General features: G+C 46.0%; 5 protein-coding genes, 2 long non-coding RNA genes and 3 pseudogenes across 18 annotated transcripts; 6 read left to right on the top strand and 4 right to left on the bottom strand.

Moving 5' to 3' along the window:
• Positions 1–14,400: 14,400 nt before the first annotated feature.
• Positions 14,401–18,352, bottom strand: LOC149768667 (uncharacterized). Its single transcript, XR_016395608.1, has 2 exons — positions 17,948–18,352; positions 14,401–16,759 (listed from the first exon to the last, which is right to left on the bottom strand). It is a non-coding gene; the product is annotated as an uncharacterized LOC149768667 (long non-coding RNA).
• A 10,475-nt stretch (positions 18,353–28,827) lies between these two features.
• Positions 28,828–31,540, top strand: LOC149768666 (G-type lectin S-receptor-like serine/threonine-protein kinase At2g19130). Of its 2 annotated transcripts, XM_089923596.1 has the most exons (2): positions 28,854–31,082; positions 31,175–31,540. In XM_089923596.1, exons 1-2 carry the CDS (start codon positions 28,898–28,900, stop codon positions 31,225–31,227), a joined length of 2,238 nt encoding a protein of 745 aa, XP_089779722.1. In that variant the 5' UTR covers positions 28,854–28,897; the 3' UTR covers positions 31,228–31,540. The 2 variants fall into 2 exon arrangements, with proteins under 2 accessions (XP_089779719.1, XP_089779722.1); XM_089923593.1 differs by having other exon boundaries at positions 28,828–31,540.
• Positions 31,541–34,185: 2,645 nt separating this feature from the next.
• LOC103710748 (G-type lectin S-receptor-like serine/threonine-protein kinase At2g19130 pseudogene) lies at positions 34,186–38,004 on the top strand (annotated as a pseudogene). Its single transcript, XR_015967297.2, has one exon. The product of XR_015967297.2 is annotated as a G-type lectin S-receptor-like serine/threonine-protein kinase At2g19130 pseudogene (transcript).
• A 24,451-nt stretch (positions 38,005–62,455) lies between these two features.
• LOC148715269 (uncharacterized) lies at positions 62,456–66,284 on the bottom strand. Its single transcript, XM_088702096.1, has 2 exons — positions 63,705–66,284; positions 62,456–62,629 (listed from the first exon to the last, which is right to left on the bottom strand). The coding sequence occupies exons 1-2, from the start codon at positions 66,282–66,284 to the stop codon at positions 62,456–62,458; spliced, it is 2,754 nt and encodes a 917-aa protein (XP_088558222.1).
• A 2,620-nt stretch (positions 66,285–68,904) lies between these two features.
• LOC120110666 (G-type lectin S-receptor-like serine/threonine-protein kinase At2g19130 pseudogene) lies at positions 68,905–91,098 on the top strand (annotated as a pseudogene). The gene is made up of 3 exons (XR_015967630.2): positions 68,905–69,178; positions 73,326–73,447; positions 90,028–91,098. The product of XR_015967630.2 is annotated as a G-type lectin S-receptor-like serine/threonine-protein kinase At2g19130 pseudogene (transcript).
• A 437-nt stretch (positions 91,099–91,535) lies between these two features.
• LOC113460916 (G-type lectin S-receptor-like serine/threonine-protein kinase At2g19130) lies at positions 91,536–93,431 on the top strand. Its single transcript, XM_089923590.1, is given in 4 exon segments — positions 91,536–92,238; positions 92,240–92,483; positions 92,486–92,808; positions 93,084–93,431. Coding segments are annotated over 4 exon segments (1,068 nt in total). The 5' UTR covers positions 91,536–91,752; the 3' UTR covers positions 93,099–93,431.
• A 10,346-nt stretch (positions 93,432–103,777) lies between these two features.
• Positions 103,778–104,554, bottom strand: LOC148715267 (uncharacterized). Its single transcript, XM_088702029.1, has one exon. It carries the CDS (start codon positions 104,552–104,554, stop codon positions 103,778–103,780), a length of 777 nt encoding a protein of 258 aa, XP_088558155.1.
• A 764-nt stretch (positions 104,555–105,318) lies between these two features.
• On the top strand, positions 105,319–108,742 carry LOC120110565 (G-type lectin S-receptor-like serine/threonine-protein kinase At2g19130 pseudogene; annotated as a pseudogene).
• Positions 108,743–121,273: 12,531 nt separating this feature from the next.
• LOC148715266 (uncharacterized) lies at positions 121,274–123,628 on the bottom strand. The gene is made up of 3 exons (XR_015967286.2): positions 121,907–123,628; positions 121,517–121,613; positions 121,274–121,407 (listed from the first exon to the last, which is right to left on the bottom strand). It is a non-coding gene; the product is annotated as an uncharacterized LOC148715266 (long non-coding RNA).
• Positions 123,629–123,640: 12 nt separating this feature from the next.
• Positions 123,641–143,256, top strand: LOC148715265 (G-type lectin S-receptor-like serine/threonine-protein kinase At2g19130). 9 transcript variants are annotated; one of them, XR_016395595.1, is made up of 3 exons: positions 123,957–124,090; positions 126,171–126,370; positions 143,167–143,255. XR_016395595.1 is itself a non-coding variant. In XM_089923585.1 (2 exons), the coding sequence occupies exon 2, from the start codon at positions 130,638–130,640 to the stop codon at positions 132,537–132,539; it is 1,902 nt and encodes a 633-aa protein (XP_089779711.1). In that variant the 5' UTR covers positions 123,959–124,090; positions 130,594–130,637; the 3' UTR covers positions 132,540–132,797. The 9 variants fall into 9 exon arrangements, 2 of the variants coding, with proteins under 2 accessions (XP_089779711.1, XP_088557316.1); XR_016395594.1 differs by lacking the exon at positions 143,167–143,255 and adding an exon at positions 126,664–127,634; XR_015967289.2 differs by lacking the exons at positions 126,171–126,370; positions 143,167–143,255 and adding an exon at positions 125,805–125,852 and having other exon boundaries at positions 123,641–124,090.
• Positions 143,257–143,768: the final 512 nt, after the last annotated feature.

Here is a 143,768-nt window from a genome sequence, read left to right as displayed (position 1 = left end):
AGTTGTCACGGTCGATCGGACCTGTTGGAGTGGTTGAACCGCCGGCCGTAGCGGGCCTAGGGTCTGTGGATGGTGAGTGCATTTATTACCGAATGAACCGGCGGTCAGGTAGATCCATGCGCTCTGATGGTTCAGCGATTCGGAGATCGTCTTGGGCCGTGTTCATTAAATGCCTGAGTGCACCGGAGACTTGAGGGAGTCTCATACATTAATGGCAGGTCGTGCCGAACGCCTGCGGAGATCTTATGCCTTAATGGCTTGGAGATAGTGGCAGGTCACAAGCTGTAGGAGTTGTCAAGTCCCTTGGACTTTAGGCGGAGGTTGAACATTTGGTTAAGGCATCGGCTCGGCAAGGGTGCCGAGCCGAGCTGGTCGCCCAATGGGGCGCCCTGTGGCGGGGCTGTTTTGAGTACTCCTGGTCGGCGCCCTTTAGGCGAGCACCTTCTAGCAGAGCGCCTCGACGCTGTCTTTTTGCGCGGACAGCTTATTTTGGTTGGGCACCTCTTGGCGCGCACTCTGGTCGGCGCCCTCTAGTCGAGCGCCTTCCTGGTCGGCATCCTTTGGCCGAGCAGCTTTCTGGTCGGCGCTCTTCGGCCGAGCAGCTTTCCGGTCGGCGCTCTTCGGCCGAGCGCCTCCGTGAATGTATGACTTGGGGTTTTTCCCCCAACACTACCCCCGACTTCCGAGTTCCAGTTGGCTACCAGCTGGGGCGCGGGAAGTAGCTTTAATTGGGTCATTACGAATTCTGAAAATTTCGATTTGCTGCGCGTTTTGAGTTATCGAACGCTTCGAGGTGCCTTTAATAGGCGGCGTCTCTTCTTTCCCGAAAAGCCTCATTATTGGGACACCTTTTGCGAAGCGTCCTCGCGTCGTGGGCTCATGATGGGGCCGCACGATCTTCGATTGCGGACGCCTTTCCGCACGATCCGATGGGGCGCTTCGACGTTCGAAGCGCTAGCCCTAATTAAATGCGTCGTTCTGTCTTTTAGACCGACACGTGTTATCATCTAACCAGGATGCAGCGCCTTCTTCGCTGATCCGGGCCATTGGGGAGGTCTATATAAACTCTCCCCCGGCCCCCTGTTCTCTTTCTATTGCTTTCTGCTTCCAGCTTCCTATTCTCCCAGTCTTCCTCAGACCGAAGTCCCTTCTCTCCGGCATCTTTCCCAGGTCCCCCTTCTTTTTGATTTCCCTCTCTTGCAATGGGTTCTTTGCCTAGTGAAGTAGTGTCCACCATGAGTGTCCTGGAGGTCGAGATGGCCGAAGAGTGGTTTTTCCCTCTTCGCGGGTTCCGTTTGGAACCCGCCAGGCGAAGGGATCGGGTAACCGATCCTCCGGTAGGCCGGATCGGAGTGCACTCGGAGTCACTCTGGGCCGGCCTCCGATTTTCTCTCCACAGCTTTGTGAATGAGTTGCTAGCGGTGTGCCAGTTGGTTCCGGCGCAACTCACTCCAAACGCTTGGAGGACAGTGATGGGTTTCCTGTCACTATGTTTACTGCAGGGGATTCCTACCTCTATCAACGTCTTCCGGCGACTTTTTATTTTTAAGTCGAACCCGGGAGACGGGGAGTGGCTCTACATCGCCCTCCAGGCGGGTCGGCCACTTTTTCATGGTGCCCCCTCATCCATTCATGGTTGGAAGGAGAAATTCTTCTTCCTGGGCTCTGAACGGTCCTGGGGGTTTGACCCCAGGTGGAGGCCGGCCCAGCTTAAATCCATCAATAGGCTCCCCCAGCTTTCTCCGCGTGAGCAGGAGATCTTCGATACCATCCGCAGCCTTGGGGACAGGATTTTGCTGAACGGCCTCATCAGCGAGGACGCCCTGGTGAACGTGGGCCTGAGCTCGGCACGTCCTCAGGGTAAGGATAGTTACAGCAACTTTTATTTTCTTATTGTTCTAATGTTCTAATTTTGTTTATCTTTGCAGACATCGCAAAAATGGTGACCAAGAGCGAAGTCCTTTACGCCCGCTTCCAGAAGAGGGCAGCCGAGCTCTCGGGGGAGCCTGCGGAGCCGAGAAAGAAGCAGAAGGTCTCGGCAACCTCGACTCCCTCGGCGGCAGTGGTGACCGAGGCGGGTCCTTCCCGCCCTGCGCATCCCGAGGCGGGGCCTTCTCGCCCCGCCAACTCCGAGGCGGGGCCTTCTCAGCCCGCGCGCCCTGAGGCTGATCGGAGAGAGGGCGCGGGCTCCGGGGGCTCGGGCTCCAGAGCCCCGATGGCGCCCCCATGCCCGGCGCCCTTGATGCAGGTCCCTGGTCGGCAGGACGCTCCAGTTGCCGACCAGGGGAGAAGTTCAGCGGGTTCCGTGCTTGCACGCCTCGCTATAGTTGTGCGGCGGTTAGATCGGCCGCTCGCCCGATCCCAGCCCCTTAGCTCCCAGCCGGGGAGCAGTCAAGGAGCCTCGGGGTCGGCTCCACCTAGGCCAGATGGCGCTGGCCTCCCGGGCCCTTTGAGCTCGGAAGAACGGGTGCCCTTCGCACCCACCTGGTCGGTGTTCGAGGGCGATTCGGCCCTTGAAAACCCGCAAGTGGCGCGCGAGGTTTTTCGGCTCGCGCTGCTCCCGGCCGACTGGGCCATGATGCAGTCCATGAGCTACAACGCTTTCATGGACGCTACACGCTGCAACTCCGTCCGGGTAAGTAAAATTTTTCGCCTATGTAATCTGTATAGTTTTTCTACTAGCGGCGCCTTATGTTCTCCTTTTCGTCTCTTTTACAGTATTTGCATGAGACGGAGATACTGATGCACCTGGTTCAAGAATACCGGGAGAAAGCCCGGAGGTGCCAGCGCAGCTATGAGGAGGCCCAGAAAAGGTACATGGCCGCCGAGGCGAAGTACCAAGCCTCCGAGGAGAAGTACCAGGCCTCTGAGGCCGAACAACGGGTGCTCCAAGAGAAGGTCGGAGCATCCGATGGAAGGATTCGAGCTCTAGCCGCCGAGCTCGATGAAGAGAAGGGCGCGCACGCATTGGCGAGGTCCGAGCTGCGCGCCGCGGAGGCTCGATTGGCCAAGGCCGAGCAGGCGTTGGCCTCCCGCGAGCAGGAGGTGGGGAATGCCCGCCTCCGACACTCGGAGCTCGAGCAGGAGCTAAGGGGCCTCGAGCGGAGAGCCGCTTACCACGAGGCCCGGGAGATAGAGGCCCGGGAGAACGCCCAAAACGCAGTGAAGCTCTTCCGCGAGTCGGAGGAGTTTCACGAACTCATGGCTGAGGAGGGCGTGAACGGGCTGATCCAAGGCTTCCGGGATTTCCGCAACCAGTTGCGGCGGCTTCTCTCGGATTTTGACGTTAACCTGCTCCAGCCGGGAGCAGGGAGGGCGGAGGCAGAGGCAAAAACTCCGGAGGCGGAGGTGGCCGTAGCTGTCCCTGAAGTGACCGAGGTCGCCCCCAAGGTCGTCCCCGAGGCTACTCCTATTGCTGCCGAGGCTATCGAAGAGGTCCCGGCAGCCGAGCCAACCACTCCTGGTACTGCCGAGGCCGAGGTGGTCGAGCTCGAGCCTTTGATGTAATTTTTGTTATTTCTTGTAAAGTCGGGATGGCCTCCCATACTTGTAAGGGCCAAACCCGGATTTTGTACTTAGCCTACGGGCCCTTTTGAAATGAATATACATTTCTTTTTTGGAAACTCGTCTGTCGTAGCCTAAGTTTTTCTGCTCGGATCCGTTTTAGGTTCCGAGGATATGGGCTCTAGGGCCTCAGTTTTTCCAGCCACAGGGTTTGAGTTTAAGTTTGCCTTGCCGAGCTCCATTACTCGGTTCTTCGACTAGTGGTATAGCAACGCTTGTGCTTATACCAAGGGTTTGGGCTCGGAAAGTTTTTCCAAGCCTAGTCCAGAATTCGTCCAAGCCCTAGGGCGGTCGCTAGAACTTAATTCTTAATGCGGCGAATTTCGAATCCGAGCCTCGGGTTGCCGGGGCGAACCGGATTCTTCTCTTACAGATGGATTGCATACTCGTCAGCTCGTGACGGGAATTCACCGGATTTAGTACAATGTGTCGGTGTCCTGAGCACTTCTTCGCCGAGGCGATCGAAGACGCTCCTCTGTTCGGTGTCCGTTCTTTGAGGACATCGGCAGAGAAATAGATAAAGTGATGTAGAAACATTAAATACATGGGTACCTTGTACCGTGTGCGTCTTGGCGCCGAGGCGACTGAAGACGCTTCTCTGTTCGGTGTCCGTTCTTTGAGGACATCGACAGAGAAATCCAATAATAGGTAATGTAAAGACATTAAATAGATAGGTACCTTGTTCCGTGTGCGTCCTGGCACCGAGGCGACTGAAGACGCTTCTCTGCTCGGACTCCGTTCTTGGAGGGCGTCGACAGAGAAATCCAATAATAGGTAATGTAATGTAAAGACATTAAATAGATAGGTACCTTGTACCGTGTGCGTCCTGGCGCCGAGGCGACTGAAGACGCTTCTCTGCTCGGACTCCATTCTTGGAGGGCGTCGACAGAGAAATCCAATAATAGGTAATGCAATGTAAAGACATTAAATAGATAGGTACCTTGTACCGTGTGCGTCCTGGCGCCGAGGCGACTGAAGACGCTTCTCTGCTCGGACTCCGTTCTTGGAGGGCGTCGACAGAGAAATCCAATAATAGGTCAGGCCGGACTCGTTGGCTGAAGCCGATGGAGCACGAGCCGAGCTCGTCCGGTCAGAGAGGACCGCTAACTCATCTCGATGTCTCGAGCATCCCTATAGTTGGGGCATCCCGACGTCTCGGGGCATCCTGACCGTGGTCAGGGTAGGAGCACGAGCCGAGCTCGTCCGGTCAGAGAGGACCGCTAACTCATAGCCGATGGAGCACGAGCCGAGCTCGTCCGGTCAGAGAGGACCGCTAACTCATAGCCAATGGAGCACGAGCCGAGCTCGTCCGGTCAGAGAGGACCGCTAACTCATATCCCGACGTCTCGGGCGTCCCTATAGCCGGGGCATCCCGACGTCTCGGGGCATCCCGACGGATTGAGGCATCCCGACGTCTCGGGGCATCCTGACCGTGGTCAGGGTAGGAGCACGAGCCGAGCTCGTCCGGTCAGAGAGGACCGCTAACTCATAGCCGATGGAGCACGAGCCGAGCTCGTCCGGTCAGAGAGGACTGCTAACTCATTGCCGATGGAGCACGAGCCGAGCTCGTCCGGTCAGAGAGGACCGCTAACTCATTGTCCGACGTCTCGGGCCATCCCGACAAATCGGGGCATCCCGTTGCGGCAGGGCATCCCAATATATTGGGGCATCCTGACGTCTCAGGGTAGGAGCACGAGCCGAGCTCGTCCGGTCAGAGAGGACCGCTAACTCATAGCCGATGGAGCACGAGCCGAGCTCGTCCGGTCAGAGAGGACCGCTAACTCATTGCCGATGGAGCACGAGCCGAGCTCGTCCGGTCAGAGAGGACCGCTAACTCATTGCCGATGTCTCGGGCCATCCCGACGAATCGGGGCATCCCGTTGTGGCAGGGCATCCTGACCGTGGTCAGGGTAAGAGAAATAAACCTGACATCATGAGATAATCAGGAAAAATTGGTGAGCTCAAAATGAGTATGCGGACCGTAAGTTTATTATAAAATGGAATTCATAAAACGAGGTTCAATAATTGAATAAAGGGGGAACCCCTTAGGGTTCTACTGATGGTACACGCGGAGGTTTTCAGAGCTCCAGCTCCGCGGAATGGGCGTCCCGTCTGGGGACTCCAGCTGGTAAGTTCCGGGCCGGCGAACGCGCGTGACTCGGTACGGTCCTTCCCAATTGGGAGCCAGCTTTCCTTGCTCAGCAGGTCGGGAGGCTTCAGCTCTTCTGAGGACAAGGTCCCCTGGTCTGAAAGATTTGACTTTGACCCTGGCGTTGTAGTACTGAGCTGTCTTTTGCTGGTACCTCGCCATACGAACTCGGGCGGCCTCCCTTGTTTCCTCGATCAAGTCAAGGTTACTTCTGAGCTGCGAAGAGTTGGAACTGGCATCATGACGCTCGACTCTTGGAGAGGGAAGCCCAACCTCCAGTGGGATGACGGCCTCCGTTCCATATGTTAGGTTGAAGGGAGTCTCGCCGGTGGGGACACGGAACGTGGTCCGGTAAGCCCATAGGACATTATATAGGTCTTCGACCCATTGTCCTTTGGATTTGTCGAGCCTGGCTTTAAGACCCTGCAAAATAGTACGATTTGTTACCTCGGTTTCTCCGTTCGTCTGAGGGTGCGCGACCGAGGTGAAGCGGTGGTCAATGCCAAGCTCCGAGCAGAACTCTCTGAAGTGGATGTTGTCGAACTGGCGACCGTTGTCAGAAATAAGGATGCGGAGAAGTCCGAATCTGCATATAATGGACTTCCAGAGAAAATCCCGCATCTTCTGCTCGGTGATCCGGGCAAGGGGCTCGGCTTCTACCCACTTGGTGAAGTAGTCGATGGAGACGACCAGAAATTTTCTTTGTCCGGCGGCCAGTGGAAATGGCCCTAGGATGTCAATTCCCCACTGGGCAAAAGGCCAAGGGGAACTGATAGAAGTCAAAGGAGCCGAGGGCCGGCGCTGAACATTGGCATTCCTTTGGCACCGGTCGCATCTTTGGACAAAGTCCATGGCATTCTTCTGGAGTGTCGGCCAATAATATCCTTGGCGCAAAATTTTGTGGGCCAGCGCTCGCCCTCCTAGATGGTTTCCACAGATCCCTTCGTGGACTTCACGCAGGGCATAATCCGCCTCTGTTGGGCGGAGGCATCTGAGGAGTGGAGAGGTGAAGGATCTTCGATAGAGCTTTCCCTCGTATAGTATGTACCGGGTGGCGAGGCGCTTGATTCGGCGAGCCTCTCGTTCATCAGTGGGGAGGACTTCATCTTGTAGATAGCTGATGAGTTCGTCCATCCAGCTTGGCTCGAACTCAGCGCAGAAGGTCTGCTCGGGCTCGTCTGTACTGGGCTTTTGAAGATACTCCAGTACTGCCCCCTTGGGAAGCTCGCTCATACGGGAGGACGCCAGCTTTGACAGCTGGTCGGCCCTGAGATTCTCCGACCTGGGAACATGTTGGATGTGAAAAGAGTCCAAGGTCGAGGCGAGATCCCGTACCTTCTGAAGAAACTTCTGCATGGTCGGGTCTCTGGCTTCGAAGTCGCCCATAATTTGGTTGACGACGAGCTGAGAATCACTGAAGGCCCTCAAGTCCTTTACTCCTAGCTCCTTGGCTAGTTTGAGCCCGGCAACGAGCGCTTCGTACTCCGCCATATTATTAGAGGCAGGAAACTCCAGGCGCAAGGCTTGCTCGGCGACCACCCCTTCTGGGCTGGTGAGAATGAGCCCTGCTCCGCTACCCCCGAGTTTGAAGAGCTGTCGACATGCAGAGTCCATGTCAAACTCGGGGTCTGCTCCATGGGTGGCTCTGGCTCGGGTTCGACCTCGTTCGGTATGGTGCACTCGGCTATAAAGTCTGCGAGTGCTTGTGCTTTGATTGCCGGTCTGGGTCGGTACTCGATGTCAAATTCCCCGAGCTCAATGGCCCATTTTGTGATCCGGCCCGCACGGTCTGATTTCTGCAGGATCTGCTTGACCGGCTGGTCGGTCAACACAGCCACTGTGTGGGCTTGGAAGTAGGGTCGGAGCCTCCGAGCCGAGATGACCAGAGCATAGGCGGTCTTTTCCAGCTTGGAGTATCGGGTCTCGGCGTCCCTCAAGACCCGGCTGGTGTAATACACTGGCTTTTGAAGTTTGCCCTCCTCTCGGACCAAGACCAAGCTTACCGCAACAGGGGAGACAGCTAGATATAAGTAGAGAATCTCACCCTGTTGCGGCTTTGTGAGCAGGGGAGGGGAAGCCAGGAGATGTTTGAGCTTTTCAAAAGATTGCTGGCACTCGTCCGACCACAAAATGTTCTTCGGCTTCTTGAGGGCCGCGAAAAATGGAAGGCAGCGCTCAGCCGAGCGGGAGATGAACCTCCCGAGAGCTGCAACTCGGCCTGTAAGCCGTTGTACCTCCTTGACCGTCCTAGGAGGCGTCATCTTTTGAAGGGCTCGGATCTTCTCTAGATTGGCCTCAATTCCTCGCTGTGTAATGATGATGCTGAGGAATTTGCCGGAGGTGACTCCGAATGCACATTTAGCTGGATTGAGCTTCATCTGGTACTTTCGGAGCGTGGAGAATGCTTCATTGAGGTCAGCTATATGGTTTTGTGCCACCTTGCTTTTCACTAGCATGTCATCCATGTAGACCTCCATGTTCCGGCCTATTTGATCTTTGAAGATCCGGCTGACCAGCCTCTGATAAGTTGCCCCGGCATTTTTTAAGCCGAATGGCATCACCTTGTAGCAGTAGGTTCCCCCATCGGTGATGAAGGCTGTCTTCTCCTCATCTTCTGGCGCCATGCGGATCTGGTTGTATCCGGAGAAGGCGTCCATGAATGCTAGTAGCTCGTGACCCGAAGTGGAGTCCACGAGCTGGTCGATGCTGGGAAGTGGAAAACTGTCCTTCGAACAGGCTTTATTCAAATCGGTGTAGTCCACGCACATACGCCACTTTCCGTTGGCCTTCTTGACGAGGACCACATTGGCGAGCCACTCCGGGTAAGCTATCTCCCGGATGAATCCAGCTTCAAGGAGTTTGCTGACCTCCTCGGCTGCTGCTTGCTGTCGTTCAGGGGCGGCGCCTCGTTTCTTCTGCCGCACAGGCTTGCTGGTTGGCTTTACTTGGAGCCGGTGGACCACGATCTCTGGATTTATCCCCGGAATGTCTGCAGGCGACCATGCGAAAACATCCATGTTGTCTCGCAGGAAGTTGACGAGGCGACCCCTCTCGTGCTCGTCAAGGCCGGAGCCGACCTGCACGGTTAGCTCGGGAGAGTTCTCACGTAGAGGAACCCGAATTAATAACTCACCAGGTTCTACCCGCTCTTTCTGAGGGTTGACCCGTGCCTCCATAACCTCGGTTGAGGGCTGGTTAGTCGCTGGGGCAGGCACCTCGGCGGGTCGCTTTGCCTCGTGGGTCGCCAGGTAGCATCGCCTTGCCACCATTTGGTCTCCTTGGACTTCGCCGACTCCCCGGCTGGTGGGGAATCGCATGAGCAGATGGTGAGTGGAGACTACCGCTCGGAGGGCGTTGAGGCCTGGCCTCCCGAGGATGGCATTGTAGACCGAGGGAAGGCGTATCACGAGGAAGCTCATCCCCACGGTACTTTCACGAGGGGCGAGCCCGGCCGTGACCAGAAGGTCGATCTCGCCCTCTACTGGGACTGAATCCCCAGTAAATCCAACCAACGGAGCATTCATCCTCCGTAGCTGTTCTTTGGTCATCCCCATTTTACAATATGCACCAAAGTACAAAATATTCGCCGAGCTTCCATTATCAACTAAGATGCGCTTTACATCAAATCTATTTATGATCATGGAGATGACCACGGCATCATCATGGGGAGTTTCAACTCCCTCTAAGTCATCGTCTGAAAAGGAGATGACTTCAGAAGCGCGCGGGCGCTTTGATGAGGTTTCTCCCTCCGAAGCTTCTCCAGCCGAGGCCCCTCGGATAGTGTTGATGACGCCGGCAATGGGCCTGTTGGCATTCGAACCTTCAGGCTGTGCTGCTCCTTCGGCGGGCTGCTTTTCTTCACGCCGGCCTTGCACAAACCGATCGAGCACCCCTCGGCGGATGAGTGCTTCGATCTCATTTCGGAGCTGGTAACACTCCTCGGTATCATGACCTTTGTCCCGGTGGAAACGACAATACTTCCGGTTATCGCGCCGGGTTCGGGTATCAGGCTTCGGAGGTGGGAGCCGGATACGATCTCGACTCTCGATCTCCATGAGGATTTCGGCCCGAGGGGTGTTGAGGGGAGTGTATTTTTCATACCTCCCTTCGGGTGCACGGGCCTGCAGTGGGAACCTCGGGCGGAGTGGTGACCTCTGCTGTGGCGGCCCCCTCAGTCGGGGTGGACTCCTCGGGCGGGGCGGATTCTTGGCTTGTCGCGGAGACGGGCTTCTGGGCTGGCCGCGCTCCTCGCGGCGCCTCTTCTTGGGGTTCTGCTCGGTCCCGCCCCGCCTGACGGCCACGGCTTTCTCAGCCTTGGCATATTTCCGGGCCCGAGCGAACATTTCGGTAAGGTCCGCTGGAAAATTCTTCTCGATCGAGAAGAGGAATCTGTAGGACCGGGCTTCAGTCTTCAGCGCCGACATGGCGATTGACTGGTCAAGCTCCCGGACTTCCCATGTTGCGGCGGTAAACCGGTCCAGGTACTCCTTGAAGGACTCTCCCTCCTTTTATTTGATGTCGAGGAGGGAGTCGGATGTCCGCCGCTGGGGCTGGCTAGCGGCGAAATTGCCAGCAAACTGTCTGCCGAGCTGCTCAAAGGAGGAGACAGTACTCGGCTTCAGCCCGGTGAACCAAAGCCGGGCTGGTCCTCGGAGCGTCGCCGGGAAAGCCTTGCACATCATGGCTTCCGAGGCTCCTTGTAGGGCCATTAAGACCCGGTAACTCTCCAGGTGGTCAAGGGGATCAGCCTTGCCGTTGTAAGGCTCCACCTGGGGCATCTTGAACCGGAGGGGAACCGGTTCATCTTCAATCTCCTGGGAGAAGGGCGACTTCGTATTGAACTCGAAGTCGCCGTCACGTCCCGATTTTCTCCCGTGGAGTGCCTGGACTTGGCGCTCCAGCCTCTCGACCTTCCTGTCGAGTTCATCATTCTGGAGGATCGCTACAGCGGTTCCTCCGGGTGCAGGTTGCCCTGGAACCGACTCAGCTTCTGAAGGTTGTGGCCAGCCTCCGTGGCCTCTGACTGGGTGCTCTCTCCAGAGGGAGGCCTGGATTTGAGAGTCCTGACCTCGAAGAGGAAGCCCGCTTGTAGGGGGCTCCGGTTGAACTGGAGCCGGGGGAGGCGGTGCTGCTGGAATGCCCCTGGGTTGCAAGCTTTGGACGGCGGTAGCCAACGCCTGCACTTGCTGCACCAGGGCATCAAATTGTTCCGGTTGAACTTTGTTGCCCAAGGTGACAATCCAAGAGGGGGGGGTGAATTGGTTTCTTCTAATTTTGGTGCTTTTAAAAACTTTCGTAATTAAGTGCGGTGGATGCTTACTTAGATTATTTGAGTGAGTTAAACTAATGCAAGAATAGAAGATAATGCAAGAGAAAATAAAAGCACAAACACAACGCAAACACAACAATATATAGTGGTTCGGTGCTCTCCTTAGCACCTACGTCCACTCCCTAAGCGTCCCCTTGGGAATTCACTATAATCTCGCAGATTACAGTTGGATTGTTTTCCGGGGTCACAATCCAAAAACCTTTGTTGGTTTTGCGGGCTCACCAACGAACCTATACACTTGGTTTTCCGGGTTCACCAAAAACCTTTATTGGTTTTGCGGGCTCACCAACGAACCTATACACTTGGTTTTCCGGGTTCACCAAAAACCTTTGTTGGTTTTGCGGGCTCACCAACGAACCTTTACAAAGTGTTTAACAAATAAAAAGAAAAGATTCAAACTCCTAAATGAGCATATAAAACAATATGAACTACAAAGAAGAGTTAGAAAGTATTTATCGCTTTGAAGTCGCTTTGCTCTTCTTTGTCAAGGATGCTTCACTCTTCAAGGGAGGATGGAGCTCTTGATGCCTCTTTGAATCTGCTCAATCCCTTTCCTTGATTCTTGAATGAAGCTCTTGATGAAGGAGATTAGGGCTCTTTTGTTTTCTTGTGTATTCTTTGATATCCCACTCAAAAGTTGTTCTCTCTGATGAATAGTGCCCCTTTAAATAGTTTCCAACCTTCCTTGGACAAGCCCCAATGGTCAGATTTGAAAAACTAGCCGTTACTCACCTTGGGAAGGACAAAAAGTACATCTGCAGAACTAGCCGTTACTGTTCAGCCCGTGTTTGGGTCGGCTCAACCTGTCCTTGGGTCGACCCAACTTTGGCTTGGGTCGACTCAAACATTCCTTGGGTCGACCCTCTCAGAAACCACAGAAACCTCAATTTCAGCCTTCCTTCCCATGGGTCGACCCAACCATTCTTTGGGTCGACTCAAAATTCACTTGGGTCGACTCAACTTCTTCTTGGGTCGACCCTCTCAGTAATTCCAGAGAACCATTTTCTGTCTGTCTTTCTGTCTTGCCTTTGGGTCGACCCTCTCAGGGTTTGGGTTGACTCAAGCTTGGGTCGACTCAACCACTGTGTGGGTCGACCCTCTCAGTAAATCCAGAGAGCATTCTTCTGTTGTGTTTTGAGGTTCTTTGGAGGTTGGGTCGACTCATGCTTACCTTGGGTCGACCCAACTCACTGTTCATTTGTGCCATTTTTGCAGGAGTGTGCCAGATGACTTCTTGATGTACCGGGGTCGACCCAATCAACCTGTGGGTCGACTCAAACCATACTTTGCTGCATTCTCAAGGTTAGATTCATCCAAATGAACAAGGCCATTTATCCATTTTCAATTAAACAAATATACTGAGAGTAATGAACTTATAAATGAAGTATCAATTTAACTTATAGCATGCTCTAGATAATTGCTTGTTAATCATCAAAATAACACTATCATCATCAATCTCCCCCTTTTTGATGATTACAAAATAAAGAGTATAAGCCTATTGATACTTGTCTTTAAAATCAGTTTATAAAAGGGATTAAACTGCTGAATTTCAGCTTTTCATATATACTTGTGAAATCTCCCCCTATATCATTTAAATGTTGCCAATTTGACTCTTTGAATTGCTCCCCCTTTCATTTATAATTCATTAGCGATGAAACTTCAAAAATTTGAGATAGTATGAGTTTCAGGCTATGTATCGGGGTGCGAGAGGTGCGTGCCAAATTCTGAATTTATATGTGACAAATTCTGAATTGTGATATAAATTTTTGATTTGATCAATTTCATTGTTACAAATTGCTCCCCCTTAGATGTATAAACTTTCTTATATGATTTTCAATTTGTTTGCCCATTCATTTCTCTTTTCTTTACATAACTTCTTTATTCACTTTTTTCTCCCAAAATTAATACTCTTTCTTTATTCACTTTCTTTACATACTCTAAACACTATCTTTACTTCTCCCCTTTTTGTTATACATATCTTTACTTCTCCAATAAAATACTCTTTCTTTTCTTAAATTGATATACTCTTTCTTTTCTTCTCCCCCTTTTTGTTATCATCAAAAAAATATATATATATGGGGAAGAATGCAATAAATAACAAACTTCAAATTTCATTGATCAAAATAGGAACATTTTCATACATGAATGTCAAAAACAAAAGCAGATACAATGTTCCTTAATCAAGATTTAAAGATACATATCATAAAAGCAAAATACATATGAGAACTAGATATTTAGCCTAGGCTCTAAACATAGATGCTAAGATCAGCCTAGGGGGAATCTAATGGCTGGGATCTAGTCCTCATCCTCCTAGCATACGTGGCGAGGGGAGGTCGAGCCCGGTGAGACTGTGTCTGGCGTGGAGCACGACGAGCTGGATGACTCTGTGCCGATATCTCTGACTCAGCAACCTGTGGCACAGATGGTCCATGTGTCTCTCTCTCTCCGGAGTGCTCCAATCTGCTGCCTCAGATCACTGATATCAGCAGACATGACATCCAACCGGACGTCCAATCGGCTCGTGAGCCCGTCAGTAATAGTCCTCGCCTGAGCTGACATGAGCTCGGTCATCCTGCTCCAGAAGTCATCCGTATCTGTCGGAGGAGCGGATGACGATGGTCCAGCCTCTGAGGGTGCAGTAGGATGATCCATAGGCTCCTCATCCTCATCCTCTGGTGCCTCACCCTGAATGCCTGCACCGGTGTGAATCCACTGCCCGTTCACTTTCGCATATCCCATGCGTATGAGTGTCCGTGCAGTGTACGTGTCCGTGTGATGCAGACTCTTGGATGCCTCCTCCTCGAGAGGTAAACCATGCTGACGGAAGATCAATGTAAGTATCATACCATAAGGTAGTGATACCCTGTTGCTGCACATCACCTTCCTCATTTGCCTCACTATCATAGCCGGAAGATTTAGAGGAGTCCCCCGAATCATACACTCCATAACTGCTAGATCTCGCTCTGAGATGAGATCAAATCTCCCGGTCTTCGGAAATAAAATCCTATTTATCATATTGAGCAATAACCTCATCTCAGCGGAAAGAGAACTAGCTATTACCTTCTGAGAAAAATCGAAGTTCTCATTTTCCATGATCAATTGTAGAGCTCTCATTTTGTCTTCTGGCCTCTCCGGAGTGGCTCCTATGCAGGGTAGGTGTAGTAGCTCACTCAAGCTCTCCTCGGATACACGGATCCGAACCCCTCGAACTTCCGACACAAGCCCTCCCATACCAGTCTTGAGGAAGGCATAAAACTCTTGTACCAACCCGGGGTAGATGACCACATCTAGGGAGCAAAGATACTCCCAACCTTGCCTTTGGATCCATTCCCAAATCTGAAACCCTTCTTGATTGAAAAACTCGGAATGGATCCTTCTCCCCGTAGTAACCGGCCTCCCCGCAAATCTTGCAAGAATCACTGAGGGGGAAGGAGGAGGAGGGACCTCCGCACGTGCCTCACGTCGTGGAGACACGGGAGAAGGCTCGGTAGGGTGCCTTTCCTCTTGTTGGACCCGGGTCACTCTTCCGGATCTCTTGGCTACGGCTCGTTTGGGTCCCATTTCTCCAAGATTTTGAGGAAATCTACTGTTTGGAGGAGTTTAGTGGAGATTGGAGAGTGGGGACTAGGCTTTTCGGAAGAAGACAAAGGGCAAACAGTGCCCTAGATGTGCTCTCGGGCCCCCTTTTAACAGTGGGGTCCCGACGTTGGGTCGACTCAAGGATTTTCTTGGGTCGACTCAACGTTGGGTCGACCCATGTTCTGGGTTGGGTCGACCCAAGTGCAGAAATTTTGTTTTCTCTTCCTTGTTGCTTCTAAAAAGTTTTTCTTACTTTCAATCCTTATAAACTCTTTATAGGATATTGATATATGAGTAAGAAATCTATAGATAACAAATTTGACTCATGTTTCATGGGATTTTTGAAGTTAGAGGAATGTATCATGAGACTACTAGCTCCCTTTTTATATTTATTCAATAAAAGGATCACATATGCCTAATTCCCTCCTTAGCATGCAGAATCTATCTTCACTCAATGGTTTTGTAAATATGTCGGCTAATTGTTTTTCCGTGCATATATGCTCAATACATACATTTCCATTTTGCACATGATTCCTAATAAAATGGTACCTTATTTCTATGTGTTTGGCTTTGGAGTGCTGAACTGGATTTTTAGTAAGATTAATAGCACTGGTATTATCACACTTAATAGGAATATTATCTAGTTTAACTCCATAGTCCTCTAGTTGTTGCTTGAGCCATATTACTTGAGCACAACAACTACCAGCAGCTATGTATTCAGCTTCAGCTGTGGACAGTGCCACTGAGTTCTACTTTTTACTAAACCATGATACTAAGTTATTTCCTAAGAATTGACATGTGCCACTTGTGCTCTTTCTATCTAATTTGCATCCGGCAAAATCTGCATCTGAGTATGCAAGCAAATCTAGACAGGAGTCTCTCGAGTACCATAATCCAATGGTGGTAGTTCCTCTTAAATATCTAAGGATTCTCTTAACAGCACTTAAATGTGACTCCTTAGGATCCGATTGGTATCTAGCACATATTCCTACACTAAATACAATGTCGGGTCTACTAGCAGTAAGATAGAGCAAGGATCCAATTAGTCCTCTATAGAGCTTAATATTAACACTCTTCCCTTTTTCATCTTTGTCTAGCTTACTAGTAGGATTCATTGGAGTGCCAATTCTCTTATGATTTTCATTCCCAAACTTCTTCAGTATTTCCTTTGTATACTTAGTTTGATGAATGAAAATGCCTTCTTTGGTTTGTTTGATTTGTAATCCTAAAAAGAAGCTTAGTTCTCCCATCAAACTCATCTCAAATTCTCCATGCATTAAATCAGCGAAATCTTTGCATAGAGTATCATTGGTGGCACCAAAGATTATGTCATCTACATATATTTGTACCACTAATAGATTTTTGTCCTTTCTTTTGAGAAATAACGTTTTATCTACATTTTCTCTACAAAAATTATTTTCAAGCAGAAATTTACTTAGTCGATCATACCAAGCCCTAGGTGCTTGCTTTAATCTATATAATGCCTTATGCAGTTTAAACACATGATTTGGCAATTCATGATTTTCAAATTCCGGAGGTTGTTCTACATATACTTCTTCCTCAATAATACCGTTTAAGAAAGCACTCTTCACATCCATTTGATATAATTTGAAGTCCATAAAACATGCAAATGCTAGAAGTAATCTAATAGCCTCTAATCTAGCTACAGGAGCAAATGTCTCATCATAATCTATTCCTTCTTCTTGATTGTATCCCTTAGCTACAAGTCTGGCCTTATTTCTTATAACTATTCCATTTTCATCTAATTTATTTCTAAATACCCATTTTGTTCCAATTACTGAATTATGCTTTGGTCTTTCAGTTAATGTCCATACATTACTTCTTTTGAATTGATTTAATTCCTCTTGCATGGCATTTATCCAGTTAGTATCCTTTTTCAGCCTCTTCATAAGTCTTAGGTTCTAATTGTGAAATGAAAGCAAGATAATCATTTAAATTTCTAAGAGATGATCGAGTTCTTACCCCTTGAGATGGATCACCAATAATTAAGTCTTTAGGATGTCCATGTGCATACCTCCATTCTTTTGGCACGTCTTGAGGTTGTGGTGGCACGCAATCATCTCCCTTATCTTGATTTGGCACGTCATCAATTTTCAACTTTTCAAAGTCGATAATTCCTGTATCATCATCAATAGTATTTTCTTTCCTAGCATACTCACTATCAGACTCATCAAATATAATATTGACTGACTCTTCCACTACTAAGGTTCTTTTGTTGAATACTCTGTATGCCTTGCTAGATGTGGAGTATCCTAAAAAGATACCTTCATCTGACTTGGCATCAAATTTACTTAAGTCCTCCTTGCCATTATTTAAGATAAAACATCTACATCCAAACACTTTAAAATATTTTGCAGTTGGTTTCTTATTCTTCCAAAGTTCATAAGGAGTTTTCTTAGTTATAGGTCGTATTAAAACTCGATTTAGAATATGGCAAGAAGTGTTTATAGCTTCAGCCCAAAAGTACTTTGGAAGATTTGACTCGCACAACATTGTGCGTGCCATTTCTGCCAATGTCCTATTTTTCCTTTCAACAACCCCATTTTGTTGAGGCGTTCTAGGTGCTGAAAATTGATGTGATATTCCATTTTTAGTGCAAAATTCCTCGAAGTGTTGATTTTCAAATTCAGTACCATGATCACTTCGAATGGCTACTAAGGTGAGTTCCTTTTCATTTATGATTTTATTATATAGTTTCAAAAATTCTGAAAATGCTTCATTCTTATGTGCCAAAAATGAAACCCATGTATACCTTGAAAAATCATCAACAATGACTAGTCCATATTTCTTTCCTCCTAGACTTGTAGTTCTAGTAGGTCCAAATAAATCCATATGTATGAGTTCAAATGGTCTAGTTGTTGATACTACATTTTTCGATTTGAAAGATGATCTAGTTTGTTTTCCTAATGAACATGGTCCACATATTTTGTCCTTTTCAAAAATCAATTTTGGCACATCCTTTATTAACTCCTTCTTAACTAGTTTTGATATTAATTTCATACTAGCATGTCCTAGTCTTCGATGCCAAAGCCAACTAGTTTCATTCTTCTTATCTTCATTAGTAATTAAGCATAAACCATTCTTCTTGCCTAACTCATGAAGATCTACTAAATAAATATTTCTTTGCCTTTGTCCTACAAGTACAATACTATTGTCTTTAGGATTTGTGATTATACATACAGATGCTTCAAATGTAACTTTAAATCCTTTATCACAAAATTGACTTATGCTAAGAAGATTATGTTTCAAACCTTTAACTAATAAGACATTTTCTATAAAAACAGATGGAGCAATGAAAATTTTACCCTTTCCAATGATATACCCTTTACCATTGTCTCCATAGGTTACTACTCCACCTTTCTTTGGTTCCAAGGTGACAAATTGATCTTCGTCACCGGTCATGTGTCTTGAACAGCCGCTATCTAGATACCAACGTTTTTCAACTTTATCAGCTGCAAGACACACCTCATCGTCATTGGCCATATGACATATTTGGGCCGTGTCTTGATGATCTTCGTCCTCCGAACTTGATTCCTCACTCTCACTCTAATCGGCCATAAAATTCTTCTTTTTCAACTTTCTTGCCATCCACTTCAAATCTGGGCAATCTATCTTATAATGCCCGGGTTTGTTACACTCATAGCAAATGGGAGTTTCTTTCTCCTTTTCTTTGTCCTTACCCTTTTCTTTGCTTGAGTTACCTTTAGGGAAGGGCTTCTTTTTATGAAATCTATTCTTACCTCTCATGAATTTTCTGAATTTTCTCCCAAGCACTGCCATCCCTTCCTCATCAATATCTTCATCATCATCTGAATCTTCCGATTCAGTTTGTTGTCTAGGGGTGGTAGTCTTTAGGGCAATAGGCTTTCTTCTCTTGACCTCATCTTCTGAATTTTGCCTCATTGTCAACTCATGGGTTATGAGTGATCCTAGAAGCTCCTCTAACTGCAGTGTGTTGAGGTCCTTCGCTTCTTGTATGGCGGTTACCTTGGCCTCCCAATTCCTTGGTAGAGACCTGAGAATTTTTCGCACCAAATCAGAATTAGAATAAGATTTTTCTAAACTTTTAAGCCCATTTATAATATCAGTAAAACGAGTAAACATATCAGTTATGGACTCGGTAGAATCCATTTTAAACAATTCATACTTATGTACTAATATGTTTATCTTTGACTCCTTAACTTGATTGGTCCCTTCATGTGTGACCTCAAGTCTATCCCAAATTTCTTTGGCAGTGGTGCAAGTGGATATTCTATTAAATTCATTTACATCTAAAGAGCAATAAAGTATATTTATAGCTTTTGCATTTAACTGTGCTAGTCTTCTATCATTTTCATTCCAATCCATTTCTGGTTTGGGTATGATAGTGCCCTCCATATTGAGTGTGGGTGTGTGAGGTCCTCTAGTTATGATTTGCCAAAGTTCATAGTCCGAAGCTTGAATGAATATCCTCATCCTAGCTTTCCAATATGTGTAGTTTGTGCCATTAAATAGAGGTGGTCTATTTGTAGATTGCCCCTCACTCATAGAGCATCCTACTTGGGTTGTCATGGTCTTTAACTCTTGATTGTTAGATCAATGAGCACTATTAGAGCACCTAGCTCTGATACCACTTGTTGCCCAAGGTGACAATCCAAGAGGGGGGGGGGGTGAATTGGTTTCTTCTAATTTTGGTGCTTTTAAAAACTTTCGTAATTAAGTGCGGTGGATGCTTACTTAGATTATTTGAGTGAGTTAAACTAATGCAAGAATAGAAGATAATGCAAGAGAAAATAAAAGCACAAACACAACGCAAACACAATAATATATAGTGGTTCGGTGCTCTCCTTAGCACCTACGTCCACTCCCCAAGCGTCCCCTTGGGAATTTACTATAATCTCGCGGATTACAGTTGGATTGTTTTCCGGGGTCACAATCCAAAAACCTTTGTTGGTTTTGCGGGCTCACCAACGAACCTATACACTTGGTTTTCCGGGTTCACCAAAAACCTTTGTTGGTTTTGCGGGCTCACCAACAAACCTATACACTTGGTTTTCCGGGTTCACCAAAAACCTTTGTTGGTTTTGCGGGCTCACCAACGAACCTTTACAAAGTGTTTAACAAATAAAAAGAAAAGATTCAAACTCCTAAATGAGCATATAAAACAATATGAACTACAAAGAAGAGTTAGAAAGTATTTATCGCTTTGAAGTCGCTTTGCTCTTCTTTGTCAAGGATGCTTCACTCTTCAAGGGAGGATGGAGCTCTTGATGCCTCTTTGAATCTGCTCAATCCCTTTCCTTGATTCTTGAATGAAGCTCTTGATGAAGGAGATTAGGGCTCTTTTGTTTTCTTGTGTATTCTTTGATATCCCACTCAAAAGTTGTTCTCTCTGATGAATAGTGCCCCTTTAAATAGTTTCCAACCTTCCTTGGACAAGCCCCAATGGTCAGATTTGAAAAACTAGCCGTTACTCACCTTGGGAAGGACAAAAAGTACATCTGCAGAACTAGCCGTTACTGTTCAGCCCGTGTTTGGGTCGGCTCAACCTGTCCTTGGGTCGACCCAACTTTGCCTTGGGTCGACTCAAACATTCCTTGGGTCGACCCTCTCAGAAACCACAGAAACCTCAATTTCAGCCTTCCTTCCCATGGGTCGACCCAACCATTCTTTGGGTCGACTCAAAGTTCACTTGGGTCGACTCAACTTCTTCTTGGGTCGACCCTCTCAGTAATTCCAGAGAAGCATTTTCTGTCTGTCTTTCTGTCTTGCCTTTGGGTCGACCCTCTCAGGGTTTGGGTCGACTCAAGCTTGGGTCGACTCAACCACTGTGTGGGTCGACCCTCTCAGTAAATCCAGAGAGCATTCTTCTGTTGTGTTTTGAGGTTCTTTGGAGGTTGGGTCGACTCATGCTTACCTTGGGTCGACCCAACTCACTGTTCATTTGTGCCATTTTTGCAGGAGTGTGCCAGATGACTTCTTGATGTACCGGGGTCGACCCAATCAACCTGTGGGTCGACTCAAACCACACTTTGCTGCATTCTCAAGGTTAGATTCATCCAAATGAACAAGGCCATTTATCCATTTTCAATTAAACAAATATACTGAGAGTAATGAACTTATAAATGAAGTATCAATTTAACTTATAGCATGTTCTAGATAATTGCTTGTTAATCATCAAAATAACACTATCATCCTCAAACTTGAGGTGCTGGCTCAACCGGGGGTGGTGAGTTCCGAACGGAACATTCTGGGCTTGGTGGAGGACGTCGAGAGGCGTTGGAAGCCCCTTTGCTTCTTAGCTTCATGGCGGCGAACTCGGGCCCTTCCTCCAGCGCCAACTGTTGCTGGAAATTGGACCCGGGGGCCGTCGTGAAGCCGGGGAAGGAGGAGCTCCGCTGCTGCAGGAGGCGGACGGCGGTGCGCCGGCTTGCTGCGTCCTCCGCCGCGGGGGGTGTGCGAGTCCTGCAAGGAAAACCGGTGGCCGGGTTCCCCGGCGCCGGCCCTCCGATGCCTAAGTCAGAGGGGGCAAGTATGTGGAGAGAGCGGGGGGGGAGAAAGTGTATGGAGAAGACACAGTATTTTATCAGATCAAGAAGACAAAGATAATGATGTCATCTATTGTGTCTGTGCTTCCCGGAGGGTTCAGTCTCGGGGATCTGTTTCCGTTTTTGTTGTCGTCCCTCTCCCTTGGTTCTCCCAGGTTCCCTTTTATAGGAGGGGATTACGTTACCTGGGAGGTAACCGGGAGATTTGTCCCTGTCTGTAATAATTGGGCACGATTTGGCCCATTTATGGCGTAGTGGAGAACGGGGCCGAATCAGACCGGAACCAGGGAGTTGTCACGGTCGATCGGACCTGTTGGAGTGGTTGAACCGCCGGCCGTAGCGGGCCTGGGGTCTGTGGATGGTGAGTGCATTTATTACCGAATGAACCGGCGGTCAGGTAGAGCCATGCGCTCTGATGGTTCAACGATTCGGAGATCGTCTTGGGCCGTGTTCATTAAATGCCTGAGTGCACCGGAGACTTGAGGGAGTCTCATACATTAATGGCAGGTCGTGCCGAACGTCTGCGGAGATCTTATGCCTTAATGGCTTGGAGATAGTGGCAGGTCGCAAGCTGTAGGAGTTGTCAAGTCCCTTGGACTTTAGGCGGAGGTTGAACATTTGGTTAAGGCATCGGCTCGGCAAGGGTGCCGAGCCGAGCTGGTCGCCCAATGGGGCGCCCTGTGGCGGGGCTGTTTTGAGTACTCCTGGTCGGCGCCCTTTAGGCGAGCACCTTCTAGCAGAGCGTCTCGGCGCTGTCTTTTTGCGCGGGCAGCTTATTTTGGTTGGGCACCTCTTGGCGCGCACTCTGGTCGGCGCCCTCTAGTCGAGCGCCTTCCTGGTCGGCATCCTTTGGCCGAGCAGCTTTCTGGTCGGCGCTCTTCGGCCGAGTAGCTTTCCGGTCGGCGCTCTTCGGCCGAGCGCCTCCGTGAATGTATGACTTGGGGTTTTTCCCCCAACAGTTCATGTTTTTTTTTTTTTGTCTTCGAGGTGAGATCTATGATTTTTTTAAAAGTATGATTGCATTATTATTCTAGATCCGATTTATATTTATTTACAGCAGATTTTAATTGTTCATGCATAATATTGTACTGCATCACGCATCAGAAAGGAGGCCAGCCCAATAAGATGAGAAAGGAGGCGAGGCATATAATCTACTAGGGCATAGCCAACCCAATATATACATCACAGCATTGTACCTATGGGTGAGATTAGGACACTAGAAAAATGGTATTTTAATAGAAGACGAGTGACATTTTCTCCATTAAGTATGAATAACAAGATAAATGGGGTTCCATCTTGTGCATGAATTGGTTCCATAACTTTTTTGTCATTGATAGAATGAGGTACTAGTACTTGCTCAATTCAGCATTCGAAAGTCGACTAATTTATCCATGAAGATGCAGTAGTTAAGGTGGTATTGGAACTCCATCGAAAAAGTTCTTCGTTGCCAAATGGCTATATAAGGGAATAAGAGCCTGTACCTTGATTGCCCTTATGAAATTTATGGTGGGCAGTGAGGCTGAGACAAGGGAATTTCCCATCATGTTATATTTCAATTGTATTTCATCGACCTAGCAAAGGAACTCAAAGACTGCAAACAAACTAGAGACAGAAGAGAAGAGAGAGAAGAGAGAGAAGAGAACAGAGAGAGAGAGAGAGAGAGAGAGAGAGAGAGAGAGAGAGAGAGAGCCACGGGTCTGCCATCACATCCTCTGAATCCCTCTTCCTCAAATCCCTTGGCCCAACTAGAGAGAGAAGAGAGAAAGCATTCTTCCTCATCTCAAAACGGGGGAGACGACTCTCTCTCTCCCTCTCCTTCTCAAACCGAGCTATGGAAGAGCTGGTGGACGGCGGTCTACAGCAGCCTCCGGTGATGCCAACGGCGACGGCCCCGAGCAACGAGCCACGGCCAGCGGTGGTCGGCAAAAACCAAGCAAGAAGAAGAAAACAGGGAATGCGCTGTTTCATGTTATTCCGATAGCTCGCCGCTGAAAACCAGGAGGAAGAAGAGGCTTGACCCATTATCTCAGTACGGAGAAGCTTTATGGATGATTAACCGATCTTTTCAGATGGAATTCCGAGGAATAGCTCGACAAAGGCTTGGAAATCGGTGGTGATTGCGTGCGATTTCAATGGTGGAATCTATTGGAGGAGGTGGATGCTCTTTTGTAGACGAGATCATAGGGTTTTAGCCCATCTTTGGCTCGCCTTAGGACTCTCGGAGTCTGCTGGAATCGGGGAGGAAGAGGACTATCAAGCGGAGTCTTCTTTCTCCGCCCTTCATGTCCGATGCACGCACGAGACAAATGGGCCCGAGCCTCTTGAGGCCAGTCCATTAGCCCAAGAAAATTGGGCTATTACATCTATCGCTATGGTATGTTGGGTATCGAGCTGATCATGGGTCAAATTTCGGACCTCAACTCTATTCAATTTTAAATAAGCTTCAGACCGGATTTATATAAAATTTGATATATATATATATATATATATATATACCTAAACTCGGCTCATGATGAGCTATAGTTGGCCAGTATCCTCTTTTACCGTGACAGAAATTCGGCTTGTAGTCAGAGGTCCGATGACAATAATCAGTTAAAGGGGAAAATTTTTTGGTAGAATGTTAAAAGGGGGATTTTAAACGTTGGAAACAATTGTGGTGAATAGTCTGTAAGTGCGGAAGGAATTTGGATAATTTGAAAATGGTTATAAATTGAAGTATGCAAAATTAATGGAATTTATATTAATTCATGCAATATCTAACATGTGAGAGGCACTAGCAACAAACAAGCGCGACAACATCACCAATAGCATTAGATATCACCACACTATATAAAAGTGACTATCCCAACTTTTCAATTCCCATATTAACTTTATATGCAAAACCTTCAGTAGTTGTTACGTGCATTTGCACTATTTTTTTTTGGTCAAAACGGCATTTCATTTTCATTAAATCAAATTTGGGTACATCCTGCCAAATCAAAGGAAAGTAAACAATGCAACAGGTGAGAAACGCCCGCTAAACTCGTCCAGATGACGTCTCCAAAATGACGTGCCACGTATGAGGCTATCCAGTCCGCTCGTGCATTTGCACTATCAACATCCTAACTAGTACATGCCAAAACTTATAGACGCGATCTGGGCATATTAATTAAAGAAGGATGCAACTGAATCAGAGATATCCTACATAAACACTAAATGCAATATTTTGCCCAAAAAGGGGATGTGTGTAAGTATTTGCATTTAGAATTAAGAACTAGTCTCACCAAGCCAAGTGTCTCGACTAGTTCAAACTTAATAGACATCGGATGACATAAAATTAGGGCTCGTTTGGTTCGCAGGAAGCATTTTCCCTCCTAGAAATATGATTCCTGAGAAACAAATTCCTAGGAAGAGGATGCTTAAGAAAGTATTTTTAGCATGATTGGTTGATAATGGGAAAGTGACAAATTTCCAAAATGCTTATGTTTGATTGACCATCCACTTTTCTGGGAAAGTTATGTATAATTCCTTTTATGCCCTTAATAAAATTTAGGTCTTTAATGCTGAAGGGTCTTTTTGGAAAAAAATAAAAATGGAGTAATTTTCTCATGTTTCTCATAGAAAACACTTTTCCATGAAATATGGTAATCATATGCTCATGAAAATACAACTTTTCTTTCTTTCTTCTTTGAAAACTCCAACCAAATAAAAAGCATCTCATTATTTTTTTGTTGGTCATATTTTTCCGCCTTCTTTTTCCGCGAACCAAATGAGCCCTTAGAGTCGGTCTCATCAGCCCGAGTGGCAGGATTCATTTAAAGCTGGGAGAGGTTTCCGTTTCACAGACCCAAGTGCTCGGATGCTCAAACTCCACGGAAACCAGGCAGAGTAACAATACTGGTGGGTTTCCCTCTCTTTCTCTCTAGTAAAAAGAAAAAGAAAATAATGTGAGTCCGAACAAATCTCGTGAATCTTAAGTGCCACGACTAGTTGATGTAGAACGGCAAAACGGCACAATTCAGTCGTTCTGCAACCTCCATACCACCACCAATAATCATGCAGATAATAGAGAGGCGAGGCTTAGCTTTTTTCCTCATCAATCACCAAATGTGCCATCTGTTGATATCTAAAAGATGGGCAGTAAAGCAAACTAACGGAGGTATTGTCTCGTTTTCTTCTCTCCTTTCTCCATCGCTCTCGGAGTCTCAGCTCATTCGAGTGGAATGTCACAGTCAAACCCTTACATTCTCTATCTCTATCCTTTAGTATTTAATGCAAACAAAGCATCTAGCGAACAAGTACAAAGGTGCGATAAATATGTTCATGATGTCCCAACGACTACCACAACGTCCTTCTTGACTTTTTTTTTTTTTTTAAAGATTAAGGGCGGTACACTTTCGTAATTTTCGTCTATTGCATGAGGGTGACCACAATCAATATCAAACACTTGAGATTTGTTCCTAATATTATTATTATTTTTATATAAAGTCTATACACTAATATATATAACTTTTAAAATGTACTAAATATAATAGAATAGAAATTTTTTTTTCTTTTTTTGCAAATATTTTAATATAGTAACAAATCCACCAATCACTTGATCTACCTCGCCATTTTTTCATCTTTGCTATGGTCGTCGTTGCCATATCTAAAAGCTTTGAATGCCCCTATTGTCGATTTATCGATCTACTAGTGAATCAATATCCAAAGATCTTTTATTTTCTAATAGATTCGTAGATTTTCTGTTTTCCTGCAAATCCTCTATTTATTAATGAATCAACATTCGAAGATTCTATATTCCTCAATAGATTTGCATATCCTTTATTTTTGATAGATTAATATCCGAACATCTTTTATTTTCTAATGGATCCGTAGCTCTCTCCACCACTTTTCTCCTCAGCTTTAGATTTTCGATCGTCTCTTTTTACTGTCGCTCGACCTCTTTCTCTCTATCTCTGGTTTTATTTGCTACCTCTGGCTCCTTTACTATCCAATTCAAGATCTCTTGCTCCTCCTCTTTCATGGTACCTTCATCTATGAGGATTGTTGACCTTCGGTTGCTTTCTCTATGAGCTTTATCCTCACTGCAACTGTCATCTTCTATTTATCTTCTCACTGCCACATCATTAGACTAGTCAATCAGCCATATCGATAAACATGTTAGTCTATCATGTCAATTATACACATTAACAGACGTACCAGTCTACTCTATTAGTCAGCTATATCAGTAGATGCATTAGTTAGCTGCGTCAGTTAGCTACATCAGCATTGCCAAATACATCAGTTTGTTGCGTTAGCTTCTTGATCTGCCACATTAGTTTCTAAGCTGCTATGTCAGATTTTGTCTGCCATGTCAAATTATATATGGTCACATCAGCTTGACACATCAATTTGCCATATCGGCTTCTAAATTGCTATGTCAACTCTTAATATGCTACAATAGCTTATGAGCTGCTATAATAACTCTTAATCTGCCACATTAGACTTTGTGCTACTATGTCAACTCTTGATCTATCACTTCAACCTCTAAGCTACGATGTCAGCTCTTTGTCCATCATGTCAGCTTTTGAGTTGCTACTTATGCTCTTGATCTGATACATTAGTTTTCAAACTCAAGTTGTTATCTACAGTACCATCTTGAGTTTGAAAAGGGATGTTAGCATAATTTTAGGGATCATATAATAACCTAGATCAGACCATAATATTTTTCTTTGTTAGCATGATCTTGTATCGGCCTATATAATTTTCTTTATTAGCATGATCTTGTTAGAATGATTTTAGGGATCAGCCAGTAATATTTTTATTTATTAGCATGATCATATATATATATCGGTTTATATTATTTTTCTTATATGGAATCTATATACTAGCATATATAACTTTTGAAATGTACCAAATATAATGGAATAGAGAAATAATTTTTTTCTCTATTTTTTTTAATAAATATTTTAACATAACTAATTCACAAACTACAATTTATGTTAAGATTAGGACAACTCTTTAAAAAAACAGGGGGCGTGTAGACTCAACAGATTCGATTTCTATAAGATATTCCTTCAAATGGGACCAAAGAAATAGACCTTCATAGTACATGCCCTTAGCGTTTGGACATGAATACGGAGGTCTCCATAACAGCCAACTCTTTCTGACCAAATGAGGGGGACCTCTTAAGACTCGTTTGGTTAACAATTTTTTTTTTCACTGAATTATTTTTTTAAAAAAATAATTTCTATAAATATGATGCCTGAAAAAATGGTTTTAACATATTTGGTTGATTATAAAAAAGTGGAACATTCGAGAGTGGCTTATGTTTGGTTAGCATCTATTTTTCTGAAAAATTTGTATAAAATATCTATTATAAACATAATAAAGAAAAAACATTATCCATAAATTTTGATGGCTTAAGGATACTTTTGAAAAATAAAGATCCTAATTTTCAACAGATGGAAAAATAACTTTTCCATATCTTCCATAGATTTTTTTTTCCTATGAAACATAAAAATCTTATTCTCATGGAAATGCTACTTTTTCATCTCTTTTTTTAAAAAAAACTCAACCTAAAAAAAATTATTTTTTTTATTTTTTTATTGACCATACTTTTTTCTTTCTTTCTTTTATCACGAACCAAAGGAGCCCTTAATTTCTTTACCAACCATTCACAAGTTGTCGTCACCTAAATAGACTATTCCTAACAGCATTGAAGTGCAATTGATACGTCATTTAATATCGGATAAAACTGCCCTTTCGGAAGGTTGACGATGCGTAGAACTGAGGTAAGAAGGCGTCACGTGGAACTTGGACGCATACGATGGGGGTGGGATCCATGGTCCAAGGAGTTGTTAGCTTTCCGTTTCTACAATATGTCTGTATCTTAATATCTTGTGCAAATACACGACTATAACTTATCTATATAGGCGGTCAAGATAAATTTAAACATGCTGACCAAACTTAATGCACTGGTATTATTGAGATTAAATTTAAATATTGCTAGATTCAGCAGCACAGCAACATAACCGCTTGATTATTTTTTTTTTGACAAAAGAACTATTTGCTTAAAATTGGCTTTTTTGACTCTGACTCATGCTTGTTGGAATCGTTAAGGCAATGCATGAGACTTTCCAACAGGACTGATCACCTCTCTCTTGAAGGCTGGCTATTTAGCCTTGAATGGAGGACAAAGCTACTATTGATTTTTTTCATAGGAAGTTTTGACATGAAGTTGAAGACAGTACTAGATCTTCATGACAAGTAGATGTTGATAATTCACCTTGCTTGACGGTGTTACACTATCTTTTTCCAACATTACTTGCATGTCATTTGTTTGTTCTTGCATATCGTTCGGGTTAACTTTCCATCAGAGAATCCTCTCATGAAACCTAAAATTATAAATGACTCTCACGTCTAGGCCATCCATCACGAGAGAGAAGGGTTTGGTTGGAAGGTAAGACGATCATTGCATAAACTGATTCTTTGACTAATTGTAATGGTAAAACTAGCAAACACTGAAAAGAGAGGGAGGAGGAAAAAAAGGACATGCAACAACTGATATTTCTACCATACGTACGTAAAAATTTTCATAGTGGACAAAGAACCAACGGGCCCAAATTAGGAAAAGAAATCTAATCGTCCCTTTTAATAATTTAAAATTTGACTGCCTTTAAGATAACCTAAAAAGAGGCAGCAGCCACTGCCTCTTATTTATACATATTTACATTAGCAGGCTGGTGTCTGTCGCTTGCTTGTGCCCCCATGGATACTGAGATAAGGCCATGTTCCTCTCTCTCCGTCTTTCTTCTCTTCCTTCTCCTCTCTTCTCTCAACATCCAACACTGTGGAGCAACTGATAGCATCTCTTTGGGCCAGTCCGTCTCCGGAAACCAGACCATAGTATCCAAAGAAGGCAACTTTGAGCTGGGGTTCTTCACACCAGGTAACTCCCGTAACTACTACATTGGTATCTGGTACAAAACAATTCCTGTCCGAACTGTAATCTGGGTGGCGAACAGAGCAACACCCATCTCCAACACCTCCTCTGCCGAGCTAAAAATCTCAGAAGATGGAAAACTAGTCATCCTCAACAGTTCCAAAATCCCAGTTTGGTCATCCAATTCAACTCCATCAACCTCGAATTCCACGGTTGCTGTGCTTCTGGACACCGGAAATCTTGTTATACGCAATGGGTCAAACACTACAATTTGGCAGAGTTTTGATCACCCAACTGACACATGGATGCCAGGAGGATGGCTTGGAGTGAACAAGATCACAGGGGAGTATCAGAGCACCACTTCATGGGAGAATCCTGAGAATCCCTCCCCCGGGCCTTTCGCTCAAAGTATGGACCCCGATGGATCCAATCAGTTCGTATTGCTGTGGAATGGTTCTGAAACTTATTGGAGCAGTGGGCTGTGGAATGGCCAGTACTTCACTGCAGTCCCTGGTACCAGAGAAAGCACTCCCTTCAACTTCACCTTCGTCGACAACAAGCAGCGGAAGTATGCCACGTATACCATCCTCGACAGTTCTTTCATCACTCGGTGTGTGATTGATTCATCTGGGCTATTAAGGCAATGGTATTGGCTGAACAGCACCCAGAAGTGGCAGACAGTCTTTACTCAACCTTTGGCTCAATGTGATGTCTACTCTCTATGTGGAGCTTTCGGTATCTGCGACCAGAAAAGTTTGAATATTTGCCGGTGCTCCCATGGTTTCGAACCAGCTTCATTGAAAGAATGGGAGTTCAATGTTTGGAATTCAGGGTGCGTGAGGAAAACCAGTTTGCGATGCAGCAATAAAAGCTCGACCGGTGGAGAAGGGGATAGATTCGTTGAGATGACCAATATGAGACTGCCTGCCAATCCGCAGAACTTGACTGTTGGGAGTGCTAAAGACTGCGAACGGGCTTGCTTGAACAGCTGCTCTTGCACCGCGTATGCTTATGCGAATGGATGCTCAATTTGGACTGGGGACCTTCGGAACCTTCAACAACTCTATGATGGTGATAGTGGAGCTGGAACTCTGCATCTCCGGCTCGCTGCCTCTGATTTCTCAGCTTCAAGGACCTCACATAAGTTCGTAATAGATCTAACCCTAAGTGTCATCGGTGGAACTATTGGGATCTTGTGTGTTCTTGTTGGACTAATTTGGGCATTTCAAAGGAGGAAACGAATTCGAATGGCAAAACAAGTTGAGGGTTCTTTGATTCAGTTTACATATGGCGATTTGCAGCGTGTGACCAAAAACTTTTCTGAGAAGTTGGGTGGTGGTGGCTTTGGCTCTGTTTTCAAAGGGACATTAATTGACTCAACCGAAGTAGCTGTGAAGAGGCTTGAAGGCTTGAGACAAGGGGAGAAGCAATTCCGAACCGAAGTGAGCACATTGGCTGCTATTCAGCATGTGAATCTGGTTCACCTTCGCGGTTTCTGCACCGAGGGCAGCAAAAGGCTTCTAGTTTATGAGTACATGTCCGGAGGTTCCCTGGACTCTCTTCTCTTTCAAAACAAATCCACGGTTCTGGACTGGAAGACGAGGTATCAAATTATTCTTGGGATTGCGAGAGGATTAGCCTACCTTCATGAGAAGTGCAGGGAGTGCATCATACACTGCGACATAAAGCCAGACAACATACTTCTAGACAAGGACTTCTGCGCCAAAGTTGCAGACTTTGGCATGGCGAAGCTCATCGGTCGCGACTTCAGCAGGGTCCTGACAACCATGAGGGGAACCGTTGGCTACCTCGCACCCGAGTGGATTTCAGGCCTGCCAATCACCTCCAAGGTTGACGTCTACAGCTTCGGGATGATGCTTTTTGAGCTGGTATCAGGCAAGCGAAACGCATCGCACTCTGCAGATGGGAGCAAAATCTTTTATCCGTCCTGGGCGGCAACAAAGGTCGTTGAAGGCGATATATTTAGCTTATTAGACCATGGATTCAAAGGTGCTGCCGACCTTGAAGAGCTAACCAGAGTCTGCAGAGTTGCTTGCTGGTGCATTCAAGACTCTGAAGCTGACAGGCCAACAATGGGACAGGTGGTGCAGATCCTAGAGGGAGTCCTGGAGGTGAGCATGCCGCCACTTCCTAGGGTACTTCAGCTCCTTACGGAAGATCAGAGCCAAATTCGTGATGATTTGTCATCCACTGAATACAAAGATCCACTTGATCAATCTCAGGATTTCTATCCGTAATTGTCAAGCTATAAGGGCCACATGAATCTCTGCTGAGCATGCCAATAATATGTAACGGGTTAAAGTATAGCTTATAGTTGTTATGATCCTTAAGATGGATGTTTGTATGAGGGTGTAATGTTCTATAGTGGCTGTAATATCTATTTAGTGGCATAAATGAGTTACCAACTCATCACTTTCCAAGCATTAGTTATAAAGATATGTTAGATACATGAGTAAGCTGGCAATTACCGGATGTCTCTCTTGCTGAAGACTCTGTTCATGTTCTTTTTCTTATCAATTTATTTTCAAGGCATTTATTTCACAATTTCTCAGTTTTACTGAATCACATCAATAATCAAACCACATATGCGCATGTGTTTATGAAGTTCATGGACCAGCCATCTGGAATGATCATACCCCATGGATGTTTTCTTGATTACAGATAATGTTAATTAGAGGTGGAGGAGGCTTCTTCCTCCCTCCCACTTCTTTGAAAGAGGAAAAAACTGACGTACGCCTAAGAAATATATCATTTCCTTCTTTAATCACATACCATCTAATTCTATTTTGTGCCTACCCCCATAACAAATTAAATAAATCTGTTCAAGCATGTAGATAAGCCATTTGAAAACGTCAGGTGGCTGGTGGCGTTCTTTTGTAGGCTCTACAGTACATCGCATGCTGATCCATACTGTGAGGACCTGTGCAAACGTGTATTTAGTCACATATCGATTATTTGCTGGATAGATCTTAGGTACTTATATAAGATAAAGGAATCCAAATAATACCTTCTGCCTAACTATTTTGGGTGAGGTCATGAGTTGTTACAAATAGTATCAGAGCGGGCCCAGCTCATAACTTATGTGGACTAGAGGACACTGCAGTACGGATCTATTGGGGCTGACAATGGGCCGATCATTATGTTTGTGATTAGATTTGAATGAATTTGGACTTTTAGCCTGATGAAGATGTCAGGGCTTAAACATGGGGAGAATGTGAGGACCCATGCGGGCGTGTGTTTAGTCTCATATCAGTTATTCGCTGGATAGATCTTGAATACTTATATAGGATCAAAGAACCCAAATAATACTTTTTGACTAGCCATTTTGGGTGAGGTCATGAGTTGTTATAAATAGTATCAGAGTGGGCCCGGCCCATAATTTATGTGGACTAGGGGACACTGCAGTACGGATCTATTGGGGCTGACCATGGGCCGATTGTGGTGTTTGTGATTAGATTTGAATAGATTTGGACCTTTAGCCTGACGAAGACGTCAGGGCTTAAACATGGGGAGTATGTAAGAACCCGTGCGGGCGTGTGTTTAGTCTCATATCGGTTATTCGTTGGATAGATCTTGAGTACTTATACAGGATCAAGGAACTCAAATAATACTTTCTGACTAGTCATTTTGGGTAAGGTCCTTGGTTATTATACATACTCTTTTTTAAACTAATTAGGCTTGTAGTATTAGCTCTTCGCTGAATAAATAAAGAAATCAGAGGTCAACAAATGGTTCTGTTGGTTCCAAAGAAAATAAGGCTGACAGACCCAGTTAGTACAGACAAGCATTAGCGGCCATGTATATAGGCCGAGGAAACCGACTATTAATGTTAAAAGATATGAACCATAACTTTTGTCACAACCTTAGTGAGATATCTGCCCATCTTTTCATCAGATGCCGTTTCATCCAAGCAATTTGAGGACCTATTGCCTCGTATCTTAATTTTAGTGTCCGGCCTTCCAATCTAAAAGCTTTTTGCTCCTAGAGGCATAGGAAAATTTTCAACTAACTAGGTCTGTAGCATTAGCTCTTGACTGAACAAATAAAGTAATCAGAGGTCAACAAATGATTATGTTAGTACCATAGAAAATAGGGTTGATTGACCCGGTTAGTACAAACAAACATTAAAATTTAGACGCTCTGTACCAGCACTTATTTATTTAATAAATGATAGATTTGGACCTCTTTTGTTATATTTTATTTAAAATGAATTTGTATACAAGATTACTATTGTTGGTTTCATGTTATCGTGGGCAGTAACTCATGGTATGATTCAATTGGAGAGAAGAAAGATTTTTCTCAACCTGTTCAACTCGAATCTCTTAAAAGAAGACTAGATGAAGATGGAAGAATTGCGAAAGTAGGGCTTAAGACTCCGTTTAGCAAAGCTGTTGATAGTAGAACTTTCAAAAGTAAAACTTTTATAAAAAAGCTATTTGTTGTTTGGTAACTACATTATTAAAATGCTGTAGAACTTTAATATATGTATTTAGTAAACAAACTGAGAAAGTACTTTTGGTATGATAAAATGACTATAAAGGATATTGCATAGTATTATACAACAGAGAATAATAAAATAAAATATGTATTTAATACATAAATATATAATATACGTATAATATTACTATAATGTAATAAAATATTAGTATAATATAGTAATATAATATTGTATGCTGTAGCATAATAATATAACATAATTTGATGTTATATAACATAACATATCAATATATTATGATATAATATTATATAATAGTGTGCTAGGGAGTGTACCTCTTTCGGGCTAGTCATATCTATCACAAGGCAAATAGAACGATGGATTGGGTTGTGGCTGCATATTCTAGTGAGGTAATGTGGACCAACAATGCGAATGTGTCCCCCTTTTTGGAATATTTTGTTTTTTGATTCTATTGGAGATATTCATACGAGATCGGTGTAAACATCTGACTTAAAAAAAAAGAAAAAAAAAAGACAAATCCGACAAGATATTAGTTAAGCAACTGCCAGAAGCAAAAAATGAAAAACAATTTTTGAAAACCATCGGAGGGCTCTCCAGAATCCTTCCCCTCCCTCCTCCTCTCTCTCTTTCTCGCCCCCTCCCTCTCTCCCTCTCCCGCATGCGTGTGGTATCTCTTTCCGGCATTCGATCCAAAGATCTAAGCAGTTCAAGATCAATGCTTGCTGTCTGGTTTGATCCTTTGTTCTCTTTGATTTCTTTCTGTATTTCTCTTGCAGGGTTGTAAATTTGCTTATGATTCTGGATTCAGTGATTTTAATTTTGATTCACTTTTTTTTGATGATCATGGGATCCTCGATCTCTGGATTCTTGTAGAATTATAGTGATTTTTATTCTAAAAAAAATGTCATTTCCATGGTTATTTAGTCAGGATCGAGTCAAGAAATACTTTTCTTGATGATTCTAGGGATTAGTTCTTCAATTCCGACGCTTCGTGTGTCTCACTCACATCTTTCCGATTCTAGGACGATCTTCTAGCTGAGCTTAATTTAGGTCATTCTCATGTGATTACCATATGTGCATATCTTGTCCAAAAAGACATGCCTATAACGCATCTATATAAACTGTCAAGATAAATTTTAACATACTGGCCAAACTTAATGCACTGGTGTTATTATTTAATTATTGCTAGATTCAGCAGCAGAGCAACTAAACTACCCGATTTTTTTTTTTTTTTTTGACAAAAGAACTATTAGATTGAAATTGGCTTTTTTCGCTTGACTCTTGCTTGTTGGAAACGTAAGGCAATCTATTAGATTTTCATAACAACTAGACTTTAAAAATTCAACTTGCTGGACTATCTTACGCTCTCTTTTTCCAACATTACTTGTACTTCATTTGTTTGTTCTTGCTTGTTGTTTGGGTTAACTTTCCATCAGCGAATCTTCTCATGAACCCTAAAATTATAAAAGACTTAAATCCTACCATGTCTAGGCCATCTATCATGAGAGAGAAGGGTTTGGTTGGAGGGTGAAACGATCGTTGGACAAACCGGTTCTTTGACCAGGTGTAACGATATGACTAGTTAAGATTTAAAAAGAGAGGGAGAGGAAAAAAAAAGAAGACATGCAACATCTGGTCTCTACCATACTTATCTAAAATATTTCATGGTAGACAAAGAATCTATAAAGAAGCTGCAGCGACTTCTTATTTACATATATTTACATAGGCAGGCTGGTTTCTGTCGCTTGCTTCTGCCCCCATGGATACTGAGATAAGGCCATGTTCCTCTCTTTCCATCTTTCTTCTCTTCTCTCTCTTCTCTTCTCTCAACATCCAACGCGGTGTAGCAACTGATACCATCTCTTTGGGCCAGTCCGTCTCCGGAAACCAGACCATTGTGTCCAAAGAAGGCCACTTTGAGCTGGGGTTCTTCACACCAGGTAACTCCCGTAACTACTACATAGGTATCTGGTACAAAACAATTCCAGTCCAAACTGTAATCTGGGTGGCGAACAGAGCAACACCCATCTCCAACACCTCCTCTGCCGAGCTAAAAATCTCGGAAGATGGCAAATTAGTCCTTCTCAACAGTTCCAAAATCCCAGTTTGGTCATCCAATTCAACTCCATCAACCTCCAATTCCACGGTTGCTGTGCTTCTGGACACCGGAAATCTTGTTATAAGCAAGGGGTCAAACACTACAATTTGGCAGAGTTTTGATCACCCAACTGACACATGGATGCCAGGAGGATGGCTTGGAGTTAACAAGATCACAGGGGAGTATCAGAGCACCACTTCATGGGAGAATCCTGAGAATCCCGCCCCCGGGCCTTTCGCTCAAAGTATGGACCCCGATGGATCCAATCAGTTCGTATTGCTGTGGAATGGTTCTGAAATTTATTGGAGCAGTGGGCTGTGGAATGGCCAGTACTTCACTGCAGTCCCTGGAACCAGAGAAAGCACTCCCTTCAACTTCACCTTCGTCGACAACAAGCAGCGGAAGTATGCCATGTATACCATCCTCGACAGTTCTTTCATCACTCGGTGTGTTATTGATTCATCTGGGCTATTAAGACAATGGTATTGGTTGAACAGCACCCAGAAGTGGCAGACAGTCTTTACTCAACCTTTGGCTCAATGTGATGTCTACTCCCTATGTGGAGCTTTTGGTATCTGCGACCAGAAAAGCTTGAATACTTGCAGGTGCTCCCATGGTTTCGAACCAGCTTCGTTGAAAGAATGGGAGTTCAATGTTTGGAAGTCAGGGTGCATGAGGAAAACCAGTTTGCGATGCAGCAATAAAAGCTCGACCGGTGGAGAAGGGGATAGATTCCTTGAGATGACCAATATGAGACTGCCTGCCAATCCGCAGAACTTGACTGTTGGGAGTGCTAAAGATTGCGAACAGGCTTGCTTGAACAGCTGCTCTTGCAACGCGTATGCTTATGTGAGTGGATGCTCAATTTGGACTGGGGACCTTAGGAACCTTCGACAACTCTATGATGGTGATAGTGGAGCTGGTACTCTGCATCTCCGGCTCGCTGCTTCTAATTTTCCAGGTTCAAGTAGCTCACATAAGTTGGTAGTCGCTCTAACTCTTAGTGTCATCGGTGGAATTCTTGGGATCTCGGGTGTTCTCGTCGGACTAATTTGGGCGTTTCAAAGGAGGAAACGAATTCGGATGGCAAAACAAGTTGAGGGTTCTTTGATTCAGTTTACTTATGGCGATTTGCGGCGTGTGACGAAGAACTTCTCTGAAAAGTTGGGCAGCGGTGGCTTTGGCTCCGTTTTTAAAGGGACATTAATTGACTCAACCGAAGTAGCTGTGAAGAGGCTTGAAGGCTTGAGACAAGGGGAGAAGCAATTCCGAACCGAAGTGAGCACATTGGCTGCTATTCAGCATGTCAATCTAGTTCACCTTCGCGGTTTCTGCACCGAGGGCAGCAAAAGGCTTCTAGTTTATGAGTACATGTCCGGAGGTTCCCTGGACTCTCTTCTCTTTCAAAACAAATCCACGGTTCTGGACTGGAAGACGAGGTATCAAATTATTCTTGGGATTGCGAGAGGACTAGCCTACCTCCATGAGAAGTGCAGGGAGTGCATCATACACTGCGACATAAAGCCAGACAACATACTCCTAGACAAGGACTTCTGCGCCAAAGTTGCAGACTTTGGCATGGCGAAGCTCATCGGTCGCGACTTCAGCAGGGTCCTGACAACCATGAGGGGAACCGTTGGCTACCTCGCACCCGAGTGGATTTCAGGCCTGCCAATCACCTCCAAGGTTGACGTCTACAGCTTCGGGATGATGCTCTTTGAGCTGGTATCAGGCAAGCGAAACACAACGCCCTCTGCGGATGGGAGCAAAATCTTTTATCCGTCCTGGGCGGCAGCAAAGGTCAATGAAGGCGATATATTTAGCTTATTAGACTCTGCAGAGTCTGCAGACCTTGAAGAGCTAACCAGAGTCTGCAGAGTTGCTTGCTGGTGCATTCAAGACTCTGAAGATGACAGGCCAACAATGGGACAGGTTGTGCAGATCCTAGAGGGAGTCCTGGAGGTGAGCATGCCGCCACTTCCTAGGGCTCTTCAGCTTCTCACGGAAGGTCAGAGACAAATTCGTAATCATTCGTCATCCACTGAATACAAAGATCCACTTGATCAATCTCAGGATTTCTGTCTGTGAGTGTCAAGCTTCAAAGGTCACATGAATCTCTGCTGGGCATGGGCATGTCAATAATATGTAACGGGTTAAAGTAGAGCTTATAGGGGTCAGGATCCTTAAGATGGATGTTTATATGAGGGTTTGATGTTCTATAATGGCTGTATCATTAGCTATAAATATATGTCAGATGCATGAGTAAGCTGGCAACTACCGGATGCCTCCCTTGCTGAAGACTCTGTTCATGTTCTTCTTATCTATTTATTTTCAAGGCATTTGTTTCAGAATTTCTCCGTTTTACTGAATCACATCAACGATCAAACCGCATATGTGCTTGTGTTTATGAAGTTCATGGACCAGCCATCTGAGATGATCATACCCCATGGATGTTTTCTTGATTGAAGATAATGTTAATTAGAGGTGGGATTGGATCAGGTGGAGGCGGCCTTTTCCTTCCTACCACTTCTTTCATAGACGAAAAAATGACGTAAGAACATGAAAATGAGAATTAAAAAATATATAACTTCCTTCTTTAATTGCATACAATCTAATCTTATTTTGTGCTTACCCATATAATATAAAGGAGTGCTAGTTCTGTTCAAACATGTAGATAAACCAACTGAAGACAGCAGGTGGCTGGCATTCTTTTGTAGGCTCTACAGTATATGGCATATGTAATAACCCAGACTTTTGGGCTTATGGGCCAGCCAGGAGTGGCTAGGCCCGGCCCGAACACGCCCAACCCAATTTCTATGGGCTTGTGGGCCACCTCAAAGAGGCCAAGCCCTGCCCGACCATGCACAGTGGCACGATGCAGGCGGAGAAGAAGATTCCGATTCCTCCTCTGATTCTATCAGAGTCGGAGACCTCTCCAGAGCAATCCGAGTTTGACTCGAACTCTAGGATCTCGACTATTTAATTTTCCTCCTTTTTGGATTTCCTCCACCAGAATCATTCAGAATAGCCGCCAATTCCTAGCCCTCTTTCTGGGCTTTTTTTCTCGATTCCTTGCTGGAAAGAGCCTCCGAAGGCTTCGTCAGTCCGAGGTAAGAATCCTTCATCCTCTCCTCCTTCTTCTCTATATCATGTTGATTTGAGTCCAAAAATCACTAGAATACCTTCCGAAATAAGGGTGCCTTGTTTTGGCATCGTTCCTCCGAGTTACGCTGCCACTGGCCGCCGGATTCGGCCGTTGGATTCAGGCAGTTTTCGCCGTCATCTAAGAACCCTGAGAACATATGGTTGCTGGTTAGGAAGTTAGCTATGGTTCAAGCTGAGTTGCCATGGATCATCCTTCACCTTTTTCGGGATCTTCTTCCCTTCTTCCTTGTGCTGGCTGGTCACCATTGCCAGCGAGGCAACGGTCAAGCCGCCCGTGGCCACCATCATCGGGGTTGGCCACCATGGCCGCCGCCCCCTCTGATCCAAAGAGAAAAGGGAGAGACGGGTTCTCCCCTATTTTGAGAAAAAGAAGAGGATCTCCTCTTTCTCTCTCTCCTCTCTCCTCTCTCCTCTCTCCCTTGATTTCTTTCTTTTTGTTTCTCTCTCTTCGCATGGTTTTATGGACCCAGCAGGAGGGTCCTAAATGTCCTCGTTAGAGACCTAGGTTTACCCCAATAAAGGGTCTTGGACTAGTGTTGTAGCGGCCACCCGTCGTGCTAACTTTATTTTGATTATTGTTGAGCATCGTTGGACTCTTCATCATAAATCCCTATTGTGTTACCTGTACTATGGTCTGATTTTTGTTTCATGAGTTAACTGGCTTGATTGGCCAGAGCAAACCAACCCGTATTGTCGGACGCTGTTATCTAGTCGACCATGTCTATCCTATACTCTACTATTATCAGCTACCATTAAACCCATACTTGATAACCCTTGATATATTACTTTTCTTGAATGGCTATATATTTCTTGATCAAATGGATTATGTTATACTGTACTAACCAATTCGAACAATTGGGCATTGTCATCTAGCTGGTCTCGTACTTGATTCTATACGAATCTATTTTTATAGTCAACCCTGATTTTATATGGGCTGCAGTCATTCGGATAGAAAGAAGCCCAACAAGTTCTTATACTGTAGTTTCTAAATTGAGGTAAGACTCTGACCTTTTATTTATTTCTAATTTTCAATTAAAGGAGATTAGAGAATATGAATAATTCAAATAGGAGAGCTATAAAATTAGGTAATTATTGAATAATTGATTCATTAATATGGCGAATGGTTGATAAGAAGTAAGTTAATATTATATTGATATTGAATTGACTAGTTACAGTTTTCTTAAGGGATCTCGGAATAATTTAACTTGGGTCTGTCCAGGATTCATCTAATAACTTCAGAACTGCTCAACGGGCATTGTAAATTATAATATAAGAAACTTTTAATAATTAAAAAAATTTTCAATTATTAAATAATTTTCTGCTCAACTCCAGTTGATCCAGGATCTATTTAGCGACGGTCAAACCGTTTTATGGTCTGCTCCAATGAGATTCTGACATGTTTGAAGGTAAAATTTAAAATGGGTTCCATCATCGCTGTATGTGTGAGCGAAGGTACCGGACATACCTTTGCGAAGCTGCTTGGATGAGCGGAATCAACGCCTCTGCACTGTAAAGAACTACAAGCATCAGAATGGCGATTCCTAGAAGAGAAAATCGAGTGGAAAGTAAGCCTAGAACAACATTGGTGAATGCCAACTAGTGCGGTGGAAAAAATAGTTAGCATGAGACGCAATTTCCTATGGACAGGGAACAATCGGTGTCAGGGGGGGCACAGTCTCATCAGCTGGGAGCAAGCTTGTTGGCCGAAATGCTTGGGCAGATAAGGAATTGTTGGGGGAATAAGGTTTTTCCCCCAAATGACACGAATGCCCCAAAGAAGCCGCACAATCGTCGACCCTGGAAGGCCGAAGTCGGCACCCGAACTCGGAATCTCCGACCTAAGAGAAACCCCAATGCCCGAGGCCTACTTTTGTCAGCCACCTACTACGGCTATACGTCTCCGAGGTCCGGCCAGAGACCGTACTATGACGCCCCTCCGGCATTTATGGCGCATGACCGCTGTGATCCTCCGGCACACTCCACAATAAATATGGATCTCCAGCTTACTCCACAATAAATATGGATCTCCGGCTTACTCCACAATGAATGCGGATCTCCGGCTTACTCCACAATGAATGCGGATCTCCGGCTTACTCCACAATAAATGCGGATCTCCGGCTTACTCCACAATAAATGTGGATCTCCGGCTCACTCAACAATTAATGCACGTGACTCCTGTCATCTACGGACTCCCAGCTCTCCACGGCAAATAAGCCCAGCAGGGTCTAGTCAACTGTGATAAGTCTCTGATCTCGGCCATACCTCCGACACTGATGCAATAAATTCGCCTGGTAGCGTGCTAGTTCGGGTTGTACAACGCCCTCATCGCCGACATCAGTGCAATTATTCGCCTGACCAAGCGCCGACCTGAACGACATGCCGAGCCGTACTACGGCTTCGCCCCGTTACATCGCAGGTAAACCGACCCCCGGTCTATAAAAGGGGGTTGGAAAATCGATACTGGGGACGGGCACTGTTTACCTCTACTCTACACGATTTGCCCCCTCCCTGACTTGAGCGTCGGAGGGCCGGCGCCGGAAGACCCGGCCACCGGCTCGTGTGCAGGCACCCAGACGGAGGACGCCGCCCACTGTCGGATCGTCGCCCAGCCGCGGGAATCAGCCGCTCCTTCTCGCCGATCGCCCCAGACGGAGGACGCCGCCCGTCGACGGACCACCGCCCCGCCGTGAGTAACCACCTCCCGCTCCCTCTCCTCGACCGAAGATTGCCCCCGGGTCCAATTTCCAGCAACAGTTGGCGCTAGAGGAAGGGACCGAGTAGCAGTCATGAAGTTGAGAAGTAAGGGAGCCTCTAACGTCTCCCGGCGTCCCCCGCAAAGTCCTGGACACTCCGTCCAGAATTTCCCAACTCCAGCTGACCCAGGTCCTCAGGTCCAGCTGGAACAGTTCAATGCCCTGGTACAGCAAGTCCAGGCCCTGGCCGCCGCCGTGCAGGGCCTACGGCGCGTGGAAGCTTCATCGGCGCTTCCCCCGCAGGCCCAGGCCCCGCCGGAGTGTCTCCCCAACGGCCCGGTTCTCCCCAGTCAAAATCTGCATGGCTCCTCCAGAGCCAACAACGGAGAACGGGCTACTCCCCGTAGGGAGTTACCGAGAGAAGGTTTCGATCGGAGACCCCAACTTTCCGAGGCGGAGTCAGCCCCGGACCGCCAAGGGCCGGCGCAAACCACAACGACAATCCCACGGGTGGGGGAGCTCGACCGAAAAGTTGAGCATCTGGAGCGCCAGATTGCGGCACTCCACGGCAAGAAGGCAAGACAGGAAGGGGACTTTGAGTTCACTGCCAAGTCCCCCTTCTCCCACCAGATCGAGGACGAGCCGGTTCCCGTGAGATTCAAAATGCCTCAGGTGGAGCCCTACAGCGGAATCACCGACCCCCTCGACCACTTGGAGAGTTATCGGGCCCTCATGGCCCTACAAGGGTCCTCGGAGGCCATACTCTGCAAAGCCTTTCCAGCGACCCTCCGAGGGACCGCTCGGCTTTGGTTTTCTGGACTGAAGCCGAACACGGTGTCCTCCTTTGAGCAGCTCGGCAGGCAGTTCGCCACCAACTTTGCTGCCAGCCGGCGCCAGCGACGGACATCAGACTCCCTCCTGGACATCAAGCAGAAGGAGGGGGAGTCCCTCAAAGAGTACCTGGACCGCTTTACCGCCGCCACATGGGAGGTCCGCGAGCTAGACCAGTCGATAGCCATGTCGGCTCTGAAAACTGGGGTTCGCTCCTACCGATTCCTCTTCTCCATCGAGAAGAGCTTCCCGGCCGACTTCACCGAAATGCTGGCCCGAGCCCGGAAGTATGCCAAGGCCGAGGAGGCAGTCGCCTCCAGGCGGGGTGCAATCGAGCCCGCCTCTAAGAAGCAGAAGAAGCGCCGCGAGGAGCGCGGCCGACAAAGGAGCCGGTCTCCCCGCAGAGAGAAAAATCTCCCCAGACTGAAGAGTCCGCCCCGTCAGCAGGGGCGACCTCAGCAGAGGACACCTCCTCGTCCGAGGTCTCCACCACGGCCCCGGACGTACCAGGCGAGGTACGAGAACTATACACCCGTCAATGCTCCCCGGGCCGAGATCCTGATGGAAATTGAGGGTCGGGACTTCTTCCGACCCCCGCCTCCTATGCGAGACACGGGATTTCCCCGAAATACCAGGAAGTATTGCCGCTTCCACCGAGACCGTGGGCACGACACGGAGGACTGCTTCCAACTCCGGGACGAGATAGAAGCGCTCATCCGACGGGGAGTACTCAACCGGTTCGTGAGGAATCGACCTGAGGAAAGAAGGCCGGCGGAGAATGTCGCACCAACCGAAAATCCAGGCGACAACAGGCCCATCGCCGGCACCATCAACATGATCGGGCGGGCCTCGGCAGGAACGGCCGCCCAGGGAACACCCCCGAAGCGCCCACGTACTGATGAAGTCATCTCGTTCTCGGACGAGGACTTAGAAGGGGTCGAGACCCCTCACGATGACGCTGTGGTCATCTCCATGATTGTAAATAGGTTTGATGTAAGGCGTGTCCTAGTTGACAATGGAAGTTCAGCCAACATTTTGTACTACCATGCCTACCAAAAAATGGGGTTGACAGGAGGACATCTCCGGAGAATCAATGCCCCGCTAGTCGGGTTTACCGGAGATGCGGTCTCGGTTGAAGGTGAGGCTAGCTTCCTTGTCACAGTTGGCCTCGCCCCCCGGGAGAGCACTGTGAGGATGGACTTCTTGGTGGTCCGTCTGCCCTCGGTCTACAACGCCATCCTTGGGCGCCCAGGGTTAAACACCCTTCGAGCCGTGGTTTCAACTCGCCATTTACTCATGCGGTTCCCCACCGGCCAAGGAGTAGGCGAGATCCGCGGAGACCAACTGGTCGCCAAGCAATGCTACATGGCGGCCCACACAGTGAAACAACCAGCTGAGGCGCCAGACCGCCCGACGCGCCCCTCACTCCCCATAGAAACCCTCGATGCGAGGGACACCCCCTGGAAGAAGCAAGTAGAGCCCGGTGAGCTCCTTATTCAAATCCCACTACGAGAAAATTTTCCCAAGCTAACCGTGCAGGTCGGCTCCGGCCTCGGCGCCCATGAGAGGGATCGCCTCGTCAGCTTCCTGCGGGATAATGCCGACGTCTTCGCCTGGTCGCCCGCGGACGTGCCAGGAATTGACCCTGAGGTCATGGTCCACCGACTTCAGGTGAAACCAACCAGCAGGCCTGTAAAGCAGAAGAAAAGAGGCTCCGCCCCCGAGCGACAACGAGCTGCGGCCGAGGAGGTGGACAAACTCCTCGGAGCCGGCTTCATCCGGGAGGTCTCCTACCCGGACTGGCTCGCCAACATAGTCCTCGTAAAGAAGGCTAACGGAAAATGGCGTATGTGTGTGGACTACACCGACCTGAACAAGGCCTGCCCAAAAGACAGTTTCCCCCTCCCGAGCATCGACCAGCTCGTCGACTCCACCTCAGGACACCAACTGCTAACTTTTATGGACGCCTTTTCAGGATACAATCAAATCCGAATGGCGCCAGAAGACGAGGAGAAGACGGCCTTCATCACCGACAAGGGCACCTACTGCTATAAGGTGATGCCCTTTGGCCTGAAAAACGCTGGGGCCACCTATCAGAGGCTGGTCAGCCAGATTTTTAAAGACCAGATCGGCCGGAACATGGAAGTCTACGTGGACGACATGTTGGTGAAGAGCCGAGCGGCGGAACACCACATAGCCGATCTCGACGAGACGTTCGCCAAGCTCAGAAAATATCGAATGAAACTCAATCCGGCGAAGTGCGCGTTCGGGGTCACCTCGGGCAAGTTCCTGGGTTTCATAGTGACCCAGCGCGGAATTGAGGCCAACCCGGAGAAAATCCGGGCACTGCAAGAGATGTCGCCTCCAAAGACAGTTAAGGAGGTGCAGCGGCTCGCGGGGCGGGTAGCCGCCCTGGGAAGGTTCGTCTCTCGGTCAGCCGAGTGTTGCCTCCCCTTCTTCAAGAGCCTCAAACGGCCGAAAGACTTCCGGTGGACAGAAGAATGCCAGCAGGCCTTTGAAGATCTTCGGAGCCTTCTGGCTTCTCCCCCGCTGCTCACCAAGCCCCGGAAAGGCGAGGTCCTTTACTTATATCTGGCCGCCTCCCCAGCCGCAGTGAGCTCAGTTCTCGTCCGGGAAGAGGACAAGCTCCAAAAGCCGGTCTATTACACCAGCCGGGTTCTCAGGGATGCCGAGACCCGATATTCTAAACTTGAGAAGACCATCTTAGCTCTCATCATCTCGGCTCGGAGACTCAGGCCTTACTTCCAAGCCCACACGATAGCTATATTGACCGACCAGCCCATGAAGCAAATATTGCAGAGGTCGGATCGTGCGGGGAGGATCGCCAAATGGGCGGTCGAGCTCGGGGAATTCGACCTCGAATATCGGCCCAGGCCGGCTATCAAAGCTCAGATACTCGCCGACTTCATCGTGGAGTGCACCCTTCCGGACGACCCCGACCTGCCATCTGGACCCGCGGAGGAGGCCCCGAGGCAGCCATGGGTCCTGCACTCGGACGGGTCTTCGACCTCGGGGGGCAGCGGGGCCGGACTTATCCTCACTAGTCCAGACGGAGTGGTGGCTGAGCAAGCCCTGCGCCTCGAGTTCCCGGCCTCGAACAATGAGGCCGAGTATGAGGCCCTCATCGCCGGGCTCAAACTGGCGAAAGAACTAAACGTGGGAGACTTGACGGCATTCAGCGACTCCCAGCTGGTGATGAACCAGGTCCAAGGAGATTTTGAAGCTAAAGAGCCATCCATGCAAAAGTATCTCCAAAAGGTGCGGAAACTCATATCTGCCCTGAATTCTTTCAACATTCAGTACATTCCCAGAACGGAAAACCTCAGGGCAGACCAGCTATCCAAGCTGGCAAGCTCCCGCATGAGCGAGCTTCCTAAGGGAACCGCGCTCGAGTATCTTCAGACCCCCAGCACGGAGGGACCCGAGCCTACCATGTGCATCGGCTCCGAGCCAAGCTGGATCGACGGGCTCGTCTGCTACCTTCAGGACGGAACCCTACCTCATGACGAGATGGAGGCTCGCCGAATCAAGCGCCAGGCCCCCCGGTATGTCCTATATGAGAACAGGCTCTATCGACGATCATTTACTTCCCCCCTTCTCAGATGCCTCCGCCCCTCCGAGGCGGACTATGCTCTCCGAGAGGTCCATGAAGGGATCTGCGGAAATCACCTGGGGGGCCGGGCCTTGGCCCATAAGATCCTGCGGCAGGGATATTACTGGCCCACACTCCAAAAAGACGCAACAGATTTCGTCCGCAAGTGCGATCGGTGCCAGCGAAACGCCAATATCCAGCGCCGACCTTCAGCTCTGCTGACCTCCATCATCGCCCCCTGGCCGTTTGCCCAATGGGGGATCGACATCCTGGGGCCCTTTCCCCTCGCCACCGGACAGAGAAAGTTCCTGGTCGTCTCCATCGACTATTTCACCAAATGGGTCGAGGCCGAACCTGTCGCCCGGATCACCGAGCAAAAGATGCGGGATTTCGTGTGGAAGTCTATAATCTGCCGATTCGGACTACCCCGTATCCTTATATCTGATAATGGTCGACAATTTGACAATATTCATTTCAGGGAGTTTTGCTCTGAACTCGGCATTGATCATCGCTTCACCTTGGTTGCCCATCCCCAGACAAACGGGGAAACCGAGGTAACTAACCGAACTATTTTGCAGGAACTTAAAGCTAGGCTTGATCGGTCCAAAGGACAGTGGGTCGAGGACTTGTACAATGTCCTTTGGGCATATCGGACCACGTTCCGACTACCCACGGGAGAGACCCCCTTCAACCTAGCATACGGCACTGAGGCCGTCATCCCGCTAGAGATCGGCCTGCCTTCTCCCAGAATGGAGCATTACGACCCCGACACCAACTCTTCCCAGCTAAGGAGCAACTTGGACCTTGTCGAAGAAACGAGAGAGATCGCCCGGGTTCGCATGGCGAGATACCAACAGCGAACGGCCCAATACTACAACTCCAGAGTCAAGCCCAAGCTCTTCAAAGTAGGGGACCTCGTCCTCAGGAGAGCCGAGGCTTCTCAACCGACCGAGCAAGGAAAGCTCGCCCCAAATTGGGAAGGGCCGTATCAAATCGCCGGGGTACAACGACCAGGGGCGTACAAATTGAAGTCCCTGGAGGGGACTCTGATCCCACGAAGCTGGAACTCCGAGAATCTACGGATGTATTACCAATGAAACCCTAAGGGGTTCAAAACAATCAGGACAATGGACTCAGCTCCTTTTTCTGCAAATATTTCTCTCACCTTGATAACTGTAATCCTCTTTTAATATTGGGTCGTCTGTGATCCTCAGATTCCCCGGCCAAAATCGGGATGCCTCGAGGCTCGACCGTAGAGTCCCAAACTCCCTCGACCTCGGGAAGAATCGCAAGACGACGAAACGTGGAATGGAGCAGGATTCCTCGACTAAGGCCGAGATGCCCCGAGTGTCGACAGTGCGTGCCCAGACCCCTCGACACTTCGGAAAGATGGGGTAGTACCTTCGCGGCCCCCCGTGGCGCTCATCACCAACAACGGGGTAGTACCTTCGCGGCCCCCCGTAGCGCCTCCTCGACTAAGGTCGGGATGCCCCGAGGGTCGACCGTAGAGAACCAGACTCCCTTGACCTCGGGAAGGCGCCGTGAGGGGTGGAAAGGGTGGCTCCACCTGGGGCGCCACGAAGTGGACCCCCAGGAGCGGTCGACGATCCCCGATCCCCGAAGCGAGCGATCCCTCGACTAAGGTCGAGATGCCCCGAGTGTCGACAGTGCGTACCCAGACCCCTCGACACTTCGGAAAGACGGGGTAGTACCTTCGCGGCCCCCCGTGGCGCTCATCACCAACAATGGGGTAGTACCTTCGCGGCCCCCCGTAGCGCCTCCTCGACTAAGGTCGGGATGCCCCGAGGGTCGACCGTAGAGAACCAGACTCCCTCGACCTCGGGAAGCGTCGCAGGTCGACAGTGCGTACCCAGACCCCTCGACCTGACGAACGATTCCTCGACCAAGGTCGGGATGCCCCGAGGGTCGACCGTAGAGAACCAGACTCCCTCGACCTCGGGAAGGCGCCGTGAGGGGTGGAAAGGGTGGCTCCACCTGGGGCGCCACGAAGTGGACCCCCAGGAGCGGTCGACGATCCCCGATCCCCGAAGCGAGCGATCCCTCGACTAAGGTCGAGATGCCCCGAGTGTCGACAGTGCGTACCCAGACCCCTCGACGCTTCGGAAAGACGGGGTAGTACCTTCGCGGCCCCCCGTGGCGCTCATCACCAACAACGGGGTAGTACCTTCGCGGTCCCCCGTAGCGCCCCCTCGACTAAGGTCGGGATGCCCCGAGGATCGACCGTAGAGAATCAGACTCCCTCGACTTCGGGAGGTACCACAGGTCAGCAAAGCGTCCGCGGACCCGCCGACCTGACACAAGACCCCTCGGCCAAAGTTGAGGTGCCCCAAGGTCCGACCACAGGGTCTCAAACTCCCTCGACCTCGCAAAGAGCTACAAATCAATAAAGTCTCCCCAAGCCCTCTCAACCTCGGCGGGTGCTGTCGGGTCCGTGAGAAGCCCGAGCCCCCTTAAAGTCAAAAATGACTCCGCAGGTCGACGAGGAAGGGAAGCAGCCTACTCCACCATGCGAAGCATAACTCTGAGAATGAAAGAGGTACATTCAACTGGACGCCCTCCTTGTCAAATTTTATTTACATATTGCTGAGCGGAATCTTAATGTTGAAGCCTTATCCCGCCCCAAAGTCGGGCCTCTCTAACGGGTCGGCTTAGGATCGACCTCCTAATTACATTATGCATGCACCGTTCGTCAAGTCTCCGAAACTGGTACAGAGGATTTCATAAATTAGTGCCCGACTTGGCTCTTCGACGTAAACTCCTACGTCCGGCTAAAAAGTGGTCCCGGCCACGAATGCGCCAGCCAAACACGGGTACCAAGGCAATCTCTGGAAACCCCAGCCTTGCTCACCGAAGCCTCGGCAGAGTCCGAGAACAATAACTACGAAAACCTTCGGTAATAACCTGCCTATTGGCCCGCGCTCCCTCTGAGGAGTTTGGAGTTAAGTTCGGAGACCCGACTAAACTCCCCGATTAGCGGCACGCACAGACCTAGTCCGGTCTTAGTTAAAGGGCTAAGGCCCGACCTCGACACCTTGGGACTTCCCTAAAGGCTAAACGCGATGACCTCCGCGACTCCCAAATCCGAGCTATAGGACTTAGAGAAATTTTCTAAAAAAAAAAAAAAAAAAAACTCAAGACTCGGAGCTCCTCTTCGTCGGGATGACTGGAACCCGAGAAGGCTAAGACGTAGCCCGGGAAGAAGGGCAACTTCGTTAAGCAGCCCAGAAATTAAAATGCAAAGCTAGGCCACCGAGGCTGTTCGCTAAGGCCCTGGCCTCGGTCACGACAACAGAGGGAAAGATGAACACGGAATGGCAAAAATACTTTTTCATTAACAAAGGGCCGGAAGGCCAATTACAAAATTGGAAGTCGGCCGCTCAAGGGCCGACCTCGGATACAATGAAAAAGAAAGAAAAATACGCTAAGTCCTAAGCGGCGGGAGCCACATCCGGGGGGTCGTCCGGCACATTGATGACCTCAAGACCTTCCTCCGGAACAGGCTCGGGGTCGGGAGCAGGAGCTTCGGGCACCACCTCCGGGACAGCGTCCGTCTCGGCCGCCAGAGCCACCTCCATGACACCGTCCGCCTCGGCTACCCTCGTCGAAGGCTCGGCGGGGTCTTGCTCATATATTCCCGCCTCGGATGTCAGGATGGTGGGAAGGGCTCGCACGTCGGACCCCCAGCCCCGGTCCTCCCTCGGACGGACCGTCGAGAAGTCATACTGAGGGCAGTACAGGCGCACCTGCTCTCGGAAGTTCTCGAAGCCTCGAAGGAAACCGTCGACCGTCTCCTCCTCCAACATGTCGCGGAACTCTTGCGACTCTTTGAAGAGCTCCACGGCGTGCTCGGCTCGTTCGAGAGCCCTCCTCTCCCGGGCCTCAAGTTGCTCGAGTCGGAGGCGAAGGGCCCTCTCCTCATACTCGAGGGCCGCGACCCTGGCCTGGACCTCCCCCAAGCGCGCCTCCGTGCCGCGCATGGTTGCCTTGGTCATGGCGTGAGCCGCCTTCTCCTCCTCAAGCGCCCCCACCACGGCAAGGCGCTCGGCCTTGGTGGCCGCCCACCGAGCCTCGGCCGCGGCCGACACCGCTTCTAGCTCGGCGATTCTTTTCTTGGCCGGCTCCAGCTGCTGGCCGAGCTGCCGAACTTCTTCTCGATACCCGTGGGCGAGGAACGCCATGGTGTCGAGCTCGAGAATATGCTGAAAAAAAAAAAAAAAGAAAGAAGCGAGGGTATTGTGAGTTGAAAGGCACGTATGCACGCTAATAACTCAGGAAAATTAAGAAGGGAACTTACCCGGGCGGTGCTGCAGTAAGCACTGCCGGCGACCTCCTCCAGCGAAATCCCCCGGAACACGGCCCGGTCCACTGGGAGCACTGCACGCCGCAACATGGAGCGTGCGACCTCGGCGTCCTGAAGGGCCGAGCTCCCCTCAGGAACGGAAGAGTCTGGCTCAACCGACTCTTCTCGGAAAGCTCGGGAAGAGCTCGGCACGATCGGACCCGAGGTCCCGGAGCCGCTCGCCTCGGGGCCTCGGGCAGGCCTGGGTCCTGGCTGCTGCGGCCGGGCCACGGATGATTCCCCCCGCTGGGCAAGGGGGGTAGGGCAAGGAGGGGCCGATGGGCTCGCACCACTGACCACCCGCTCCCGCCTCGGGTCGGCCGCAGGGGCCCCCGTCTCGGGGCCACTCGTCCCGGCCGACGAGGAAGCGCCGTCTGTCCTCGCCCTCCTCCGAGGCTGGGGATTAGCCCCCCCGGCCTCGGCCTCCCGCCTCCTCAGGCGGAAAAAAAGCGACGTGTTACTGGTCGGCATGCGGGGAATATCTGAAATCAAAAATTTTGTTAAGTGTCAGGCCAGTGGCAGTAAAAGCGAAAGACAAAGAATGAAAATAACGTAGCCGCCCTTACCCTCAGGGCGCGCCGAGCTCAGACCCACGCTCGCCAGGGCGTCCTCCCGCAGGAGCTCGGTCAGGTCATTGCCCCTCCCGAGGGCTCGCACAGAGTCTAGGATCCTCAGCTCCCTCCCCGTGGGCTCGGAGAGTCTGTTGAGGGCCTTCAGCCGTGGGTGTCCCCACCTCGGCTCAAACCCCCAAGGCGCCGCGGACGCCAGGAAGAAAAACTTCACCTTCCACTCGTGGATCGAGGAAGGGGCGCCCCGGAAGAGTGACATACCGCCCCGAAAGGCGAAATATAGCCACCCTGCGTCCGCCGGGTTCTTCTTTAACAGAAAACACCGGCGGAAAAGGCCTACCGTGATCGGGATCCCGTGCCCGAGGCACAGGGACAAAAACCCGATTATGGTCCTCCATGAGTTCGGAGCCAACTGCGCCGGGACGAGCTGGTACTCGGCCAGCAAGCTGCTCACGAACTCATGGGTGGGAAAACGCAGGCCCGCCCAGAGTGTCTCGCGGTAAACCGCGATCCGACCTGGGGGCGGCTGCGTCACCCTGTCCCCCGGCCCTGCGGTTTCAAGACGAAACCCGGACTGGAAGAAGAAACGGGAGCGGATTGTCTCCAGTTCCTCCTCTGACATATTCGACCCAACTTCTTCGGGACCGAGACTCATTCTCACAGAAGAATGGAGTAAAAATTAAGAGCAGAAAATGGAAGTTGGCAAGGAGAAGAAAAGAGGAAACTCTAGTGAAAACAGGAAGAAAACCTACTGGACATTGCCAGAAATTGCTCCGGGCACCGCCGGCAAAATTCGGTTGAGGGAGAAAACAAGGGAAAAAAAAGACGACGAAAATGAGGGGAAGCCAAACAAGACCTTTAGGGCAGACTCGTGGGGTTTATATAGACCCCCCTGACGGCCCGGATCGATGGGGTCGGTTTCCATCCTCCGATCGGGCTGCGCCACGTGGCGACCTCTGAGGCCGAGGCTCTGCATCCACTCCGGATCAATAAATCGAATACGAAATCAAAGTGTTGTCCCATCGGATCTCGGGACCTCATTATGGGTCCACAGAATCCCATCGCCTCGAAGAATGAGCGGACGGCACCCCCGCTCCCCTCGTTTAATAAAATCTGGGACACGTGGAGCCCCGGTGTGGCCTCCACTCCCCCGAAATTATGACCCGGTAACACGAAATCGGAAGCGTCCGACCCCTGGTCATGCCGCGTGTCCGTTTTGAAACCCAAAATGGCACGCTCATTGATGAGCGGGAACTCTCGATTGTGGGGCCGAGGCGCCGCCTCGTCGAACCCGAGGACCCTCATCCTGGGTCCGCCTCACAAACCAACCTCGGTAATCCAAGAGACACCGCCCCCGCTATAGTCGCCTCGAAAGACGTAGGGATATGGACCCCATCATTAATTCGCCGAACAAAGTAACCTCGAAACGCCCAAGGGCGCAGATCCTGCCACGAAAATACCAAGAAACATGAGGGTGCGGACGAAGTTCGCCCCCCAACTTTAACGATGGACTTTACTTCCTACGTCCGAGCCCACAAGCCGCTCGAACTCGGAAGTCGGGGGGTAGTGTTGGGGGAATAAGGTTTTTCCCCCAAATGACACGAATGCCCCAAAGAAGCCGCACAATCGTCGACCCTGGAAGGCCGAAGTCGGCACCCGAACTCGGAATCTCCGACCTAAGAGAAACCCCAATGCCCGAGGCCTACTTTTGTCAGCCACCTACTACGGCTATACGTCTCCGAGGTCCGGCCAGAGACCGTACTATGACGCCCCTCCGGCATTTATGGCGCATGACCGCTGTGATCCTCCGGCACACTCCACAATAAATATGGATCTCCAGCTTACTCCACAATAAATATGGATCTCCGGCTTACTCCACAATGAATGCGGATCTCCGGCTTACTCCACAATGAATGCGGATCTCCGGCTTACTCCACAATAAATGCGGATCTCCGGCTTACTCCACAATAAATGTGGATCTCCGGCTCACTCAACAATTAATGCACGTGACTCCTGTCATCTACGGACTCCCAGCTCTCCACGGCAAATAAGCCCAGCAGGGTCTAGTCAACTGTGATAAGTCTCTGATCTCGGCCATACCTCCGACACTGATGCAATAAATTCGCCTGGTAGCGTGCTAGTTCGGGTTGTACAACGCCCTCATCGCCGACATCAGTGCAATTATTCGCCTGACCAAGCGCCGACCTGAACGACATGCCGAGCCGTACTACGGCTTCGCCCCGTTACATCGCAGGTAAACCGACCCCCAGTCTATAAAAGGGGGTTGGAAAATCGATACTGGGGACGGGCACTGTTTACCTCTACTCTACACGATTTGCCCCCTCCCTGACTTGAGCGTCGGAGGGCCGGCGCCGGAAGACCCGGCCACCGGCTCGTGTGCAGGCACCCAGACGGAGGACGCCGCCCACTGTCGGATCGTCGCCCAGCCGCGGGAATCAGCCGCTCCTTCTCGCCGATCGCCCCAGACGGAGGACGCCGCCCGTCGACGGACCACCGCCCCGCCGTGAGTAACCACCTCCCGCTCCCTCTCCTCGACCGAAGATTGCCCCCGGGTCCAATTTCCAGCAACAGGAATCATCAACATCTGGATTCTAAACGGATGTTCTCTCACTAGGTGGTGGTGGAGGTACTTTGGAGAACCCAATAGACCATGGAGGAAACTAATACATAGAATTCATGTTGCAAGAACACCACCATGCCAACCAAGCAATCGACCATTGAGGTTTCCATCGCCCTACATGAAAGGTGTCATGAAGACCCGGGAGTGGTTTTTCTTAAGCGTCCGTTTCACTTTCGGAAATCGCGATCAGGTCGCTTTCTGGCATGATCTATGGACCAATGATGATCCCCTGAAATTAGTCTTCCATCTTGCTTGCTATTTCTCCAAGCATTCTCGGGGTTGGGGGGGGTGGGGGGCGAGGCAAATAGAAGCAACTGGAAACCACTTACTCAAAAGACGACTCAGAGTTGAAGGATTACAGAACATCCTGGACTCGCTGTCAATCTCTTCTGAGGATGATTCAGTAGTATGGAAATGGAACCACAACAGAATGTTTTCGGTTCAACACTGCTACAAGTTCCCTAGTCGTGGGGGAATGTGGTCGGTGTTCGGAACCACAAACTGGAAACTACCGCTCCCAGAAAAAGTGATAATTTTTAATTGGTTACTCTTCAAGAACAGAATACTCACAGCAGTGAACCTGAGGAAGAGGAAATGGAAGGCTCCACAAAATTGCCCGCTCTGGGTTAAGAAGATGAGACAGTTGACCACATTTTCCTCGAATGCATCTTTACAACAATGGTTTGGCATGCAACAGGTTATTTGCAGGGTTTGGACACCCCCTCTGCCGGCATCCATCGAAGATTTCTAGTATACATGGAGGAATAGATTGAAAGACAAGCGGTAGCAGATGGCATGGGATACTATTCTCGGTACGCCTCTGACCTGGAGTTGCGACGACTGCTGTATACTCATAGAAAACTCTTTCCACAAACATACAAAGCATCTCAATACGATATTATAAATAAGCGGTAGAACGAATAAATTTAAATAATTAGCATTCAAATTTAATTTAAATAACTAAATCAAAAATTAAAGCTTTTACAAAGCCAATAATATTTTAAAATCTTGCATTAACTCTAACAAAACCTAATCTAAAAAAAGATGTCAAAATTCTGTCTTTAGTCGCTCTCTCATAGCAAATCTCGGATCAAACTAATTCTCCGAGTCTGTAAAAAAAACGAAATCGTATAATAAGCTAGATAGTTCTGTAAGTAATGATCATTTTAGCTAGATAAATTAAACAATATAATAATTAATAAAAAGCTGATAATAAGCATGCAAAGTGTGAGATACCGGCTGAGGTCGGCAACCCCAGCCGAATTCAGCCCCGTTCTTTTTGGGAAGAGCCGGAATAGAGAATCGCGAACGCGATCCTTTCCGGCTCCTCCGGGGGCGATCGGGGCGAGGGCGTCGCAGGCCTCCCACGGCACCCCCCGCCTCAAGCTAATCCGCGGCCAATCCGGCCACGGATTTCGCTCGACCGCCGCGATTCACGCGGCGGAGAGCCGTTGCCCTAGGGCTATAAAGCCTTTCCCCCTCCTCCAGATCACCGTCGAGCTCCCTCTTCTTCCTCTCCTCCCTCTCCTCTCCCTCTCCTTCCTCTGCTCCCGCTTCCCAAGTGGCCGGCGAGCCGCCTCGGCCAACCACCATCACCACTTGAGCCTCCCCTGTTTTGAGATCTTCTTCCTCTCCGGAAAGCACCGCCGCCGCCGCTGCTCGACCACCAGATCAAGCAACCACGGCCAAAATCTTCCTCCCACCGCCTCTGCCACCGCCAGTATGCTACCTCCGCTCTTCGATCTGAACCTTAACCATGCTATTTTCCTCCCTTTGCTTTGGCCCTAATTGAGATCACTCGGTTTCCCTTCAACGCTGGTCGCCGCAGTAGCCGCCGGCCGCCACTGCGCCCAGCTGGCCGTCGACCGGGCGACGACCCCTGGCCACCTAGGCCGGCCATCCAGCCGACCCTTCCTCCTCCTGCCGGTTCCTTTCTTCTCCTGTTCATAGGAGGGATTTGGAGAGGAAGAAAGCCCACCATGGGCCGAGCTGGGCAAGCTTGGGCCCAGTTCGAATCCGAACCCGAACCCGAACCCGAACCCAAACTCGAAATCCGAAATCCAAAACCCGAAACCTAGAATCCGGAACCCAAAATTCGAAACCCGAACCTGTTTGGCCAATAAATGAAATTTTACAGTTAAGCCCTTGACATTATATTATTTCACAAAAGGGTCTTTTGTAATTTATGTTTGATTCCTAAAAGAAAGATTTATTACATAAAGGTCCTCAAATATATTTATTTGGTCCTTTTTCTCAAGTTTTATTACGGAATAGTACTCTGTAATTAGATATTGGTCCCCGAAATGAATCTTATAAATGAATTAGAGGCCAACCTTGGGGGCCCTATTGCGCCGAGTCTATGCGGGCCCATTGGGCCGTGTCCGATGTGGGCCCTATCGGGCCATGCCCATTATGGGCCAACTCTGGGGCCTGTTGGGCCGTATCCAATAGTATTACTTTTGGTTTTGCTTAGCTCTAAAATTTATAAAAAAAATAATTAAATGTTAACAGGTGAACCTGATCCGCCTACCTAAAGTAGGGATTAAGCGAGAAGAGGTAAGTAACTTAATACTTCAAGTGTGATGTCTATATTATTTGATAAACTGATTAAGTTTTGACATATGTTTTGTATTCAGTAAAATGGGTCAGGCATGTTAAATTTTATTCGAAAATCATGTTATATGCTCTGAAATTCGTGAAATATGACTCGACAATTATGAAATCTATTTTTATATATATGCATTCTCAACATGGCTATGATCTGTTCTGTTCTATTCTGGCCCCGCTAATAGAGATTATACGTTGGACCTGTCGACTTGTAATCTGTGAGGAACCGGTTTCGACACCGTGCCACCGATGATTAGAATAGTGGTTTCTGGATACCATTGCCACCGGTGACTAACAATAGTATTTTCTGGCACTCTGTACAACCTATGCCACTGAGTTACGTGGCTGTAGCCTATTATGCTGAGATTCTGGTATCAGAGTTTTTAGAAAAATGATAATAAGTTTTGAAAACAGTAAAACGATGTTATTTATGATTTATTCTAAACATTATTCTGTATTTTGATATGATATGCTCTGACCCCACTTTGGGGTATTTTGTTGCTTACTGGGCTAGTGTAGCTCATTATTTTATTTTCTCTGTTTTTCAGATTCAGAGGCTTGATCGCACGGGATTGGGGAGTGTGTTAGATTTTTCGATGATTTCTTCAGATATTAGCATTTTAGTTAGATTAGTTTGGACATTTGAATTATGTTAGCAAATGTTATTTTGGAATTTTGTAAGACTGCTTTTGAATGACTTTAATTATTTATGTCAATTTTAAGCATCTATGATTAACCCTTAAATAAGTTTTGAACATCTGTATTTGCTCTATTATGTTCCAATGCCTTGCACGCCTGTGCGGCCCGCTGTGTGGGCGTGCGGCGTCTGCCGCGCTCCGAGCTCGGGGCGTGACAAAAAAAACTTCTTTTAATCAATTTTCTCTTTTTCTTTTCAATAGAAAATTTAGCTGTTCATTTTCCCTTACATTAGCAAGTAGCTAGCTAGCCATCAATACTGATGATTTTCTACATGCAATTGTCAATCCCAGTATGAATAGAAAATTCATCTGTCTAGGCAGAACCTTATCGTCATGTAACACTCATGTTTTAATGCTTCCTGTCAATCTTGCGTAGATATGTTAAGCTGCATTGGCACTGATTAGCTTATAGAGAAGAATCAATGAAATAAAACCGAGAAACTCCATCTGGAAAGGGTGGTCGACAGAAAGGAACTAATATTGTAAGAGAGCATAAACAAATTTTGCTGTGAGAGAGCAATATGCGGACACGATTATCAGCATCCCAGATTGTGTATACGGAGTTATTGCCAGAATTTGGGGTTATCAGATGTGAATATTATTGAGATGATTAGCATCCTTGATCATGTTGTGGATGCTCTCAAGACCCCACCTCACTGTTAGAACATAGAACAGTACATGAACAGGAACTCTGCCTAAACTGGAAGTCCGCAAGGCTTCTAAGGATCTGAATCGGCCTTTTTGTTTTTGAGTCTCCTGCTGTTGGGTTCATCATTAAGTTAGTTTTAGTGATAAAAATTTATATTTATTTTACTATACATTATAAATGCATGCTAACTGTCGCATGACTGGACTTAAAAGAAGTAGGAAAAAGCTATAATGGGAATTAGATTGGTCTCATGCAGTGATGCAGGCAACAAGGCCATCCTTGCAAATTTCAAGGTGTCTCTGCAACAGAGACTGGATTGTAGAGATCATATATATGGGATTGAATTGAGTGGTGCAAAGAAGGCAGGCAACCAAGTCATTAGCAAAGTAGACATGAAATTAAAAAAGTATAATCATATTAATAAGCCTGCATGGTTTCTGTTTTTACTTTGTGGAACATACATGCAGAAAGGAAAGAAAACTGACCACCCTTATTACTCTGGTGGGAAACCTCAATCAATCTGACCCCAAAATCAATATCAGGCATACATCTGTGAGGACCCGTGCGGGCGTGTGTTTAGTCCCACATCGGTTATTCACTGGGTAGATATTGGGTACTTATACAGGATCAAGGAACCCAAACAATACCTTCCGGCTAGCCATTTTGGGTGAGGTCCTAGGTTGTTACAAATGATATCAGAGCGGACCCGGCCCATAACTTATGTGGACTAGGAGACACTGCAGCACGAATCCATTGGGGTTGACCACGGACCGATCGTGGTGTTTGTGATTAGATTTGAATAGATTTGAACCCTTAGCCCGACGAGGACGTCAGAGCTTGAACGGGGGAGTATGTGAGGACCTGTGCGGGCATGTGTTTAGTCCCACATCGGTTATTCGCTGGGTAGATCTTGGGTACTTATACAGGATCAAGGAATCCAAATAATACTTTTCGGCTAGCCATTTTGGGTGAGATCCTGGGTTGTTACAATATCACAGGGAAGTTCTTCCAACCATATATCAATATCACGCATGAGACAAGCATGACCTTCACAAAGTCGTCATAAATCCAAAATCCAAGACTTAGAAGCAGATTGCTTCCTCTGGTAGCGACACTCTGCATGCATGAAGGAACTCAACCACAAATTAGCTCCACAAGTTGATTGACTATCTCACTCCGCTATTGATCATGATCTTCATGACCTATGCTTCATTTTGCGAGTGGTCCCGATTGATCAACCCCTAGGACAAGGTAAGCATGGTTACCAATGTCACGCTCATGCCTCCGCAGGGCACGTGCGGCACTCAGTGCCCACGTGGAGGCCACATGAGAGGGGAATACAGGGCTCTCCTGCCAGATATTGTTCGATTCCGGAGCCCGCACGCGCACCGCACGCACCGCTCAGACCCCTCCCCAGTTTTGTTTTCCACCCAAAATGCGTCCGTAGGATTTGGCGACATCCGCCTCATACGCCTAGGCTCTAGAATGAGTCTTTCTGATGTGGGACTATTGAGCTTCACGCCCTTTCCACCATCGGACAAAAGTCCTTGGCTCTGATACCAAATGTCGCATCCACGCCTCCGCGGGGCACGTGCGGCACCCAGTGCCCACGTGAGGGCCACATGAGGGAGGAACACGGGGCTCCCCTACCAGCTATTGTCCGGTTCTGGAGCCTGCACGCGCGCAACGCGCCCTCAGACCCCTCTTCGGTTTTGTTTTCTATCCAAAATGCGTCTGCAGGTTTTTGCGACACCCGTTTCATATGCCCAGGCTCTATAACGAGTCTTTCCGATGTGGGACTATTGGGCTTCAGGCCCAATAGTTTTGAGTTCACAGCTACTTGGCTCAGACCGAGCCCAATCTGATTACAGGCCTATTTTAATTATTCGGGCCGTGGCCCATTAAGGTCCTTTCTTCCACACTAAGGGTTTTCTGGTTTTAGATTGGATTATTGGGCCTTCAATCCAATAACCTAATTTCACATTTAGGTGCAACTATGGTCCATATAATTTTTTCATTAAAATAGCATGCCCACCTTTTTCTTTTTCTTTTCTTTTCTTTTCTTTTTCTTTCTTTTCTTTTCTTTTTTCTTTCCCTTCTCTTCTTTTATTTTCCTTTTCTTTGTTTTCTTTTCTTTTTCTTTTCCTTCTCTTCTTCTTTTTCTTTTCTTCTCTTCTTCTTTTTCCTTCCCGAAACTTCTTCTCCTACTTTCTTCTTTCTTTTTCTTCTCCTCCTCTTCTCTTCTCCCGACTTCTTGATGTGGAACAGGATCAATGCATGCAATCTAAAATTTCTTTCTTTTTTTTTTTTAATTAGATTTCAGCAACCCAATTCATAAACTATTAGCCAACTCAAATCTAACAGCTATCAGATGATTATATTAAAATCGAATTTACTGTAAGAAACTACCGACAATCGATCAGTTCCTTTAATAAATTTAGAAGAAGGATCGTTGTTGATTAGGAAATCAACACATAATTAGGGCACGTTGTTCTACTTTTAGTTTCCTGCTGTTAAGCATAAAAATTTGGGAACTTAACTGAACCCAATAACGACTTACTCAGAATTATAGTGGAAGGATCACACGGACACGATGCTCGAGAAAAGTCCTGGAAGAGGGAGGCAAGTCCAGGGTCCTGATTCGCTGACGGGTCGTCCTTCGTTGAGACGGATGGAGGAAACCGACAAGATCTGAAACAGAAGTCCCGGGTTAATTGAGGTAGCAGGATGTTTGGGAAACAAAACACAATAATCTATTCAAAGGATAAATAATCCGGACGATGATTCGTCGGATCGGGAAGGAGTCCGGAAGAGAGAGCGGGGAGCCGGATGATGAGCGCCGCCTGCGCTAGAGGAAGTTGCGGAAGTCAGGGGACGCCGCGTTCACTTAGAAGAGAAGGATTTTAGAGAAGGAAGGAAGGTAGGTTCTTGGAATAGGACACCAAGCTCTTTCAAGCAATTCATCAAACAGCTTTTCCTCTATTCATTGATTTTTCATCTCCTTACACAACGAAATAAACCCCTCTTTATAGGCAGGGCAACCAATTACATGACAAAAAGAAATAAATGGACTCATAACCGGTTGATACATTGATGCATCGATGGGCAATAAACGTTCCAAGGAATCGTAGAAAGGATGGCTTCTTCTTGGTTGATAAACGGCAGTGTTTAAGATCCCATGGCAAGTGGGAACCGGATGAGATTTCCTTGAAATAGAGCGGTGGAAGACGCTGTGGGTTGGATCGGTTGAGCTTCTCCATGTGCAACGGGAGGAACCGGCCTTGATGGATGAATCTGGCAGGATGCCTCTTGGGATTCTTCATGGAACGGCTGGAGGGCTTGGAACCGGATGGGTTTCCTTCAGTTTTCTTTTCACCTCTTCGTCTTCTTCGGCTGGAGCTGGAAGAGAACCGGCTTGGGAAGAGGAACCGGCTTGGGAAGAAGATGACCCGTCGGTGATGGCTTGGGATTCTTCATGGAACGGCTGGAGGAAGATGACTCGTCGGCTGGGAGGAAGATGACTCGTCGGCTGGGATGTGCGATGGAGCCTTGCTTCGTTGGGTTGGGGAAGGCGTGGCCGGCTGGCTTCTGAAAATCCATCGGCTGAGGCTTCTATGAAGACGTGGCTGGAAAGAGCCGGCTGAGGGGAGGAATCGGTGCTGTGAAGTGTTGGGAAGAACCACCTGGGGAGAAGACTTGAAGCTTCATTCGGTTGGGAAGAAACCTCCTTTGAACCGGCTGCGCATGGAAGATGAGTACGGTGCTTTGGAACAAAAACAGGGGAGCTGATGGGTTTTTTTTTTTTTTGAAGAACCGGTCTTGATGAGTGAACCGGCTGGTAGTTCTTTGGGCTGGTTTATTTTGAATGTGGACTTTATTATGACATGGACTCAATACTATTTAGGCTGGACCGACATTGACTTGACTCAATATTACTTGAACTGGACTTGAATTGGATTGGACCTGACACGAACTTGACTTAAATAAATATCTAGAGAAATAAAAAAAATAAAAACTGGACGACACAAGAAATGTGGACTAGCAGTCAAGCCAAAGTGATGCCGGCTCATTGGTGTCCCCACCAATTCTCCCGGACTGGAGAAAATTCAACTCCGTTGAAGGAAGTTGTTTCTGGCTCTGATAGTGCTCAAGGATGTCTGGATCAATCTGCTGCAGTTCCTCTCGGGTTATCCATGTGTCATCAGACTCTGGCCGACCGTGCCAACGAACTAGGTATCTCTGGTAGCCTTTCCTCCTAGTAGAAATAATCTGCTCGTCCAGGATCTTCTCAATGCGATCGTGTTTCTTGGAAAACTTTGGTCGTGGACACTCAGGTAAGGGTTCGCTCTCAAAGGAGGGATTAGGCTCAAATGGCTCACTGGGTATCGTTATTGGCTTTTTATACTTAACCAAATCAGAGATATTAAAGGTAGAACTAATGCCAAAATCTGGTGGTAAATCTACCACAAATGCATTTGATCCGATCTTCTTTAAAATTTTAAAAGGACCTGCTCCTCGTGCATGCAATTTCTTAACAGTTCCAGAAGGAAATCGTTCTGGTCTAATTCGTATCATAACATAATCACCTTCAGCTAAATCAGATGTCCGGCGATGTGAATCTGCTAATTGTTTATAAATTTGATTGCTGATATTTAATTTTTTTATAATATCTTTATGCAGATCCCTAATATGTTGTGCAAATGACTCAGCTGACTCAGATGTCCTGGAATGCATGGGTAATGGAATGAGATCAACAGGTTTTCTAGGGTGCTGACCGTAAACAACCTCAAATGGACTCATGCCAATGGTTCTATTGACGGAACTATTATATGCGAATTCGGCTCGAGGTAGTAAAAGATCCCAAGTTTTCATATTTTCACCTACTAAACACTAAAGTAAATTACCCAAACTTCTATTTACGACTTCGGTTTGACCGTCAGTCTGAGGATGATATGCAGATGAAAATTTTAACTTTGTCCCCATTAGATGCCATAAAGTTTTCCAGAAATAACTGACAAACTTGACATCTCGGTCTGATACAATGGATTCGGGTAACCCATGTAGACGAACGATTTCGTTGAAATATATCCGGGCAACTTGAGAGGCATCGAAGGTTTTGGAACAGGGCAGAAAATGAGCCATTTTCGAAAATCTGTCTACAACCACAAAGATGGAGTCATGTCCTTTGGCAGTCCGTGGTAATCCTAGAATAAAATCCATACTGACATCTTTCCATGGATATTCAGGTATTGGAAGTGGAGTGTATAATCCCGTATTCTGTCTTTGCTGTTTGGCAACAGCACAGATTCGACACTGAGCCACAATTTTGGCAACGTCGCGCTTCAAACTGGGCCAGTAGAATTGACGCTCTACGGCTTCAATAGTTTTGGCCTTCCCAAAATGACCAGACAATCCCCCAGCGTGTAATTCCCAAATTAAAAAATCTCGAACAGACGTATGCGGGACACATAATTTATTATTCAGAAAAAGGTACCCCTCTTGAAGGGAATACTTATCTATCTCTTTCGAAGTTCCTTGTTGGAGTGTAGACATGATTTTTCCAAAATCAGGACAGTTATCATATTCTTCTTTTAATTTCTCAAATCCAGTGACTTGAATACTGACTATTGACAACAGGTTTGCCTTTCGAGATAATGCGTCAGCAGCTCGATTATCTACACCGGAACGATGTTTTAATACAAAAGTGTATGATTGTAAAAATTCAACCCATTTGCCATGTCTAGGATTTAATTTCTTTTGTGAACTAAGGAATCTGAGGGCTTCATGGTCTGAATATAAAATGAATTCGTGTGGTAGTAAGTAGTGCCTCCAGAATTTAAGAGTTTGAATTATGGCATAAAATTCCTTATCGTAGGTGGAGTATTTGCGCCTGGTTTCATTTAGTTTTTCACTAAAATAGGCCACAGGGTGTTTGTCTTGACTTAGGACTCCACCAATTCCTACACCTGATGCGTCACATGCGACTTCAAAGACTTTAGAAAAATCAGGAAGTCGTAACACAGGTGCACTGGTCATTAAAGTTTTTATCTCCTCAAAAGCGCGATTACTAGCCTTAGTCCACTCAAAGGCTCCCTTACGAATACAATCTGTAATTGGTGCCATGATTGTGCTGAATCCCTTAATAAATCTACGGTAAAAGGTGGCTAACCCATGAAAACTTCTTACTTCATGCACATTCTGGGGTGCGGGCCAATTCTTGATTGCACTCACCTTTTCAGGATCCACAGATAGTCCATCTGGAGTCACAACAAATCCTAAGAATGTAACACGTGTAGTCATAAACTCACATTTCTTAAGGTTGATAAATAGGCTTTCGGATCTAAGCGTCTGGAAAACTTGCCGAAGGTGGTCTAGATGTTCCTCCTTTGTTTTACTGTAAATGAGGATGTCGTCAAAGTAGACAACAACAAATGTTCCCATGAAAGGTCGTAGTACTTGAGTCATTAGTCTCATGAAAGTGCTGGGAGCATTTGACAGACCGAATGGCATTACTAACCACTCATATAGTCCATCCTTTGTTTTAAATGCGGTCTTCCACTCGTCTCCTGGTCTGATTCTAACCTGATGGTAGCCACTTTTAAGATCAATTTTAGAAAATATATTCGATCCAGAGATCATATCTAGCATGTCGTCTAGTCGGGGAATCGGGAATCGATATCGTATTGTGATCTTGTTAATTGCCCGACTATCAATACACATTCTCCAAGTTCCATCTTTTTTAGGAGTTAAAAGGGCAGGTACGGCACATGGGCTTAAACTTTCCCTAATGAATCCTTTTCTTAGGAGTTCTTCGACTTGACGTTTCAACTCGGCATGTTCGGTAGGGTTAAGCCGATAGTGAGGGGAATTTGGTAGGGTCGCTCCTGGGACTAGGTCTATTGCGTGTTGTATGTTCCTCATAGGTGGTAGTTGATCAGGAAGTTCCTCTGGGGCGATTTCCTCAAATTCTTTAAGAAGACTAGTCATTTCTTCTGGAATTGGGCTTGTTTCTTTTAGACTAACTTCTTTAACAGCTAAAACCCACACAGAAGGGCTTTCTTTGATGTCTCTTTCTAGTTCTTTTGCGTTGATCAAGTGTAATCCCTTGGGTTGTTCTTCCTCTTTTGGTTTTATTGGGTTACTATCCTTTGGTTTTTTTGGTGGTGAAGGGTATAGTGTGATTTTCTTGCCTTTGTGCATGAATGAGCAAGTATTTGTTCGACCAAAAAGTGTGGCATTTTGATCGAATAACCAAGGTGGTCCTAAAATAATGCTGCCGACGTCCATGGGAAGAACGTCGCACCAAATTTCTTCCTGGTAAGATTGAAATTTAATGGGTACCTTGCAACGGTATCTAACAGGTATGGATGAAGTGTCTAGCCAGGCGACCTTGTAGGGACTGGGGTGGTCGACGGGTGTTAGCCCAAGCTTGGAAATCGTATCAGTGGAAACTGCGTTGATGCAACTTCCACTATCAATGATAATTTTACAGACCTTGTTCTTATTGTTTATGTAGGTATGAAAAATTGTAGTTCTTCGCCAATCTTCACATTCCTTTGGTTGTGTCAGGGTACATCTTAGTACGTTTATCCTAACTTCAGGTTCAGTTTCTTCAGTGAAATTTGGTTCATCGAATCCCTCGGCTAATTCAGGATCAGCTATGTGAATTTCTTCGTCTTCTACAGTTTCCCCAGGGTGTTCCTCTTCGATCTCTCCAATATGTAGGGCACGAGAAGGGCACTGGTTTGCAAAATGTCCAATTCCATGACAGTTGAAACATCTACCCCTTGAGCTACTCTCCCTACGTCCTTCATTCAGGGTGCCTTTGCCTCGGTCTTCTTTCCTGGGTGGAGGAGCAACTAATGGAGGTCTAGTGGTTGAAGTTGAATTTGGATTAGTTCTGGGGACTTGGTGTGGTTCGGATCTAGGACCTAGTATACTCGAATTTCTAGGTTCACTGGGTCGAGTGATTGGCATTCTTTGGAATCTCTCATAATCCTGAGCTAATTGATATGCCTGCTCTAGACTATAGACCTCTCGCATGAAAAGCTCTCGTTGGATGTCATTTCTTAACCCGGCACGAAATCGGGAAAAGGTGACAGAGGGATCCTCATTGACATGACATCGCATGAGATACTCATCAAACTTGGCGATGTAGTCAGTGACGGATTTGTTTCCCTGGGTCAAGGTCTGCCATTGATCAGGGAGGCGTTGTTGATAGGAGGTGGGAAGGTATTTCTCCCTGAGTTTATCCTTCATTTCATCCCAGGTTCGGATGGGTTCCTGTCTCCTATGTAGAATTAGACGTTCCACATTCTGCCAATAATATTTGGCTTGACCGAGAAGCCTCATTTTTGCAAATCGAATTTTTCGCTCTTCAGACATGTCGTACCATTCGAAATAATGATTCATATCTGACTCCCAGTCAAGATACTCATGAGGATCCATGCGGCCTACGAAGCTGGGTGCCTCAACCCTGACACTTCGAAGTATGCGGTCATCGATGTCACGGTGATCATTAAGAGGTTGATTTATAGGATCACGACCTCTTTCATTGTGATGGGGCCTTTCTCTGGGATAGTCATCTAGTGGACGATTGTGATTTCTGTCAAAGTTTTGCCTATTCCTGGGATAGTCATTGACATGTTGGTGGTTCCGATCAAAGAGTGGGTGATCAATTCTTTCTCTTGGGTTATTGGCTAGGGAAGGGCTACCCCTATCTTGATATTCTTCTAAGGCATCGACTCGGGTACATAACCTTCCTAGCTTCTCGTTAATTTCTCTAAGGATTGAACTGATGTCAGGGTCCATCCCACGACTGGACTCAGGCTCGTCTGGTTGATAACTAGTTCCGGATCTGGTAGTCATGCAGTTTGGGTAGCTTTTCTTTGAAATTTTTTTTTTGTTTTTTTTTTACACAAATACCCTAATACAGTAAAACAAAAACATGCATCACCCAACAATTTCTAAGGTTTTCCTAAAAATTCTAGACAGCTCCTAACTGGGTTGAAGAGTACACTTAAGCCTCCAATCCGATCTAATAACCTAGTCGACCAGGTAAGCTCCCAGGTAAGTGGAGGGGTCACGTTGCATGTAGCAAAGGTCCCACTTAAAACCCACTTTTCTCGAACAGAAACTGTCTCCCTTTAATCACTTAAAGAGAGAAAGCTTGCCTAGACATCGACCGGGATCATAGAGCGAAATTGGTGCAACTTTCAGTGGTCTTCGTCCTATTGAGCTCGATTATCCTTAGGGGCCAACGTCTAGTTGATTTTAATTAGGCTTAGGATATTTATGCACTGAGATGATTTTTGGGCTAAGGACGAGTGATGAAATCCCGACCTTATCTTGTTAATGGGTTCAGCCCTTAGATTATTTTATGCAAATGCTTATATGCAACAATCAAGAAAATTTTTATCATTTTATGTCATGTCATTAAATTGCATTTGAATAGTTGATCAAGCAAACTAGCTAAAAACTTTTAATCTTAATGTTGATGTCCCAAATAAACTATACTCAGAAAAGGATGCGGAAAGATTAAAACTGGTGCCTAGTAATTCTAAGTTCTACACTAATGCATGAAAATGGTGCCCTAATAAACCGTGCTCTGATACCAAAAATGATGTGGAACAGGATCAATGCATGCAATCTAAAATTTCTTTCTTTTTTTTTTAATTAGATTTCAGCAACCCAATTCATAAACTATTAGCCAACTCAAATCTAACAGCTATCAGATGATTATATTAAAATCGAATTTACTGTAAGAAACTACCGACAATCGATCAGTTCCTTTAATAAATTTAGAAGAAGGATCGTTGTTGATTAGGAAATCAACACATAATTAGGGCACGTTGTTCTACTTTTAGTTTCCTGCTGTTAAGCATAAAAATTTGGGAACTTAACTGAACCCAATAACGACTTACTCAGAATTATAGTGGAAGGATCACACGGACACAATGCTCGAGAAAAGTCCTGGAAGAGGGAGGCAAGTCCAGGGTCCTGATTCGCTGACGGGTCGTCCTTCGTTGAGACGGATGGAGGAAACCGACAAGATCTGAAACAGAAGTCCCGGGTTAATTGAGGTAGCAGGATGTTTGGGAAACAAAACACAATAATCTATTCAAAGGATAAATAATCCGGACGATGATTCGTCGGATCGGGAAGGAGTCCGGAAGAGAGAGCGGGGAGCCGGATGATGAGCGCCGCCTGCGCTAGAGGAAGTTGCGGAAGTCAGGGGACGCCGCGTTCACTTAGAAGAGAAGGATTTTAGAGAAGGAAGGAAGGTAGGTTCTTGGAATAGGACACCAAGCTCTTTCAAGCAATTCATCAAACAGCTTTTCCTCTATTCATTGATTTTTCATCTCCTTACACAACGAAATAAACCCCTCTTTATAGGCAGGGCAACCAATTACATGACAAAAAGAAATAAATGGACTCATAACCGGTTGATACATTGATGCATCGATGGGCAATAAACGTTCCAAGGAATCGTAGAAAGGATGGCTTCTTCTTGGTTGATAAACGGCAGTGTTTAAGATCCCATGGCAAGTGGGAACCGGATGAGATTTCCTTGAAACAGAGCGGTGGAAGACGCTGTGGGTTGGATCGGTTGAGCTTCTCCATGTGCAACGGCAGGAACCGGCCTTGATGGATGAATCTGGCAGGATGCCTCTTGGGATTCTTCATGGAACGGCTGGAGGGCTTGGAACCGGATGGGTTTCCTTTAGTTTTCTTTTCACCTCTTCGTCTTCTTCGGCTGGAGCTGGAAGAGAACCGGCTTGGGAAGAAGATGACCCGTCGGTGATGGCTTGGGATTCTTCATGGAACGGCTGGAGGAAGATGACTCGTCGGCTGGGAGGAAGATGACTCGTCGGCTGGGATGTGCGATGGAGCCTTGCTTCGTTGGGTTGGGGAAGGTGTGGCCGGCTGGCTTCTGAAAATCCATCGGCTGAGGCTTCTATGAAGACGTGGCTGGAAAGAGCCGGCTGAGGGGAGGAATCGGTGCTGTGAAGTGTTGGGAAGAACCACCTGGGGAGAAGACTTGAAGCTTCATTCGGTTGGGAAGAAACCTCCTTTGAACCGGCTGCGCATGGAAGATGAGTACGGTGCTTTGGAACAAAAACAGGGGAGCTGATGGTTTTTTTTTTTTTGAAGAACCGGTCTTGATGAGTGAACCGGCTGGTAGTTCTTTGGGCTGGTTTATTTTGAATGTGGACTTTATTATGACATGGACTCAATACTATTTAGGCTGGACCGACATTGACTTGACTCAACATTACTTGAACTGGACTTGAATTGGATTGGACCTGACACGAACTTGACTTAAATAAATATCTAGAGAAATAAAAAAAATAAAAACTGGACGACACAAGAAATGTGGACTAGCAGTCAAGCCAAAGTGATGCCGGCTCATTGGTGTCCCCACCACTTCTTCTCCTCCCCCCCTTTCTTCTTCTTTCTTCTCTCATGAAGGGAGGAGGGCGAGCTCGTCGGAATGCTCGGAAGGAATGGATAGCGGCCGACGGCGGCCGGCCTGCGGCGCCCACGGCCACGCCCGCGATCGTGCCCACAGTCATGCCCGTGGCTGTGTCCGAGGCCGCGTCGGTGTCCCGTGGCCGGCGACCCGCGGCCTGCGGCCGGCGCCCGCGACCTACGGCCAAGGCCGGCGGTCGGCTCCTGCGGTTGCTGCCGCAGATCAACCACCGGTAAGCTTTTTTTTTTCTTCCTATTCTTCCTCTTCTTCTCTTTTGTTTTTAATTGTTTCCTTTTCCTATTTTTGTTTCATGGGTAGGCTAGATCTAATCTAACAGAGTATGAATAAAGGGATCAAGGGCTTACCTAGCTCCAAGGGGGAGATGGGGAACTTCTTCTGGCAGCTTGGGCCGCTACCTCCAGCAGCTCGACAGCTCGGCAGTAGTGGCTAGCTGAGAGCACTCCCTCTGACTGCTCGGTGGTGGATCCAAGTGGTCTGCCGTCGCTAGAAGAAAAGAAGAGAGGAAGGCGGTGAGAGAGGTGATGAAGCCCCTCGGTGAGTGATCTGTGGGTTTTTCTAACCTTCTGTGGGAAGAAACGGAGAAGTAGTCGTGGCTCGTTCACCGCCGCGATGCTCGCGGCGGTTGTGCGAGATCTGCAGCCACTCAAGAGGTCGCGGCGTCTCCGCCCTCGTAACGCACATCGGAGTCGGCTGGGCCTGCCGGCTTCAGCTCTTTTTGGGGGCCTATTCTCACATTCTCCCCTTCTTAATAAAAATTTTGTCCTTAAAATTTAACGTTTCTTAATTCTTAAATAAATGAAGATACTTAGTCTTTCATTTAACATTTTTCCACATTTTCGTTGCGCATTCTGATCTAGTCCAACTCTTCAGAGGATCAAATCTCAATATCAATTTGTATTAGCCCTAGTTTCGTAGCATCTATAAGATTAACTTTCTTAAGGTAGATGTTTACACCTAAAGACTGATTTGATTCTTCGTATATGCATTCTAAAGAGGTAGAAACTTAATGGATACATAGAAGTAGAGGAATCAATTAAGCATAATCATTTATAGAGTTGTTTTAGAATGATTACCTATCACTACTTGATCACTTGCACTAGCATTCTGCTGAATCAATGTAAAAGCCGAGCACCAGATTCAGCAGGTTCCGAGTCATTCTTTTTTTTATTTGGGCAGTCCCGTGACAAATGTTCATGCTGACCACAAGTGAAGCAAACTCCTATCTTCTTAAGACAAGGCCCCCATGAGGCTTGCCGCAGTAGATATAGGCCTCAAATCTCTTCTTCTTATTTGCATTACCCCCAATGTCCCTTGGCTTGACATTCTGACTTTCAATCATTCTGGGTCTCTTTGGATCATCTCTTTCCTTCTTTGGCCTCTTCAGATCTGCTTCTACCTTCAGTGCTCTCTAGGACTTCTCAGTAGCTAGTAAAAATCAGGACTGACAACCGGGATTGAATTTCGTCCCTCAAGCCCTGCTCAAATCTGTTAGCTTTGCTCTCTTTAGCCTTCATAAATTGGGGACAGAACCGGCCCAATTCATTAAACTTGTTGGCATATTCAAGCACAATCATAATATCTGTCTGTCTCAAGGATAAGAACTCATTTTTCTTAGTCCTTCTGACCGACTTAGGAAAGTATTGCTCATAGAACATTTTCTTGAATTCATCCCAAGTCAGCTGATCATCATCATCTTCAATTGCAGCTTTCATAGCTGTGTTTGTGCTTGTCACGAGCTGGGCTCGAACCAGCGCTTTCTAGATGCGATGCATCGTCTAGATTTCAACCTTTCTGATCGAGACTTTGGTGACCCGGTTCCCAAAATGGTACTCCGGGGGGGGGGTCGAGATTTGAATGAAAGTATAGTGTACACCCCGGCCGCTTTCTTGGAACTAATTCATAGGGGCTTAGTGTTATAACTATATAAAAATATACAATAGTCCCGCAGAGCCGTATCGGAAAAAGAAAAATGTATTGCGAGACAGCGAATGAGACAGCATACGAGTCTCGCTTAGTCGTGAGCGCTCACCGGGCGGACCGAGTTGGTAAAGACACACAGGTTCCACCAAAACTTTGCATTTTCTCTTAGCATGGGAACAACCAACCTAACCTTGACATCTTCCGAAAACTGCAAAGCATCATACATCTCTTCCATCCCCCGAACCCATGCCTCAGCAGCCAACGGATCGGCTCCACCATGAAACATAGGAGGATTTAGTCTCCGGAACCGCTCATAGTAGGAGTCCATAAGTTGTGCAGGTCAGGTAGTGGCTTGTACCTGCTGTTGCATCTGTTGCTGCATCAGTTGTTGCATATGTTGTTGCTGCTGAAGGAGCTGAGCCATCACGTGACATACTCCAGTAAAATCTGCCTGGGAGGTAGTTGGGCTAGGAGTTTGCTCAACCGACTGGCTAGCAACTCCTCTCCCTCTTGCTCCTTTCCTCCTAGATACAATATTTGTCAAGACTTCCTCCTCTCTGTTGCTCATTTTTACCTATCAAAATGTTAATATCCACCAGACATACGTAATGCTTTAGCTAGTACACGAAAATGCATACCATGATCTTTCTGTCTATAAATAACTGCATGCATTGCGCGATGGATGTGAAGAAGTAGGCCGTTATCGCGGCAATAATGATCCAAGCTAGTATTTGCAGTGAATCCCCCAGTGTTGTAGTCATGCATTACGATAGGAACTCCCAATTCTCTGGCAAATACGGCCTCTCTTCGCCATTCGAAGTACTTACCTCTGCCTTCCTTTGTTTATAACATACCAACCTTTCCAATCACTAATAAAAAAAAAAGAAATTTTCCCGGGAAATGAAATTGAAGCTTTGGGTCATTATTAATATACATATTTGTCGGATGTCCAATATTCAAAATTGGCCTTAAAAGCGCCGCCTTCCGGCCGTTTAAAAAAGAGAGATTTTGGCTTTCATACTACTCTTTTTTGGAGGATCCGAGTGCGGTCTGACTATTCTGATTGAAGCCTTGGATGACCACATTCTCGGGACTGAGGTTCGGAATGTCCAACGCTAGCCTTTTCAACGTGCGGAAGGACATTAAGTTGACTGAAGAGCCAGGATCGATCAAGATTCGACTGATTCTCTCCCTCTCAATCATTCCCGTAACATAAAAAGAGGGCGATTGTGTTCCGCTGTCCCCAGTAGAAGATCATCATCCGTGAAAGTGATCGTTGCAGCATTCCGTTTTTGAATTGCGTTGGGGGAAATCTACCAAAGCTAGGCAGATAGATAGACTCCTTTCCCGCTGCTAAGGGAGAGCAAGAAACTAAATCAAATGATTGTTTTTTCACCAGCGCCCCTTTTTTTTCATGATTAACTAATTTCTTTCTTTTCTATATGCAGAATATAATTGAACATGACTTCGCTACCCATTTCCCTTATTCAAACTTAAAGTTTTTACTCATGATCAAACCTATTGCTCTGATACCACTAAATGTCACACCCCGAATCCGGATCATGACACGGCCCTGCTATTGCAATCTTATGCATACAATAACACGAAGCCACTTAAAATTTCCTAACAAAATTAAATAATTTCATTTGCTAATGTCATAACATTTTTCATGCAATTGGAACAGTACAGAGCTTCTAAAAATTGATTATTATATAGCATTTTCAGTTACCCTAACCCTGAATAACGCCAAGCTCCCTGCTCCTAGCAGTCTTATTCATCTGTAGGAAAAAAAGTAGATAAAAAGATATGAGCTACACAGCTCAGTAAGTAACCAAGTAGTATCTTATTGGATCAAGCATAATTATGCTAATGCAATGTTTAAGAAGCTAACAATTATGGCAAAATAAAGCATTCTATAGATGATATATACAAATCAGGTCATAAAGTAATGCATGTTCCATCAATAAAAGTTCATAAATATGAATATGCATCATATAAAATTCTTGCCATTATTCATAATTTGAAATCTGTACTTGCCATTATTCATGCTTTGAAATCCGTATCCATTATTCATGCTTTAAAATCTGTACTTGCCATTATTCATGCTTTGAAATCTGTAATCGCCATTATTCATGTTTTGAAATCCATACTTCCCATTATTCATGCTTTTAAATCCGTAGTTGTCATATTCATACTTCGAAAACCGTGCTCTCAGATGGTAGTGCGGCTATGGTCACTATTATTATCCGTGACAAGGCCGTAATCTTTACCAACTACTATTACCCGTTGGCAGGACCATATGCCGAGCTATTATAACCCGCTGGCGAGGGCCATAACCTTTGCCAACTATTATTTTCCGTTGGCAGGGTCTACACTAAGCTATTATAACCCGCTAGCAAGGGTCATAATCTTTGACCACTATTATTTTCTGTTGGCAGGGTTTACGCCAAGCTATTATAACCCGCTGGCGAGGGCCGCATGCTGAGCTATTATAATCCGCTGGCGAGGACCGTATGCTGAGCTATTATAACCCGCTATGTCGAGCTATTATAACCCGCTGGTGAGGGCCATACATAGCAATCTGAGAGTTCATAAATCATTATTCTTTTTCATAAATCATATCTTCATATATAGGTTGAAAAGTGACAAATGGCATCGTTATGCATAAATTCATAATCATGCCACAAATATCATTTTCATGCAATCTATCATAATCATAATTCAGACCCAATCATATATTCATGAAGGAATGCTATTTGATCAAATTCATTAATCGCATGCAATCATATGCTTGATCCAAATTTTGAGAAAATACATCTTAACAAATACAATTTCTTTATTTCATACTTACAATTAAACAGTAATTTGAAATCAATAAGATTGTGCCAGGGTTACTTACCTCAGTTCATTCACCAATTTCTAGGTTTAGATGACAATTCTTCAACACCTAGCAATATCATAAACAATCATATTATTTGTTACTTGCTCATTCAATTTTTTATTAATTTATTTAACCTTTATTCTACTTCTTCTATTGCTTTTCCACTTCTAATTATTATATATTATTTCTATATAATCACCCCCTTTTCTTAATTTAAATTTTTAATATTTTTTTAATTTTTCATAACTTACAGCCCATCCCAAGGACTCATATTTCATTTTCAGGCCCATGACCCAATTATAAACTAATCTTTTATTCAGGCCCATGGCCTGATTAAATTTCTGATTCAGGTACTAGACTTATCTTTATTCAGGCCCATGGCCTGATTCAATTTCTGGTTCAGATCTAATCAAATTTTTGGTTTAGGTCTGACCTAATTTCTAATTTAGGTTTAATCAATTTTTTGGTTTAGGTCTGACCCAATTTCTGGTTCAGGTCTAATCAAATTTTTGGTTTAGGTTTGACCCAATATCTGGTTCAGGTCTGACCCAATTTCTGGTTTAGATCTGACCCAATTCTCTTCTCTAGGCCCATTTGCATTCAGGCCCAGAACTTAATTAAATTTTTGGAATAAGCCTTTGGCCTGATTCAGTCACTAAGCCCATTTATATTCAGGTCCCAACTTAATTAGCTAATTTACAATTAGACCCTATTAGTTTTAGCTAATTTATAATTAGACCCTATTAGTTTTAGCTAATTTAAAGGGAAACTTTGACTCAGCCCATATAGCTTATATTTAATTTAACCCTTCTAATTCAGGTTTGGGCTTTTCAGGCCCAGTAGTTTTGAGTTCCCAACTACTTAGCTCAAATCGAGCCCAATCTGATTACAGACCTATTTTAATAAATCGGGTCCTGGCCCATTAAGGTCCTTTCTTCGGGTTTTTTGGTTTTAGATTGGATTATTGGACCTTCAATCCAATAACCCAATTTCACATTTAGGTGCAATTATGACCCATATAATTTCTCCTATGAAGCTCATTCTCTAAGTGCAAACGGCTCTTTAGAGTGAGAAACTCTGAGGAGAGAGAAAGGCTAAACGTGCTAACGGTCTTCTTCGCCGGTGGTGCTCGGTGGCGGAAGATCCCTGTTGAAACTTGGTGCCCGGCGAGCATCCCGTGATTCCAGGTTTGCCTAACACCCAGTGATCATTGGATTGTTGCTTCTTTTCCTTGCAGGGTATCCCAATGGACAAGGCAAAGCGGCCGATGGTGGGGTCGTCGGGCTCGGCCAGGAAGCAGGCATCGGGGACAACGGCGGCAGAAGTAAACAAAGATCTAGCTCCGACGAAGCAATCTGCGGCGCCGCCGTCGAGGTCATGGGCGGAGGTAGCAGCCCAAAACAAAAGTACATCTAAGGGAAAGAAAGGGGACCGATGATGCCGGACCAAATTTTAAATGGAAGCAGGAGAAGAGGGGAAGAGAAGGAGGAAGAAGAAGAGAAGAAGGAGAAGGGAGGAGAAGAGAAGAAGAGGAAACGTGGGGAAAAGAAATCTTTAATTCTTCATTAAAACCCTAATCAACATAAGAGTTCCCTTTAAATAGGGCCCCATAAGAACAATTAAAATAAACCCCTTACATAAAATAATTCCCCACAAATAAGCCCTAAAATGCAAATAAGCCCAGAATAAAATAAACCACAAATAAATTCCTAAACACAAATAAACCCAGAAATAACAATAAGCAAATATGCAAATAAAATGGGGACCTAGCTGATGTCCCCATCAACTCCTCTCGGGTGAGAAAAACTCGACCCTATCGAGTGTAAATCGGGTCGGCTGTCGTACTGCTCCAGAAGATCCGGGTCAAGGCGCTGCAACTCAGCTCGCGAAATCCACGACACATCTGATTCGGGTCGACCTTTCCACCGAACAAGGTAACGTTGGTAGCTTTCTCTCCTGGTAGATATAACCTGCTCATCTAATATATGTTCTATGTGTTCTCTGCGTGCATGAAACTGTGGAGGTGGAGGCTCACTAGCACGTGCTAGAGCAGGGTGATCAACAACAGTGGATGTATCAACAAAAGGGTCAGAAGGAATGAATGTCGATTTCTTGTATGGGACTAAATCTTCAATATTAAATGTCGCACTAATCCCATAGTCTTCAGGAAGATCTACAACATACGCATTCGAACTGATTTTCTTTAGAACTTTGAACGGTCCCGCACTACGAGATTGCAACTTTTTGAACGTCCCCGAAGGAAGTCGTTCAGGTCTAATTCTTACCATGACTGAATCACCTACATTTAATTCTTTATAACGTCGGTGCAAATCAGCAAAGAATTTATATTTTAAATTATTAGAGTGAATAAGTTTGCTGATCTCCTGATGCAATGAATGCAGGTGTGAAGCAAATGATTGTGCAGACTCAGAGACTCTATGTTGATAAGACATGGGAATCAAGTCTATGGGTTGCCTAGGTTTATAGCCATTCACTACTTCAAAAGGACTCATGCCTATGGTCCTATTGACCGAACTATTATATGCAAACTCGGCAGTTGGTAACACGAGATCCCAAGTCCTAGTATGCTCACCTACCAGACATCTGAGAAGACTCTCTAGACTTCGGTTGACAACTTCGGTCTGGCCATCAGTTTGGGGATGATAGGCAGAGGAAAATTTTAATTTGGTACCCATCATGTGCCAAAGAGTTTTCCAAAAATAGCTCATAAATTTAACATTCCTATCAGACACAATAGATTTAGGAAGACCATGGAGTCTAACGACTTCGTCAAAATAGAGTTTCGCAATCCTAGAAGCATCAGAAGTCTTAGAACATGGGAGAAAATGAGCCATTTTAGAGAATCGGTCCACTACTACAAAAATGGAATCGTGTTTGGTCGAGGTACGTGGAAGCCCTAACACAAAATCCATGCTAACATCTTGCCACGGACAATCAGGAACAGGTAGTGGAGTGTAAAGCCCAGTGTTCTGTTTACGTTGTTTGGCTAATTGACATGTGCGGCACTGAGCGACGATCTTGGCCACGTCTCTCTTGAGACTCGGCCAGAAGAAACGTCTTTCCACCATCTCAATGGTTTTGTCTCTCCCGAAATGCCCAGACAGTCCTCCAGCGTGTACTTTCCATACTAGAAAATCTCTCAAAGAAGTTCGAGGAATACACAAACGGTCGGTGCGAAAGAGATAATCATCGTGTAAAAAGAAATCATCGTGCTCTCTCTCTACTCCATCTCGTAAGGTCAGGTATACATTACTAAAATCGGGACAGGTGGTATATTGTTCCCTGATCCTTTCAAAACCAATTACTTCAGTGCTCATCATGGATAAGAGGAAGATCCGTCGACTGAGCGCATCAGCAGCTTTATTCTCAACTCCAGCTTTATGTTTCAGCACAAAAGTATAGGCTTGTAGAAACTCAATCCATCGGCCATGTCGAAGGTTTAATTTCTTTTGAGAATTGAGATACTTTAAAGCCTCATGGTCTGAATACAGGACAAATTCTTGCGGTAGCAAATAGTGTCGCCAATGTCGCAAAGTTTGCACTACCGCATAGAATTCCTTATCATAGGTGGAATAACGCAACCTGCCGTCACTTAACTTTTCGCTAAAGAACGCGACAGGGTGACCTTCTTGGCTTAACACACCACCTATGCCAACGCCAGAGGCATCACATGCGACCTCGAATACCTTAGTGAAATCAGGGAGGCGCAAGACAGGTGCTTCGGTCATCCTATGCTTAATATCTTTAAATGCTTGGGATGCCGACTTAGTCCAGATAAAGTCTCCTTTCTTCATGCAATCTGTGATGGGAGACATTATTGAACTAAAATTCCTAATGAAGCGACGATAGAAAGTAGCCAGACCATGAAAACTGCGTACTTCGGCTAAGGTCTTGAGCTCAGGCCAACCGACTATCGCGCTTACTTTTTCTGGATCAGCGGAGACACCCTTGGAAGATACTATGAATCCTAAGAAAGTGACGTGATCAGTTAGGAAGGCACACTTCTTAGGGTTTGCAAAGAAGCTTTCTTTCTGCAGGACTTCACAAACCTGCCTTAGGTGTGAGAGATGCAGCTCTTGAGTTTGACTATAAATGAGGATGTCATCAAAGTACACAACGACAAATTTGTTCAAGAAAGGTCGAAAGATCTGTGTCATCACCCTCATAAAAGTACTTGGAGCATTTGTTAATCCGAAAGGCATTACTAACCACTCGTAGAGTCCATCTTTGGTTTTGAATGCTGTTTTCCATTCATCCCCAGGACGAATCCGAATCTGGTGGTACCCACTCTTTAGGTCGATCTTGGAAAAAACTGTAGCACCAGACATATAGTCTAAAAGGTCGTCCAGCCTAGGAATGGGAAAACGATACTTTACCGTGATTTTATTGATAGCACGGCTATCGACGCACATCCTCCAAGAGCCATCTTTCTTGGGAGTGAGGAGTGCAGGTACAGCACAGGGACTCAAACTCTCACGAATATACCCTCGAGTGACGAGTTCGTCAACTTGGCATTTCAGTTCAGTGTGCTCGTTTGGATTGAGTCTATGGTGGGGAAGATTTGGCAGTGACGCTCCAGGAATGAGATCAATTACGTGCTGGATATCACGCATTGGAGGGAGTGCCTCTGGAAGATCAGTGGGGAAGACAGAGTGAAACTCCTCCAACAGAGGAACTACGGCGGCCGGATGTTCGGCATTTGACTCCACATTGATAACTCTAGCCACAAGGGCGAATACAGGTGAATGGCTTTCGATATCTTTCATTACCTCTTTCGAAGTAATGATGTGAAGTGACTCATCTTTTTGTGGCGTAGCACCCTTCTTCTCAGGGCCAGGTTCTCTAGGAGGTAATGAATTCAGTATAATTTTCCGACCCTGGAACATAAAACTACACGAATTTGACCGACCATGAAGTGTGACGTCCCTATCGTATAACCAAGGTCTTCCTAGAATGACTTGACCTACGTCCATCGGAAGGCAGTCGCACCAAATCTCGTCTTTATAAGATAGGAATTGAATCGGGACAAGGCATCTTTCTGAAACCGAAATGGACGTCTTATCTACCCAGGCTACTTTATATGGATTAGGATGAGGGGTAGATTTCAGGCCAAGGCGAGAAACAACTCCAGACGCAATGGCATTGATGCAACTCCCGCTATCAAATAAGATTTTGCATGTTTTACCATTGATCTTAATAAGTGTATAAAATAGGGAGGTTCTTCGCCAGTCTTGTTCGATCTTTGTTTGGGCTAGTGTGCACCTAACCACATGGAGCCTATGGTTTTGGTCATTCCTATCAGTGGGCTTATTTTGGTATTCAGTCTGAACAAACTCTAACCCGGTCTTTTCGTCTCCAAAGTCATCTACAAAATCCTCAATGTTTGGTTCATAGACTTCTTCGACACATTCAGTATCCTGGGTTCCTGCTTCCAGTTCAGTCATTAAATAAGTCTTGGCATTACATTGGGACGCAATATGGCCAAACTTTTGGCACCTGAAACACTGGGTTTGGTTTCTTAAGGGCGGGTTGGACCCTAATATGCCTTTTTCTTTATCAGTTGATGTACTTTGAGCAGGCACCGGGAACGTCCTAGTCGGTGTTTGGCTAGAACCGGGCTGGGAAGGATGGTTGGAGAGTGGTCTGGGTTGTGGGAGATGGCTTTGATTAGGTCGGGCTCACCACAGGGACTCGTAAAAAACTATCCACGTCTTGAGCCAATTGGTATGCCTGGCCAAGGATAGTAATCTCTCGGAGGATCAATTCTTTCTGGATCTCCTCACGGAGTCCTGCTCGAAACCTAGAAAGAGTAACAGTCTCCTCTTCGATTACACCACATCTCATGTGAAACTCCTCAAATTGTGCAACGTAATCGGCAACAGTTGAAGTTCCTTGAGTTAGTTTCTGCCACCTATCCATGAGGCGTTGTCGGTAAGAGAATGACAGATACTTCTCATTCAGTTTCTCTTTCATATCCTCCCAAGTGGTGATGCGTGGAAGCCTCTGGGTCTCACGCCGATGTTCAACGTTATGCCAGTACCAGTGAGCTTGCCCAATAAGCTTCATTTTGGCAAACCGTACTTTTCTATCTTCAGTCATATCGTACCACTCAAAATAATTATCCATGGCTGCTCTCCAATCAAGGTACACGCTCGGCTCTAATTGACCAGCAAATGTGGGGGCTTCTACTCGCACGGTACGAAGTAGTCGCTCGTCAAGATCGCGCTGGTGATCAGGATGATGTTGGTTCCTAGGGGGATGGGGAAAAGCTGCAGGCGGTGTGGTCAAACCAAACTTGGGATAAGCTGCGATTGGGGATGATGGTTCCGGAGTCCTAGTGTGTTGTACTAGAGCACGGATCTCACGTTTGAATTCGTCGTGATCAGCTCGTATTGCAGCTATTTGTTCTAGAATATCTTGTATAACTCTGGGGTCCATGGTGGATAAAGGGGTCTGAGAGTCAGTGAGGAGGTACTCTCTACCACTACGGGTGGGCATACAGGAACTACTCTAGTTGGTGATATGATATGCAATACTATTAATGAACCCTAATTGTCCAAATGTAATGCAGGACAACCTACTGATGCAACCAACTAATGCAACCTACTATGAATTCGGAAATCAGCAAGTTTTCACAAGAATAACTTAAAATTAAATGTTGCTAATTTGTACTTTGGTTATTTCAGAATTAAAGTAGAAAATTAGTCACTATAAGAAGTTAGGTTGCAAACACGTTTTACAGTCATTCAAAGTCTGAAAGTAATCTGATCTATGGATGTTGATGATGTCCTGACACTAAGGTGTGCTAATTTAATATTTAGATTTAATTGGTAGGTAGGACGGGTGTGGTGGAAATTGTTCTAGGTTTTGCAGTTTGACAAGAAAATAAGTTTCAAAATAGGGCTGTCATGCAAGAGAACTAGAACATATTTAGATAAGCAAGCCCAAAGGAGGAAGAACCAATTACCTGTGGTGAATGCAGTTGACCAGAATCGTCTGCTCGTGGAGTCTCGAACACGAAGTTGGCGCCGGGCAGAACTAGCTGGAGTTATGGACCTGCATCTACAGCACAAAGCTTCCTGGGCTGTTGAAATGGGCTGAAGAACACCCTGGCTTGGACCTGAAACAGAGCCTGCGGCCAAAGGCCTTGGGCCGCGCTCAAGGAGACGCGCACGGCCTGGACTAAAATGGGCTTTGGCCTGCAGTGGAGAGAAACGTTGGCGGTCTGTGGAGTGTGATCGGGCCAGTTGAGCTCGGGTGAACTCTGTTGGACTTGAACGGGATGAGGGAGGGGTGCTGTGAGAGGAGAGGGGCTCTGCAGGGGCGGCCGGGCTGCTGGTTTGAGCTCGTGAGAGGAGTCGGAGGTGAACGACGGAAGGGGCGCGGACGGTGGAGCTCTGGCGGCGGTGGCGAGATGAAACAGGAGGCGGCGAAAGGCGGCGGAGGTCTCGGGCGATGGCGCTGTGGTCGACCGCGAGAAGGAGGCGGCCGAGGATGTGGTGGTGGCAATCGGGCGGTCGCGGGAGCGGCGGGGACGGCGACGGTGAGGCGGCGTGGCTCGGTTGACGGAGGAGAAGGCGTCGGCGGCGGAAACCCTAGGGTTTCCGTTCGACAGAAACAAAGGTTAGTTTTTTTTTTTTCCTGAACACGTGCAGGTCACGTGATCTTACGGTTTTTTTTTTTTTTTTTTTGAACCTTAACGGGTTCGGGTTATCGGTTTTGGGTTTCGAATGAAACCCGCTCCGATAACTGTGAAACTCAGCACGTGCGGGTCACGTGCCAAATTTTTTTTTTTTTTTTTTTACTTACTGGATGTGGACCGGGTTATCGGGTTTTGGGGTAACGGGTTTAGAACTTACCCGTTACCACCCGTCTTCAACCTCCCGAACCTCCCGACCGAAACGGGAGGATGACCCGGGCTGCTCGGCGGTCGTTGCGGTGCGATCGAGGGGACCGGCGGCGCAGCCACTAGCCACGGGGCTCTGATCGGCGGCGGCTGCAGTCGGGAAGGAGGACACAGCGGCGTTTGCGGCCGGAACGGAGGGCGAATCGGCGGTTGCAGGCGGTGCGGCCGACGCAGTGGTGACTCCGGCTTCGAGGGACAATGCTGCAAGGAGGGCGGTGACGTTCTTCTTCTTTCCGGCGGCGGGAACCACTCGTGGCCCTTCGACACGCTCCGGCGTCCGTGGTCGACGTACGGCGTAGTATTCGTGCGGCCACAGGAAACCGGGGATCTGTCGGTGCTCGGCCATACACCGGTGGTGGTGGCGTCGGTTGCAGGCTCCGGTGGAGGACCAGAGGCGGCGCGGCTGGGAGGGCTCCGAAGGATCTGATGGAAAGAAGTGGTTGCAGCAGGGAGGGGCACAGTGGAACTGCTCGGCTACGGGGAAGACTCTTTTCTTTTTTCTGGTGAGATCTGAGAGGGAGGACTCGCACACACGGAAGCAGGGCACGGGAGTTCTGCTTTGAAAGAAGAAAGGATCAGAACCTTCCTCGTTTGGCAGGAAGTCTGACAGGGCAATATGTTCTGTTGCTCCAATAAACGGATCGGGCTTTGGCAACAGGGGCAAAACCAGCCTTGCTCTGATACCAAGTTGATGCCAGACCAAATTTTAAATGGAAGCAGGAGAAGAGGGGAAGAGAAGGAGGAAGAAGAAGAGAAGAAGGAGAAGGGAGGAGAAGAGAAGAAGAGGAAACGTGGGGAAAAGAAATCTTTAATTCTTCATTAAAACCCTAATCAACATAAGAGTTCCCTTTAAATAGGGCCCCATAAGAACAATTAAAATAAACCCCTTACATAAAATAATTCCCCACAAATAAGCCCTAAAATGCAAATAAGCCCAGAATAAAATAAACCACAAATAAATTCCTAAACACAAATAAACCCAGAAATAACAATAAGCAAATATGCAAATAAAATGGGGACCTAGCTGATGTCCCCATCAACCGACCTGGTGGCCGGGGGCGACCTGGGCCCTGGGTTACCCACCGGTTGACGGAGGCGGAGGTGGCTCGGTTGAGCCATCACTTCTCGTCGGTCATCGAGCTCCCGGAGGAGCCCATCGCGGCTACTCGCCGGGAGTGGGAGGGTCTAGCATTGGTCGGTCAGAGTCTTGGCCGGCGGGTGCCGGTTGAATGGGTGGCCAAGGATGTGGCCGCCCGGTTGAAGAAAATAGGGGAGGTGGTGGCTGTCACCCTCGCCAAAGATCACTTCGCGTTGCGGCTCCGGGCGCCGGAGGTCCGGGACCGAGCCCTTTTGGAGGGCTCCTGGGTGGTGGTGGGACAGCTTTTGGCTATGGAGCCGTGGGCGCTGGACTTCCTACCCAGGGAGACCCCGGTAAAGACCGTGGTGGTCTGGCTCCGGCTACCGGGGCTCCCCCCGGAGTATTGGTCGTCCTCGACCATCTTGGACATCACAGCCAAGGCAGGGAAGCCAATGGCCATGGACGGTGTCACTGAAGGGCGACGAGCCATGGGGTTCGCTCGGGTTAAGGTGGCTATTGACGCCTCCGAACCCCTCTTCCTAGGGATTCGAATACAGGGGAGGACGAAGGCTATTTGGCAGCCTTTCGTCTTCGAAAACGTTTCGGATCTCTGCGTCCGATGTGGTAGAATCGGGCATCTCGAGCCGGCGTGTGGATTTGGGGAGTTGGCTCCGACCGGCGCGAGTTCATCGGGGGAGGTGGGCTCCGGCCTGATCTATGGCCCGTGGCTGGTGACATCCCGCGCCCGACAGCCACGGGAGAACGGTCCGCCGGAGCAGGGGAAGGTGACCGAGTTTCCTACTGGGTCCCCCTTCCTCGACCTCCTTCGCCGTTTACCCCGTCCAGCCCTCCGGTGTCCTCGTCGGATCTAGAGGGCTGGCAAAAGCCTTCTAAGGTGGCCCGCAGACACTCCCTGCCGGTGGCGGCGGCCCGGGCCCCCGGTGGGCAAGAGGGGAGCTCCCGAGTTGATACGGCCGGCGACCCGATCGTGGGATGGGTCGACTCGGTGCCCTCGAAGATCGGGATCGGGCTGCCGGGGACTCGGGCCGGCCTGTCGGTTCAGGCCGGGCCGAGCTCTGGGTCGACGGGCCAGCCCGAGGTTCAGCCCCAGAAGCGGCATAGGAACCCTGGGCTTTTACTGGAAGTGGGCTATTCCCTGGGCCGGGGTCGGGCGGGCCACAGGGGCGGCCTGGCCGGGCCAGCGACCCGCGGGGCACGTGTGCCCCGCGTGGTTCGCACGGTGAACCGCGCGACGGGCTCTCAGGCCCGTCGCGCGGAGGTTTGTGCGTGGTCCTGCTTGGCTGGGCCTCGCGCGGATGTTCGCGGGAAGGCCCCTGTGGGTGGGGCCTCCCACTGTTCACGGCCCAAACAGGCCTTATGGGGTCCGACATAGGGCCTGTGGCCCAGGTTGCGGGGCCCTGTGCTTGTGGGTTCCACTTTGGGGCCCAGGCCTTGGGGGTGGATCCGTCTTCTGTGTGCCCCACTACTCTAGGCTCTCTAGAGGTGGATATGGGGCAGGGAGATGGTGCCTCTGGTGGGCTAGATTCGGGTGACATGACTTGGACGAGTGAGGTTCCTGTCTGCGTTGACTGCCCTATGAGTGACTCTTTGGCGGGGCGGGATACGCTTGCACTGGTGGAGCCGGGGTAGGTGACTCGAGTGGTCATGAGGGGGCTACTCGCACGACCGTGGATCACTCGACTGTCGTTCAACGGGTGAAGGCGGCAGTGTTGCGAGTCGTGTCCGGGACCAATATGGATGAGGGTCAGCAGGTTGACCCTGATCACGAGGTGGTGATGGACCCTATGGCCCAGAGGGTTGATGTGCGTGTGGCCGACCTCTCGAACTTTTTCCCATGAGGATTCTTGCGTGGAACTGTAGGGGGCGGCAAAACCGGCCTTCATGTCATCTTTTAGGAGGTTGGTCCAGATCCATAGTCCGGAGATCTGCCTACTCTATGAAACACGACTATCCGGTAGGGGACTCAGTTGTGTTTTACGGCGGTTTGAGGTTGACTGGGAGTCATATGCAGTAGATTCCTAGGGGCTGTCGGGGGGCATTGTGGCTCTGTGGAAGCGGGGTGTGGCTACAGTTGACGTATTCCACAACTGCTCCCAACAGGTCATCATGATCATCTCGGAACCTAATGCTGCACCGTGGGTCTTGTGCGGAGTGTATGCTAGTACAAACCATCGGACCAGGAGGGTTCTGTGGGATGAGCTCACCCACTTAATTGCTCAGGGACTTCCGTCTGCGATGGTGGGTGACTTCAATTGCATCCTGGAGGAGAGTGAGAAACGAGGAGGCAAGGCCTTCACTGACACTGTGGATAGGAGGGAGTTTCGCGATTTCCTCTCGCGTAACGGCCTAGTAGAGCTGGGTTTCTCCGGTCCGCGTTTCACTTGGTGTAACAACCAATCCGGACGAGCTAGGGTGTGGGAGCGACTGGATAGGGCTGTTGCTTCCACTGACTAACTCATCAGATTCCTATCCTATAGGGTTAGTCATCTTTCTCGGATTGCTTCGGATCATTGTCCTTTGCTGTTTTCGACGGTATCAGGTTCGAGTCACCAGAGCCCATTCCGTTTCGAGAAGGTCTGGCTATCCTTCCCTCAATCTCGGGACATTGTCCGGGGAGCTTGGGGCCTGCCGGTCCGCGGTGACGCCATGCAGAGGGTTTCACGAAAACTGGAGTTGACCAAGCGACGGCTACGTCGCTGGAACCGTGAGGTCGTAGGTGATATTTTTAGGAAGTTGGAGGATGTGGAGGCTGCGATTGCTGACCTCCAAAGTAGGGAAGATCAGATGGGCGCGCTCCCCGAGGCTGATATGGTGAGCCTCCGGGGTCTTCTCGCCACCCACCACTCGATCCTGCGTCAACATGAGATCTTCTGAAGACAAAAATTCAGAATTCAGTGGGTCAGAGAGGGTGACCGAAACACTAGTTTCTTTCACCGATCGACAGTTATTAGAAGGCAGAGGAACACTATTTGTTCCTTGCGAGATGACCGGGGCCACTGGGTGGAGGATGATTCGGTGATCAGCCATATCCTACTCGAGTTCTTTCGCTCCCGTTGGACGGAGGATAGTGGGTCTGACGTTGCCGGCCTGCTCCCGAGAGCTGAATCCCATATCGGGGTGGCTGAGAATGCACTGTTGGTTCGACCAGTGTCGGAGGAGGAGGTGCGAGAGGCTATCTGGGCACTGGGTGAGGACAGGGCTCCGGGCCCAGATGGCTTCCCTCCTTTTTTTTTCTGGAGATACTGGAGTATCGTCCGGATCGCAGTGGTAGAAGCGGTCTTGTGTTTCTTTAGTCGGTCAGGTATGCCTGACGACTGGAAGGCCACATTTGTCACGCTGATACCTAAGCGAGTAGACGCGTCCGAGCCGAGCCACTTTAGACCGATCAGTTTGTGCACTATTTTATACAAAGTTGTGGCAAGAATACTGATGGATCGTATGAAGCCCTTTCTCTCCGGCATTATTTGTCAAGAGCAAGGTGCTTTTGTTGGAGGTAGGAGCATTTCCGATAACGTTATGGTGGCCCAAGAGATGATGTGGAATCTTCGACGGGCCCCAAAGCGATGAAGCCTGATGGCTATCAAGCTGGATATGGAACGAGCTTACGATAGAATCAGGTGGAGTTTTCTTAGGCTAGCTTTGGAGAGTCTGGGTTTCCATGAGACCTGGATTGGTTGGGTTATGGGGTGTGTCTGGAGTCCGTGGTTTTCTATCTTGATCAACGGCTCTCCGTCCCCACTCTTTAGTTCTACTATGGGGCTTCAGCAGGGATGCCCGCTATCCCCATACTTGTTCATCATCTGTTCTGATGTCTTGTCTCGATCACTGCGGGCTGCGTGTGCCGCCGGTGAGTTGGAGGCTTACGTCCCAGCTCTAGAGGCCCAGCCGATATCACATTTACTTTTTGCCGATGACTGCCTCCTCCTGACGCGTGCCCGCATAGCAGATGCCCAGGCTATTAGGCGGGCTTTGGCCGCCTATTGCTATGCATCTGGCCAGAGAGTGAATGCCCAGAAATCCTCCATCTCCTTTAGCCCGAGTTCGCCCCCCGGGGTTCGACGTGAGATTCGGAGGATTCTGGAGATGCCCGAGCAGGACGGGACCTGGACATACCTGGGCATTCCGATCACAGGTAGGAGACTGCGTGTATCCGAGTGTTTCGGGATGGTGCAACGGATCCAGAGTAGGCTAGAGGGATGGCGGGCAGCGTCTCTATCTATGATGGGTAGAGTAATGCTGATTAGATCTGTTCTGGGCTCTATGCCTATCCATCTCATGACCAACACGGTAGTACCTAGATAAGTCCTACTGAAGATCGAGCGACTGATTCGGGGCTTCTTATGGGGCTCGCACGGTGGGGGCCGTGGGGTGCACCTGGTGGCATGGAAGAGTATTTTCCTCCCTCTCAGGGAGGGTGGCCTTGGAGTGTTGTCTCTCCTGGAGAGACGAGAGCTGCTCCTCGCCTGGCATGCTTCCCGCTTCATCCTGGAGCCGCAGGGTTTCTGGAGCCGGATCATGACTGCCCGCTATGGGGGGTAGGCCAGGAGGGCGGGGTTCGAGGTGGGCGGAGATGTTCCTTTTTATGGCGTGAGATAGCGAGATATGTGCCTATGGTGTCGGATCACACCCGATGGCTGATAGGCGACGACCGTAGCATCGATGTGACCGGGGACCCTTGGGTTGATGGCCTCCCCCTGCGCCGTTGGCCGACTACTGTTAGTGTCGAGGCTGGGGAGGGTCTACATGTTTGTGATCTTATGACCCCCAGGGAGGCCGGCTGGGACGAGATTCGATTAGCCCGTTTCTTCGGGGAGCATTTGGCATAGCGGGTTCGCTCCCTCCCTCTGCCACAGAGCGGTGGACCAGATGTACGAGTGTGGAGTTCCTCGACCAGTCCCAGAGTCTTGATGGGTTTCCTTTCCCGCATTCTTAGGCGGGAGTACGAGCTTGGTCCTGATTGTGCCTGGATCTGGCAATTGGGCCTCCTTCCGAGGGTTGCGTTGTTCCTTTAGAAGATGGTCTGGGACCGTCTTCCAACGAAAGCAGTACTTGGTGGACGAGGATTGAGGATCCCCCTGGAGTGTGGGGTTTGCGGTGTGGCCAAGACGGTCGACCATGCCTTGTTTCGGTGCTCATGGGCGAGGGATACTTGGCGTCTGGCAGGGGTTCCGCAACTGGTGTAGAGCTGTAGGGACCAGTTCTTACAGGCCATGTGCCAGGGCTTGGAGTCCCCAGCGCTTCGTCAGGTGGTGACTCGAGCGAACTGTACCGCCTACCAGATCTGGTTGGCCAGGAACGCTCGTATATTCGGCAAACGATGTATGTCTCCGAGATTCGTGGTCGAGAGTGCCCATAGTCAGGCAGCAGAGATGTGTCACACCTCCACCGTCGGAGGGACCTTGACAGCTCGGGACATCTGGGGCTCCCACCCTGCTTCGGCAGTATCCCGCACGGTGTTTTTCACCTGGGAGCCCCCACCACCGAGTTTCCTCAAGGTCAACTTTGATGGGTCAGTCCTGGATGGTGGCACGAGGGAGGTGTGGGTTTCGTCATTCGGGACCCTTTCGCTAGGGTTGTGGCTGCTGGTGGCAGTCATTTATTTGACACCTCGATCCCGAGCGCGGAGCTGAGAGCTGCCTAGGCGGGCCTACGACATGCCTGGTGTGTGTTACATGCTAGGTCTATCATCCTAGAGGGTGATTCAGCCACCGTTATCAGTTGGATCCGAGAGGGTCTTAGGGGTGACGATAGTGACCACCCATTGCTCCGTGACATTTGGGATATGGCGAGGGATGGATGGGCCTTTCAGGCCAAGCATATCTACTGTGAAGCCAATGGTGCTGCGGATTGGGTGGCTGCGTATGTAGCTTGCCATTCCGGAGACATCTTGTGGACTGGAGATGGGGAGCGGCCTTTGGCACTCCAAGGTATCCTATTTTTTGACTTTATTGGGTGTATCCGTACCCGTTAGGTATAACCCATCCGTATTAGCAAGAAAAAAAAAAAAAACTTCTTCTCCTTCTTTCCTTTTTCTTTTTCTTCTCCTCTTCTCTTCTCTCGACTTCTTCTCCTCCCCCCCTTTCTTCTTCTTTCTTCTCTCGTGAAGGGAGGGGGGCGAGCTCGTCAGAATACTCGTGAGGAACGGGCAGCGGCCGACGGCGGCCGGCCTACGGGGCCCACGGCTGCGCCCGCGGTCGTGCCCGCAGCCGTGCCCATGGCTGTGTCCGAGGCCCTGTCGGCGTCCCGTGGCCGGCGCCCGCGACCTGCGGCCGAGGCTGGCGGTCGGCGCCCGCGGTTGCGGCTGTGGATCAACCACCGGTAAGCTCTTTTTTTTTTCTTCCTATTCTTCCTCTTCTTCTCTTTTGTTTTTAATTCTTTCCTTTTCCTATTTTTGTTTCATGGGTAGGCTAGATCTAATCTAACTGAGCATGAATAAAGGGATCAAGGGTTTTTACCTAGCTCCGGGGGGGAGATGGGGAACTTCTTCCGGCAGCTCGGCAGCTCGGCAGTAGTGGCGAGCTGAGAGCGCTCCCTCTGACGGCTTGGTGGTGGATCCAAGTGGTCTGCCGTCGCTAGAAGAAAAGAAGAGAGGAAGGCGGTGAGAGAGGCGATGCTCGCGGCGGTTGTGCAGGATCTGCGGCCACTCAAGAGGTCGCGACGTCTCCGCCCTCGTAACGCACGCTGGAGTTGACTAGGTCTGCCGGCTTCAGCCCTTTTTGGGGGCCTATTCTCACATTCAGAAGTAGCTATTGATTTTTTCCAAAGGAAGTTTCGACATGGACTTGAAGAGAGTACTAGATCTTCATAACAACTAGACTTTGATAATTCACCTTCCTTGCTGACTTAGGCTATCTTTTATCAACATTATTGGACTTCAATCTATTAGATTTTCCAACAGGACTGATTACCCTTCTTTTGAAGGCTGGTTATTTAGCCTTGAATGGAGGACAAAGCAGCTATTGATTTTTTCCGTAGGAAGTTTCGACATGGACATGAAGAGGGTACTAGATCTTCATAACAACTCGACTTTGATAACTCACCTTGCTTAACTTTCCATCAGTGAATCTTCTCATGAACCCTAAAATTATAAATGACTTGAATCTTCTCAACAGGCCCAAATTAGGAAAAGAAATTTAATTGTCCCTTTTAATATTTGAAATTTGACTGCCGTTAAAATAACTTAAAAAGAAGCTGCAGCCACTGCCTCTTATTTATACATATTTACATGAGCAGGCTGGTTTCTGTCGCTTGCTTGTGCCCCCATGGATACTGACATAGGGCCATGTTCCTCTCTCTCCATCTTCCTTCTATTCTTTCTCTTCTCTTCTCTTCTCTTCTCTCAACATCCAACACTGTGGAGCAACTGATAGCATCTCTCTGGGCCAGTCCGTCTCCGGAAACCAGACCATAGTGTCCAAAGAAGGCAACTTTGAGCTGGGGTTCTTCGCACCAGGTAACTCCCGTAACTACTACATAGGTATCTGGTACAAAACAATTCCTGTCCAAACTGTAGTCTGGGTGGCGAACAGAGCAACACCCATCTCCAACACCTCCTCTGCCGAGCTAAAATTCTCAGAAGATGGCAAACTAGTCCTCAACAGTTCCAAAATCCCAGTTTGGTCATCCAATTCAACTCCATCAACCTCGAATTCCACGGTTGCAGTGCTTCACGACACGGGAAATCTTGTTATAGGAAATGGGTCGAACGCTACAATTTGGCAGAGTTTTGATCACCCAACTGACACCTGGATGCCAGGAGCAAGGCTTGGAGTGAATAAGATCACAGAGGAGTATCAGAGCATCACTTCATGGGAGAATCCTGAGAACCCGGCCCCCGGGCCATTCGCTCAAAGTATGGACCCCGATGGATCCAATCAGATTGTATTGTTGTGGAATGGTTCTGAAATTTATTGGAGGAGTGGGCTGTGGAATGGCCAGTACTTCACTGCAGTCCCCGGTACCAGAGCACACGCTCGCTTCCACTACACTTTCGTCGAGAACAAGCAGCGGAAATATGTCATGTATACCATCCTCGACAGTTCTTTTATCACTCGGACTGTGATTGATTCATCTGGGCTGGTAAGGCTATGGTATTGGGTGAACAGTACCCAGAAGTGGCAGCCACTCGTTACTCAACCTTTGGCTCAATGTGTTGTCTACTCTCTATGTGGAGCTTTCGGTATCTGCGACCAGAAAAGCTCGAATATTTGCAGGTGCTCCCATGGTTTCGAACCAGCTTCATTAAAAGAATGGGCGTTCAATGTTTGGAAGTTCTTTTTTTTACCAACAGCGCTCGCTGACTGAGTCCCAGGGGCCAGCCCGTCCCTAAAACTGCTGCTCGCTTCTTTAGATTAGTACTCCCCTCACTCAACCGGTGGAACAGCTTCCCGAAACAGCGAGAGAAGCCGGAAAAGCGGAACTCGGGGAGCTGGGTGCGTGAGGAAAACCAGTTTAGGATGCAGCAATAAAAGCTCGACCGGTGGAGAAGGGGACAGATTCGTTGAGATGACCAATATGAGATTGCCCGCCAATCCGCAGAGCTTGACTGTTGGGAGTGCTACAGACTGCGAACAGTCTTGCTTGAACAGCTGCTCTTGCAACGCGTATGCTTATGTGAGTGGATGCTCAATTTGGACTGGGGACCTCCGGAACCTTCAACAACTCTATGATGATGATAGTGGATCTGGAACTGATGAAATAAGGGAACTGAGAAGTTCGCAGCTGAAACATTAGTGAACAGTAACTGGCATGGCATGGTGCCAGTTACTGATACTCCTCTGGAATAGTAGCAGAAAGAGAAGAAGAAGAGGAAAAGAATTTCATTTCATTTCAGTAGTCCATAAGATGGAATACAGGGGAGATGCTTATATAGACTGAAAGATGAATCTTCCGGAAGGAAGATCTGTTACAGTTTGTTAAGGAAAACTGATTCAGTTGTTGAATTCCCATGTGAGGAAGATGCTAGAAGGTGTGATGCTTGCTGTGCAGCAGAGGTTGATTTGGATGAGTGCATCTGTAAGGCTGGTGACAAACCGGAGGGTTGTAACAGGAACTGTGTATCTCCGGCTCGCTGTCTCGGGTGTTCTCGTCGGACTAATTTGGGCGTTTCAAAGGAGGAAACGAATTCGGATGGCAAAACAAGTCGAGGGTTCTTTGATTCAGTTTACATATGGCGATTTGCAGCGTGTGACCAAGAACTTCTCTGAGAAGTTGGGCAGCGGAGGCTTTGGCTCTGTTTTCAAAGGGACATTAATTGATTCAACCGAAGTAGCTGTGAAGAAGCTTGAAGGCTTGAGACAAGGGGAGAAGCAATTCCGAACCGAAGTGAGCACATTGGCTGCTATTCAGCATGTGAATCTGGTTCACCTTCGCGGTTTCTGCACCGAGGGCAGCAAAAGGCTTCTAGTTTATGAGTACATGTCCGGAGGTTCCCTGGACTCTCCATCTTTTTCAAAACAAATCCACGGTTCTGGACTGGAAGACGAGGTATCAAATTATTCTTGGGATTGCGAGAGGATTAGCCTACCTCCATGAGAAGTGCAGGGAGTGCATCATACACTGCGACATAAAGCCAGACAACATACTCCTCGACAAGGACTTCTGCGCCAAAGTTGCAGAGTTTGGCATGGCGAAGCTCATCGGTCGCGACTTCAGCAGGGTGCTGACAACCATAAGGGGAACCATTGGCTATCTGCACCCGAGTGGATTTCAGGCCTGCCAATCACCTCCAAGGTTGACGTCTACAGCTTCGGGATGATGCTTTTTGAGCTGATATCTGGCAAGCGAAACGCATCGCACTCTGCAGATGGGAGCAAAATCTTTTATCCGTCCTGGGCGGCAACAAAGGTCGTTGAAGGCGATATATTTAGCTTATTAGACCAGAGATTGAATGGTTCTGCCGACCTTGAAGAGCTAACCAGAGTCTGCAGAGTTGCTTGCTGGTGCATTCAAGGCTCTGAATCTAACAGGCCAACAATGGGACAGGTGGTGCAGATCCTGGAGGGAGTCCTGGAGGTGAGCTTGCCGCCAATTCCTAGGTCTCTTCAGCTTCTCGCGGAAGATCAGAGCCAAATTTGTTATCATTTGTCATCAACTGATATATTATGTTAAATAATTTAATATTATATTATATTAAATTATTATACTATAGTATATAATATTATATTATTATATTATACTAATATTATATTATATTACAGCAATATTATACTATATCGTATATTTATGTATTAATACATATTTATCATTTGTCATCAACTGAATACAACGATCCACTTGATCAATCTCAGGATTTCCTTCAATAGGTGTCAAGCTGTATGGGGCACATGGTTCTTCGCTGAGCATGTCAATAACATGTAACGGGTTGAAGAAGAGCTTATAGTTGTTATGATCCATTGATCCTTAAGATGGATGTTTGTATGAGGGTGTATCGTTCTATAGTGGCTGCAGTATCTTTGTAGTGGCATAAAGTTCATGGATATCTCTTGTTATAAAGATAGGTTAGATATGTTATGAAGTTTTCAACTCATCACTTTCCAAGCATGAGTTATATAGATATGTTAGATACACGAGTAAGCTGGCAACCACCGGATGTACCTCTTGTTGAAGACAATGTTCAAGACCTGCTTATCTATTTATTTTCAAGGCATTTATTTCAGAATTTCTCCGTTTTACTGCATCACGTCAACAATCATACCACCGGATGTTAATTAGAGGTGGCGGCGGCTTTTTCCTCCCTCCCGCTTCTTTCATAGACGAAGAAACGACGTAAGACCATGAAAATAAGAATTAAGAAAATATATAACTTCCTTCTTTAATCGCATGCAATTTATTTCTATCTTGTGCTTAAGAAAATAAGAATTGAAGACTGCTGGTGGCGGGCATTCTTTTGTAGGCTCTACAATATATGGCATTCATCTGATCCATGTGCTTTTTTTCTAGCTAAGTAGGCTTGTATTATTAGCTCTTCGCTAATAAAATAAAAGAATCAGAGGCCGACAAATGATTATTTCAGTTTCAAAGAAAAACAAAGCTGATTGACCCGGTTATATGGTACAGACAAGCGTCGGCGGCCATGTATATAGCCCGAGGAACCCATCTATCAATGTCACACACGGGTAATTCAATTTCACTGGCCTTTAATTAAAAGAAAAATAAAAAAGAAAGAAAAACATTAATCATAAAAATAAAATGTTACATTCAAAATATATAATAAGTTTAAGAATTGTATGTGCTGCCGCCCGTCCTAAAACCCCAATGCAGACCAACTCCGTAGACCTGCAAGATACTAGGCAAGGGCCAAAGAGCACACCAGATTGGTTCTGGCCGAACCCTCCGATGTTTAAGTCAGAAAAAAATAATTTTTCTTCCTTCTAACTTTCCATCAATAACCTTTTCTAACTTAAACATCATAGGGATAATCTTCTATAACTTAAGTATTGAAAAATCCGGTTAGAGCCAATCCGGTTAGCTCTTTGACCTTTGCCTATTAACTTACAGATCCACTGAGACGGTCCGTATCGGCATCGCCCTGAGACTAGCAGCAACCATGTGGATTCCAAAAGTCTCATTTCTAGTTGAATAGGACACTACTTATAGTACAAGTTCGTCTGAAGAAGAAAAAAAAGAAACATTAGTGATATTTTAGGCTTTTAGTTGCCCTATACATGATAGTGTCCTCAAGACGGAATTCTTACTCTCTGCAAATTATTCTAGCTTGTCGTCATCATATAAATGGGAATCTATGGGGGAGACAGAAAGAAGACAAGCAACTGCTAACAGACAAAAAGAAGAAAGTATGTCGTATTTACGATAGGTGCTTTTGCCATGCGGAATACAAAATTTGATTTTTTTAAAATTCTTTTCCATTTAAGTATATTATATCCATCATACTATTTGATCTATGACAGATTATTGTCTAAAAATTACTATTATTCCATCAAACTTCATCAGTTACATCCTGTTTACGTCAAACTTATGAATTAGGGGTCAATGAACCATAAAACATTCATTATTACCTGTAAATAATTATTTCCAAATATAATTCACTTATAATTAACAAGGTTTTGCCGATTTTATCTAAAAATTTAACTAAAGGGCAATAAATAAATAAATCTATAGTTATTTTTCCAGTAACACAACTGCCATATGAAAACTACAGACTTCCATGCATTCTGACGCAGGAGAAGCAGGTCGAAGCAAACATGTCGCCTTCGATGAAGGATGGAAGAGAAAAAACAAGCACGTTGCTCTCTTGTGATCACACCAAAAAGAAATTTGTGGAACAATTTTATTACTCAAAACTATAGATGAATCCAATACAAGGGAGTGGGACCTTTATATAATAAGGGTGAGCCATACATAAGTAGAAAGACAAGAAAAATAAAGCAAAAAGTTTAGGGCAATAATTCTAAAAATACTGAAAATATTCAATGGGTTGGTTGGTTTTTTCTTCTTTAATTGGATTCTCCAAACTATGTGCGGTTGAGATCGCGGGTAAAAGATTTGGAGTGGAGGCCTTGGTTGACCTTTCTTTCTTTGGTTGGATTCTTTAAACTAGGTGTGGCTGAGATCGTGGGCAGGAGATTTGGAGTGGACGCCTTGGTTGGCCTTTTCTTCTTTGGTGAGAGGCAATAGCAACAAATAAGAGCAATAACATCACCAATAGCATAAGATATCACCACACTATATAAAAGTGACCATCCCAAGTTTTCAATTCCCATATTAACTTTATAGGTAAAATCTTCATCGGTTGTTACGTGCATTTGCACTATCAGCATCCTAACTAGTAAATGTCAAAACTTGTAAAACATGATCTGGGCATATTAATTAAAGAAGGATGCAACTGAATCAGAGATATCCTACATAAACACTAAATGCAATATTTTGCCCTGAAAGGGGATGTGTGTAAGTATTTGCATTTAGAATTAAAAACTAGTCTCACCGAGCCAAATGTCCGGACTAGTTCAAACTTAATAGACATCGGATGACATGAAATTAAACTCGGTCTCATCGGCCCGAGTGGCAGGATTCATTTAAAGCTGGGGGAGGTTTCAGTTTCAGAGACCCGAGTGCCAGGATGCTCAAACTCGACGGAAACTACGCAGAGTAGCAATACTGGTGGGTTTCCCTCTCTTTCTCTCAGGTAAAAGGAAAAAGAAAATAATGTGAGTCCGAACAAATCTCGTGAAACTTAAGTGCCACAACTAGTTGATGTAGAACGGTAAAACGGCACAATTCAGTCGTTCTGCAACCTCCATATATACCACCACCAATAATCATGCAAATAATAGAGAGGCGAGGCTTAGCTTTTTTCCTTATCAATCACCAAATGTGCCATCTGTTGATATGTAAGGGCTCGTTTGGTTCGCGGAAAAAGAAGGGAGAAAAATATAGTCAACAGAAAAGTAAAGAGATGTCTCTTGTTTGGTTGGAGTTTTCAAAGGAGAAAAATGAAAAAGTTGTATTCCTGTAGAAATATGATTTCCACGTTTCTCGAAAAAGTCATTCCCATAAAAAACATGAGAAAGTTATTTTTCTGTGATCCGAAAATTGAAATATTTTTATTTTTTTCAAAAAAGCCCTTCAGCACCAAATCAAGAATCCTTATTTGATTCAAAGCATTAAAGATTTAATTTTTACTAAAGGTATAATAAGAGTTACACATAACTTTTTTAGAAAAATGGATGGACATAGGTACTCTAAAAATTTGTCACTTTTTTATGGTCAATCAAATATATCAAAAATATTTTTTCAGGCATTCTCTTTTTAGAAATCTATATTTCAAAAATCTTATTTTTATGAAAAAAAAAATTCACGGGCCAAACGAGCTATAAAAGATGGGCAGTAAAACAAATTAACAGAGGTATTGTCTCGCTTTCTTTTCTCCTTTTCTCCGTCCCTCTTAGCTCATTCAGGTGGAATGTCACAGTCAAACCCTTGCTCTCTCTATCTCTATCCTTCAGTATTTAATGCAAGCAAAGCATAAAGTGCGATAAATATGTTCATGATGTCCCAACTCCCAACGTCTATCACAACGTCATTCTTGACTTCTTTTTTTTTTAAGATTAAGGGCGGCTACACTTTCTTAATTTTTAATCTATTGCATGAGGGTGACGACAATCAATATCAAACTCTTGACATTTGTTCCTAATATTATTATTATTTTTATATAAAGTCTATACACTAATACATATAATGGTGTACCAAATATAATTTTTTTTCTTTTTTTACAAATATTTATTTTAATATAGTATTAAATCCACCAATCACTTATACAAGACGGAGGTCATGGATAACTCGTCAAACTCCTTCGTCTGTCATATGTCAAGATTTATTCGACTTAAGTTCGAGAGTGGAAAACTCCTTTTCCACTGTACATACTGCCCCGGCCGAGGTCTCACGAACTCAGTCTCATTAATCACATAGGACCACTCCTTATCTACCAAGATCGATAGATTCCATTTACATGCATACCCTACTCCTACAGTGAACCTACTGCAGTCAAACTACAGCAACCTCTCTGTGAATAGCCGAAACACCGCAGGTCAAAGGATCAGTCACACTACTGCAACATCAAGTAAGTCACTGACGAGTGAATAGACATCCAAATGACTTCTTGGTTTGGTCACGCTCAGTACACTTGTTCTCTAACAAACACCTGCACTATCACTCCAGTGTCCCTACACTGTGGACTCGAGACTCATCCATCCAAAAGAAAAACGATCTGTGCACTAATTTGATCGGATCAATCACCATCCTCGTGATGTTCTATCGATCAGGAGCATTTAGGAATTAATCACCAATGACACATGGCTCAAATTCTTAACTCTTGAGAATATGTATCATCTTATTAATTTCTAGGACAATTCATCTAACACATGCCCTTAGCGTTCGGATATGAAGACGGAGGTCTCCATAATAACCAACTCTTCCTGACCAAATGAGAGGAACCTCTTAGGACTCATTTGGTTAACGAAATTTTTTTTTCACTGGATTATTTTTTTAAAAATAATTTCTATAAATATGACGCTTGAAAAAATGATTTTGGTATATTTGATTGATCATAAAAAAGTAGCACATTCGAGAATGGCTTATGTTTGGTTAGCATTTACTTTTCTGAAAAAAATATATAAAATATCTATTATAAATATAATAAAGAAAAAAAATATTATCCATGAATTTTGATGGCTTAAGGGTACTTTTGAAAAATAAAGACCCTAATTTTCAATCGGTAGGAAAATAACTTTTCCATGTCTCCCATAGATTTTTATTTTATAGAAAACATAGAAACCTTATTCTCATGAAAATGCTACATTTTTATCTCTCTTTTTTTAACTCAAACTAAATAAAAATTATATTTTTTATTTTTTTATTGACGATACTTTTTTTTCCTTTTATCACGAAGCAAGGAGCCCTTAATTTCTTTACCAACCATTCACAAGTTGTCGTCACCTAAATAGACTATTCCTAACGGCATTGAAGGGCAATTGATACGTTATTTAATATTGGATAAAACTGCATTTTTTTTTTTGGTAAAACAGCTACTCATCTCATATAGCTCGAATGTGAGTACAACCCTCCAAATCACAGGAAAGTAAAAAGTACAACTGTGGAGGGACGTCTACATCAGACGTCCACAGAAAATCACCAGAGTGCCGGGCGACGTAGGAGGCGACCCAGTCTGCTGCACGGTTCGCCTCCCTAAACACATGTACCGCCTGAAAGTCAACCATCATCTGAGCCACCCTACGGGACTCTCGGATGAGGGGGTGGCCATCCCCAAACCGATCCACTCCCCGAATCCAATCAATCACCACCGATGAGTCACCCTCGAGGTACACCCGCTCGGCCCCGAGTATCTGCCTCGCATAGGATATACCCTCCGAGGCTGCCTGCAGCTCTGCTCCAACCACTGTAAATCCTGGCGTGCGCCGTCCTCCTGCTGCTATCATCCTACCGAGATGGTCCCTGATCACAAATCCGACCCCTCCACACATACCATCTACCGACCTGCTGCCGTCAAAATTCATTTTGAGATAGCCAGGGGGTGGGGTGCCCAAAAAACAAGGGCAAACCGTGGCGCTGAAACAGCGTGATGAGCACCCCAGATGTCCCTGACCAGCCCAGAAGTGACTACCGCAGCTGCCCCAATAACCTCCCTCGCAAGCAGCATCGCTCGGTCTACCACCATCCTCGAAGGCGACCTCCTCCCCTCAAATATACCGGTGTTCCTGTCCAACCATATATGGTAGGATAGGTACGCCACAAAAATCCCTGCCTTAGCAGATCTGGGACGCCTCATGGAATCTCTCAACAGATGGATCAGATCCTGAGTCGAAATCACCGAGGTCGGTAGCGGAATCGGTGACCTCCTACATATCTCTCGGGCCCTAGGGCACTGCAAAAGAACATGCTCCATAGTCTCCTCGATATCTGCACACTCCTCACAACACTGAGAGATCCTCATACCACGCCGAGCTAACAAACTCCTAGTCGGAAGGCAACCCCAAGCCACCTTCCAGATGAAGAGTGCCACTCGCGGATGAACCCGCATCCTCCATATCCACCGCCCCTCAATCTGTCGAACTGGCTCCCTTCTAATCAATGCATGAAGATCTCTAGCTCGCACCCGTGACCGCCCCGTCGATATCCATACTAGCCTATCCGCCTCCCCCAGTAGGGGTCGCTCGGGCCAAGACCAACTCTGCCAACTGCTCCCCAAATATCTCCCGAACCAACTCCTTCCTCCATCGCCCCCCCTCAGCATCCAATAGGTCACTGACCCTCCACCCTGCTAATCTCGTCGAGTCCACCATGGTCGGCATACAGCAAAGCGGTAATTCAGTCACCCACCTATCCTCCAGCACATCGATAGACCGACCGTCGCCAATAGCCCATCCGATCTTCGGAAGCACCACCGTAGCTCTGGCACACATCTCCCTCCACACCGGGGAATGACGACGTCCCACTCGCACACCCGGTACCAAGGCGCCGTACTTAGCCCTCATCAGCGAGGACCATAGACTCTCGGGCTCAAGCACAAATCTAGCCACATGTCTGGCTACTAACACCTCACGCCTCACTACAAGGGCTTGAACCCCCAGTCCACCACAGCTAGTCGGCTGGCACACCACCTCCCATGCCATCAAGTGAACGCCACCTCTACCACTGCTCCTCCCCCATATAAAATCCCTGAACAACTGCTCCAGGGATCGCAGGAATCTCACCGGGACAATGGCATTGGAAAGTAGATAGACAGGAACCGATGTAAGAACCGAACGCACCAAGGTGGTCCTCCCCGCCATAGATAATGTATGCATTTGCCACCCCGCTAATCTGTGTCTGATACAAAGCTCGATAGGCAAACAATCCCCACTCCGCAGCCGCCGGTCAGACAATGGAATGCCCAAATACGTCATCGTGCCCTCCTGCTCACCCACCCCCAAAGTCTCCAATATCAAGTGCTTCATCGCCAATCTAATCTTCGGGCTAAAAATGATAGCTGACTTGGTCAAGTTGACCCTCTGTCCTGATGCTGCACAGTAGTCCCGAAGAATCTGACCTATAACCCGGGCCGCCTGCCGCATCGCCCTGGCGAGAAGCAAACAGTCATCGGCGAAGAGCAAGTGAGATATCGCAGGGGCCCCAGCCACCGGTCTATAAGCCTCCAACTCCTGAGTGTCCACTGCCTGGCGTAGGGATCTGGACAAGACATCTACACATATAATAAACAATAGCGGGGATAGGGGGCAGCCCTGGCGCAACCCTCCTGATGACACAAAGAACCGGGATGGCGTACCGTTCACCAGAATGGCAAAGGAAGGGATCCGAATGCAGCCCATAACCCATCTAATCCATGTCTCAGGAAAGCCAAACCCCTGCAGGGACTGCTGCAAGAAATTCCATCTCATCCTGTCATAGGCCCGCTCCATATCAAGTTTGATCCCCATCAAGCTACCCCTCATCGGGGCCCTACCGAGATCAAACATGAACTCCTGGGCAATAAGCATATTGTCAGATATGCTCCGCCCCTCCAGGAAGGCCCCCTGCTCAGGACCGATAAGTCTAGGGAGAACAACTCTCAACCTAGCGGCAATGATCTTCGCCGTAGCCTTGTATAAGGTCGTACAAAGGCTAATCGGGCGATAATGACTCGGCTCCATAGCGTCCTGCCGCTTCGAAATCAAGGTAATAAAGGTCCGTTGCCAATCTACTGCCATCACTGCCGTATCAAAAAACTGCTGTATGGCCGCCGTCACATCTCGTCCTACAATCATCCAGTATCTCTAGAAGAACAGCGGGGGAAAGCCATCCGGCCCCGGGGCCTTGTCCCCCTCTAGGGACCACATCGTCTCTCTGATCTTCCTCTCCGACACCGGCCTAATCAGTGCATCAGTCTCATCCTCAGATACCCCTATCGAAGGCGGTGGAACATCCACAGGTCTCCCCCCTATAGTCTGTTCAGTCCACCTAGCCCTGAAAAAACTCATCACAGTCCTCTGAATTACATCTGGATCCTCTGACAGCTGCCCATCCTCACCCCTGATGGCTCTGATCCTGTTCTGATACCTCCTAATAACTGTCGCCTGGGGGAAAAACCTGGTGTTTCTATCCCCCTCCACAATCCACTGAGCCCTCGATTTCTGTCTCCAAAAAATCTCCTGCTGTCTAAGGAGGCAGTCATGCAATGTCAAAAGTGACCTCAGCTCTACCATCTCCCCCTCCACTAGACCCCCCCCCCCCCCCCCCCGAGCCTCCTGCATCTGTAATCTGGTAATAGCCTCCTCTGACTCCTCAATCCTCCTGAAGATATCTCCAACCTCCTCACGATTCCACCTCCTCAACCGTCTCCTTGTCAGCTCCAATCTCCGGGACACGCGGTACATAGCATCACCCCTGACTGGTGTACTCCATGCCTCCCTCACCATCCCCCATGACCGCGGATAGCATAGCCACATCTTCTCAAATCTGAAGGGGGGTTGGACTGGAATGTGTACATCTGTGCTCACCAATAGAGGACAATGATCAGATGCTATCCTAAATAGATGGCTCACCCGATGATCCGGAAAGCACTGGACCCATCCAGCGGTCCCATAAGTTCTGTCAAGTCGCTCCCACACTCTAGCCCGACCCTGCTGATTATTACACCATGTATACCTGGGGCCCAAAAATTCCAGATCAATCAATCCAGTCAATGTCAGAAAGTCCTGAAACTCCGTAATCTTCCTCTCATAGGTAAACGGTTTTCCCCCATCTTTTCAGAGGGATCTGTAATGCAATTAAAATCACCTGCTACTAACATAGGATAACCCAAACTGATCAGCTGAGACACCTCCTCCCACAGTATCCGTCGCACCCTGAAATCAGTACTGGCATACACCGCAGCAAATACCCAAGGCCTCGTACTGCCCTCCGAAATCACCATAATCACCTCCTGGGTACATAGATGAAAAATGTCCACTTTACATGGTCCCTGCGCCCAAGTAACAATAATACCTCCCGATAGCCCTTGAGACTCCACTGAATAGAATCCCCATGACCTCGGTACCGCTCTCCTAGCCTTCTGTAGGCTCCGTCCCGACAACCGGATTTCCAATACAACACAAATGTCCAGATTGTGCTGCTGCACAACCCTACGAAAAGCCGGGGCGAAAGAAGGCTTTCCGGCTCCACGGCAATTCCATAGAAGGACCTTCATAATTCACCCATGGATTTATCACAACCTCCTACCCCGGGGTTGCATTCGTGGAACACCGCCTCCTCGGAATTCCCTCCACTTGCCAAGTCCACTGGGTTCACCTGCTTCACAGCTGCCATCAATTGGGACAGGATATGGAGATGTTCCCCTTCCTCCTGTGCACTGTTACTCTGTGCCAAACGGCACACTTCATCCACAGAGATCAGATCGGGCACTGTTGCCGAAGGCATCGCTCCCCCTGCTTCCACCCTGCCGTCGTCGTTTCCCCCAGCCATGGGCTGAATCGTGTCTCCCACCAGCTCCGGCGACTGCACTCCACCCGCTGCCACCTGCGCCGATGAGTCCACAGCGGAACCGAGCCATGGAACCATTCTCGGCGTTGCCAATACACCTTCTCGTCCTACCCCGACCAGCAACGCCGCTCCAGTCGGCTGCTCAGTCTTCGGCGTGGTCGGCGGAGGCGAGCTACGGCTTTGTCGGCGATCCTTGCCGTCGAGACGCCTCATCCCCTCTGTCGGAGTGTCTCCGCCGTTGGATCTGAGTAAATATAAATCATCCACCACAAGCTTACCTGAAGTCGGGCTTCGGTTCCGTTTGAGTGAGCTCGGGCCCGCCTCATGTATCCCTGGTGTAACGGGCGGAACCCTCTCGACCGGATGCGGGCTTTGCTCGACACCAACCCAACCACGGATCGGGCTTTGGCTAGCCCGCTCTGGATATGGCCCATTGGCCTGCTCGCCAGCCGGACCGTCCGGTTCAGAGCCCCCGGTCTGATTGGTTCGAGTTGGGTCAGCTCGCTGGCTCACCCTGGCCTGAGACTCCGTAGCCCCCCCGGGGCGACCCACTCCACTGGACGGGGCCGTCGAGGATGGACCTGCTTGGAAGCTCTCCGGCGTCTTTCAACGGGCAAATTTAGTCAATTTCTGCCATCCGCCATGGACCACCGGAGCACTTGCCACACCCGATCCCTTCACCGCCGGGCTCCACTCCGAACGCGCCGGCAGCACAGTCGGGTCCAACCCGCCACCATGCTCAGGTATCTTCTTCGACCTATTCCCTCCATTTACCGGCCAGGGAGGGCGGATTCTATGAGTGACCAGCCACGGGCCGAAAGGCGGAGCCCCCATAGTTCCCTTCCCCTTTGCCTCCCTCTTACCCAAGGTATCCATAGGGTTGAGCCCATCCTCCGTCGCCTCATCCCCCAAAATCTCCACCGGTTCCAGTTCCCTCGCTGCCGGAAAGTTCCAACTGCATTTATCCTCATAGTGACCCACCCGGCCACACTTATAACATAGGGATGGCAGGTTTTCGTAAAGGAAATCCTGCCAGAACTTTGTCTCCGATCCATCCTCTCTCTTTCACAAATAATCCAGGACGCAACGGCTCCTTGAGATCCAGTTCAATCTTCACTCTTGCAAAGCCCATCTTCTTCCTCTGATCCGTAAACGAATCCACCTCCAGCGGCTTCCCGGCCTTCGCTGCCAGTTGTAGAATAATCGGCGTCCTCCAAAACTCCAGGGGGAGCTGGGGCAGCCTCAGCCAAACAACACCTCTGCCGATATCATCCCTACCGGGAACGAAATTTGGACGCCATCGTTCCATAGCATGAACCTGTCCAGCAACCATCCATGGACCAAACTTCACCGCCGCCTCCCGATGGTCCTCGCAGGCCAAGCGGAGGGTCATGTACCCATCCATCATCGTAAAGCACTCCGGGTCGTAGTCGAGCCTCAGAGCACGGCGAACCTCTTTCACCACCCAGTCCGCTAGAACCTGCCTCCCTAGGCTCCTCACCAGGACCGCCAAATCCTTCCAGAAACCCTGAGACTCCTCCAACATTTCCTCCTCCACCTCCAGGACATCTGGGAACCGAGTCTGTATCGATCCCAGCTCCTGGTCAGAAATCTTATGAGTAGTCCATGCCTGGCGTCTCGGCGTACCTTTGAGCACCTCCGCCCAAGTCGGACCCCTCCCTCCACCATTAGTCCCCGTCGTCTTCGCCTGAACCCCTTCCTTCCCTACCTCAGAAGTGGCCTTCCTCCCATTCTCAAGGTTAACCATCGTAGCCACCCACCTGTTCGAGAGAATCCCCGAAAGAACTCTCTCAGTGGCGCTCTCTCTCTCTCTAACTTACTCCCCGCTCTCTCTCTCTCTCTAACTTACTCCCCGTGTCCCCATAAGATGTTTCATAGAAGCTTTGATGGGCTTACTCCCTGCCCTTTCGGAAGGTTGACGATGCGTAGAAGTTAGAACTGAGGTAAGAAGGCGTCACGTGGAGTTTGGACGCATACGATGGGTGTGGGATCCATCGTCCATGGAGTTGTTAGCTGTCCGTTTCTACTATATGTCTGTATCTTAATATCTTGTACAAATACACGACTATAACTTATCTATATAGGCAGTCAAGATAAATTTTAACATGCTGACCAAAACTTAATGCACTGGTATTCTTGAGATTAAATTTAATTATTGCTAGATTCAGCAGCAGAGCAACATAACCACTTGATTTTATTTTTTTTTTTGACAAAAGAACTATTTGCTTAAAATTGGCTTTTTTGACTTGACTCATGCTTGTTGGAATCGTTAGGGCAATCTATGAGATTTTCCAACGGGACTGATCACCTCTCTCTTGAAGGCTGCCTATTTAGCCTTGAATGGAGGACAAAGCTACAATTGATTTTTTTCATGGGAAGTTTTGACATGAACTTGAAGACAGTACTAGATCTTCATGACAAGTAGATGAATTGATAATTCACCTTGCTTGACTGTCTTACACCATCTTTTTCCAACATTACTTGAACTTCATTTGTTTGTTCTTGCATGTCGTTTGGGTTAACTTTCCATCGGTGAATCTTCTCATGAACCCTAAAAATATAAATGACTTGAATCCACGTCTAGGCCATCTATCATGAGAGAAGGACTTGGTTGCAGGGTAAAAGGATTATTGCCCAACTGATTCTTTGACCATGTGTAATTGTATGACTAGTCAAAGGAGCTATATTTGATTTTTTCCATTGGAAGTTTCCACACGGACTTGAAAGCGTACTAGATTTTAATAACATGCAACTAGACTTTTACGAATTCAACTTGCTGTGGACTATCTTACGCTCTCTTTTTCCAACATTACTTGCACTTCATTTGTTTGTTCTTGCTTGTTGTTTGGGTTAACTTTCCATCAGCAAATCTTCTCATGAACCCTAAATTTGTAAATGACTTAAATCCTCCCATGTCCAGGCCATCTATCACGAGAGAGAAGGGTTCCGTTAGAGGGTAAAACGAGCATTGCACAAACTGATTCTTTGACCAGGTGTAACGATATGACTAGTAAAGACTGAAAAGAGAGGAAGGGGGAAGAAAAAAAAAAGACATGCAAGATCTGGTCTCCACAATACTTGCCTGAAACACTTCCTAGCTCTTTGTATATTTTCAAGTGAATCTATATTTACATAGGCAGGCTGGTTTCTGTTGCATGCTTCTGCCCCCATGGATACTGAGATACGGCCATGTTCCCCCCTCTCCTTCTTTCTTCTCTTCTTTCTCTTCTCTTCTCTCAACATCCAACACGGTGGAGCAACTGATAGCATCTCTTTGGGCCAGTCCGTCTCCGGAAACCAGACCATAGTGTCCAAAGAAGGCAACTTTGAGCTGGGGTTCTTCACACCAGGTAACTCCCGTAACTACTACATAGGTATCTGGTACAAAACAATTCCTGTCCAAACTGTAATCTGGGTGGCGAACAGAGCAACACCCATCTCCAACACCTCCTCTGCCGATCTAAAAATCTCAGAAGACGGCGAACTAGTCCTTCTCAACAGTTCCAAAATCCCAGTTTGGTCATCCAATTCAACTCCATCAACCTCGAATTCCACGGTTGCTGTGCTTCTGGATACCGGAAATCTCGTTATAAGAAATGGGTTAAACACTACAATTTGGCAGAGTTTTGATCATCCAACCGACACCTTGATGCCAGGAGGATGGCTTGGAGTGAACAAGATCACAGGGGAGTATCAGAGCACCACTTCATGGGAGAATCCTGAGAACCCTGCCCCCGGGCCATTCGCTCTAGGTTGGGACCCCGACGGATCCAATCAGTTCGTATTCCTGTGGAATGGTTCTGAAATTTATTGGCGAAGTGGGCTTTGGAATGGCCGGTACTTCCCTGCACTTCCTGCTACCACAGAAAACACTCCCTTCAACTGCACCTTCGTCGACGACAAGCAGCGGAAGTATGGCACGTATACCATCCTCGACAGTTCTTTCATCACCCGGACTGTGACTGATTCATCAGGGCTATTAAGGCAATTGTATTGGCTGAACGGCGCCCAGGAGTGGCAGGCAATCTTTACTCAACCTTCGGCTCAATGTGATGTCTACTCTCTATGTGGAGCTTTCGGTATCTGCGACCAGAAAAGCTCAAATATTTGCAGGTGCTCCTATGGTTTTGAACCAGCTTCAATGGAAGAATGGGAGTTCAATGTTTGGAAATCAGGGTGCGTGAGGAAAACCAGTTTGCGATGCAGCAATAAAAGCTCGACCGGTGGAGAAGGGGATAGATTCGTTGAGATGACCAATATGAGATTGCCTGCCAATCCGCAGAACTTGACTGTCGGGAGTGCTAGAGATTGCGAACAGGCTTGCTTGAACAGCTGCTCATGCAACGCGTATGCTTATGTGAGTGGATGCTCAATTTGGAATGGGGACATTCGGAACCTTCAACAACTCTATGATGGTGATAGTGCAGCTGGTACTCTGCATCTCCGGCTCGCTGCCTCTGATTTCCCAGCTTCAAGTAGCTCACATAAGTTGGTAATAGATCTAACTGTTAGTGTCATCGGTGGAATTCTTGGGATCTCGGGTGTTCTCGTCGGACTAATTTGGGCGTTTCAAAGGAGGAAACGAATTCGGATGGAAAAACAAGTTGAGGGTTCTTTGATTCAGTTTACATATGGCGATTTGCAGCGTGTGACCAAGAACTTCTCTGAGAAGTTGGGCAGCGGTGGCTTTGGCTCCGTTTTTAAAGGGACATTAATTGACTCAACCGAAGTAGCTGTGAAGAAGCTTGAAGGCTTGAGACAAGGGGAGAAGCAATTCCGAACCGAAGTGAGCACATTGGCTGCTATCCAGCATGTGAATCTGGTTCACCTTCGCGGTCTCTGCACCGAGGGCAGCAAAAGGCTTCTAGTTTATGAGTACATGTCCGGAGGTTCCCTGGACTCTCATCTTTTTCAAAACAAATCCACGGTTCTGGACTGGAAGACGAGGTATCAAATTATTCTTGGGATTGCGAGAGGATTAGCCTACCTCCATGAGAAGTGCAGGGAGTGCATCATACACTGCGACATAAAGCCAGACAACATACTCCTCGACAAGGACTTCTGCGCCAAAGTTGCAGACTTTGGCATGGCGAAGCTCATCGGTCGCGACTTCAGCAGGGTGCTGACAACCGTAAGGGGAACCATTGGCTATCTCGCACCCGAGTGGATTTCAGGCCTGCCAATCACCTCCAAGGTTGACGTCTACAGCTTCGGGATGATGCTTTTTGAGCTGGTATCAGGCAAGCGAAACACAGCGCACTCTGCGGATGGGAGCAAAATCTTTTATCCGTCCTGGGCGGCAACAAAGGTCGTTGAAGGCGATATATTTAGCTTATGAGACCATGGATTCAAAGGTGCTGCCGACCTTGAAGAGCTAACCAGAGTCTGCAGAGTTGCTTGCTGGTGCATTCAAGACTCTGAAGCTGACAGGCCAACAATGGGACAGGTGGTGCAGATCCTAGAGGGAGTCCTGGAGGTGAGCATGCCGCCACTTCCTAGGGTTCTGCAGCTCCTTATTGAAGATCAGAGCCAAATTAATTCGTGATGATTTGTCATCCACTGAATACAAAGATCCACTTGATCAATCTCAGGATTTCTATCCATAATTGTCAAGCTATAAGGGCCACATGAATCTCTGCTGAGCATGCCAATAAGATGTAACGGGTTAAAGTATAGCTTATAGTTGCTATGATCCTTAAAATGGATGTTTGTATGAGGGTGTAATGTTCTATAGTGGCTGTAGTATCTATGTAGTGGCATAAAGTTCATGGATATCTCTTGTTATAAAGATAGGTTAGATATGTTATAAAGTTTCCAACTCATCACTTTCCATGCATGAGTAATATATATAGATATGTTAGAGACACGAGTAAGCTGGCAACCGCCAGATGTACCTCTTGTTGAAGACAATGTTCAAGGCCTTCTTATCTATTTATTTTCAAGGCATTTATTTCAGAATTTCTCAGTTTTACTGAATCACGTCAACAATCAAACCACATACGCGCATGTGTTTATGAATTTCCCTTGATTACGTATAATGTTAATTATGGAGGTGGGATAAAAAACAAGATGGTAAGATACGTTGAAAGGATATGGATGTTAATTAGAGGTGGAGGTGGCTTTTTCCTCCCTCCCAGTTCTTTCATAGGCGAAAAAAGGACGTAAGAAAATGAAAATGAGAGTTAAAAAATATATAACTTCTTTAATCGCATACAATCTATTTCTATTTTGAGCTTACCCATATAATAAACAAAGGAGTGTTAAATCAATTGAAGACAGCCGGTGGCGGGCATTCTTTTGTAGGCTCTGCAATATATGGCATTCATCTGATCCATGCGTTTTTTCTCAGCTAAATAGGCTTGTATTATTAGCTCTTCACTAATAAAATAAAGGAATCAAAGGTCGACAAATGATTATTTCAGTTCCAAAGAAAACAAAGCTGATTGACCCAGCCAGGGCTGGCTCGAGCTTTAGGCGACTGAGGTGGTCGCCTAAGGCCTCCGGCCCGAGGAAGGCCCCGTTTTTTTTTCCGCCTTAATGCTGCACAGCTTTCACATCTGAAAGCTAGGATAAGAGGACACAGCTACAGTGTTAGTGCGTTTCGGCAGCAGCAGGCTACGGGCTACAGGTGGGCGGGTGGAATTGACAACAACAGCCATTTCCTACCCCCTTCTCTGCCAGAGCTTTTTTTTTTCCTTTGCTGAACCTTCTCTGCCATTTCTCCAGCTCTCCTCGGCAGCTTGGCTCCTCCGGCCTTCGGGCTCCGCCGCTCCGGCCTCCGGGCTTCCTCCATCCCTCTCGATCTCGTCAGCGCCAGCGGTCCACGGACCACGGTCCACGTCCACCGTCCTCCGGCAGCCCGGCTCCGGCTACAAGAAGGCAAGAACCCGAGCTCCCTCCATCTCTCTCGATCTCGTCACCTCCCTTTTTTTTCTTTTTTGATCTCTAATCTTGTACTATTTTTTTTTTTTGTGAGGAGAGATATGCATGTATAGAGGAGGGCGATGCACTGCTTGAGGGAGGGGGGTTTTGGGGCGGGTGGGCGTGGGGGTGAGGTGGTGAGGGAGGAGGGGTTGGGGACCGTGGCTGGAGAGGGATGGTGGGATCCAGGGAGGAATTGGGTCGGATGGAGGCTGAGGGGTTTAGTATGGTGGCGCTGTGGTGGGGGGTTTGGGCTGCATCTGGCCATCGAAGTAGAGGGGTGGGGCAGATTTGAGATGCATTAAACTCAAAATATGGTATCTACTTCTCTTGATTCCCAAAGTTACAGGTTAATAACCGAAATCAAGCCAACCTATTAGAGTGTCAAAAAAGGTTAACTCATAAATCATAATGGTCCTTAAACACAGTGGGCCAAGTTAGGTGGGGCAGATTTGTTCTATTTTTTTTTTTTTGGTGATTGATTAGCTTTTCCTCTTTTTTTCTGTATCATATTGTGTGGTTTAATGAGCTCAACCTCCCCTTTTTGTTTGTCATAGATTAGCTTTTCCTCTTTTTTTCTATATTATATTGTGTGGTTTAATCTTGGAATTGGTGTATGCTAGGTCCACAGCCACTAACTCTAAGCCGGTACCTGGGAGCATCCAAGTTCTGGTGGGATTATGGAAAGCATCCAATTTTATCTTCGCTACCCAACTTCGGCGGTTCGGCTTCTTTTCGCCGTCGAGTTCAGCACTACTTGTCGGAACCTGAGTTCGTTTTTCTTGATACAATCAAGTTTTATTTTTTTCAACTTTTTTATATTTTGATTTTTTTTGGTGATTTTTTTAATTCCTTTGTTTGATAATATTATTTTTAGATTAAAATATCGAATAGAAAATATGAATGTGGGTATGAAAAACTAAAAAAGAAAAAAAAATTGATAAACTCATTGAATCTCAAAAGAAGTTCTAGATAGTATTATAATGGATCTTGAGTATAAAAGCTAGACAAATTAATTTTAAATAAAATTTTAAAGTATTTTATATTTATTAAAAAAATTTCATCATTTAAAAAAAAGTCCCCCTCTAGTGAGTTCGCCTGAGACCCCCAAATATATTGGGCTGCCCCTGGACCCCGCTATATAGTACAAACAAGTGTCGGCGGCCATGTATATAGCCCAAGGAACCCATCTATCAATGTCACATATGGGCAATTCAATTTCACTGGCCTTTAATTAAAAGAAAAATAAAAAAGAAAGGAAAACATTAATCATGAAAATAAAATGCTACATTCAAAATATATAATAAGTTTAGGAATTGTATAGGCTGCTACCGATCCTAGAACCCAATGCAAACTATCTCCGTAGACCTCCAAAGATAATAGGCAAGGGTCGGAGAGCTTAGCTCTGGCCGAGCCCTCCGATGTTTAAGTTCGAAAAAGTTATTTTTTTCTTCCTGCTAACTTTCCATCCAATAACCTCCTTTAACTTAAACATTAGGAGGATAATTTTTTGTAACTTAAGCATCGAAGGATCCAATCGGAGCCAATCCAATGAGTTCTTTAATCTTTACCTATTATCTTACAGATCCATAGAGGTGGTCCGCATCGGCATCCCCCCGAGACTAGCAGCAATAATATGGATTCCAAATGTCTCATTTTTAGTTGAACAGGACACTACTTATAGTACAAGTTCGTCTAAAGAAGAAGAAAAAGAAACATTAGTGATATTTTAGGCTTTTTAGTTGTCCTATACATGATAGTGTCCTCAAGTTGGAATTCTTGTTCTCTGCAAATTATTCTAGCTTGTCGTCATCATATAAATGGAAATCTATGGGGGAGATAGAAAGAAGACAAGCAACTTAGGCCCCATTTGGGAGAGCTTTTGGAGGGCCAAAAAGTACTTTCTGGCCCTCCAAAAGCATTTTTAGATGAATAGGGGTGTTTGGTAAAAATTTCGGAAAGCTTTTTAACTTTTCTAGAAAGCTAAAACAAGATTTTGGAAGAAGCTCCATTTTGGAGCTTTCCCGAAAAACACTTTTAGGCTTGGTCGGAAAGCTATTTTTTTGACCAAAATATCCGTGATAAAATATAATAATTTCACAAAATGTCCCTTTAATAATTGTTTAACCAATTTTATCACCTAGTTAGAAAATTTGTTATATTATAAAAAGTTAATTTACGCTAATAATTATAATATTTATATGTTTATTATTGTGTTATACTATAAATATAATATTATATTACGTTATATCATAATATATTGATATGTTATGTTAAATAATTTAATATTATATTAAATTAAATTATTATGCTATAGTATGCAATATTATATTATTATATTATAATAATATTATATTACATTACAGTAATATTATACTATATTATATATTTATGTATTAATATATATTATATTTTATGATGCTATGTTGTATAATACTATGCAATATTTTTATGGTCATTTTGTCATGCCAAAAGTACTTTTTCAGTTTATTTACCAAATACATGTTAAAGTGGCACAACACTTAAAAATTTAGTTACCAAATGGCAAATAGCTTTTTATAAAAGCTCTAAATCTAAAAGCTCTACTTGCAAAAACTCTACTGCCCACAACTCTCCCAAACGAGGCCTTAGTTGCTAACAGACAAAAAGAAGAAAGTGTGTCGTATTTACAATAGGTGTTTTTGCCTTGCAGAATACAAACAAATGATATTTTTTTAAATTCTTTTCCATTTAAGTATATAATATTCATCATACTATTTGATCGTATGACAGATTCCATTGTCTAAAAATTACTATTATTCCATCAAACTTTATCAGTTACATCCTGTTTACGTCAAACTTATGAATTAGGGGTCAATGAACCACTAAACATTCATTATTACCTATAAATAATTATTTCCAAATATAATTCACTTACAATTAACAAGATTTTGCCGATTTTATCTGAAAATTTAACTAAAGGGCCAATAAATAATTAAATCTATAGTTATTTTTCCAGTAACACAAATGTCATATGAAAACTATAGACTTCCATGCATTCGGTCATATGGATCTTGTTGTTTAGGAGCTGATGAATAGTTCTAATTTTCTTTAGGGATCTCCGAATAGCTTAACTTGGGTCTATCCAGGATTCCTGTAATAAATTTAGAACTGCTCAACGAGCTTTGTAAATTGTAATATAAGAAATTTTTAATAATTAAAAATATTTTCAAATTATGAAATAATTTTCAGCTCAACTCCAATTGATCCAGGATCTATTTGGGGACCGCCAAACCGTTTTATTGTTTACTTCATTAAGATTCTGACAGGCATGAGACCAGCATGGCCTTCACAAAGTCGTGATGAATCCAAAATCCAAGACTAAGATCGCTTGCTCTGGTAACGACACTCTTAATGCATGAAGCAACACAACCACAAATTGGCTCCACAAGTTGCTTGACTATCTCACTCCGCTATCCATCATCGTCTTCATGACATATGCTTCTTTTTTTCTTTTTTTTTTTTGGTGAAACCTATGCTTCTTTCTTCGAGTGGTCCTGAACATCTGAATGATCAACCCCCAGGCCAAGGAAAGCATGGTTACCACAAGTAGCTAAGGAGTTGTCACGCCCCGAACCCGGGGCCCGGGGCGCGAGCAGACGCCGCGCACCTGCAGGGCGGACCCCGCAAGCACGCAAGGCAGATAAATCAGATTCAACATCAATAACTAAACAAAGATAAATTCCAACTTTCAATTCAAATGTCTACATATGCAAATATCAAAGAAAAAGTCAATATCCACTAGCTAACTACATCATGATCACTCCATCCCGTAATCCCCATAATCATATGTCATCACCTGCAAAAATGTAAATAGTAGGAGTGAGCTAACAGCTCAGTAGGTAACAACATGCATAAAGTCACGATAACATGTATTAAAGCATATGCAATATAACTACAGGTCATGTGCACAAATAAATATGATGATCCGCAAACCAATCCGATACTCAAGTAATATATATATATATATATACCATCTTAGTCTATCATATTACGCATAACATAATCCACATATCTACCGCATGACTACGGCCACATCACCCAGTGGCATGGTTACACCGAAGTGCCAATACAACTCTCCGAAGAGCCGCTCCACTGAGCCAACGCACCACTGTGCCGCACCCCCTGGTGCCAAACTCACGCTCCACCGAGCCGCTCCGAAGAGCAAAACGCACCCCTGTGCCGCCACTATTCTATCACCGGTGGTCGCGGTGTCGGAACTAGTTCCTCAGTACAAGTCGACAGGGCCAACGTATCATCCCATTGGCGGGGCCTAGACTATAGTCACGCGGATTTTAAAAATCAATAAATCAACTTTCCAAATTAAAGTCATAATCATACTCCCATCAGTAAAGCATATAACAATTTGTGAAATTTAAATATTTAATTTTAAATCTAACACATAATGCCAATAATAAATCATAACATCAACATATGCAAGATACATGTTAAAATTCTACTTTAAAGCAATAGGTCACCTACCTGGGTTCGCTTAAAAATTCCTGCCACAAATATCACGAACCCCTGATTAAAACACAAACTTTAATTATTTAATTAACTAAGAAATATAATTTAAACTATTTCTAATCCCTTAAACCCTTAAGTTCATAGATCCCTAAAATGGGCCCCTAATATCAGACTTAGACCCTAAGAACAAGTAAACTAAAACCCCAAAATCAGAACCCTTTAAACCCACAGCCAATTGTGGCCCAAAACAGATTAGGCCCAATTGAACCAAACCAGATGACAGGTCTAGATCAAATTTCGGGCCCAACCCAAACCAGCCCACAGATCCAATCAGGCCCAACTCAGCCCAAATTAGATCAACTCTGAACGAACCAGATTACACTCAAAACAACCCATAACAAATCCATTCAATCAAACTCAAATCAAACCCAATTTAAAGGATAGGTGGAACCGGTTCATAATCTAAACCGGTTCATAATCTAAATCAGTTCATGGTCTGATCCCCACTACCCAACCTAACCCACTACCCAACCCAAGTTCAGGCCAAAATAGAAGTACGCCCAGGAAGAGGAAAGAAGAAAAAGAAGAAGAAGAAGAAGAGGAAGAAGAAGAAGAAGAGGGAAGAAGGGGGTGACTGGTGGTTTCGGTCGGCCCTCGGCGGTCGACCGTGGCCCTCGGCGGCGGCGCTCAGTCAGCCGCCGTCGGCCATCCCACCTTCACGGGCGGCGCCGGACGGGAAGAAGAAGAGAAGAAGGAGAAGAAGAAAGGGAAGAAAGAGAGGGAGGAAAGAGAGGGACCGGGGCTGGGAAGCCCGGCCCCCGTTCGCCCACCTCCGGCCGAACCCGTTTCGGCCGGATTGACCCCGGCCGGCCACCGTCGGCCGGCCAAACATCACAAAAAAAATTCTTCCGAAACAGGGGAAGGTAAAACCGAATGACTCCCCATCTTTTCTCTCCCCTTAAATCCATAAAAAAATATTGATGGTTGTCTTCCTCACCTCCGGTCGTCGACGAATGGATCTCCGGCGGCGATGGCGGCTCCGGCGGTGACGGGGCTCCGGCGACCTTCTCAAAAGAGGGGAAAAAGAAGAGGAAGGGATGGGGCTCTCAGAGAAGAAAGAAAGGGGGAGAGAGAGAGATAGAGAGGGAAGAGGGAAGAGGGGGGGGGGTGGTGCGAAGATCCCGCTGGCCGTTCGGCCGGCGTGGTCTTCGTGGGGAGACCACGAAGAGAAACTGAAGTCGGCATCCATTGCCGACTTCAGTTCTTTGGGCCCAATAACGGGCCCAAATTCAGATCCTTACACTCTAACCAACTAAAAAAAAATTTCGTCCTCGAAATTAAAGAGATCTAGGCCTTTTAGATGCTCAGCCCATTGAGTAATATAAATCCAAGATCTTATTCTTCTCGATCAAAATCAGTGTGATAGATAACTTTAAATCAATTAGCAAAAATTTCATATAAACTCGTAAGATTAGCACTGGATAAATGACTGACTGAAATCTCAGATTGAAATTATCATCTTGATGCATGTTTACTCGAGATCGGATCAGGATCGATTCACAACAGGATTGATTAAAAGTAGTTGTGTTTGGGATAGAACTTGAAATGAAATAGATCTCATACACTTATCATCGTAGTGTGTTGATCCCTCAAAGAATAATGGCCAACCTTAGAGTCAAATCATTAAATGGCTAGAAATGTAATTCACAAAATGAACATGTACTTATGATCATTAGATAGCAACGGTCTATCTCAAAGATGATTTGCATCAAATCACAAGAGCAGGTCTGAGAGGGCAAAGTATTGATACCATGATTCAATATGCCACGAAGCTTTTAACTTAAACCTATAAGATGGGAGCAAATAATGCATGGTTTATGCAGATACTTAACAAATTAGACCATATTTGGCCAACAATCAACTAACCCGAATCATGATACGCTCAAATTATTATTATTATTATTATTATTCTCTTAGCATACCCAAAAATAGCAAATTCTATCCAAGAGATAACATAATCATATCATGATTGACCTGAGAATCAACAAAATCTTTCATTATTGAACAACATAGTCTTTCATAATAACATGTTACCAAAATACAGTCAATATTTTTGACCAGTTTAGATTGACTCAATCCATCATACTTTCGCTGCGTAACTCTGATCAATATTCTCCAAAATTTCTTAATGATCCCAAATCATCAACATTTTTTTTTTATAATATCCAAGCAAAATTTTTATCCTTGCTTTCCAAGTTCACTAGGTCATTATTAACCCTTGAGATAGTTGTCGTATTTGTACCATCATATAATCAAGTAATCATATTCTAGATCCAAATTTGAACTAAGCCAATTCTAGTTTCCCTTGACAATTCCATTATACAAGTTGATATTTATTCTAAGCTTCGATAATTAAAAGATTCTAGATTAACTTACTCAGGAACTTACTTAATCATTCTGAATCTTTTCTTTTAGGCTAAACTTATTTGGGCCTCTCATGAAATCCCACTTGCATTTCTCATATGGTGATACAAAATCCACAATCAACTCATAGCCTTGATTTATAAATATTTAACTTACAAGAATCTAATAATCTAGTTCAAAGATTTACAAGAAATTCCACCAAGATATAAGCTCCATGATTTTACATTGAGATCAACTCCTCAAATAAGTAAAATATTTTTTATTTGCAGTACTGCAAACATTTCGGGATCTTGTAAATCTACTAGACTTAGAGAATCTACTAACACAATGATATCCATATCGATCAAAATCCAAAGAACTATACTTTCCAACGATCTTTTTTTTTTTTTTTTAACAAGGAAAAACATCAAGAACTTTTCCAAATCAAACAAGTCCTATTTTCGACCAACCCAAAAACATTTTAATCCACCAATATTCTCAAGATTTACTAATTGACTTTCCATCAAAATATCAATCTTAATTGTTTCAAGTCTCAAGTAGAGCCAAATAAAAATTCTTAAGTCTCATCCCCAAGTATATTTTCCTTCTATATACGAGTTCCATGCATGATCCACATACAGATTTTAATAAATATTTTCTAGTCCAAGCTTTAAACATCTTTTTATAGATGAATCTTAATTTGCCACCAAAATAATTAACTTCAACTAGAAGCAATATCCACAGTGCCTGATATCAAGTTAAACTTCCAAAATAATTATATTGCACGATAATATCTCATGATTAATATTCCTTCGCTTAATTTAGTCAAAATCTAATTAATCATAACTTGAAATACAAATTGCTCTACCAAGAAAACTCTCAGAATAGCTCATTCACACTTCGGTTACGACCATAATTAGGTTGCATTCTAATTTTAGCATTTCAAAATCATGATAAATTAACTCAAATTTATCAATAACAAAAGCAAATAAATGCCTTTTAGATCAAATATTAATGATCTTAACCAGTTTCAAAATAAGTCAAACCACCACACTTCCGCTGCACTCTCTGATTTAATTCATTTAATTCTCTAAAGTCACAAAATGATTTCTGACTAAAGTATCATTTTGCATTGAAACTAAGAAACTCCAAATTTCAAATTTCTAAGTAGAACTAGAGCAAAACCTCTAGATCTTTTTGTCCTCAATTTATATAGAGTGTACATACCATAACTAACCCCCGATCCTTTAGTCAAGTTTAAGGTCACTATGTGATCTCCACAACCTTTTTAGAATCCAAAATATCTAGGTTTAATTTAAAGGGGGTAATTCTTGTATTCTCTTTGCAATTTAATTAAAAAACCAAATTGATTTTCCTTCCAACAGAATTTACCTCAAACTCAATGGGTTAGAACTGTTGAGCCAATATCACTATGAGTAGGAATTAACTCTATCAACTTCCAAATCCTTCTTTACCAAAATCCTTAATGTCTATGATTAATGCTACCCATGATAACTCACATAAGCATTTCAAAATCGAAATTTCTACTCAATTTTGTATTTTACAATGACAAAGATTTCTAGTTAGGTCATAAACCTTGACTTGAGTTCAAGTTAACACATCCAATGGTCTCCAACAATTATAAGAAAAATTTAGTAGCCCAATCCAAATATACAAATTCAACTAATTAGAATACTCCACCAATTTGCATACTATATGGCCTTAAGAATTTAATCCACTAATAGAAATATGCCGATTTACAATATTCAAACATGTCAAATCCAAATATAATCCCCATACAGATTTAACCTCGAAAATATTCTGCACTAATACTACGAAAAATCTTTCTTAGCCCACTCCAATGATACGGAAGATGTATGTATAAATCACACTCTGATAATTAGTAGCAAAACCAAAAGTACAATCATATCACAACCCATATCAAGTTTGAACTTCCAAGTCGTTTAAATAATATCTGAACATGGTATAACCGGGATGCCATTGTTAATTTTCCTACACTTATCTTAGGTCAAACCTCTCTTATCATGATCAAAGATAATTTATACTTTCCTTCCACACTCATCGAAAACCAAACCCGATGCATACATTTTATCACAATGCCCAGTGATCTTACACCTTAAGCACCAAATATAATTGTCATGTCCCAATTGATCATAACCTTAAGCTATGATATATTTATGTCACAATCCCTAATGATCTTAAACGTCAAACTCTAATGCCATTAAGCCTACAGTCCCTAGTGGTCTTAAGCCGTAGGTTATAATATCATTCATGTTACAATCTCAAGTGACTATAAACCAAGGCTTTGATAGTTTTTCTATCATAATTCCCCACTCACACTTACCTGAACCTAAACCCTAGGATACCTTAACCTTAAGCTCTGATACCAATAAATCTGTCACGCCCCGAACCCGGGGCCCGGGGCGCGAGCAGACGCCGCGCACCTGCAGGGCGGACCCCGCAAGCACGCAAGGCAGATAAATCAGATTCAACATCAATAACTAAACAAAGATAAATTCCAACTTTCAATTCAAATGTCTACATATGCAAATATCAAAGAAAAAGTCAATATCCACTAGCTAACTACATCATGATCACTCCATCCCGTAATCCCCATAATCATATGTCATCACCTGCAAAAATGTAAATAGTAGGAGTGAGCTAACAGCTCAGTAGGTAACAACATGCATAAAGTCACGATAACATGTATTAAAGCATATGCAATATAACTACAGGTCATGTGCACAAATAAATATGATGATCCGCAAACCAATCCGATACTCAAGTAATATATATATATATATATACCATCTTAGTCTATCATATCACGCATAACATAATCCACATATCTACCGCATGACTACGGCCACATCACCCAGTGGCATGGTTACACCGAAGTGCCAATACAACTCTCCGAAGAGCCGCTCCACTGAGCCAACGCACCACTGTGCCGCACCCCCTGGTGCCAAACTCACGCTCCACCGAGCCGCTCCGAAGAGCAAAACGCACCCCTGTGCCGCCACTATTCTATCACCGGTGGTCGCGGTGTCGGAACTAGTTCCTCAGTACAAGTCGACAGGGCCAACGTATCATCCCATTGGCGGGGCCTAGACTATAGTCACGCGGATTTTAAAAATCAATAAATCAACTTTCCAAATTAAAGTCATAATCATACTCCCATCAGTAAAGCATATAACAATTTGTGAAATTTAAATATTTAATTTTAAATCTAACACATAATGCCAATAATAAATCATAACATCAACATATGCAAGATACATGTTAAAATTCTACTTTAAAGCAATAAGTCACCTACCTGGGTTCGCTTAAAAATTCCTGCCACAAATATCACGAACCCCTGATTAAAACACAAACTTTAATTATTTAATTAACTAAGAAATATAATTTAAACTATTTCTAATCCCTTAAACCCTTAAGTTCATAGATCCCTAAAATGGGCCCCTAATATCAGACTTAGACCCTAAGAACAAGTAAACTAAAACCCCAAAATCAGAACCCTTTAAACCCACAGCCAATTGTGGCCCAAAACAGATTAGGCCCAATTGAACCAAACCAGATGACAGGTCTAGATCAAATTTCGGGCCCAACCCAAACCAGCCCACAGATCCAATCAGGCCCAACTCAGCCCAAATTAGATCAACTCTGAACGAACCAGATTACACTCAAAACAACCCATAACAAATCCATTCAATCAAACTCAAATCAAACCCAATTTAAAGGATAGGTGGAACCGGTTCATAATCTAAACCGGTTCATAATCTAAATCAGTTCATGGTCTGATCCCCACTACCCAACCTAACCCACTACCCAACCCAAGTTCAGGCCAAAATAGAAGTACGCCCAGGAAGAGGAAAGAAGAAAAAGAAGAAGAAGAAGAAGAGGAAGAAGAAGAAGAAGAGGGAAGAAGGGGGTGACTGGTGGTTTCGGTCGGCCCTCGGCGGTCGACCGTGGCCCTCGGCGGCGGCGCTCAGTCAGCCGCCGTCGGCCATCCCACCTTCACGGGCGGCGCCGGACGGGAAGAAGAAGAGAAGAAGGAGAAGAAGAAAGGGAAGAAAGAGAGGGAGGAAAGAGAGGGACCGGGGCTGGGAAGCCCGGCCCCCGTTCGCCCACCTCCGGCCGAACCCGTTTCGGCCGGATTGACCCCGGCCGGCCACCGTCGGCCGGCCAAACATCACAAAAAAAATTCTTCCGAAACAGGGGAAGGTAAAACCGAATGACTCCCCATCTTTTCTCTCCCCTTAAATCCATAAAAAAATATTGATGGTTGTCTTCCTCACCTCCGGTCGTCGACGAATGGATCTCCGGCGGCGATGGCGGCTCCGGCGGTGACGGGGCTCCGGCGACCTTCTCAAAAGAGGGGAAAAAGAAGAGGAAGGGATGGGGCTCTCAGAGAAGAAAGAAAGGGGGAGAGAGAGAGATAGAGAGGGAAGAGGGAAGAGGGGGGGGGGGGGGGGGGGGTGCGAAGATCCCGCTGGCCGTTCGGCCGGCGTGGTCTTCGTGGGGAGACCACGAAGAGAAACTGAAGTCGGCATCCATTGCCGACTTCAGTTCTTTGGGCCCAATAACGGGCCCAAATTCAGATCCTTACAGGAGTGAAAGAGCCAGCATCGGACCAAGACTTGCAGTGCCTCAGAGACAATGGATTCAATTCCAACACTGACATTTCCAGGAGCCCTCAAATCAGAGTGCAGCAAGGACTGACATAAGCATATACAAAACTAACTTATCCTACAGTGGAAAGACAACCGAGACATTAGGTGAATATGAAAAGAGAATGAAGTAAAAAAGAAATAATTTATTATTTATGTATTATATATTGAGGAAAGAGGTAGCGCACCTTTAGCTTTCCTTGGGATGGAAAGTTTGTTCAAGATCATCTACTTGGTATGGGATTCAATCAATATTTAAGCACAGCAACAACTAGATTAATTTCCCTAAAAATATCAACAACATTTACATCAAGGTTTTTAATAAAAAAATTGTACAAGTCCTACCACCAAAACAACATATTTCAAGGAGCTATATATATTTCATTACCCACCAAGCTGAATAATTCTTAACAATCTTGAAATAAATTATGCTTTATAAATAATGATGAATTCTAACTTCCCTGCATTATCTAAGGCTATTTTATCATATTGGTTGCCTACGCTTCTACATAATTATCAGAATCCATCATTATGCTCAAAATCAAAGAAGAAATTACAATTTGAATTTCTTACAGTACCTCTTTTCCGAAAAAATTTCTTATGCGACCGCAGTTCTGGATTCCGTGGGAAGCACTATCTACATAAACATCTTAAATATAGGGACTGTTTAGTAAACTTGACCGTCAATATTTAAACTAGTTTCCCGCAATTGAATTGCCGGGATTAGTTCAAATATAACTTGAGGAAAATTATGTTACGTAAGCACATGCAAATATATTATATATGTAAACAATAGCGACTCTAAGTAAATTTAGACAGCATTTGAACTAGTCCTGGCACTGGGTGCGCCGAGACTGGTTCGCATGTAACTTGAGGTTTATGGAATGTGAGAACTTGAGGAAAAAAGATATTTGTGGAAAAAGGCTCATTCAAGAGAGGAACAGCAGGCATCCAAATCTGGAAACCCTGCTGGTTGGCAAAACTGGAGGTGGGCTTGGAGTAGCGATGGGGACGGCGAAGGGGGATTTCTCGCTACCTCAGGATCTCGGAGGATTTCGGCCCTGGTGCTGGTGTCGTTCTTCTGTTGGGCGGCGGTGGCGGATCGAAGGTGGAGGCAAGGGAGGCTTCGGTTCGGACCGGAACCTGCTGCTGCAGCGGCGCCGGATTTGGGGAATGAACGACTGCCATCTGGTGATGAACCGGAGCCGGTGCCAGAGTGGAGATCTTGGCTGAGTCGGATCGAGCGTCGAGAGAGGCCGTGTGGAGGGTAGCGTTGTGGTACCAGATGCGGAAGTGGATGGACATGGCCTTGGAGGAGGGGATGATGGAGTACCTGCTGCGCTCCTGAACGGTCTCGAAGGCGAGGCGGCCGACAAGGAAGCGGATGACGTTGTTCTAGGCGAAGAGGTCCGGATGAGCAGGGTGGTTCGCGGCGAGCTCGGCGGCGGCCGCCTGGGCGCTCATCGCCCCCCCCTCCCCATTCTTGAGGAGCTTGGTGAGGGCGGAGCAGACGCCGGCGTGAAGCAGGCTGTGGATGCCCTCCGGGTCGTGGCCGAGAAGGCTGAGGGCGCGGGCAGCGTTCTCCTAACCATCGGCCCGGCCCTCCTTGACGAGGCGGAGGAGGTGCCCCACACCGTCCTCCTTGATGATGAGCTTGGTGGTAGTGGAGGTTGTTGCGGGCCAGGGAGGCGAGGTGGGCGGCGGAGCAGAGGCGGCAGCGTGGGATCTCAAGACGGGTTGCGGCGGACGGTGCGGGCCATGGTCGATGCGGCTCGGGCAATCCGGCAGTTCCAGCCGGCCGGGTCGTGGGACTCGGGTTCACAGGTCACGTGACATGAGTGCGTGGGTGGCAACATCCGGCAAACATCATGTCATGCCGGGCAGCACATCCATGCATGCATGTGGCAGAGCGTTGGGAATGTTGGTGATGTTATATATATATTTCTTTGCCATATTTGCTAGTTAAATATCAGTTTATAACTTTCATAATATATTTGGTATTGCAGGAGAATAATTTGCAAGATATGGGAACTTTTAAACAAGATTTTTGACACCGTGGGTTTTAAACGAGATGTAAATTGTGTGAGAAGTTGAAGTGTTGATTGAAAGCATTGTAGCTTGTTCGATTGCAATAGATATAAGAATTTTTATATTGGATTACCATTAGGTATATATACATGTTATTTACTTGTGCGGGTAGATTTGTATTGTGTCATTTACATTGATAAATTTGATTTGGCATGTGATTGTATGTTTTATATGATTTTCAGTACGATTATACTTCCATGGTAGTATATATATCAGATATTAAAAATATGAATATGTGAACAATATTCAGAGAAATGCACTATGTAAGTAAAAATTGATTTGACAAGTGTAACTTGTAAATCAAACGAGTAAGATATAATTTAGACTAATCTTGTCTTCAGATAGTCTCCATGAGCTTATGTGTGGGAGAGCCTTCATGGACTTACGCATAAATAGTATCCATGGGCTTACGCATGGGATAGTCACCTTGAGCTTATGTATGGGATAGCATCCATGGGCAATTAAAACTGCCTAACAGTCATGATCGCCACCCCTCTCCTCTTCTGGCCGAGGGCTATTAAAGCCCATAGATCCCTTGCAGAGGAACTCCATCACTCTCTCATTTCCCCTCACTCCCTTATTTTTCTGCTACAAGGAACTGAAGCAGGAGCGATATCATCGGAGTAGGGATCCGAGCCGCTTGAGGGAACATCACAGAGTTGTCCCGGAGCTAGGTAAGTCCCTGACTTCTTCTTTTCTTGTATTATGCAAGTAGATCTAGCTTAATTATGAAACAACAACACAAAGAGAAGACGAAATAGAAGAGATCAAAAGAAGAAGAGGAAGAAGATGAAGAGTAGGGAAGGGAAGATCTAACCAAAGCATTCGGCTATTGATCCGGCGCCAACACGATCGGCCACGGTCATAACCACAGTCGTCGACTGCCGAAAGCTCTTTCCCTCTCGAACACCTTCTTCCTTATACTCAAGCAACCCTAACCCTAAAACCTTACCTCCCGATCCATGGTACAATGGTCGGCCAAGCGCCCTTCTCTAACTGGATGCCCAAGGGAGAGAATCCCCGGCTCGGCTGCACCCGTAGCCAATCTCGGCTAGGGTGATGGTGGAACCGAGGGATCCCTCCTTCCCCGATGTGCTGACGGAGGAGGGTTTATCCTCCCCTCCTCTGTTGGGTTGGAAAGAGAAGAAGAAGGGAGGTTGGAGAGGGGTGATCAGGATGACCGAGACCTCCTCCCTCTCAGCCGGTATCGGCCGTAGAGCCGGTCGCGGTCTTCGGCCGCGGGCGCTGGCTGTAGGCGCCAGCCATAGGCACAGCCCTTTCAAGAGATAGGCACAGCCCTTTCAAGAGCTCCGTCGCCCTCCCTTCTGCTGAGAGAGAGAGAAAGAGAGGGAGGAGAAGAGGGGAGAAAAGAGGAGAAGAGAGGAGAGAGAAAGAAGAAATGAGGAAGAAAGAAGAACAGGAGAAGAAGATAAGAAAGAAAAAGAAAGAGGAAGAGGGAAGCTTCGGGAAGGAATAAAGAAAAAAAGAAAAAGAAGAAAAGAAAAAGAAGAAAAAGAATAAAAGAAAGAAGAAAAAAAAAAGGAAAGAAAATGTTGGTGGGCCTGATTTCGGCAGTAGGTTTCAAATAACTTGGGTTTTAAAGGTCTGAAGCTGGGTTGGGTCTGGTCCGAGCCCAGTATTTTTAAACCCAAAACTAAATTAGGCATAAGGAGTCCAAACCTTAATGTAAGGGTCCAATTGAATATAGTTTGAGGCTAGGTCCCTTTAAATTAAATATAACTAATAGAATTTAATCATAAGTTAACTAATTATATTACTTGACCTGAATATAAATGGGCTCAGTGACTAGATCAGGGCAAGGGCCTGTTCCAGAATTTAACCAATTTCTGGACCTGAATACAAACGGGCCTAGCGATTGAATCAGGCCAAGGGTTTGATCCAGAATTTAATTAAACTTCGGGCCTGAATGCAAATGGGCCCAAACCTGAACCAGACCAGCTGTTTGACCAAATTCTGCGCCTCCAGCTCCAGAGGAGGGCAATTGGGTCTAAACCAGAAGTTGGAATTAGGTCAGACCTGAACCAAAAACTGAATCAAACCTGAATCAGAGGTTGAATCAGGTCTAAACCAGAAGCTGAACCAAACCTGAACCAAAAATTAGGTCAGACCCGAACCAAAAGGTGAAATAGACCTGAACCAGAAATTGAATCAAATTCGAACCAGAAAGTAGATTAGACCTAAACCAAAAATTGAATCAAATTTGAACCAGAAGTTAGATTAGACTTGAACCAGAAATTGAATTAGGCTATGGATCTAAAAATGAAATTGAGTCCTATGCGTGGACTATAAATAATTTTAATTAAGAGAAGATTATAAATAAATAGAAATTAAATGTGCAAGTGACATGCAATTTAATGATATTGCTAGGTATTGGAGAATTGGAATCTAAGTCTAAGAGTTGGTGAGCAAATTAAAGTAAGCGATCCTGATATAATCTTATTGCTTTCAAATACATGAACTATTTGAATATAATGTTGTATATTACTAATTTTGTTTCTCAAAAATTAGGATCAAGCATATGTAGCAAGTGATGTATGATTTTGACTAAATGGCATTCATCAAGTTTACTATATTGTGTACACTGGATTTATGATGATATAGAAAGTTGCATAAAAGAAAATGAAGTTTGCAGCATGATCCTAAACTTTATACATTATGGTGCTATTATTCGTCTTTCAATCTACTTATGAAGTAAGATTTATGGAAAATATGATATGGTTTATAAACTCTCAGATTACTATGTACGGCCCTCGCCAGCGAGTTATAGTAGCTCGGTATATGGCCCTCGCCAGCGGGTTATAGTAGCTCGGCAAACGACCCTCGCCAGCGGGTTATAATAGCTCAGCATACGGCCCTCACTAGCAGATTATAGCAGCTCGGCATACGGCCCTCGCCAGCGGGTTATAGTAGCTCGGTATATGGCCTTGTCATAGGTAATAATAGTGACTATAGCTGCATTACCATCTAAGAGTAGAGATTTCAAAGCATGAATAATGGCAAAAAATTTATATAATGCATATTCAAACTTATGAACTTGTATGATTGGACATGCATTGCTTTATGACTGATTTGGATATATACTATAAGAAATGCCTATTTTGTTTTAACTGTTAATTTCCTAAACTAATACACTGGCATGTGGAGCATTATACTTGATTTAGTAAGATTGTACATGGTTACTTACTGAGTTTTTATAGCTCACACCAATTCATTTATGTCTTTACAGATAAATAAGATTGCTAGGAGCAAAGAGCTTGACTCACTCCAGAGTTTGGGATATACTAAATATAATTGTACAAATTTTTAAAAGCTCTATATCGCTCCTTATTGTTCAAACATTTTATGACTTTCATGAACAATATAATTCATTTAAATTTAAAATTTTATGTGGCTGCGTGCTATTGCGGCAAAGATTTGCAATAGCAAAGCCGTATCGTGATCCGGATTTGGGGCGTGATAGGAAGGGTCGATGATAGGAGCTGTAAATAGAGCTCGGTCATAACCGAAATCCGACCGGAGTCAGATTCCATCCAATGAACTTAAGAGGAAGAAGACTTCAATAGGAGTCCTCTTCCCTCCTCGCAATAGCGCAGCATGTGCATTATTTTTTTTTTCCTTCTTTTGGACCAACTGGGTCGGTCAAATGGACCGGGCCCAATGGGTCTTACAACCTTGCTGGAGCTTGTGGGTAGAACGGAACAGCAGAATATTTAAAATTGTGGCCACCTCACCTACATCTCTCTTCCAACGCGTCAGAAGTCTGTTTCAAGACTGGATGGCGACCTGTAATGGGCAAATCAAAACTGCGATTACTGACCTTTGGAGTTTACTGTTCAACGACGCCGGCACGAAACAACTCAGAATATAATACTAGAGAGTAAGGAAACAATGGAGCAAGCTCAGCGAGTGTCTTGTTGGAGGAAGTTTGCTCACCTTAATTAGCTCCCCTCCGCCTGCTTGAGAACCGGGAAAGTGTACTGGTTTACAAAAATTGAAACGAGCAGGTAGTAGGACGAATGGGACGACATCTAACTCTCTTGTAAATCCTGCTTTCATGAACTAAATAAGGTTGGCCCCAGCGTGTCTATGGGTCACTATTTCGATGATCCTTCCAGCAAAGGCCACTACGTTAGTGGGTTGCGGTGGAAGCTATGTACATAAAACTTTCAGTAAATCCTACCCTTTTTCATAAAAAAAGCCGTTTTGCAGTCTCTACGTGGACTTAACAACAGAATGATTTCATAACGATCCTAATTTGATTTGAGGATGTTTGAATCATTTTTTATTTTAACTTCAATTTTTTTTTGACAATAAACTTATTCTGGGGGCATAATGTACATCCGATAACTCAAGGCACTATATCTTGTAAATAGATTATTTCAATAAACATTGAGGCAGTGCGACTCGCTTCGTTCATTTTCCATAAAAAAAAAAAAAAACTCGAGAATCTAAATATTTCAAGTTTTACTGAGGGCGTTCTCCGAGAAAGTCATGCCTCGATGTCTCTCTTCCAAAGTCGTGTGATCTATCGGCTTCAACCTCACCTCTTCTTGTCAGCAGGTAACGAATCCGAAACCCCAAGCCCTCCTTCACTCCATCATAAAAACCTTTCTATTCCCTTCGTCTCGTTAAAACCCTAATTCTCCTTTCTCTATCCGTTAGCAGGATAGGAAGAAACTCCCAACTTCTTTTGAATTCTCTGACTCTAACATTGGTACTCGACTTTGTGCTCTATTATGCTATTAATCTATTCACAACCTTCATAATAGTAAAATATGATCGATATCTTTGTTAAAAAAAAAGTCTTTTGGACTTCTTTTAATCAATTTTCTCTTTTTCTTTTCAAGAGAAAATTTAGGTGTTCATTTTCCCTTACATTAGCAAGTAGCTAGCTAGCTATCAATACTGATGATTTTCTACATGCAATATTCTCTATATATACCCTCAAAAGATTGTCAATCCCAGTATGAATAGAAAATTCATCTGTCTAGGCAGAACCTTGTCGTCATGTAACACCGCATGTTTTAATGCTTCCTGTCAATCTTGCGTAGATATGTTAAGTTGCATTAGCACTGATTAGCTTGTAGAGAAGAATCAATGAAATAAAACCGAGAAACTCCATCTGAAAAGGGTGCTTGACAGAAAGGAACTAATATTGTGAGAGAGCATAAACAAATTTTGCTGTGACACAGCATTATGAGGACACGATTATCAGCATCCTGGATTGTGTGTACGGAGTTATTGCCAGAATTTGGGGTTATCAGATAAGAATATTATTGAGATGATTATCATCCTTGATCACTGTTAGAACATAGAACAGTACATGAACAGGAACTCTGCCTAAAGTGGAAGTCCGCAAGGCTTCTAAGGATCTGAATCGGCCTTTTTGTTTTTGAGTCTCCTGCTGTTGGGTTCATCATTAAGTTAGTTTTAGTGATAAAAATTTATATTTATTGTACTATACATTATAAATGCATGCTAACTGTCGCATGACGGACTTAAAAGAAGTAGGAAAAAGCTATAATGGGAATTAGATTGGTCTGATGACAGCACTAGGAGTCAAGAAACTGGTGGTTACCATATTTTCTCATGCAGGCAACAAGGCCATCCTTGCAAATTTCAAGGTGTCTCTGCAACAGGGACTGGATTGTAGGGATCATATAAATTGAAGTGAGAGGTGGAAAGAAGGCAAGCAACCAAGTCATTATCAAAGTAGGCATGAAATAAAAAAAGTATAATCATATTAACAAGCCTGCATGGTTTCTTCTTTTACTTTGTAGAACATACATGCAGAAAGGAAAGAAAACTGACCACCCTCATCACTCTGGTGGGAAACCTAAATCAATCTGACCCCAAAATCAATATCAGACATATATCACAGGGAAGTTCTTCCAACCATATATCAATATCAGGCATGAGACAAGCATGACCTTCACAAAGTCGTCATAAATCCAAATCCAAGACTTGGAAGCAGATTGCTTCCTCTGGTAGCGACACTCTGCATGCATGAAGCAACACAACCACAAATTAGATCCACAAGTTGATCGACTGTCTCACTCCGCTATTGATCATGGTCTTCATGACCTATGCTTCTTTTTGCGCGTGGTCCCGATTGATCAACCCCCAGGACAAGGTAAGCATGGTTACCAGAAGTAGCTATTGATTTTTTCCAAAGTCTCGACATGGACTTGAAGAGGGTACTAGATCTTCATAACAACTAGACTTTGATAATTCACCTTCCTTGGCTGACTTACGCTATCTTTTATCAACATTACTTGGACTTCAATCTATTAGATTTTCCAACAGGACTGATTACCCTTCTTTTGAAGGCTGGTTATTTAGCCTTGAATGGAGGACAAAGCAGCTATTGATTTTTTCCGTAGGAAGTTTCGGCATGGACATGAAGAGGGTACTAGATCTTCATAACAACTCGACTTTGATAACTCACCTTGCTTAACTTTCCATCAGTGAATCTTCTAATGACCCTAAAATTGTAAATGACTTGAATCTTCTTAACGGGCCCAAATTAAGAAAAGAAATTTAATCGTCCCTTTTAATATTTGAAATTTGACTGCCGTTAAAATAACCTAAAAAGAAGCTGCAGCGACTGCCTCTTATTTATACATATTTACATAAGCAGGCTGGTTTCTGTCGCTTGCTTGTGCCCCCATGGATACTGAGATAAGGCCATATTCCTCTCTCTCCTTCTTTCTTCTCTTCTTTCTCTTCTCTTCTCTCAACATCCAACACTGTGGAGCAACTGATAGCATCTCTTTGGGCCAGTCCGTCTCCGGAAACCAGACCATAGTGTCCAAAGAAGGCAAGTTTGAGCTGGGGTTCTTCACACCAGGTAACTCCCGTAACTATTACATAGGTATCTGGTACAAAACAATTCCTGTCCAAACTGTAGTCTGGGTGGCGAACAGAGCAACACCCATCTCCAACACCTCCTCTGCCGAGTTAAAAATCTCAGAAGATGGCAAACTAGTCCTCCTCAACATTTCCAAAATCCCAGTTTGGTCATCCAATTCAACTCCATCAACCTCGAATTCCACGGTTGCCGTGCTTCTGGACACCGGAAATCTCGTTATAAGAAATGGGTCAAACACTACAATTTGGCAGAGTTTTGATCACCCAACTGACACATGGATGCCAGGAGGATGGCTTGGAGTTAACAAGATCACAGAGGAGTATCAGAGCATGACTTCATGGGAGAATCGTGAGAATCCTGCCCCCGGGCCTTTCGCTCATAGTATGGACCCCGATGGATCCAATCAGTTCGTATTGCTGTGGAATGGTTCTGAAATTTATTGGAGCGGTGGGCTGTGGAATGGCCAGTACTTCACTGCAGTCCCTAGTACCAGAGAAAGCACTCCCTTCAACTTCACCTTCGTCGACAACAAGCAGCGGAAGTATGCCATGTATACCATCCGGGACAGTTCTTTCATCACTCGGTGTGTGATTGAATCATCGGGGCTATTAAAGCAATTCTATTGGCTGAACGGCGCCCAGGAGTGGCAGGCAATCTTTACTCAACCTTCGGCTCAATGTGATGTCTACTCTCTATGTGGAGCTTTCGGTATCTGCGACCAGAAAAGCTCAAATATTTGCAGGTGCTCCTATGGTTTTGAACCAGCTTCAATGGAAGAATGGGAGTTCAATGTTTGGAAGTCAGGGTGCGTGAGGAAAACCAGTTTGCGATGCAGCAATAAAAGCTCGACCGGTGGAGAAGGGGATAGATTCGTTGAGATGACCAATATGAGATTGCCTGCCAATCCGCAGAACTTGACTGTCGGGAGTGCTAGAGATTGCGAACAGGCTTGCTTGAACAGCTGCTCATGCAACGCGTATGCTTATGTGAGTGGATGCTCAATTTGGAATGGGGACATTCGGAACCTTCAACAACTCTATGATGGTGATAGTGCAGCTGGTACTCTGCATCTCCGGCTCGCTGCCTCTGATTTCCCAGCTTCAAGTAGCTCACATAAGTTGGTAATAGATCTATCTGTTAGTGTCATCGGTGGAATTCTTGGGATCTCGGGTGTTCTCGTCGGACTAATTTGGGCGTTTCAAAGGAGGAAACGAATTCGGATGGAAAAACAAGTTGAGGGTTCTTTGATTCAGTTTACTTATGGTGATTTGCGGCGTGTGACCAAGAACTTCTCTGAGAAGTTGGGCAGCGGAGGCTTTGGCTCCGTTTTTAAAGGGACATTAATTGACTCAACCGAAGTAGCTGTGAAGAAGCTTGAAGGCTTGAGACAAGGGGAGAAGCAATTCCGAACCGAAGTGAGCACATTGGCTGCTATTCAGCATGTCAATCTGGTTCACCTTCGCGGTTTCTGCACCGAGGGCAGCAAGAGGCTTCTAGTTTATGAGTACATGTCCGGAGGTTCCCTGGACTCTCATCTCTTTCAAAACAAATCCACGGTTCTGGACTGGAAGACGAGGTATCAAATTATTCTTGGGATTGCGAGAGGATTAGGCTACCTCCATGAGAAGTGCAGGGAGTGCATCATACACTGTGACATAAAGCCAGACAACATACTCCTAGACAAGGACTTCTGTGCCAAAGTTGCAGACTTTGGCATGGCGAAGCTCATCGGTCGCGACTTCAGCAGGGTCCTGACAACCATGAGGGGAACCGTTGGCTACCTCGCACCCGAGTGGATTTCAGGCCTGCCAATCACCTCCAAGGTTGACGTCTACAGCTTCGGGATGATGCTCTTTGAGCTGATATCAGGCAATCGAAACACAACGCACTCTAGGGATGAAAGCAAAATCTTTTATCCATCCTGGGCGGCAGCGAAGGTCGTTGAAGGCGATATATTTAGCTTATTAGACCATAGATTGAATGGTGCTGCCGACCTTGAAGAGCTAACCAGAGTCTGCAGAGTTGCTTGCCGGTGCATTCAAGACTCTGAAGCTGACAGGCCAACAATGGGACAGGTGGTGCAGATCCTAGAGGGAGTCCTGGAGGTGAGCATGCCGCCAATTCCTAGGTCTCTTCAGCTTCTCACGGAAGATCAGAGCCAAATTCGTTATCAGTTGTCATCAACTGAATACAACGATGCACTTGATCAATCTCAGGATTTCCTTCAATAGGTGTCAAGCTAAGGGGCACATGGTTCTTCGCTGAGCATGTCAATAACATGTAACGGGTTAAAGAAGAGCTTATAGTTGTTATGATCCTTAAGATGGATGTTTGTATGAGGGTGTAATGTTCTATAGTGGCTGTAGTATCTATGTAGTGGCATAAAGTTCATGGATATCTCTTGTTATAAAGATAGGTTAGGTATGTTATAAAGTTTCCAACTCATCACTTTCCATGCATGAGTTATTTATATAGATATGTTAGATACACAAGTAAGCTGGCAACCACCAGATGTACCTCTTGTTGAAGACAATGTTCAAAACCTTCTTATCTATTTATTTTCAAGGCATTTATTTCATAATTTCTCAGTTTTACTGAATCACGTCAACAATCAAACCACATATGCGCATGTATTTATGAAGTTCATGGACCAGCCATTTGAGATGATCGTACCCCATGGATGTTCTCTTGATTACGTATAATGTTAATTAGATGTGGGATAAAAAACAAGATGGTAAGATACGTTGAAAGGATGTGGATGTTAATTAGGGATGGAGATGGCTTTTTCCTCCCTCCCACTTCTTTCATAGGTGAAAAAAGGACGTAAGAAAATGAAAATGAGAATTAAAAAATATATAACTTCAATCTCGTGGAAATGTCCCACCAACAAATAGAAACAAGGTTAGCCCGGAAAAGCACCGTCGGTTTAGGTTCTTTTCATTGGCATGTGATAGGACAGAGTTGAGAATTGGGCGGCCTGCCATATTCAAGAGCTTTGCCTTCTATCTCCTCATTGGCTAGTCCCAAAAATCCATCTGGCCATCCTTCTTCGTAACAGGGACTACGTTAGCAAGCCAATCTGGATATTTTGCGACCTCTTCCTTTATTTTCAACATCCACTCGGGTCTCAATCTCCAGGAAAAGTTTGTCACTTTTGAGAGACCTTACAGAGAAGATACGGTTGGCAGTCATTGACAGCTGTAACATGAATTCTTTAATCGCATACAATCTATTTCTATTTTGAGCTTACCCATATGATAAACAAAGGAGTGTTAATTCTGTTCAAACATGTAGATAAACCAATTGAAAACAGCCTGTGGCGGGCATTCTTTTGTAGGCTCTACAATATATGGCATTCATCTGATCCATGCGTTTTTTCTCCCCTAAGTAGGCTTATATTATTAGCTCTTCGTTAATAAAATAAAGGAATCAGAGGTCGACAAATGATTATTTCAGCTCCAAAGAAAACAAAGCTGATTGACCCAGTTATATAGTACAGACCTGCGTCGGCGGCCATGTATGTAGCCCAAGGAACCCATCTATCAATGTCACATACGGGCAATTCAATTTCACTGCCCTTTAATTAAAAAAAAATGAAAAGAAAGGAAAACATTAATCATGAAAATAAAATGCTAACATTCAAAATATATAATAAGTTTAGGAATTGTATGTGCTGCCGCCGGTTCTAGAACCCTATGCAAACCATCGCCGTAGACCTCCAAGATAATAGACAAGGGTCGGAGAGTTTGGCTCTGGCCGAGCCCTCCGATGTTTAAGTCCAAAAAAGTTATTTTTTTCTTCCTTCTAACTTCCCATCAAATAACCCTCTCTAACTTAAACATTAGGGGGATAATCTTCTGTAACTTAAGCATCGAAGGATCCGATCGGAGCCAATCTAGTGAGCTCTTTGACTTTTACCTGACAGATCCATAGAGGTGGCCCGCATCGGCATCCCCCCAAGACTAGCAGCAACAATATGGATTTCAAAAGTCTCATTTTTAGTCCAACATGACACTACTTATAGTACAAGTTCGTCTAAAGAAGAAGAAAAAGAAGCATTAGTGATATTTTAGGCTTTTTAATTATCCTATACATGATAGTGTCCATAAGATGGAATTCTTGTTCTCTGTAAATTATTCTAGCTTGTCGTCATCATATAAATGGGAATATATGGGGGAGATAGAAAGAAGACAAGCAACTTAGCCTCATTTGGAAGAGCTTTTGGAGAGCTAAAAAGTACTTTCTAACCATCCAAAATTACTTTTAGATAAAATATGGGTGTTTGGCAAAAATTTTGTAAAGCCTTTTAGCTTTTCTAGAAAGCTAAAAACAGCTTTTTGGGAGAAGCTCCATTTTAGAGCTTTTCGGAAAAGCACTTTTAGGCCGGGTCGGAAAGCTATTTTTTTTGACCAAAATATCCGTGATAAAATATAACAATTACACAAAATATTTCTTTAATAATTGTTTAACCAATTTTATTACCTAGTTAGAAAATTTGTTAGATATGAAAAATTAATTTACACTAATAATTATAATATTTTATATCTTTATTATTATATTATACTATAAATATAATATTATATTACATTATATCATAATACATTGATCTGTTATGTTAAATAATTTAATATTATATTAAATTAAATTATTATGCTATAGTGTGCAATATTATATTACTATATTATACTAATATTATATTATATTATAATAATATTATACTATATTATATATTTATTTATTAATACATATTATATTTTATTATACTCTATTGTATAATACTATGCAATATCCTTTATGGTCATTTTGTCATTCAAAAAGTACTTTCTCAATTTACTTACCAAATACATGTTAAAGTGGCAACACCTCTTCCAAACGGAGCTAACAGACAAAAAGAAGAAAGTATGCTTTTGCCTTGCAATATACAAAAAATTGTTTTTTTTAAATTCTTTTCCATTTAAGTATATTATATCCATCATACTATTTGATCGAATGACAGATTTCATTGTCTAAAAATTACTAATATTCCATCAAACTTTATCAATTACATCCTGTTTGCGTCAAACTTATGAATTAGAGGTCAATGAACCATTAAACATTCATTATTACCTGTAAATAATTATTTCCAAATATAATTCACTTACAATTAACAAGGTTTTGCGATTTTATCTGAAAATTTAACTGAAGGGCCAATAAATAATTAAATCTATAGTTATTGTTTCAGTAACACCAATGCCATATGAAAACTACAGACTTTCATGCATTCGGCCATATGGATCTTGTTGTTTAGGAGCTGCTGAATAGTTCTAATTTTCTTAAGGGATCCCCGGATAGCTTAACTTGGGTCTATCCAGGACTCCTGTAATAACTTTAGAACTGCTCAACGAGCTTTGTAATTGTAATATAAGAATCTTTTAATAATTAAAAATATTTTCAAATTATGAAATAATTTTCAGCTCAACTCCAATTGATCCAGGATCTATTTGGTGATCGCCAAACCGTTTTATTGTTTACTTCAATAAGATTCTGACAGGCATGAGACCAGCATGGCCTTCACAAAGTCGTGATAAATCCAAAAACCAAGACTTAGCTCGCTTCCTCTGGTAGCGATACTCTGCATGCATGAAGCAACACAAGTAGCTATCGATCATCGTCTTCATGACCTATGCTTCTTTCTTCGAGTGGTCCTGTGTCATCCTTCAGATGGCGGCGAAGGCCGGTAAGCCGCTGGCGGTGGATGAGATAACAGAACAGGGCAAGAAGCGAGGTTTTGCCCGGGTCAAGATAGAGGTGGACCTCCGATTCCCTCTGAGAGGCGGCACTTTTGTGAAGGGGAAGGCACAGGGGCGGGAGGAGAGAGTTTGGCAAGGTTTCATCTTTGAGAACCTTCCGAACCCATGCTGCAGATGCGGTAGAGTGGGGCACGGAGAAGACTTCTGTGCGGCGAGTCCGGTCGAGGTCCCAGTGGACGGGGGTACCGAGGCGGTGACGGATGAGCCGAACGGTACATCGGAGATCCCTTCACAGGGAGGGGCCGGTGGGAACGGTCCTCCGGTGAACCCAAGTTATGGGCCGTGGTTGGTAACCCATAGGGTTCGGCAAATGAGAGCCGGCGGAGGGAACGTGAAGCCGAGGAAGCCGATGGCGTCGGAGAGTGGTCCAAAACCGGTGGGTACGCCTTCTCGGACGAAGACACCTCCGGTGGATGGGGAGACGACTCCTTCTGTCTCCCCTGTGGACCTGGATGGTTGGCAGAAGCCATCTAAGGTAGCTCAGAGGAAATCACCGGAGCAGGGCAAAGGAGAAAGTTCCAACGGCCACTCGGGAGGTGGGGTGGGTCAACTCGGGGGGGCGTTTGGGGCACTGTCCGAGTCGACCAGCGACTCGATACTGGTCGAGATGGACCGGCCGGAGGTAGATTGGGCTGGCAACTCACGGCCCATCCCTACTGTGTATAGGCGGCCGGGCTCTGGCCCGCCTAGCCCGAGGAGGGGGTCGGGTGATACTGGGCCTGGCGCTGGGCTGGGTCCAATAGTGATTGACCGGGAGCTACCTAAGACGGATGCGGGTCGTGGACCGGGTTTGAGTCCGCTCAAACGCGCCCGCAGCCCGTCAAAGAGAGGCAGCTTCGCCGATTTTTCGTGTCCAGCCGCCGGTGTTCGTCCGGCCATGGGATTCCGGAGGTTGGTGGCGGTTGGGCATCGGAGAAGCCGGAGCTCCCCTCCGCCGGTGGCATCGTCGAGTTCCAGGCCACCTAAGGCTGGCGGCGGGCGGGAAGCCAACGGCGGTCGTCCTGCTGGCTGGAGGATGTCCCGTGCCACCTCAGTCGGGGATCTCCCGGCGGTCTTGAAGGCGGCGGAGACGTCGAAGGGGGTGGTGCAGGTGCCGGAAGGTCTGGAGGCGCCCGCTCGAGCTGAGGCAGATGCGAAAATGAAGGGAGTCTGCGGCAGGGAGGGAGACGGGACTACTGTGGATTCCTTGTGCCATTTGGCACGGGGAAATAGCAATCCAAGCCACAGTGAGCTCTTGTCCCAAACGTTGGCAGCTGTGCAGAAGGGGAACCCTGAGCCTGTTTCCAATGCGGGAGGGTATGTGGACAGTGGGATAAATGTGGATAATGGGGTCGGCTCTGGTATGGAGAGTCGAGCCACCGAACTGGGTTGTCCATGAAGATGATCCTTTGGAATTGTCGGGGGGCCGGGAAACTTTCTTTCGCCCCGGCTTTTCGGAGATTGGTGCAGGTGCACGACCCAGACATTTGTGTTTTATTTGAGACCCGGTTGGCCGGAAGGAGTATTGTTAAAGCCAGGAGGGCACTGCCTCGGTCCTGGGGTTTCTATGCTGTGGATTCTCAGGGGTTGTCGGGAGGTATCATAGTAACTTGGAAACTGGATTGTGGGAAGCTGGACATCTTTAATGTTAGTAGCCAAGAAGTGATCATGGTGATATCTGAGGGAGAGGGGAGACCTTGGATATTTGCAGCCGTGTATGCTAGTACCGACTTCAGGGCTCGGAGGACACTGTGGGAGGAGGCTTCCAAGTTGGTTGATCAGGGGCAGCCGATGTTGATTGCAGGAGATTTTAATTGTATAGATGATCCACAGGAGAAGATGGGAGGGAGGCAATTTTCCTATCAGAGGAAGGTGAGGGAATTTCAGGAGTTTATCTCGACAAATGGACTGATAGATCTGGGCTCCACAGGGCCTAGATTCACATGGTGCAACAATCAGCAGGGTCCGGCTAGAGTTTGGGAGAGACTTGACAGGGCCTTCGCCACAGCTGGATGGATCCAGGAGTTTCCAGACAATCATGTCAAACATCTACCGAGGATAGCTTCAGATCACAGTCCGATACTGGTATGTACTGACAGACCCATCCTTTTTCGTTGTCCTTTCAGGTTTGAGAGGTTATGGTTGTCTTACCCCTGGTCTTGGGGGGTTGTGAGCGAGGCTTGGAACAAGCCGGTCCGGGGGATGCTATGTATCGAGTTTCTCGCAGACTTGAGTTGACTAGGAGATATCTTCGGAGGTGGAACAGGGTGGAGGTTGGAAACATATTCCGAAGAATTGAGGAGTTAGAGGAGGCCATTGCTAATCTGCAACTACGAGAGGCGTCGGGTGGAGGTCTATCACATGTGGAGTTATCGGAGTTGAGGTCCTTCCTATCTATGCATGATGCTCTCCTTAGCCAACAGGAGATCTTTTGGAGGCAGAAGTCAAGAGTACAGTGGATTCAGGAAGGGGACAGGAACACAAAGTTCTTTCATCAGTCTACATTGATCAGGAGACAGCGGAACAGGATCAGATCTATCAGGGACGAGGATGGACAGTCCATAGAGGACCCGAATATGATTTGCAGGGTGGTTGAGCAGTTCTTCAGGACTAGGTGGACGGAGCGGACAGGGAGTGGTATATTTACTGAGCTACCCTTATCTCCTGAGGGGGTTTCCGATGAGGACTCTTTAGCACTGATCAGGCCGGTATCGGGACGGAAGATTCAGGAGGCGGTGTGGTCCCTGGAGGGGGACAAGGCGCCCGGACCGGATGGCTTTCCGCCCGTGTTCTTTCGTAGGTATTGGTCGATTGTAGGCCTTGATGTTATTGAGGCCATTCAGCAGTTTTTTAGCACGGCAGTGATGAGCCCGGAGTGGCAGAGGACTTTTATTACATTGATCCCCAAGCGCCAGGTTGCTACTGAGCCTGGCCACTTTAGGCCGATTAGCCTTTGTTCTACTTTATATAAGATTACAGCAAAGATCTTGGCAATTAGAATGAGAGGGATCTTACCCAGAATTATCAGTCCAGAGCAGGGTGCTTTTATTGGGGGGAGGAACATATCAGATAATGTCCTTATTGCCCAGGAGTTCATGTTTGATCTGGTGAAGGCTCCTGTGCGGCGCTGCCTTATGGGGGTCAAGCTTGATATGGAGAGGGCATACGATAGGATGTGCTGGGATTTTCTTCGACATTCCTTACAGAGTTTTGGTTTCCATGAGGTGTGGATCAGGTGGGTCATGGGCTGTGTGATGGGGCCATCCTTCTCCATTCTGGTAAATGGCACACCTTCACACTTCTTTGATGCATCTGTTGGACTTCGCCAGGGGTGTTCGTTGTCTCCCTTGCTTTTCATTATCTGTGCAGATGCATTATCCAGAGCTCTTCGAGTAGCAGTGGACACACAGACTCTGGAGGCTTATAGGCCAGTGCAGGGGCTGTGCCGATCTCCCATCTACTCTTTGCTGATGACTGCTTGCTGTTGGCTAGGGCGACCAGGCAGAATGCCCATGTGATCCGGAGGACCCTCTATGCTTATTGCTCGGCTTCTGGACAGCGGGTCAACTTGAACAAATCGTCTATTTTCTTCAGTCCAAAGACCAAGGTTCAGATAAAGGCCGGAATTATGGAGACTCTGGGAGTGGGTGAGCAGGAGGGCACCTTGACATATTTGGGTGTGCCGATACTTGGGCGATGCATGCGCAGTGGAGATACCATCTCTCTTGAGCATAGCATTAGGCACAGGCTGGAGGGGTGGCAGATGCATTCACTATCCATGATGGGCAGAGTCACATTGGCACGGTCAGTTCTTAGTGCTATTCCGGTATATCTTGTATCCCACACTGTCCCTCCCGTAGCTTCATTGAGGTCAGTTGAGCGGCTTATCAGGGACTTTATCTGGGGGAGGCGTGGTGACAGAGGCAGGGTACATCTAGTGGCTTGGGAGGTGGTCTGTCAGCCGGTCAGACTTGGCGGCTTGGGTGTGCCGTCATTGGTGGCGCGACGGGAGGCATCGATTTTGCGACTAGCAGCTAGCCTCTTGTTGGAGCCTGAGAGTTTATGGTCCTCACTGATGAGGGCTAAGTACGGGGCATTGACGGTTGGCATTAGGGCGGGGCGGCTCCACTCCCCTATCTGGAGGGAGATCAGTGTTAGGGCTCCGTTGGTGCTTCCGGCCATCCGGTGGGCTGTCGGGGATGGTATGTCAGTGGATGTCCTTGAGGATAGTTGGGTGACTGAGTTACCGATTAGCAGGCTACCGGTCATGGTAGATACGAGCAGGCTGCTGGGACGTCGTGTTGGTGATCTACTAGTACCGGAGGAGGGGAGCTGGGATGAGGTGCTCATTCGGGAGACATTTGGGGAGCAGCTTGTGGAGAGAATTCTGGCATTACCGCTCCCGTCCCGGGCGGAGCCTGATAGACTGGTCTGGTTACCGACAGGCCGATCGCGGGTACGTGCCAGGGATATTCATGCGTGGACTAGGCGGGAGCCGGAGAAACGGATTGATGGTGGATGGATATGGAGGATGAGGGTGCATCCCCGGGTGGCGCTCTTTCTTTGGAAGGTAGCCTGGGGCTGCCTTCCGACCAGGAGTGTATTGGCCCGGCGGGGGATGAGGATGGGCTCACTATGCGAGGTATGTCTGGATGCTGAGGAGACGGTCGGCCACGTACTCCTTCGATGTCCTGTAGCTATGCAGTGTTGGAGATTGGCCTCGGCGCTACTGCCACCTTCATGGGAGTCGGTGGAGGATATGCTCCGGTTCCTGAGTGAGTCTATTCGGAGGCCGAGGGATGCTGAGACAGGTTCTATTGTAGCCTACCTAGCCTATCACATATGGCTAGCCAGGAATGATCGTCTATTCGAGGGTGGGCGGTTGACCCCACGGGCTGTGATGGAGAGAGCTCTGAGGCAGGCAGCTGAGACATCTATGATGACCACGTCGGCGCCACCTGGGAGAACTAGGGATATCTGGGGTACCTGCACTGCTGTTTCAGCGTCCAGGTTCAGTTACTTCTCTTGGGTACCCCCACCCCTGGTTATCTCAAGGTGAATTTCGACGGTGGCTCGGCGGGGGATGGCACCTCTGGGGGCGTGGGTTTTGTTATCAGGGACTATCGGGGCACTTTTATTGCTGCGGGGGGACGGAGCACTCTCGGCGGTTCGGCGGTGGGAGCAGAGCTGCAGGCTGCTTGGGAGGGTGTTTGGTTTGCGAGACGAGTTCTGGGGGCAGAGAGACTCGTTCTCGAGGGTGACTGTTCTATGGTGATTGTCTGGATACGTGGTGTGGACACATACGGTGACGGCCATCCCCTGATACGGGATACCCAGAGCTTGGTGCGGGAGCTGATTTCTTGTCAGGTGGTCCATGTTTACCGAGAGGCGAACAGTGCAGCAGATTGGGTCGCTTCTTATGTTGCCCGGCATACCGGGGAGGTTTTCTGGTCTAGTTTGGATGGCGTTCCACACGCCTTATTTTGTTTACTTTTCTTTGATATGTCTGGTTGTATTCACGTTAGTAGTATATGAATGAAATACCGTTTTGAATGAAAAAAAAAAAAAAAAAAGAAAAGAAAAGAAAAGAAAAGAAAGAAAAAAAAAAAAAAAAAAAAAAAAAAAAAAAAAAAAAAAAAAAAAAAAAAAAGAAGCCGGCATCGGACCAAGACTTGCAGTGCCTCAGAGGCAATGGATTCAATTCCAGCACTGACATTTCCAGGAGCTCTCAAATCAGAGTGCAGCATTCAAGTCCAGCCCTGACATTTCCAGGAGCTCTCAAATCAGAGTGCAGCAAGGACTGACATAAGCATTTACAAAACTAACTTATCCTACAGCGGAAAGACAACCGAGACATTAGGTGAATATAAAAAGAGAATGAAGTAAAAAAGAAACAATTTATTATTTATGTATTATATATTGAGGGAAAGAGATATTGGGTAAAGCCAGCATATTCAGGAAACGTACACACCTTTAGCTTCCCTTGGGACTAAAAGTTTTTTTTTTTTTTTCCGATGAAAACAAAAATTCAGTGAACATCCTGCCAAGTCAAAAACGAATAAAAAATAAAAAAAAAAAAATGAAAACTCTGCTATAAATGTCCACAAGAACTCTTCAAAATATCGTGCAACATAGAAGGCGATCTAGTCTGCAGCCCTATTCGCCTTCCGAAAAGTGTGCATGATGCTCGCCCAGCTGCCTACGTGTCTCGTGTATAAGTGGATAGCCATCCCAAAACCAAGCTTTTCTTGGGATTGAAAGTTTGTTCAAGATCATCTACTTGTTATGGGATTCACTCAATATTTAAGCACAGCAACAACAAGATTAATTTCCCTAAAAATATCAACAGCATTAACATCAAGGTTTTTAATAAAAAAATTGTACAAGTCCACCACCAAAACAACATATTTTAAGGAGGTATATATTTTTCATTACCAACCAAGCTGAATAATTCTTAACAATCTTGAAATAAATTATGCTTTATAAATAATGATGAATTCTAACTTCCGGACATTATCTAAGGCTATTTTATCATATTGGTTGCCTACGCTTCTACATAATTATCAGAATCCATCGTTATGCTCAAAATCAAAGAAGAAATCACAATTTGAATTTCTTACAGTACCTCTTTTCCGAAAAAAATTCTTATGCGACTGCAGTTCTGGATTCCGTGGGAAGCACTATCTACATAAACATCTTAAATATAGGGACTGCTTAGTAAACTTGCCCGTCAATATTTAAACTAGTTTCCGGCAATTTGAGTGCCGAGACGTAAGCACGTGCAAATATATTATGCGAACAATAGTGACTCCAGGTAAATTTAGACAGCATTTGAACTAGTCCTGGCACTGGGTGTGCCGAGACTGGTTCGCATGTAACTTGAGGTTTATGGAATGTGAGAACTTGGGAAAAAAAGATATTTGTGGAAAAAGGGCTCTTTTCAAGAGAGGAACAGCAGGCATGCAAATCTGGAATAAGCCTCAGCATTTCATGGGCCATAGCCTTATTATAATGTTGTAGGTATGCGTTTGTTTTTGCAAAGATGACCAAGATACTTCTTTTTTATGCGTTTGTTTATGGTATGTTGTAGGTATGCGAACAACCACAAGAGGAACTTTCGGCTACCTAGCACCAGAATGGATATCGGGCTTAGCTATCACTCGGAAGGCAGATGTTTATAGCTACGGAACGATGCTCTTTGAAGTCTTTTCGGCGAGGATGGACAGAGGACCAGCGAAAAATAGAAGCGTGGGTTATTTTCCTTTCTGGGCTGCCATGTACTTGAAATTCTCGCACTGTTAAAAGAGAGAATAGAGGGTGATGATGATATCGAGGAACTGAGCAGAGCTTGTAGTGTGGCTTGTTGGTGCATTCAGAGCAATGAAGTTCATAGGCCAACAATGGGGCAGGTGGTTCAAATTCTGGAATGAGTTCCGGAGGTGAACGTGCCTCCAATATGTACCATGGCATCTCCAGCAGATTGATGATGATCAGGTTCCAGATTCAACAGAGTACTCTACCAGTTAAAACAAGTTCTTTTTAAGGACTCCAGAGCAGCTTATCTGAGGAATTTCCAGTCTGCAATTGTCACGCCCCGAACCCATCACCCGGGTCCGGCACGCGACCGGCCGCATGAGCCCTAGAGCAGTGCCCTAAAGATCATGCAAGGCCTAAGATAAACAACAATTTCAA

Source organism: Phoenix dactylifera, chromosome 1 (genome assembly GCF_051530095.1).
Source record: "Phoenix dactylifera cultivar Ajwa chromosome 1, Ajwa_hap1_PhDact_Kaust_v1.1, whole genome shotgun sequence".
Lineage (NCBI taxonomy): Eukaryota > Viridiplantae > Streptophyta > Magnoliopsida > Arecales > Arecaceae > Phoenix > Phoenix dactylifera.
Note: the sequence above shows the minus strand (reverse complement) of the source record. Positions and strands in the feature narration are given on the sequence as shown.

Bases quoted from the DNA above. Each gene is read 5' to 3' on its own strand.
- LOC148715269 (XM_088702096.1), bottom strand. From the start codon at position 66,284: ATGGACCCTGACATCAGTTCAATCCTTAGAGAAATTAACGAGAAGCTA. The intron at 62,630-63,704 runs GTGAGTGCAATC...TTGTGGTTGTAG, and splicing joins TATCTGTGGATCCTGAAAAG to ACAGATTTTCGAAAATGGCT.
- LOC148715265 (XM_088701190.2), top strand. From the start codon at position 130,107: ATGGATACTGAGATAAGGCCATATTCCTCTCTCTCCTTCTTTCTTCTC. The intron at 130,288-130,593 runs GTAACTCCCGTA...CATGGATGCCAG, and splicing joins GCTGGGGTTCTTCACACCAG to GAGGATGGCTTGGAGTTAAC.
- LOC148715267 (XM_088702029.1), bottom strand. From the start codon at position 104,554: ATGGTTAACCTTGAGAATGGGAGGAAGGCCACTTCTGAGGTAGGGAAG.
- LOC149768666 (XM_089923593.1), top strand. From the start codon at position 28,898: ATGGATACTGAGATAAGGCCATGTTCCTCTCTCTCCGTCTTTCTTCTC.